This window comes from Bombina bombina, chromosome 10, assembly GCF_027579735.1.
Source record: "Bombina bombina isolate aBomBom1 chromosome 10, aBomBom1.pri, whole genome shotgun sequence".
Taxonomy (NCBI): Eukaryota; Metazoa; Chordata; class Amphibia; order Anura; family Bombinatoridae; genus Bombina; species Bombina bombina.
In genome coordinates this window covers 26,300,564-26,444,742 of record NC_069508.1, presented here as the reverse complement: position 1 = coordinate 26,444,742, position 144,179 = coordinate 26,300,564, and the positions used below count along the sequence as shown (strand labels likewise).

The window sequence follows — 144,179 nt, the reverse complement described above, 5'->3', positions numbered from 1 at the left end:
TGAGCGCATGTACACCGGATCATGACAGAATGTTAATGCCTAAAAAAGGGATCCGCAGTGGTAGTGGATGCACCGACCCTCAAAGGAAAATGAAAAATTACAACATAACTCAGACCCAAGCAATCCCTAAAGGAAAAACAGAAGATTTTCAAACTTTAAAAAATTTAAAGACACAGTACTCCCATTCTAGACAATCCTCTACTCATGTTCGTGGTTACCATTTTGGTGAAACTGATTCTGAATCTGACTATAAAAATGAAGAGAATGTATCCATCGATTCAGCAGAAAAAAATCAGATCTTTAAAGATTTAAAGAGACAGGACTACTGTTCCAGAATACCATCTACTCCTCCTGTTTGTGATTCCTATCCTGATGATACTGATTCTGAGTCTGTATATGTCAACAAGGAGGATGACTTCACAGATCCAGCTGAATTGGCATTAGACTGGTATGAGCGCAACTTTAATTCGCCACAAACTCAGACAAGACCTCAACCTATTTGCTATAATGACATCCTTGGTTGTTATATTTACAACATGGATGATACAGACAGCTCCCATCATGAAACCTCTCATGGAAATACTGATCTTCCTATTTCTGATATTACCATGGATTCGTTAGATTGGACAGATTCAGAGCTGGAAGAAAGGACATCTGGTTTACAGACTGCTGTTAGGAGTAAAGGTCCTCTCAACTACTATGCTGATTTATCACATCAGAATTATGCATCCAGTGATGAAGAGGATTTCTGTTCTCAACCTTACTACAAGCCACAATGGCAGCAACCTAAGAAGCCTCATACTGGGAAGAAATCTAAGTTCTCTAAGAAAAAGAAGAAGAAGAAGAAGAAGAAAATCCTTCTGCCCACAGAAAATCAGAAGTGCAAAGAGGAAACTCAGCCTGATTCCCCTGTTTTAGATTCTGTTGTACCAGACCCTCTCTTGCCTCCTGACACTGTCAACACCGAGCTGGATGATGTCTATAGTCACTATCAGTCTCTTCTTAAAGCATCTAATGGTATCTCTTCTCAGACTCTACAACAACTACAAAAACTGTTTCCAACTATTGAATTCTTGCATCCCTCTCATGCTGCCTCAATACCTGTAAACCCTGTGCTAGAAGCAAAAGATAATTCTGTTCCAGATATACAACCTTTCAGTTTACCAGAGATAATCCCTGGAGAATTTAACTCTGATATTCAAACTCAAATAAGCATGCCTGCTGAACTCCAGATAACTTCTCAGTCAGAATCTTGTGTCACAATTCCTCCGCATCTACCTGAGTGTGGCATATTGCAGTACACTTCACCTTCTCAAAATTCTTCTGTTATTGCATCTAAGAAATTGTTTCCCTTGGGAGATACTTTGCATCAACCTACATTTTCTACTACATCAGTTTCCTGTACAGGAATTCCTGATACTCAATCCTGTGAGGACAACTTTGAACCAAGTTTGCAAGTGGACATTCTTGAACCTGAAACTTGTACAAAAGTTCTTCAAGAAGATTCCCCTGTGCCCATTCCTGTTCCTGTTTTCCATGATTATACTACTAAACCTGACATCAAGGTGGACTCTCCTGTTTTTGACCCTGGTATGGGAATTCCTTTGTTTAACCCAGAAATGGGTGTAATAATACTTGATCCTGAAGATAGCCATGCCCTCTACTCAGAAGCGAGTATGGTTCTTGGCTCTAAAGTGGGTCTTGTTAATTCTTCGTTTATGAACCCTGAAGAAAGCCTTGCCCTCTGCTCAGAAGAGAGTATGGTTCCTGGCTCTAAAGTGGGTTCTTTTTCTTTCTCTATAGTTGAACCTTGCCCTGGCATGGGCATACCTTCACCTGATCCTACTGAGGATATTCCTGAACCTTGCCCAGATGTGGGTACTTCTGAACATTGCCCTGGCATGGGCATTCCTTCACCTGATCCTACTGAGGATAGTCCTGAACCTTGCCCAGATGTGGGTACTTCTGAACATTGCCCTGGCATGGACATTCCTTCACCTGATCCTACTGAGGATATGACTGAACCTTGCCCAGATGTGGGTATTCCTGAACCTTACCCTGGTGTGGACATTCATATACCTATTCTTAGTGAGAACACTTTTGATTCTGAATCCAGTAAGGAGACATTTCATTTTGAATTAGAAGATGGCAAGAACTGGACAAATCTTGCACTCTACACTCCTATCTCCTATTTTGAAGAAAGCCCTGCTATTGCGTTAGAAGTGGCTATAGCTTTTTCTTTTGGAGTATATCTAATCCTCAGCCAAGAGGTTAATTCTGAGGATACTCAAATCTCTGACCCAAAGGTGGTTAATCTGGTTATCAATCCAGAATGCTGCATCTCTATTTCTGAAGCTGAGGAAAGCCTTTTCATATCTCTAGGACTGGCTGCCTTTTCATTGGCTATATACATGGTCATCTATCATGAAGAACATCCACCTGTCTACCCTCAGAATGATTCTGTGGTAGGAAGCTCATTGTATGTTACGTTCATGCATTCTCACGATGACTACAAAAAAGTTGACTTCAAGTTTTGCTCTCATCATTGTCAAGATCTTTTGATACCTGAATTACATGGCCTTTACTTCGTCATTCAACTTTTTCAAGAGATCTCCAATCCTCCTTTCTTGATTTCCGATTGGACTCACTACCTCCATACACCTACTACCGATTCTCCATATCAATTTTGTTCTCTCTCCTTTTGGATTGTATTGGGCGCCCGGAGGTCGCCTTTAAGGAGGGGAATCTGTAACATATCTCAGCCTAATGTCACTATCCCTTTAAGAAATCCTTTTCTGACTGCTGCATTTGGGCAGTATTCACATTCAGCCTGCCTGCCTGATTAATCATTCATGCACCTGATTACCTCAGCCTCTTTTTAAGCCTTCTCAGGTCTAATGTGCCTTGCATTAACATTGAAGTTGTGATCCTGAACAGAGGTCTGTGACTGTTTCCTGCATGAACTTAGCAACTATTCCAAGATACAGCATTTCCTATTACCTATGCAAAATATCATCAAACCGCAAGTATCAAAAATATCTCCATTCTGTTTCCTGGACACAGCTACTTAACAATCTCTGAACTTTATTATAATTCAACTATGCTTTTGCTTACCATCACTCTCTAATTACAACAGCATCTTACTCAGAACTTTATAAATATTTCTCTGCTACAAGTTGTCATTGCTGAAATATCCTGCTGCAAATATGTTAACATATTCTGAACTCTGCATCTATGTGTTCAATTAAAAGCTTTCCTGTGATTCTCCAATATATGTTCAAACAGTAATTAATGCCTTAAACTTAACTTTCACCTGTGCTGCTCTGCTAATTACTGACATACAGCTCATTATAATATGTACTGTGAACCTGCAATAAACCAAGTTTGCATCTAAATGCACAAACAATAATTAATGCCTAAACTTGCAGCTTGTCTAAGTACCTGTGCAGCTGTGCTTTAACTCTGACATACAGCTTTATATAATATTATGTACTGTGAACCTGCAACAATCCTTAGTTTGCATCTAAGTGTCAAAGTTTCACCAGATTACTCTGAAGCCTGAACATTCCACTTTGCTATATTTCTCTCTCATTGAATCCTGCAGTTACTTCTATTAACTAACTATAAGTCACAGTGAACTCAGAATATATTGTATACAAATGTTGCACTCTCCATTTATTCTACAATAACTTCTAGCAACTATGAATCACAGAATATCATCTATCCACGTCCAGGATACTCTTCCCCGGGTCAGGGGTCGGTGTCTTCAAATCCCTACCACTGCCCCGAGGGTCTGTTTCCTGAGCGCATGTACACCGGATCATGACAGTAGAGTAGTAACTGTTTGTTTGGTGGATGTTTCTAAGTGTGACTTTTCTGAGCGTCTCTCTCTGATGCGTCTATCTAATGTGATGCTAGCATCTATTAGGAGTTCTAAAGTCTCTGGGAGGGGTTGTCTAGCTAGCTCATCCTTGAGAGTATCTGAGAGGCCTAGGCGGAATTGATTGCGCAAGGAAAGGTCATTCCACTGTGTATCAGGGGACCATTTCTTAAACTCTGCGATGTAGTCCTCCACAGGCCTTTTATGTTGTCTCAGAGACCTCATTGCTGTCTCAGCAGACAGCTGTTTGTAGGGATCATCATATAGCTGTCCCATTGCTTTAAAAAACTGATCAAATGAGTACAGCAATGGGTCATTGGTTTCAAAAAACAAATTTGCCCATATACGTGGTTCACCACGTAGATAGGAAATTGTGGTGAGAACCTTCAAATGATCATTGAAGTATGTTTTGGGTTTTAATTTGAAATATAAGGAACATGAGTTTTTGAATTCCCTAAATTCTGAACGAATACCACTAAATGTTTGTGGAGGATTAGGTTGAGGTTCACTAGAACTAATATGTGTAGTGAGGGTATCAATTTTTTCATTGATGTATTGCTTTAAGGCAGAGTTTTCTAATTGTAGTGTATTTAACCCTGTTGTAAGGTTATCTACAGTTTGAGTTAATTTCTCTACATGAGATAATAAGGCTGCTGGGTCCATGGTAAGGCTTGATTGTTATTGTCAGCCTGTGGAAGGTAATCTCACCCCTGTAAAGGAGAGAGGGAATTTTTAGGACCACAACTGCAGGTTTAGGAGTGTTGTGAATGTATCAGTGATTCTGTGTAAGTGAGGGAAGGCAGCAAGGATCAGAATCATTAGATACAGTTCACTTTAATATAAGGATAGGAGTGACAATGGCTGAGACCTCAGAGCATATAGCCCCACTCAGTATTGACAAACTGGTTCCCACATATAAACAACAAGCAATTGCAAGTTAAAGTTGTAGACATACCATATCTAATCATAGGTGGCAGCAGACATAGTGTACAACTTAAGGCAACAAATAGGGTTAATGAGATTTATGCAGCAATTAGGTGTTGAATCTGAACTCTTAAGAATATAGGTTGAATAGAGCATTTACATATGAAAGCAACCTAACTAAGATTCTGAGACATGTCAGGAGTAATTGCTGAATGATCGTAAGTTACTTCGGTATGAGTTTGAAGGAAGCGCTTTTGAGACTTACTAGTAAAAGTAAAGGGTGAGGTCTGTCCGGACAGAGCGAAGTTCCCCTGCAGAGTTTGGGGAAATTGCAGCGTGTGCGATGGCGTGTGACGTCACAGCTTGCCGGTTCCGGTCCTGTGTTAGGAAGAGAGGTGAGCCGCGTCTGACTCTAAAGTTGCAAGCAGGTTAGAGGGTGAGAAGCTGGATTCAACAATCAAGCAATTTGGTATGAGTAGGAGGGAAATTTAAACTGCTTGTTGGGGAGGAGTTATGTAAGTGTGAAAAGACACGGCTATACAAAGGATAAGGCAAAGAACTTAGTCAATTATTACAGAAAGAAGAGAGAGTATACAGAGAAGATATGGCCTGAGAAAGAAGAGAGAGTATACAGAGAAGATATGGCCTGAGAAGAGAGAGTATAAAGAGAAGATATGGCCTGAGAGAGAAGAGAGAGTGTAAAGAGAAGATATGGCCTGAGAGAGAAGAGAGAGTATAAAGAGAAGATATGGCCTGAGACAGAAGAGAGAGTATAAAGAGAAGCTATGGCCTGAGAGAGAAGAGAGAGTATAAAGAGAAGATATGGCCTGAGACAGAAGAGAGAGTATAAAGAGAAGATATGGCCTGAGAGAGAAGAGAGAGTATAAAGAGAAGATATGGCCTGAGACAGAAGAGAGAGTATAAAGAGAAGATATGGCCTGAGAGAGAAGAGAGAGTATAAAGAGAAGATATGGCCTGAGAGAGAAGAGAGAGTATAAAGAGAAGATATGGCCTGAGAGAGAAGAGAGAGTATAAAGAGAAGATATGGCCTGAGAGAGAAGAGAGAGTATAAAGAGAAGATATGGCCTGAGAGAGAAGAGAGAGTATAAAGAGAAGATATGGCCTGAGAGAGAAGAGAGAGTGTAAAGAGAAGATATGGCCTGAGAGAGAAGAGAGAGTATAAAGAGAAGATATGGCCTGAGAGAGAAGAGAGAGTATAAAGAGAAGATATGGCCTGAGAGAGAAGAGAGAGTGTAAAGAGAAGATATGGCCTGAGAGAGAAGAGAGAGTATAAAGAGAAGATATGGCCTGAGAGAGAAGAGAGAGTGTAAAGAGAAGATATGGCCTGAGAGAGAAGAGAAAGTATATCATCTAAAGCGTTAAGCTAATGGTGCTCTAAGCGATGGTGCACTAAGCCGATGGTGCACTAAGCCGATGGTGCGCTAAGCTTATGATGCGCTAAGCCGATGGTGCGCTAAGCCGATGGTGCGCTAAGCCGATGGTGCGCTAAGCTGATGGTGCGCACGTAGTGGAGTTCTTCATAAAGTTCTGTGCTTTATTATCAATAATAATGGTTTACTTCTGGTCTTAAAAAGGTATTTTGGATTGTTCTTGGGCGTAACACTTAACTTACCACTTGTAATACCAGTGCAGGAAGCTCGCTACCAGCGTTTCTTGCGTTATGCATTAAATGTATAGGGCACGCTAAAAAAAAGTTTGGGCCATGTTAAAGGGACACTGAACCCAATTTTTATATTTCGTGATTAAGATAGAGCATGCGATTTTATGCAACTTTCTAATTTACTCTAATTATCAAATTTTCTTCATTGTCTTGCTATCTTTATTTAAAAAAGAAGGCATCTCAGCTAAGGAGCCAGAAATTTTTTGGTTCTGAACGCTGGACAGCACTTGTTTATTGGTGGGTGAATTTATCCACCAATCAGAAAGAACAACCCAGGTTGTTCACCAAAAATGGTCTGACATCTAAACTTACATTCTTGCTTTTTAAATAAAGATACCAAGAGAATGAAGAAAATTTGATAATAGAAGTAAATTAGAAACTTGCTTAAAATTACATGCTCTATCTGAATCACGAAAGAAAACATTTTAGTTCAGTGTCCCTTTAAATTGATAGTCTAAACAAAATTTAACTTTCATGATTCCGATAGGGCATGTCATTTTAAACACCTTTCCAATTTACTTTTATCATCAAATTTGCTTTGTTCTCTTGGTATTCTTTATTGAAAGCTAGACCTAGGTAGGCTCATATGCTAATTTCTAAGCCCCTAAAGGCCGCCTCTTATCTTAATTCATTTTGACAGCTTTTTAGAGCTAGTTCATGTGTGCCATATAGATAACATTGTGCTCACCCCTGTGGAAGGTAAACACAGAGGTAAACTGTGTGTTAAGATATTTAACCATCCACTTGTCATACCAGATTGTGTGTTTTTCTTTGTATGAGGCTGCGCAAAATATAAGGCACTCTGCGCTATTGATTGTAATCTAGCACTTTCTAGGCAATTGCATTGTTAGTGTAATGACCCTAAGCTAACTGTTTATCTACAGATATTTAGCTGCCATCACACAATGCAAAACGTTATTCATTATGTGACATTTTTGTAACACACACTGTAAAATTGTCTGCAAAGTTCTGCAATTTTAGGTTCATGTACTGATGTAAATAGATTAATTAATGTAAATGTAAAGATCACATCTCTGTTTTGCAGGGTCCCAGCGGAGACATTGGTCTGGTGGGCATTATTGGTCCCAAAGGTCCATCGGGTCAAATTGTAAGTAACATTATTATTGTCTCGATGCACAGAGTTATTTTACTTGGCTTAATATCCAATACTTTTGCTGTGTCACATCCTAACGCTGAAGAGATTATATCTGATTGTTTATGCTCTTGAAAAAACAGATGTAGCCTTAGTAAATTATGGTAAGTATGATAGAGACCTCTGACATTTGTTTGCTTCTAATGACTTGGAAAATGTTTAGGAGAAAATTAAAAAGTATATAGTGTATTTTAGAATATGTCAATAAAATTATTTTCATATTCGTTAAATGCAAATAATTAGACTTCACTTCACGTCTTGCAACCCACTTTACCATTTGTGGTGCTAAAATGTGAAAGGTGAATTATAACAACAAACATGGAACATTGATTTCTTTTGCTAAACTTTAGAGTCCACAATTAATTTTGTCATCTGTTATAGTAAAGATAACTGTTAAACTGACGGTACTTCTGGACAGACCATCAGGTACTTCGAGAACAATGCATAGATAGATATCTTTCAAATTAAAATTTGTGTTTCTAACATTTCTTTAGGGACCTCTCCGTTCTGACGAGATATCTTAGATCATCTCATCTGAGTGGCGAGATTTTGAATATCAGGCCATAGGAGTCTCCTGGCTTGAATACGTTGCATGCATGTATTGTGTGTTGGGTACAATATTTTAGATCCCATTTAATTTGGATTTGGTCACAATAAATACTTTATATTTTGATTATCAAAGCAAGATTCTAATTTCAGCTGTACAATTTGAATATTGAAATATGATATAAACGCATAAAAAAATATCAATTTTATTTTCAAGTATATCTGTCTACCTAGATATTCTCTAAGTTTTGCGTTAGCATAGTATCCAGGACCAGTCTGTCTAAAAAAATCCTTCATTGTAAATATTGATTGACAGATAAACATGAAGCGATGTATACATGCCATAGGGTTACTGTTGCTACGTAAGAACATTTTTATTTAGAGATCATTAGAGAAAATCAAAGAGGCTGACTATTCTGGAACTCATTTCCAAATACTCAATTTATCAAATTTTCAAAACCTCTTTTTTTTATAAAAGAAAGCTAAACTATGACTGGTATTTAATCGGGGACAAAAAACAGATGATTGATAACAAGTTCCATTAGGAAAAACATCTGGCCATTTTCCAGTAAAGTTCGTTTTTTGTTATGTTTGGTATCTAGGAAACGATGTTCAGTCAAGTATGTTATTTGTCTGCATATCACAGCTACAATAATTAATCTTTTTTTTATTTAACATATATTCTTTTTTTTTTTTTAAAGGGAAACAGTGGCCCAGTTGGTCAAGGTGGGATAATAGGGCCAATAGGTAAACCGGTAAGTATTGTTTTACTTTCTGTATTCGGAATGACCAAAACATGTTTTCTTTTCATTTAATTTTTTTACTATTTATTGTTTTAATGCCTCTTAAAATGTAGGTTTATTGTCCATTCAGAAGGCAGATCCGGAAATCATTTTTTTTTTGGGGGGGGGCAACTGACTCACGGGGCTCATGTCTCACTGTATCTTTTATGATTCAGACAGAGCATGCAATTTTAAACAACTTTCCAATGTACTTCAATTATCTCATTTGCTTCATTCTCTTGGTATCCTTTGTTGAAGAAGCAGCAATGCATTACTGGGCGTTAGCTGAACACATCGGGAGAGATAATAGCATGAGGCATATATGTGCAGCCACCAATCAGCAGCTCCTGAGGCTACCTGTGTATCCTTTTCAACAAAAGATACCAAGACAACAAAACAAATGAGCTAATAGAAGCAAATTGGAAGACTGTTTAAAATCACATGATCTGAATCATAAAAGAAAAAAAATTGGATTTCATGTCCCTTTAATATTAAATGCACAGTGCTATTTCATATGCATGATAGAAATGATTTTACTATACCTTTACGTACTTAAATATACAAAAACAGTTAAAGGGACGTCGGCAAGTAATGTATCAGTATATCCCTTATTGACACTTAGCTCCCTTCCGAGTGCATTTAAAGGGCCAGTAAACCCACCAAAAATGTTATATAATTCTGCACATAGTGCACATAGGTTAGCGCCAGCTTTCTAAATCAAAGTACGTCTCAGATATTTTCCTACAAAAATGTATTTTACAGACAGCCGCTCCTGGCTCTACTGAGCGGGTCTGTTTTTTTCCTATGCGCATCGGGCACGCTGTCTACTCACAGCCGGCCCGGTCGCGCCATTAAAATGAATGTAGCTCGCTCCTGCTCTGGTCTAGTAGCGGACTACATTCATTTTAATAGCGCAATCGGGCCGGCTGAGAGTAGACAGCGTGCCTGATGCGCATAGGAAAAAAACAGACCCGCTCAGTAGAACCAGGAGCGGCAGTCTGTAATTTTGTAGGAAAATATATGAGACGTACTTTGATTTAGAAAGCTGGCGCTAACCTATGTGCACTATGTGCAGAATTATATAACATTATTTGGTGGGTTCACTGGCCCTTTAAAAGGGACATGAAAGTTAAACTTTCCTGGCTCAGAAGATATTTAAAAACTTTCATTTTCATCAATTTTAAAAATGACCTTTTTCTCTGGTCCTTGAGAGCATACTGGGTTAGGCTTAGAAGCGTGCACGTGCCTTGAGCACTATATGGCAGCTGTTTGTAACAATGTGATACATAGAGTGCTCATCACATGCACGCTCCTGAGACTAACTCACTATGCTGTCATAAAAACTAGCTACATTTAAAAAAAGCAGAACAAGATTAAGATTTGAAATAAATAATGGAAGTAAACTGGATTTTTTTGTAAAAGGGACACTAAACCCTAAAACCAATCTACCACGGTTTAGATAAAGCAGCAATTTTAACAAAACTTTCCAATTCACTTTCGTTATCAAAATCTGCACAGTCTTTTTATATGCACACTTTCTGAGGCACCTGCTCATACTGCGTTTGCTCTATATAAGTATATGCCTTTTTGATTGGCTGATGGCTGTCACATGATACAGGGAAAAAGGAAGGAACTTTGAAATTTGTCAAAAGAAAATCTACTACTCATTCAAATTTCAAATTAAAGGGACATGAAACCCAAAATGTATATTTCATGATTCAGATAGATTATACAATTTTAAACAACTTTCTAATTTACTTCTATTATCAAATGTTCTTTGTTCTCTTGGTATCTTTTGTCGAAAAACAGGGACATATGCTCAGGAGCCTGCACGTGTCTGGAGCACTATACGGCAGCAGTTTTGCACAAATGTTATCCATTTGCAAGAGCACTAGATAGCAGCACTATTTCCTGCTATGTAGTTCTTCAGATGCCTACCTAGGTATCTCTTCAACACAGAATATCATGAGAACGAAGCAAATTTGATAATAGAAGTGAATCGGAAACTTTTTTTAAATTGTATGCTCTGTGTGAGCTACAAAAGAAAGTGACTGTGTTTCATATCCCTTTAAGTGTTATAGCACTGTCTTTTTATTGTGCATTTGTAGAATATTTAATTCTGCTGTATCTTTTAATTGCTTTGTATCTGAATCACCAAAGTTTAATTTAAAGGGACACTGAACCCAAACAATTTTCTTTCGAGATTCAGATAGAGCAGCAATTTTAAGCAACTTTCTAATTTACTCCTATTATCAAATTTTCTTCGTTCTCTTACTATCTCTATTTGAAAAACAAGGCACCTAAGCTAAGGAGCCAGACAATTTTTGGTTCAGACTCTGGACAGCACTTGTTTATTGGTGGGTGAATTTATCCACCAATCATCAAGAAAAACCCAGGTTGTTCACCAAAAATGGGCCGGCATCTAAACTTACATTCTTGCTTTTCAAATAAAGATACCAAGAGAATGAAGAAAAGTTGATCATAGGAATAAATTCAAAAGTTGCTTAAAATTGCTGCTCTATCTGAATCACAAAAGAAAAAAATTGGGTTCAGTGTCCCTTTAAACAACTTCCTTTTACCTTTAATCAGAGTTGTGCATCTTCCTTTTACCTTTAATCAGAGTTGTGCATCTTCCTTTTACCTTTAATCAGAGTTGCGCATCTTCCTTTTACCTTTAATCAGAGTTGCGCATCTTCCTTTTACCTTTAATCAGAGTTGCGCATCTTCCTTTTACCTTTAATCAGAGTTGTGCATCTTCCTTTTACCTTTAATCAGAGTTGTGCATCTTCCTTTTACCTTTAATCAGAGTTGCGCATCTTCCTTTTACCTTTAATCAGAGTTGTGCATCTTCCTTTTACCTTTAATCAGAGTTGCGCATCTTCCTTTTACCTTTAATCAGAGTTGTGCATCTTCCTTTTACCTTTAATCAGAGTTGCGCATCTTCCTTTTACCTTTAATCAGAGTTGCGCATCTTCCTTTTACCTTTAATCAGAGTTGCGCATCTTCCTTTTACCTTTAATCAGAGATGCGCATCTTCCTTTTACCTTTAATCAGAGTTGCGCATCTTCCTTTTACCTTTAATCAGAGTTGTGCATCTTCCTTTTACCTTTAATCAGAGTTGCGCATCTTCCTTTTACCTTTAATCAGAGATGCGCATCTTCCTTTTACCTTTAATCAGTGTTGCGCATCTTCCTTTTACCTTTAATCAGAGTTGCGCATCTTCCTTTTACCTTTAATCAGAGTTGTGCATCTTCCTTTTACCTTTAATCAGAGTTGCGCATCTTCCTTTTACCTTTAATCAGAGTTGCGCATCTTCCTTTTACCTTTAATCAGAGTTGCGCATCTTCCTTTTACCTTTAATCAGAGTTGCGCATCTTCCTTTTACCTTTAATCAGAGTTGCGCATCTTAGCTGGTTTTAAGGTGATTACTAAATTTAGAACACACCTGCCAGTGGATTTGTGCCAAACCTTTTTTTTGTATCTTTATCAGGATTCAGGATATATTTATTATAAGATTCTTTCCATAAGCTTTTGATGTGAATTCTTAGCCTCCTTTTATACATATGGAATTACTTCTGTTGTATAAAAACATTTTCAGTTTGCAGATTATTATTTTTGTCTCTCTTATCTACTTTAACGGATTAGTAGACATTATAAATCTCTCTCTCTTTCGCCCCAGTGCACATGTAATGAAGAGTTTCTTTTGGCAAATTCTGCAAATGAAACCCTGAGCGCTGCATGTATTTTCCTAATAATATGTTTATAGGAAAACTGCTATTTAATTATTTTGATGAAATTATTTTTATTTTTCTATTAGGGCGTCCAAGGCGACAGAGGGGCTAAAGGAGAAATGGTAAGAAATTAAACACATACCATTAATAGGGTTTAATTTATCCCTCTGATACATTTATTTAAATAACATAAAAAAGTGACAACTGGAAATTTTTGATTATTTTAAACAATTAAAATTCTAATGTATCCATAAGATATTTAAAGGGATATGAAACCCAAAAAAATTATTTTGTGATTCAGACAGAGCATACCATTTAAAAAAAAGTTTCCAATTTACTACTATTATCAAATTTGCTTCATTCTCACGATACTCTTTGTTGAAGAGAAACCTAGATAGGCATCTACAGCACTACATGACAGGAAATAGTGCTGCCCTCTAGTGCAAATGGATAACATTCTTGCAAAACTGCTGCCAAATAGTGCTCAAAAAATGGGCTCCTAGTTTACATCCCTGCTTTTCAACAAAAGATACCAAAAGAATGTAAAAAAGTATAATTGAAGTAAATTTGAAGGATGTTTAAAATTGCATTCTCTATCTGAATCATAAAAGAAAAATGCTGGGTTTCATATCCCTTTAAATATTAATATAAAAAAAAGATTTGGTTTATTACTTATCGATCGGCTCTAATTCTTTCAAAAAACATTAAAGGGACACTAAACCCAAATGTTTTCTTTTGTGATTCAGATAGAGCATGCAATTTTAAACAACTTTCTAATTTACTCCTATCATCAAATGTTCTTCATTCTCTTGTTATCTTTATTTTAAAAGCAAGAATGTAAGTTTAGATGCCGGCCCATTTTGGTGAACAACCTGGATTGTTCTTGCTGATTGGTGGATAAATTCATCCACCAATAAACAAGTGCTGTCCAAGGTTCTGAATTTTCTTTTTCAAATAACGATATCAAGAGAACGAAGAAAAATTGATAATAGGATTAAATTAGAAAGTTGCTTAAAATTGCATGCTCTATCTGAATCACAAAAGAAAAAATTTGGGTTCAGTGTCCCTTTAAAGGGACAGTCTACACCAGAATTTTTATTGTTTTAAAAGATAGATAATCCCTTTATTACCCATTCCTCAGTTTTGCATAACCAACACAGTTATATTAATATACTTTTAACCTCTGTGATTATCTTGTATCTAAGCCTCTGCAAACGGCCCCTTTATTTCAGTTCTTTTGACAGACTTGCAGTTTAGCCAATCAGTGCCTGCTCACAGATAACTTCACGTGCACGAGCACAGTGTTATTTATATGAAATACGTGAACTAACACCCTCTAGTGGTGAAAAACTGTTAAAATGCATTCTGAAAAGAGGTGGCCTTCAAGGTCTAAGAAATTAGCATATGAACCTCCTAGGTTAAGCTTTCAACTAAGAATACCAAGAGAACAAAGCAAAATTGGTGATAAAAGTAAATTGGAAAATTGTTTAAAATTAAATGCTCTATCTGAATCATGAAAGTTTATTTTGGCCTAGACTGTTCCTTTAAATAACTATTTTCTACAGAAAATTACCATTAAAATTTGTAGAGATTTTGTACAACATTTTTTCTTAAGTATTGGAATCAACCCTTAAGTGTATTAAAGGAATATTTTTTTAAAGCAAATATTGTATTGTTTGAATTTTTAAAGGGACATTGTATTATTTATTTGCAAATGTGTGTTCCTCTATACCAGTAAAACTGAGGTAATTTTCCTTATAAATCAGTAGAATCTAACACTTAAATTGTGGCTTGGTTTTCCAGTTCCAATATCAATTTAAACAACTTTTAAATGTGCTGGTGCGTCTGGTTTACTGCTGTAATTGTACCTCTTAATACTAGATCTCTCATGAATCCATGCTATAAAGATTTAATTACATGACATATGTTATGGATATTAAAAGAAAAACGAACTATTGTTTTTTTAACGTCCCTTTATTTATTTAAATAAAAAAAAAACATATCATGGACATCTAGGAGACGTTTTTTATTATCACCATTTAGGCACAGACTCTTTAAGAGGGGCATCGCCTCTTCATTTATTCCTTATTCAGTAGATATAAATGCTTAAAGGGACGTTAAAACCAGAAGTTTTCATTCACGATTCAGAAAGAACATACAATTTTAAACAACTTTGCTGCTCCTGAGCATATCTATCTATACTCTTCAAAAAAGGATACCATGTGAACAAAGCAAATTTTATAATAGACATTAATTGGAAATATACTTAAAATAGCATGCTCTGTCTGAATCATTAAAGTTCAAGTTTCATTCTACTGTCCCTTTAATAGTATCAGTGGTTAATGTGTGGCTAGGCACGACATAGAATGTGGAACACTGTGGCTTCATTTATAAAAGAAAAGCAGGAAAAAACAGAATTTATGCTTACCTGATAAATTTATTTCTCTTGCGATGTATCGAGTCCACGGATTCATCCATACTTGTGGGATATTCTCCTTCCTTACAGGAAATGGCAAAGAGAGCACCCACAGCAGAGCTGTCTATATAGCTCCTCCCTTATCTCCACCCCCCAGTCATTCGACCGAAGGCTAGGAAGAAAAAGGAGAAACTATAGGGTGCAGAGGTGACTGAAGTTTTTTAAATAAAAATATACTACCTGTCTTAAAGAGACAGGGCGGGCCGTGGACTCGATACATCGCAAGAGAAAGAAATTTATCAGGTAAGCATAAATTCTGTTTTCTCTTGCAAGATGTATCGAGTCCACGGATTCATCCATACTTGTGGGATACCAATACCAAAGCTTTAGGACACGGATGAAGGGAGGGACAAGACATGTACCTTAAACGGAAGGCACCACTGCTTGTAGAACCTATCTCCCAAAAATAGCCTCCGAAGAAGCAAAAGTATCGAATTTGTAAAATTTGGAAAAAGTATGAAGCGAAGACCAAGTCGCCACCTTACAAATCTGTTCAACAGAAGCCTCATTTTTAAAAGCCCATGTGGAAGCCACTGCTCTAGTAGAATGAGCAGTAATTCTTTCATGAGACTGCTGGCCAGCAGTCTCATAAGCCAAACGGATGATGCTTTTCAGCCAAAAAGAAAGAGAGGTAGCCGTAGCCTTTTGACCTCTCCGCTTACCAGAATAAACAACAAACAATGAAGATGTTTGACGGAAATCTTTAGTTGCTTGTAAGTAGAACTTTAAAGCACGAACCACATCAAGATTGTGCAACAGACGTTCCTTCTTTGAAGAAGGATTAGGACACAGCGAAGGAACAACAATTTCCTGATTGATATTCCTATTAGAAACAACCTTAGGAAGGAATCCAGGTTTGGTACGCAAAACCACCTTATCTGCATGGAAAACAAGATAAGGGGAGTCACACTGTAAAGCAGATAACTCAGAAACTCTTCAAGCCAAAGCGATAGCTACTAAAAACAAAACTTTCCAAAATAGAAGCTTAATATCTATGGCATGCATAGGTTCAAATGGAACCCCTTGAAGAACTTTAAGAACTAAGTTTAGGCTTCATGGCAGAGCAACGGGTTTAAATACAGGCTTGATTCTGACTAAAGCCTGACTAAACGCTTGAACGTCTGGGACATCTGCCAGACATTTGTGTAAAAGATTAGACAAAGCAGATATCTGTCCTTTTTAGGAGCTAGCTGATAATCCCTTCTCCAATACTTCTTGGAGAAAAGACAATATTCTAGGAATCCTAATCTTACTCCATGAGTAACCCTTGGATTCACACCAATAAAGATATTTGCGCCAAATCTTATGATAGATTTTCCTGGTGACAGGCTTTCTAGCTTGAATCAGGGTATCAATGATCGACTCAGAGAAACCATGCTTTGATAAAATCAGGCGTTCATTTGGATGCTTGAATGGACCTTGGATTAGAAGGTCCTGTCTCATCGGCAGAGTCCACGGTGGAACAGATGACATGTCCACCAGGTCTGCTATCAAAATCACTGAAGCTCTCTCCTGCTTGATTCTGGCAACCAGACGTGGAAGGAGAGGAAACGGTGGAAATACATAGACCAGGTTGAAGGACCAGGGCACTGCTAGAGCATCTATCAGTACTGCCTGGGTATCCCGGGACCTGGACCCGCAACAAGGAAGCTTGGCATTCTGACGGGACGCCATCAGATCCAATTCTGGTGTGCCCCATAGCTGAGTCAGCTGGGCAAATACTTCCGGATGGAGCTCCCACTCCTCCAGATGAAAAGTCTGGCGACTTAGGAAATCCGCCTCCCAGTTCTTTACCCCTGGGATATGGATTGCTGAAAGATGGCAAGAGTGAGTCTCCGCCCATCGGATTATTTTGGTTACCTCCATCATCGCTAGAGAACTCCGTGTTCCTCCTTGATGATTGATATAAGCTACAGTCCTGATGTTGTCCGACTGAAATATGATGAATTTGGCCGCAGCTAGCTGAGGCCACGCCTGAAGCACATTGAATATCACTTTCAGTTCTAGAATGTTTATCGGAAGGAGAGTTTCCTCCCGAGACCATAAGCCCTGTGCTTTCAGGGAGTTCCAGACTGCACCCCAGCCCAGCAGGCTGGCATCTGTCATTACTATGAGCCTCTCTGGCCTGCGGAAACACATTCCCTGAGACAGGTGGTCCTGAGACAACCACGAGAGAAGAGAATCTCTGGTCTCCTGATCCAGATGTATTTGAGGAGATAAATCTCATAATCCCCATTCCATTGGCATGCATAGTTGCAGTGGTCTGAGGTGTAGGCGGGCAAAAGGAACTATGTCCATTGCCGCTACCATAAGTCCAATTACCTCCATACACTGAGCCACTGATGGCCGAGGAATGGAATGAAGAGCTCGGCAAGTGGTTAAGAGTTTTGATTTTCTGACCTCCGTCAGAAATATTTTCATTTCTACCGAGTCTATCAGAGTCCCTAAGAAGGAAACTCTCGTGAGAGGAAAGAGAGAACTCTTTTTTATGTTCACCTTCCACCCATGAGATCACAGAAAAGCCAACACGATGTCCGTGTGAGACTTGGCTAGCTGGAAAGTCGACGCTTGAATTAAGAGATAAGATAAGTCTAGATAAGGTGCCACTGCTATGCCCCGCGGTCTTAGAACCTGTGAAAATTTGTGAAAATTCTGGGAGCCGTGGCCAACCCGAAGGGAAGGGCCACAAACTGGATATGCCTGTCCAGAAAGGCAAATCTGAGGAATTCATGATGATCTCTGTGAATAGGGATGTGCAGATACGCATCCTTTAAGTCCACGGTAGTCATATATTGACCCTCCTGGATCAGAGGCAGAATAGTCCGAATAGTCTCTATCTTGAATGATGGTACTCTGAGGAATTTGTTTAGAATTGTGAGATCCAAGATTGGTCTGAAAGTTCCTTCTTTTTTGGGAACCACAAACAGGTTTGAGTAAAACCCTAGCCCTTGTTCCGCTTTTGGAACTGGGCAGATCACTCCCATGGTATGTAGGTCTTCTACACAGCATAAGAACGCCTCTCTCTTTGTCTGGTTTGCAGACAATTGAGAAATGTGAAATCTCCCCCTTGGGGGGGAGTCTTTGAAGTCCAGAAGATATCCCTGGGACACAATTTCTAAAGCCCAGGAATCGTGAACATCTCTTGCCCAAGCCTGAGCAAAGAGAGAGAGTCTGCCCCCTACTAGATCCGGTCCCGGATCGGGGGCTACCCCTTCATGCTGTCTTGGAGGCAGCTGCAGGCTTCTTGGCCTGTTTACCCTTGTTCCAAGCCTGGTTAGGTCTCCAGACTGACTTGGATTGGGCAAAATTCCCCTCTTGCTTTGCAGCAGGGGAAGCTGAAGCTGGACACCCTTGAAGTTCCGAAAGGAAGGAAAATTATTTTGTTTGGCCCTCATTTTATTTGTTTTATCCTGAGGGAGGGCATGGCCTTTCCCTCCAGTGATGTCTGAAATAATCTCTTTCATTTCAGGCCCGAATAGGGTCTTTCCTTTGAAAGGGATGTTCAAAAGTTTAGATTTTGATGACACATCAGCAGACCAGGACTCAAGCCATAATGCCCTGTGCGCTAAAATGGCAAAACCTGAATTCTTTGCCGCTAATTTAGCCAGTTGAAAAGCGGCATCTGTAATGAAAGAATTAGCCAATTTAAGGGCCTTAATTCTATCCATAATATCCTCTAATGGAGTCTCCATCTGAAGAGCCTCTTCTAGAGCCTCAAACCAGAAAGCAGCTGCAGTAGTTACAGGAACAATGCACGCAATAGGTTGGAGAAGAAAAACCTTGATGAACAAAAATTTTCTTTAGGAGACCCTCTAATTTTTTATCCATAGGATCTTTGAAAGCACAACTGTCTTTGATGGGTATAGTTGTACGCTTGGCGAGAGTAGAAATAGCTCCCTAGAAATAGCTCCCTCCACCTTAGGAACCGTCTGCCACGAGTCCCGCATGGTGTCAGATATGGGAAACATTTTCTTAAAAATAGGAGGGGGAGCGAACGGTATACCTGGTCTATCCCACTCCTTAGTAACAATATTCGCAATCCTCTTAGGGACTGGAAAAACATCAGTGTAAACAGGAACCTTTAAGTATTTGTCCATTTTACACAATTTCTCTGGGACCACTATAGGGTCACAATCATCCAGAGTCATTAATACCTCCCTGAGCAACAAGTGGAGGTGTTCAAGCATAAATTTAAAGGCTGTCATATCAGAATCTGTCTGAGGGAGTGTCTTTCCTGAATCAGAAATCTCTCCCTCAGATAGCAAATCCCTTACCCCTATTTCAGAACATTGTGAAGGTATATCGGATATGGCTACTAAAGCATCAGAAGGCTCAGCATTTGTTCTTAACCCAGAGCTGTCACGCTTTCCTTGTAACCCAGGCAGTTTAGATAAAACCTCTGTGAGGATTGTATTCATAACTGTGGCCATGTCTTGTAAAGTAAATGAAGTCAACGCACTAGAGGTACTTGGCGTCACTTGTGCGGGCGTTACTGGTTGTGACACTTAGGGAGAGCTAGATGGCATAACCTCATTTCCTTCTGTCTGAGAATCATCTATTGCTATATTTTTAAGTGCTATAATACGCTCTTTTACCTCAATGCAGCTTAGCATGCAAACTGTTCCCCCAACTGAAGTTTTCCTGTACTCCTCAGCCTCTGTGGGAACAGCAGTGGATCTTAGTTACAAAGTGCTAAGATCATCATCCTCCTTGCAGAAATCTTCATCCCTTTTCTGCCAGAGAGTGAATAGTACAAACCGGTACCATTTAAAATTAGAAACTTTTGCTTGAGAAAATAAAAACTAACATTTTTGTCACCACACTCACTTTACCCTTCCTAGTACTTAGAGTAGGCAAAGAGAATGACTGGGGGTGGAGCTAAGGGAGGAGCTATATAGACAGCTCTGCTGTGGGTGCTCTCTTTGCCACTTCCTGTAAGGAAGGAGAATATCCCACAAGTATGGATGAATCCGTGGACTCGATACATCTTGCAAGAGAAAAAGAATCTTGCTGAAACAAGCCGGAGAGCGTTATACAATGCCCTAGCTTACCCCCTGCTTGATTAAATCCATGGTGAGAGTTTGCAAGCTGATATAGCTTTTGTGACTAAGTGACTTCACGTGGCAAAAATACAGTGACTCTACATAAAAAAAATAGGACTTCGTATAAGGAGTTTTATTCTATTAAAATTTTGTTTTTCTTCTTTAGGGACCTCAAGGGCCAAGTGGACAGCCAGGGCCACCGGTAAGTGCGATTAAATGAGACGTGTGCACTGCTAAATAAATCTGAGCTTTCCATCTGGGAACAAAACAAAATGCAACCTTTGGCCTGATAAATATATATTATAAATGGTTGTCATTGCACAACTGTACTTAAATCTGAAAAATGTATTTTGGTATTGCATTTAATTTGATCTATTTGCTGTATTTAGATCATGTTAAATATAAAGATATTAATACATCTATATATATGTGTGTTATATTTCATGTATATAAGGGGAAATAGTGGTAACAAGCCTTGCATGTTGGTAACTCAGCTCATTTGCATGCTCATTTTCTCAATTCTTTAGGCATGCAATACAGCCAATAATACGCTTTACTTCCTGCCCCATAGATTAACAAGGGTGCACACCCCTTAAATTCTGCATAGGTTAAAGCCGTGTTTCTCAACCATGGTTCTCAAATACCCCCAACATGCCAGGTTTTCATTATAGGTGAACCAGTGCACAGGTGAAGTAATCAGCTGATCAGTAACTATGGTTACTAACCTGCTCTCACCCATCAGCTGATTATTTCACCTGTGCACTGGTTCAACTATAATGAAAACCCCAGCCCTCTAATTCCCCTACCAGGCCACATTTTCATAGATAAAATAATCAGCTGATAGGTGAGAGCAAGTTAGTAACCATGGTTATGGTTCAGCTGATTATTTTACCTGTGCTCTAGTTTAGATACCATGAAAACCTGGCCTATTAGGGGTACTAAAGAATGGGGTTGAGGAACACTGATCTAAGAAATATTATTTATGAGAAGTAGCCCAGACACCTTGTCAAGGCCAAAGTACAAATGTGTTTGAGATAAAATCATTAATAAAAGTGATTGCAGAAATATATATGCATTACATGTGGTAAAATATTTTCTTGCATATTGCATACATTTTAATTAAAGGGACATAGAACCCCAAGATTTTCTGTTGTGATTTAGATATGAGTATACAATTATTAAAAAATTTCCAATTGACTTCTATTATCAAATTGTCTTTGTTTTCTTGGTATCCTTTGTTGAAGAGCAGGGATGTAAGCTCAGGAGTGTGCATATTTTTGCAGCACTATATGGTAGCAGTTTTGCAACAATGTTATACATCAGCAAGAGCACTAGAGGGCAGTGCTATTTCCTGTCATGTAGTGCTTCAGGCATGTGCAAGCTATATCTAGATATCTTCAACAAAGCATAAAATGAGAACAAAGCAAATTTAATAATAGAAGTAAATTGAATATGTTTTTAAAATTGTATTCTCTATCTGATTAATGAAAGAAAAATTGGGGTTTCATATCCCTTTTAAAAAGGGGAAAGAAGAAAAGGAGATTATTGTTCACATCAAACACTAAAATCAATTATTAATATAAAATCACAAGTTATTATAACATAAAAATTCAAGCAGTAGGATTGGTGGCTACACACATATGCCTCTGTCATTGGCTCACCAGATGATTTCAGCTGGCTTTCAGTAGTGCATTAGACTACACTTTTTGTGCACTTTTATGTTATTTAAGGATTTAACGAGGTACAAATGTCCTACTTCCCAGCAGTATCCATGAGAATACAAACAGACTACATAATGCACAACTCTTTTATTCTTGGGCAACAAACTTTACCTCAATGCGTTTCGCCAGCATTATGCAGTCTATTTGAATGGCTGCTGCTTGTATTTGGCAGGAAAATTGTTCCTCCGTTAGGTTTTTCTCTACCCGACTCTGTGGCGGAGCAGAGCTTTAGCTTAGGAAGAATTCTGTAAAAATAACTTTATATTTTAATGCAGGTAATTGTTAAATAAATTAAAACCAGGGTTTATGCTTTGGTATAAATTATAGTAAATGAAAAAATACTCTATAATGTCCTTTTCTTCTTTGCCCCTACTTTATGAGTGGTGGTAGCACTTGGAGGAAACCTGATAACAATTTGTATAATTTAGGTGCTTCAAATATTTTTTAAAACAAATTTAAATTATTAAAAACGAGACCAAAAAAAATCTAAGTGGCATGTGTACATTGTTATATGTATTCCTGTAATATACAAACCAGATGTTTAAGGCTTTTAATAAACTATTTTGTTGTTAATTTAAAAAACAAAGTTAGTCATAAAATTTGCAATAGTTTTTTCTTTCTTTATGTTTGTAGGGTCCCCCAGGATTGCCAGGTCCAAGTGTAAGTTTCACAGATTTGATTAATGTCTTTCAACCCATATTTTGATAAGTATTCTTTACATGTGAATAAATGTAATCAAATCTGTATACTGGTAACATACTAGAGCAGAGTTCTTCAAACCGTGGGGTAGATTTACCAATTGTTAGGCGGACATGATTCACTGTAGCGAATAATGTGCGCCCGACATTGCTAAATGTCAACATCATCTTGTGAAATGCTTGTGCAATGCCACCTCCTGCACATTCCCGGCCAATCGGCCGCTAGCAGGGGGTGTCAATCGTATTGCATAGGGATGATTGCACACGCCACTTTTAGGTAGCGGACAAGTTAAGAAGCAACGATCTTACGACCGCTGCTACTTAACTTTCATTTCCGGCGAGCCGGAAACTTCAGGCGTAGAAAGCAGCATCCGCTGCTTGTTAAATCTACCCCATGAATCAGGACCCAATACTGGGCAACAACATCATGTTTACTGGGTTGTGACTTGTGTGTGTGATGTAGGGGAGTGTGTGAGGTATAAGTGTTATATGAGACTGTGTGTTATATGAGAGTGTGTGTGAGGTATAAGTGTTATATGAGACCGTGTGTGTTATATAGGAGAGTGTGTGAGCTGTAAGTGTTATATGAGACTGTGTGTTATATGAGAGTGTGTGTGGTATAAGTGTTATATGAGACTGTGTGTGTTATATGAGAATGTGTGAGGTATAAGTGTTATATGAGACTGTGTGTGTTATATGAGAATGTGTGAGGTATAAGTGTTATATGAGACTGTGTGTTATATGAGAGTGTGTGAGGTATAAGTGTTATATGAGACTGTGTGTGTTATATGAGACTGTGTGAGGTATAAGTGTTATATGAGACTGTGTGTGTTATATGAGAGTGTGTGAGGTATAAGTGTTATATGAGACTGTGTGTGTGAGGTATAAGTGTTATATGAGACTGTGTGTGTTATATGAGAGTGTGTGTGAGGTATAAGTGTTATATGAGACTGTGTGTGTTATATGAGAGTGTGTGAGGTATAAGTGTTATATGAGACTGTGTGTGTGATGTAGGAGAGTGTGTGAGGTATAAGTGTTATATGAGACTGTGTGTGTTATATGAGAGTGTGTGTGAGGTATACATGTTATATGAGACTGTGTGTTATATGAGAGTGTGTGTGAGGTATAAGTGTTATGAGACTGTGTGTGTTATATGAGAGTGTGTGTGAGGTATACGTGTTATATGAGACTGTGTGTTATATGAGAGTGTGTGTGGTATAAGTGTTATATGAGACTGTGTGTGTTATATGAGAGTGTGTGTGAGGTATAAGTGTTATATGAAACTGTGTGTTATATGAGAGTGTGTTAGGTATAAGTGTTATATGAGAGTGTGTGTGAGGTATAAGTGTTATATGAGATATAAGTGTTATATGAGATGTGTGTGTTATATGAGAGTGTGTGTGAGGTATAAGTGTTATATGAGACTGTGTGTGTGAGGTATAAGTGTTATATGAGACTGTGTGTGTTATATGAGAGTGTGTGTGAGGTATAAGTGTTATATGAGACTGTGTGTGTTATATGAGAGTGTGTGTGAGGTATAAGTGTTATATGAGACTGTGTGTGTTATATGAGAGTGTGTGAGGTATAAGTGTTATATGAGACTGTGTGTGTGATGTAGGAGAGTGTGTGTGGTATAAGTGTTATATGAGACTGTGTGTGTTATATGAGAGTGTGTGTGGTATAAGTGTTATATGAGACTGTGTGTGTTATATGAGAGTGTGTGTTATATGAGAGTGTGTGTGGTATAAGTGTTATATGAGACTGTGTGTGTTATATGAGAGTGTGTGTGGTATAAGTGTTATATGAGACTGTGTGTGTTATATGAGAGTGTGTGTTATATGAGAGTGTGTGTGGTATAAGTGTTATATGAGACTGTGTGTGTTATATGAGAGTGTGTGTGGTATAAGTGTTATATGAGACTGTGTGTGTTATATGAGAGTGTGTGTGAGGTATAAGTGTTATATGAGACTGTGTGTGTTATATGAGAGTGTGTGTGAGGTATAAGTATTATATGAGACTGTGTGTGTTATATGAGAGTGTGTGTGGTATAAGTTTTATATGAGACTGTGTGTGTTATATGAGAGTGTTCGTGGTATAAGTGTTATATGAGACTGTGTGTGTTATATGAAAGTGTGTGTGGTATAAGTGTTATATGAGACTGTGTGTGTTATATGAGAGTGTGTATGGTATAAGTGTTATATGAGACTGTGTGTGTTATATGAGAGTGTGTGTGAGGTATAAGTGTTATATGAGACTGTGTGTGTTATATGAGAGTGTGTGTGGTATAAGTGTTATATGAGACTGTGTGTGTTATATGAAAGTGTGTGTGGTATAAGTGTTATATGAGACTGTGTGTGTTATATGAGAGTGTGTGTGAGGTATAAGTGTTAATTATGAGTGTATCTATACTTTGTAATGTATTTTTGATGTGTTTTGTGCAACTTTTTAGTTTCGTGAAATAGTTAACCACAGCTCTGAAGCTGCGGTAATCATTCTAGTGTAAATAGCGATTGCGCTCAATCAATTGCATTTACTTTTAACTTGTAATATGTGTGGTAAGCGAATGCAAACCCCCGCAATAAACCCCTAGTCGCTTGCGTGCAAACGTTTGCGTTCCACTTATAATCTAGCCCTAGGTATTTACTTTCCTTCAAAGAGCATTAAGAATAATATTTTAAGCAGCACCAAATATTGTTTCCTAATTGCATCCAAAACCTTTATAAAGGTCATTCATTAGAAGTATTTTAGTAATTCACCCAGCATATCATGTTTTTGTCTTCTGCAGAGACAACTGGATATAAATGCTGCTATTCAAGCCTTGATTGATTCACATTCTGCGCTGCAGATGGAGGTAAAGTATAGATATTTGTCTTGGAAGCTTCAGTAAGATATGTGTTTACCCTGCACACAGTATATGAGAATATATGGAGCTAACACGCTGGCCGCAGACCAAAATAACTACATAATCCTTATGAAACTCATAAATGTGAGGATATATATTACTTTACGATATTATGTGTTTTATAAATTACAAGTTGGGTGAATTTTCCATTAAAGGGATTTATAACTAAAGACAAAAAAATACTATTTCACAAGGTTATTAAATAATTCTACATTATAAATGTACAGTGCTAAAATGTTAGCACTATATGCAGATATTTTAATCTCACATTGTATTTTTCTCCTCACTCCTGGACATTAAACGTTTTTTGATAAAAACATAACATAGAAACATAACATATAATTTGATGGTAGATAAGAACCAGAAGGCCCATCAAGTCTACACATATTACATGTTACGTATTACTTAGTATAGCCTTATGCATGTCCCATTAAGCCTACACATATTACATGTTACTTATTACTTAGTATAGCCTTATGCATGTCCCATCAAGTCTACACATATTACATGTTACTTATTACTTAGTATAGCCTTATGTATGTCCCATCAAGTCTACACATATTACATGTTACTTATTACTTAGTATAGCCTTATGCATGTCCCATCAAGTCTACACATATTACATGTTACTTATTACTTAGTATAACCTTATGCATGTCCCATCAAGTCTACACATATTACATGTTACTTATTACTTAGTATAGCCTTATGTATGCCCCATCAAGACTACACATATTACATGTTACTTATAACTTAGTATAGCCTTATGCATGTCCCATCAAGTCTACCCATATTACATGTTACTTATTACTTAGTATAGCCTTATGCATGTCCCATCAAGTCTACACATATTACATATTACTTATTACTTAGTATAGCCTTATGCATGTCCCATCAAGTCCACCCATATTACATGTTACTTATTACTTAGTATAGCCTTATGCATGTCCCATCAAGTCTACACATATTACATGTTACATATTACTTAGTATAGCCTTATGCATGTCCCATCAAGTCTACACATATTACTTAGTATAGCCTTATGTATGTCCCATCAAGTCTACACATATTACATGTTACTTATTACTTAGTATAGCCTTATGCATGTCCCATCAAGTCCACCCATATTACATGTTACTTATTACTTAGTATAGCCTTATGCATGTCCCATCAAGTCTACACATATTACATGTTACTTATTACTTAGGATAGCCTTATGCATGTCCCATCAAGTCCACCCATATTACATGTTACTTATTTCTTAGGATAGCCTTATGCATGTCCCATTAAGTCTACACATATTACCTGTTACTTATTACTTAGGATAGCCTTATGCATGTCCCATCAAGTCTACACATATTACATGTTACTTATTACTTAGTATAGCCTTATGCATGTCCCATCAAGTCTACACATATTACATGTTACTTATTATAGCCTTATGCATGTCCCATCAAGTCTACACATATTACATGTTACTTATTACTTAGTATAGCCTTATGTATGCCCCATCAAGTCTACACATATTACATGTTACTTATAACTTAGTATAGCCTTATGCATGTCCCATCAAGTCTACCCATATTACATGTTACTTATTACTTAGTATAGCCTTATGCATGTCCCATCAAGTCCACCCATATTACATGTTACTTATTACTTAGTATAGCCTTATGCATGTCCCATCAAGTCTACACATATTACATGTTACTTATTACTTAGTATAGCCTTATGTATGTCTCATCAAGTCTATATTACATGTTACTTATTACTTAGTATAGCCTTATGCATGTCCCATCAAGTCTACACATATTACTTAGTATAGCCTTATGTATGTCCCATCAAGTCTACACATATTACATGTTACTTATTACTTAGTATAGCCTTATGCATGTCCCATCAAGTCCACCCATATTACATGTTACTTATTACTTAGTATAGCCTTATGCATGTCCCATCAAGTCTACACATATTACATGTTACTTATTACTTAGGATAGCCTTATGCATGTCCCATCAAGTCCACCCATATTACATGTTACTTATTACTTAGTATAGCCTTATGCATGTCCCATCAAGTCTACACATATTACCTGTTACTTGTTACTTAGGATAGCCTTATGCATGTCCCATCAAGTCTACACATATTACATGTTACTTATTACTTAGTATAGCCTTATGCATGTCCCATCAAGTCTACACATATTACATGTTACTTATTACTTAGGATAGCCTTATGCATGTCCCATTAAGTCTACACATATTACCTGTTACTGTTTACTTAGTATAGCCTTATGCATGTCCCATCAAGTCTATACATATTACATGTTACTTATTACTTAGTATAGCTTTATGTATGTCCCATCAAGTCTATACATATTACATGTTGCTTATTACTTAGGATAGCCTTATGCATGTCCCATCAAGTCTATACATATTACATGTTGCTTATTACTTAGGATAGCCTTATACATGTCCCATCAAGTCTACACATATTTCATGTTACTTATTCATTAGTATAGCCTTATGCATGTCCCATCAAGTCTAGCCATATTACATGTTACTTAGTACTTCATATAGCCTTATGCATGTCCCATCAAGTCTACACATAGTACATGTTACTTATTACTTAGTATAGCCTTATGTATGTCCCATCAAGTCTACACATATTACATGTTACTTATTACTTAGTATAGCCTTATGCATGTCCCATCAAGTCTACACATATTACATGTTACTTATTACTTAGTATAGCCTTATGCATGTCCCATTAAGCCTACACATATTACATGCTACTTATTACTTAGTATAGCCTTATGCATGTCTCATCAAGTCTACACATATTACATGTTACTTGTTACTTAGTATAGCCTTATGCATGTCACATTAAGCCTACACATATTACATGCTACTTATTACTTAGTATAGCCTTATGCATGTCTCATCAAGTCTACACATATTACAGGTTACTTATTACTTAGTATAGCCTTATGTATGTCCCATCAAGTCTACACATATTACATGTTACTTATTACTTAGTATAGCCTTATGTATGTCCCATCAAGTCTACACATATTACATGTTACTTATTACTTAGTATAGCCTTATGCATGTCCCATTAAGCCTACACATATTACATGTTACTTATTACTTAGTATAGCCTTATGCATGTCCCATCAAGTCTATACATATTACATGTTGCTTATCACTTAGTATTGCCTTATGCATGTCCCATCAAGTCTATACATATTACATGTTGCTTATCACTTAGTATAGCCTTATGCATGTCCTATTAAGTCTACACATATTACATGTTACTTATTACTTAGTATAGCCTTATGCATGTCCCATCAAGTCTACACATATTACATGTTACTTATTACTTAGTATAGCCTTATGCATGTCCCATCAAGTCTACACATATTACATGTTACTTATTACTTAGTATAGCCTTATGTATGTCCCATCAAGTCTACACATATTACATGTTACTTATTACTTAGTATAGCCTTATGCATGTCCCATTAAGCCTACACATATTACATGTTACTTATTACTTAGTATAGCCTTATGCATGTCCCATCAAGTCTATACATATTACATGTTGCTTATCACTAGTATAGCCTTATGCATGTCCCATCAAGTCTATACATATTACATGTTGCTTATCACTTAGTATAGCCTTATGCATGTCCCATCAAGTCTACATATATTACATGTTACTTATTACTTAGTATAGCCTTATGCATGTCCCATCAAGTCTATACATATTACATGTTACTTATTACTTAGTATAGCCTTGTGCATGTCCCATCAAGTCTACACATATTACATGTTACTTATTACTTAGGATAGCCTTATGCATGTCCCATTAAGTCTACACATATTACATGTTACTTATTACTTAGTATAACCTTATGTATGTCCCATCAAGTCTACACATATTACATGTTACTTATTACTTAGGATAGCCTTATGCATGTCCCATTAAGTCTACACATATTACCTGTTACTGTTTACTTAGTATAGCCTTATGCATGTCCCATCAAGTCTAGCCATATTACATGTTACTTAGTACTTCGTATAGCCTTATGCATGTCCCATCAAGTCTACACATATTACATGTTACTTATTACTTAGTATAGCCTTATGCATGTCCCATCAAGTCTACACATATTACATGTTACTTATTACTTAGTATAGCCTTATGCATGTCCCATCAAGTCTATACATATTACATGTTGCTTATCACTTAGTATAGCCTTATGCATGTCCCATCAAGTCTATACATATTACATGTTACTTATTACTTAGTATAGCCTTATGTATGTCCCATCAAGTCTACACATATTACATGTTACTTATTACTTAGTATAGCCTTATGCATGTCCCATTAAGCCTACACATATTACATGTTACTTATTACTTAGTATAGCCTTATGTATGTCCCATCAAGTCTATACATATTACATGTTGCTTATCACTTTATAGCCTTATGCATGTCCCATCAAGTCTATTTATATTACATGTTGCTTATCACTTAGTATAGCCTTATGCATGTCCCATAAAGTCTATACATATTACATGTTGCTTATTACTTAGTATAGCCTTATGCATGTTCCATCAAGTCTATACATATTACATGTTGCTTATCACTTAGTATAGCCTTATGCATGTCCCATCAAGTCTACCCATATTACATGTTGCTTATCACTTAGTATAGCCTTATGCATGTCCCATCAAGTCTACCCATATTACATGTTACTTATTACTTAGGATAGCCTTATGCATGTCCCATCAAGTCTACACATATTTCATGTTACTTATTCATTAGTATAGCCTTATGCATGTCCCATCAAGTCTAGCCATATTACATGTTACTTAGTACTTCGTATAGCCTTATGCATGTCCCATCAAGTCTACACATATTACATGTTACTTATTACTTAGTATAGCCTTATGCATGTCCCATCAAGTCTACACATATTACATGTTACTTATTACTTAGTATAGCCTTATGCATGTCCCATCAAGTCTATACATATTACATGTTGCTTATCACTTAGTATAACCTTATGCATGTCCCATCAAGTCTACACATATTACATGTTACTTATTACTTAGTATAGCCTTATGCATGTCCCATCAAGTCTACACATATTACATGTTACTTATTACTTAGTATAGCCTTATGTATGTCCCATCAAGTCTACACATATTACATGTTACTTATTACTTAGTATAGCCTTATGCATGTCCCATTAAGCCTACACATATTACATGTTACTTATTACTTAGTATAGCCTTATGTATGTCCCATCAAGTCTATACATATTACATGTTGCTTATCACTTAGTATAGCCTTATGCATGTCCCATCAAGTCTATTTATATTACATGTTGCTTATCACTTAGTATAGCCTTATGCATGTCCCATAAAGTCTATACATATTACATGTTGCTTATTACTTAGTATAGCCTTATGCATGTCCCATCAAGTCTATACATATTACATGTTGCTTATCACTTAGTATAGCCTTATGCATGTCCCATCAAGTCTACCCATATTACATGTTGCTTATCACTTAGTATAGCCTTATGCATGTCCCATCAAGTCTACCCATATTACATGTTACTTATTACTTAGTATAGCCTTATGCATGTCACATCAAGTCTACACATATTACATGTTGCTTATCACTTAGTATAGCCTTATGCATGTCCCATCAAGTCTACACATATTACATGTTACTTATTACTTAGTATAGTCTTATGTATGTCCCATCAAGTCTACACATATTACATGTTACTTATTACTTAGTATAGTCTTATGTATGTCCCATCAAGTCTACACATATTACATGTTACTTATTACTTAGTATAGCCTTATGCATGTCACATCAAGTCTACACATATTACATGTTACTTATTACTTAGTATAGCCTTATGCATGTCACATCAAGCCTACACATATTACATGTTACTTATTACTTAGGATAGCCTTATGCATGTCCCATCAAGTCTACACATATTACATGTTACTTATTACTTAGTATAGCCTTATGCATGTCCCATCAAGTCTACACATATTACATGTTGCTTATTACTTAGGATAGCCTTATGCATGTCCCATCAATTCTATACATATTACATGTTACTTATTACTTAGTATAGCCTTATGCATGTACCATCAAGTCTATACATATTACATGTTACTTATTACTTAGTATAGCCTTATGCATGTCCCATCAAGTCTATACATATTACATGTTACTTATTACTTAGTATAGCCTTATGCATGTCCCATCAATTCTATACATATTACATGTTACTTATTACTTAGGATAGCTTTATGCATATCCCAGGCATTTTTGAATTTCACAGATGGTCATAAGGGTGAGCAAGACGCACTAGTCAGGAACTTAATATCTATGTATAAGTGTTACATTTCTAATAATGATATACATTGCAGATTTAATAATATTATCATACTGGAGCCAACTAGCTTTTTTTTTTTTAGATGTCCCTTTAAATATTTTGCGAACTGTATTTTACAAGAATTTTTTGTTTACATTTTAAAAATGGTAAAAAATTAAACAAAACAAAAAAAAGTAATTTTATTATTTTTTCTCTTTTTTTGTGTTTATTTTTCTTTTCTTTTTTTTGCATCTATAAATGATAACCACGTCTGTGCATGAATTTATCATTGTAATGTGCTTTTGTACAACAATAAACTGAACTAATAAAATACCATCGCTGACCCTTTTTTTGATGCATGGCTGCATGTTCCGTTGCCTCATTACGTTTGTCTCTGTATGATTTAATACATACTTATTTGCATGTCTGGCTGCACTGGGTATTCCATGTAACATATTTTCTAACTATAATGTGCAGAGCTATCAAAATACAGAAGTAACAGTACTAGATTACAGTGCAGAGATTTTTAAAACCTTACACTACCTGACTAATTTGATGCAAAGTATTAAGAATCCACCTGGAACCCGCGATAATCCAGCCCGAATCTGTCGTGATCTGCTCAACTGTGAACGCAAAATGGCTGATGGTTTGTATGATATGATTTCTTTAAACCATACTAGCAAAAGGTTAAAGTTAAAAATAAATATGAGAAAAGTTGCAAGAGGAACTTCCCATGGGAATTTAATTGGATTGAAGCATTTGATGGAATGAGCCCCAAAAAATCATTACTTTTTTTTTTTTTTTTTAAATAAAAAATAAAATAGTTCTACTAAGATATTACAGCAGTATTGGCATTATTAAAAATAAAATATGATTTTGTGGACAAAGTCTCAAAACAACCTGTAATTCTTTTCCATGGATATGTTACTCTATAATTACAATTTACAAACAAAATCGATTCACCAAAATAGGATTTTCTTTTTAAACTATGTATTTTCCTTACAAGCTTATTTTATTTGTGAGAAAACTTTTAGATTATTTAGTTCATCATATAAGATGTACTGTATATTATTTATTAGCCTTTCTCATCATTTTGCAGCAGATATATTACATAAACAGTGTAGAGGTTTCTAATATCCTTTGCATTGTCAATAAAATATATATATAAATTATATTTGCCTAGGGAAGTACTGGATTGATCCAAACCTTGGATGCCCTTCAGATGCGATTGAGGTATTCTGTAATTTCACCGCTGGAGGACAGACATGCTTATCACCCATCACGGTGACAAAGGTACAGTATAAACACCAGTAGAAGGTCACATGCATTTTGAATCACCTGTTTTAAAAAGACACAGGAAGTTAAAACAAATGTTGTTTTACTTGTCATTGAATAAACATTTTTCAAGTTCCATGTCCTGCAACCATATGTTGCCATGTCTACTGACTTCAAGCTGCATCTTTCTTGCCGATATAATTCCTTTTCTAAAAGTCATCATACTATTGCAGGCTAGGCTCCAGTTATCTCTAATCTTACAGGGCCTTGTTTACTCTAAAGAAATTAAACTTCACTCTCAATGAACATTTTACTTTTTTCATAAGACACATGTTAATTTTCCATTTATCAAATGTTACATTTAATTATTCAAATACTAACAGTGGAATGTTTATTATTATCAACTCTAGTGTAAGTCTACAGCGATCAATATTCATATGTAACATTCCATTTATAGAATTGGTAGGAGAATAATGGTTAAAGGGAAAACTTGTTCTACCGTTCAAATGGCAAAATTCTGAAATCTGTCCATCCCTTCTAAATACTAGTTTTGTAAATAATCCATAAGGATAAACCCTTTTAAAACTTTATTGTAATAACCTGACATTCTAAAATAGGTCTGCACTGATACAAGTATCAACCACCTCAGAATCTGTAAACATTCATTTATCATGAAGCAAAAGTAAAAGTATCTCTGAATAATATTACAGTAATTCACAATTTTAGTTGATTAAATTACCTGTTTTTTTTTGTTTTGTTTGTTTTTTTGTTAAACTAGCTGGAGTTTGGCGTAGGCAAAGTTCAGATGAATTTTCTCCATTTGCTAAGCACCGAGGCAGTCCACGCCATTACTATCCATTGTTTGAACACCCCAGTATTGGACCCTGGCACAGAGGGCCAGTCACCCATTGTCTTCAAAGGATGGAATGGTCACATATTTGAAGGAAAAAAATTACTTGAAAGAAATGTGTTTCTGGATGAATGCAAGGTGGGTGCTGTTCCAAATATACCTGTTAGTCGGTTGCCTTTTGCTTAAGCATTTAAAGGCCCATTATAGTCAAATTTGTTAGAGAATATAATTTTAAAACTAGCAACCCTGCACCTCCAGATGGAATAAATACATGGTTAAAGTAAATTAGAGACCCTTTGCGGCAGAAGAGAAAAAAACAAAAAAAATTTCTTGCAGGGTGATCACCTGAGTACAAAAAAAACAAAGATAAAATTAAAAGTTTCTTAAGAAGAAACAATCAAGAGGTGCTATTGAAAGTCCAGTTTATACAGTACAAACTACCAAGTCCAAAAAACAAGAACAAATCATGTAGCCCACAAAGTTTTGATTAGGCTGCTCTTCTCCTTAATCAGAATGTTGACAGATGAAGAAGCGGGTAGATCCTAAAAGGAAACACAAAGGAGATGCCACTTCATGTGAACAATAAAGCTCACACAATGTGGTGCCTACTTTGTGTTTCCTTTTAGGATCACCTGACTATATAAATTAAAAAATAAAAATTTATAAGAGGTTCTTGTATACTAGTCTAAGATTGTTTTATTGACCCTGTAAGGTCCCATTCCCCAGCAATATTTTGTGTTTTACGATTTAATTTTTTTGAAAGAGCAGGCAATGTGCTTTCAAATGAAGGGTCTTGGAGGTCTGTGGCTAGTAAGGGTGCTGAGATTGAGGGGTTTGAACAACCTCCCCCGCCACACACACATCCAGCTAAATGTACTGCCTGTCACTTCTAGATCCACCCACTCTGTGGTGACATCACCAGCACTCCAATGAAGCCATGTGAGAGTCGCCCACTATACCACCACAGATCATGGCCTGCATTGAGGGGGATTGCCGACAACAGTATTGTATCAGCGATCCCCCTGCATGATGAGAAAGGGTTGTCATGCGCTCACAGGTAGAGATCTGCATGACAACTTATTCTCATTGTGCACAGGTTTAACTTTTATTACAATTATTATAATTTTATATTTGTTTCTTTCAGATTCAAGATGGCAGCTGGCACAAGACAAAATTCAAATTTTACACTCAGGATACAAACCAACTTCCAGTGATTGAAATCCCCAAATTTTCTCATTTAAAAACTGGACAGCAACATTACTTAGAAAATGGACCTGTGTGCTTCCTTTGACCTTTCAAGATTTTTTTTGTTGGTTTAAATTACTGAAAATAAGCTGCAGAGAACACTTCTCCTTCCCCATAAAGAAATGAGGAAGCCAGCAAATTTACAGCTTTGTTTTATTTGTAAAGCAGAGTATTGATGGCGTTCAAAAATATCCCAGGAAGAGAGAGAGAGAGACTTCTGCATCAGAGGGACCACTGGCATTAAATGAATAGAAAAACTTCAAAACTGATAGAGTATTTAATATTTTTAACAATCATCTGGGTTTTTTTTTTTTATAAATAATGTCCCAGTGAACTGTACTGAATCTAGAAAACACTTGGACCTCTGGAGATCTTTAACAACCCAAAAGCACTGTACAAGACCCCTTGATGAAAGCTGAAAACTTGCAATGCAGCAGTACTGGTTATTGCTTCTAATAGTGCAATAGTGTGTGTTTAAAAATGAATTATATTGAACGGCAAGTCTTCCTCTTCATTACTCTTTCATTGGCAGAAGGAATTACAGTGGGTGTTTCGTGCCCCTAAGACAGCAAAATAATTAAACATTAAGTTGTATTTTTGTCCAGAGTGGACGTATACCTCTTAATAGATGGTATCCTACCTCTTATGTGTGGCTAATTATCACGCCTGGTGCTCTTAATACTATAAGGTGCTAGTTGCTTAAATAGAGCTAATCCATTTTCTTTAGCCCTTCAACCTGTATGTACTGGCTACATCATGTTCTTTTTGTAAAAGTACTTATTTTAATTTGTTTGGTCACATATTTCAATACAATTCAAATTTATTTATGTGAGAGTTCAAATGTAAAATGTTTGATTTATTTTTGTGATAGTGGTACATTTTAAAGCACAGTGTAAATGGTGCATATAGGCAAAAAAAAAATGTTTAGCCATTGTAAAAGACTGTTATAGAACATGTTTTTTTCAATTGGGATGTAGTTTATTTTATTTTTAAAAAAAAAACATCCAATGGCATCCAAAGATGCTATAGTATGTATATATTTTGTAACATTTAATAAAATTTTAATACAGCTGATATTTTATAAATGCTGATGTTAAGTTATAATAATTGTAATCATTGCAAATGTTTAGAAAATTCATGGCTGAAATATTAATACGTTTTTTATTATTATTTAACACAAAATGGTCGTAAATAAAAAAGGTTTTATGAAAAATGGTCTTGCAGAAAATTATAATTTTTATTATATAAAATGGTTTAAAGTTGCTTCTGCCTGGATTTTTTTCCCTTCAGTCCATTCTATATTTTTTTTAACATTTTACACAAAAAATGGCCATTGTTATTGTCTCCTCCATCCGTACAAAATACATTTTCTATAATAAAATTGTTATAATATTACAGTCTATTTTATTTATTTGAATTATGTTTTATTATATTTGTATAGTGATCATAATGGTTTTCCAACGCAACCACTTCTTAAATATAATGACTCAGAAACAGTTACAGTAATTCTAATTTATTATTTTAGGAAATTAAAACGTACATAACGCGTTAAACTGCATCTTCATATTTGAGAATAATTTAGCAAGGAACAGTTGTATTTTGTCAAATGAATATATTTGTACGCTTTCTCTTTTCTGCGATTTTACCTGCCTCCTAGAACAAAGGGATAAAGCGTAATACTGAACATGAATAAGGTGTATTGTTGTCCACACATGGTTAATATAAAAGAAGGGAAAGCCCTGCTGTCTGACCAACCCCTTACTGTACTTTAGCACTGATTCTGCTCAGTAAATTAATTATAATTTACTAAACAGATTTCTTTAAAGGGACACAAAACCCATTTTTTTCTTTCATGATTCAGACAGAGCATCCAATTTTAAGAAACTTTCTTATTTACTCCTATTATAAATGTTTCTTCATTCTCTTGCTATCTTTATTTGAAAAAGCAGGAATGTAAGCATAGCAGCCGGCCCATTTTTATTTCAGCACCTGGGTAGTGCTTGCTGATTGGTGGAATTTGTTTTGCACCAAATTTATTTGTGTCAAAGTGCTACACACATATTTCTGTGCAAATCCAGATGTTTGTGTGTTGCACCTTGACAATAATAAATCCAGTTCCGAAAAAAAGCTGGCTGTCACTGCCTGTGGCCATCATTCTTTTCTAAAATGAATGCCAAATACGGAAAAATGCACAGGCCTAGTTATAACTTTTTCTAGACGCATTTTTGCTAATGGAAGTATATTGTAAGAATGCTTCAATACTCCCAGGCACAATTCAACCATGTCCTTTATATCCCTTTAAAGCATGGATGGGGAACCTTGGCCCTCCAGATGTTTCAGAACTACATTTCCCATGATGCTCAACTGGACTTCAGAGTGCCTAAGCATCATGGGTAATGTAGTTCTGAAACATTAGGAGTGCCAAGGTTCCCCATCCCTGCTTTAAAGTGATAATAATGAAAGTGATTGTGTTCGCTTTATAGCTTGCTAAAGCTGACATGTATTAAATCACGGGTAGCATAGTGGCATACTACAAAACAAAGCATAAACATCATAAACTTAGATGTTTTCAGTTACCCCCTTCACCACATGTAATAGCATCGTGCTCTTGTGCCGCTACCGGCTGGAAGCTTCTGAGAGCAGTAAACAGTGATTCAGCTTTACGATATAACGGATACGTCCAACAAGCAGCAGCGTGAGAGCACTCCGCTGTAGAAATACATAGGGGGTATGGCGCCTCTTATTGGTTGCACCACATGATTGTTAAAGAATAGAAAAAAAAGCAAATGATGAAGAGGAGGCTGGGAAGCAATTAAAAAACATGAACATTTTGTTGTTAGTATGCCCCTATGCTGCCTGTGATTTCACAAACACCAGCCTTAACATGATATAAAACTAACACCATGAATTTACCATCAGTTATTAACCGGCTCTCATCCAGGGTTATTCTGATAATCTGTCCTGTTAGTGTGCCCTGAGGACTGGAACTGAGAAACTTACTCTAACACATTACCCTGTAATTACACATTTATAGAGTAGTTCAATCTCCCTTTAACTTAGCTTGATGTGTACAGATGGGCTACACAATCTATTTGTGGCATCTGAAAGGGACGGTAAAGACAACATTTCATGATTCAGATAGAGCATGCAATTGTAAATAACTTTCCAATTTACTTCTACCATAATATTTGCTTTGATGTTTTGGTATCCTTTGTTGCAAGACTAAACCTAGGTAGGCTGATAGGAGGTTAGGAGTGTACATCTGTGTTTAGCAGTCTATGGCAGCAGTGTTTGCAGCTATGCATAACATAGCTATAGATATTGTTGCAAACATTGCTGCCATATGGCTTAAGACACGTGCATGCTCCTGAATTCACTTAGAATTACTCTTTAACAAAGAATATCAAGAGAACGAAGCAAATGATCATAAAAGTAAATTGGAAAGTTGTTTAAAATTTAAAAGCTCTATCCAATCTATTTAAGTTTAATTTTGACTTTACTGTCCCTTTAATATATAATTTAGCCATAATTGAAATGCAAATTGTCTATAGTGTACAATTTATTTGTTTCTGCAGTGTTGCAGTAAGCCAACATACTGGCAGAGTTTGAAAATGTTTTGAGTGCATTTACACCTTGTGTGCTGCAATTGTTGACAAAAATCCCCACCACCTGCCTTATTGGAGGAGGCACTGTCATTTTGTTAGCAAAATCTCAATTGTTTACAGTGTCTTATCACCTCTGCTGAAGCCAGTTAGGAACATTTATGTGACAGGGTTAGGCTTGAGAATTGGAAAACTGAATTTTTGGCCTTACATTTCAGAACAAGGTGAGAAAACAAAGTTATATTGCAAAGTTGTTTTACTGCACATAAATAAACATTTTATATAAAAACCTAAAAATGTGTACACATTCCCCTTACTTGTAAACTGGGCTACAGAATTCTCTTAACCCCTTAACGACACGAGTCGTACAGGGTACGTCTCACACAACCTGGTCTTTAAAGACCAGCGACGTACCCTGTACGACTTTGGGGATTAAAGCGGCTGGAAGTGATCCTGATTGCTTCCAGCCACTTTACAGTTATTGTAGTGATGCCTCGATATCGAGGCATCCTGCAATAAAAATTTTCCCCCATCCGATGCAGAGAGAGCCACTCTGTGGCCCTCTCTGCAATGGCATCGATGGCCGCAATCGTTGGTGGGTGGGAGCCGACGTGGCAGGCGGGTGGGCGGCCATCGATGGAAGATTGAAGAGAGAGGGGGTGGGATCGTGGGCGGGGTTGTCGGGAACGCGCATGGGCGTGCGTGTGCACGGGGAGCGGCGGGCGGGCGTGTGCACGGGGAGGGAGCGGGTGGGAACCGCTATACTACAGAAAAAAGTTGATAAGTGGGAGACAGGGGGGGGGGACAGCAGACAATGTTAATTGTAAGGGATCTGGGAGGGGGTTGTGGTCTGTCTATGGGGGGGAAGCTACACTACAGAAAAAAAATAAAAAAATATAACAAAAAGGCATTTTTTTCTAAACTGGGTACTGGCAGACAGCTGCCAGTACCCAAGATGGCTCCCAGTAAGGTAGAGGGGGAGGGTTAGAGAGCTGTTTAGGGGGGATCGGGGAGGTTTGGGGCTAAGGGGGATCCTACACAGCAGCATATGTAAATATGCTATACATTTTTTTTTTTTAAATATACCTTTTATTTTAGTACTGGCAGACTTTCTGCCAGTACTTAAGATGGCGGGGACAATTATGGGATGGGGGAGGGAAGAGAGCTGTTTGGGAGGGATCCTGGGGTGTGATGTGTCAGGTGGGAGGCTGATCTCTATGCTAAAGCTAAAATTAACCTTACAAGCTACCTAATTAACCCCTGCACTGCTGGGCATAATACATGTGTGGTGCGCAGCGGCATTTAGCGGCCTTATAATTACCAAAAAGCAACGCCAAAGCCATATATGTCTGCTATTTCTAAACAAAGGGGATCCCAGAGAAGCATTTACAATCATTTATGCCATACTTGCAAAAGTTGTTTGTTAATAATTTCAGTGAGAAACCTAAAATTGTGAAATATTTTAATTTTTTTTTTATTTGATTGCATTTAGCGGTGAAATGGTAGCATGAAATATACCAAGATGGGCCTAGATCAATACTTGGGGTTGTCTACTACCCTACACTAAAGCTAAAATTAACCCTAGACGCTCCCTACAGCCTCCCTAATTAACCCCTTCACTGCTAGGCATAATACACGTGTGATGCGCAGTGGCATTTAGCAGCCTTCTAATTACCAAAAAGCAACGCCAAAGCCATATAGGTCTGCTATTTCTGAACAAAGGGGATCCAAGAGAAGCATTTACAACCATTTATGCCATAATTGCACAAGTTGTTTGTAAATAATTTCTGTGAGAAACCTAAAGTTTGTGAAAAAAATTGTGAAAAAGTGAACATTTTTTTTTATTTGATCGCATTTGGCGGTGAAATGGTGGCATGAAATATAGCAAAATGGGCCTAGATCAATACTTTGGGATGTCTTTTAAAAAAAAATATATACATGTCAAGGGATATTCAGGTATTCCTGACAGATATCAGGGTTCCAATGTAACTAGCGCTCATTTTGAAAAAAAGTGGTTTTGAAATAGCAAAGTGCTTCTTGTATTTATTTCCCTATAACTTGAAAAAAAAGCAAAGAACATGTAAACATTGGGTATTTCTAAACTCAGGACAACATTTAGAAACTATTTAGCATGGTTGTTATTTAGTGGTTGTAGATGTGTAACAGATTTTGGCGGTCAAAGTTAGAAAAAGTGTGTTTTTTTCCATTTTTTCCTCATATTTTATAATATTTTTAATAGTAAATTATAAGATATGATGAAAATAATGGTATCTTTAGAAAGTCCATTTAGTGGCGAGAAAAACGGTATATAATATGTGTGGGTACAGTAAATGAGTAAGAGGAAAATTACAGCTAAACACAAACAACGCAGAAATGTAAAAATAGCCCTTGTCACTGCACCCAAAATGTTTCTTTCGTGATTCAGATAGAGCATGAAATTTTAAGCAACTTTCTAATATACTCCTATTATCAAATTTTCTTCATTCTCTTGGTATCTTTATTTGAAATGCAAGAATGTAAGTTTAGATGCCGGCCCATTTTTGGTGAACAACCTGGGTTGTCCTTGCTGATTGGTGGATAAATTCATCCAAGAAATAAAAAAGTGCTGTCCAGAGTATTGAAACCAAAAAAAAGCTTAGATGCCTTCTTTTTCAAATAATGATAGCAAGAGAACGAAGAAAAATTGATAATAGGAGTAAATTAGAAAGTTGCTTAAAATTGCATGCTCTTTCTGAATTACAAAAGAAAAAATTTGGGTTCAGTGTCCCTTTAAGGGAAAGAAATTGAAAAATGGCCTTTCATACTCATGCCAATTTTGACCTTTCTGTCCCTTTAAGTTGGGCAAGAATGTCAGTGAACTGGTTAAAGGGACACTGAACCCATTTTTTTTTTCTTTTGTGATTCAGATAGAGCATGCAATTTTAAGCAACTTTCTAATTTTCTCCTAAGATCAATTTTTCTTCGTTCTCTTGCTATCTTTATTTGAAAAAGAAGGCATCTAAGCTATTTTTGATTCAGGACTCTAGACTGCACTTGTTTATTGGTGGATGAATTTATCCACCAATCAGCAAGAACAACCCAGGTTGTTCACCAAAAATGGGCTGGCATCTAACCTTACATTCTTGCTTTTCAAATAAAGATACCAAGAGAATGAATAAAATTTGATCATAGGAGTAAATTAGAAAGTTGCTTAAAATTACATGCTCTATCTGAATCACAGAATATATTTTTTGGGGTTCAGAGTCCCTTTAAATTAAAAATTGTTCTTCCCATCATTGCCTGAAGGACACAAAATTCGAGTTTTTGGATCATTCACCATATAAGAACATTACATTTAATAATATTTATCTTATCTCCTCTGCTGTGGCTAATTATCGTCAGGCATAAATGAGTTCCATGCAATCACTGTGTAGAATGTTAATAGCCAAGGGTCAGAATCCTGTAGGATTCAAAACTTTCATAGTTACATTACTGAAAAAGCAGTCAAAATACAGAATGGGAGCACATTCTAATGATGTTTACCGTGCATAACCAAATGAAGTTAAAGGGACAGTAAACACCTTGAAATTTGTATATATAAAGTTTAGCTATGAATAATTAAATAACTTTGCAATATATTTGCATTATTTATCCCCCCCTGCAATTTCTAATTCCCATCCTGCTGACTTCTCAAGGCTTACTCTGTTGTATATCTTTCCCTAATTGGCTTTATGAGATAACTGCTAAACAGTTATTATTATCAGGTATTTGTAGAGCGGCAACAGATTCCGCAGCGCTAAACAGTGCACTCTATATAACATTATAACTGAGGTTAGCCTTGTTGTCTACAGACTAAAGCCCTGATTGGCTCTTCTAAATAAGGCAAATGGTGAGTGGAGTTTGGCTATTGATAAATAAATGCAGTAAAAAGGATGTTTATGTGTTTTAAAGTATTAACACTTGGCTGATATGTTACTCTATAGCAACACTACAGAAATGCATTGCTATTACACAGTGTTTACTGTCCCTTTAAATATCCCGTTAATGTAAAATGATAAACGTGTAACACACAAATATCTTTAGCACCATATTGATGTATATACACATCAGTAATGTCCGTAAAGATCAGGACTGGTTGTCTTGTAAAGATCTTGCAAGATTCTGTGGAATTGTCATGTGTTGGGAAGTCTTCCCCGCTGTCCTGTCTTTGCACCTCTGCCACGGGACTGTCCCGCTCTCCACAGGATTCCCCTGACCCCGCCCATGACAAAAAAGCAACCCTGCCCCTCTTTTGCATGGACTCGTCCACAAAACATAGGTGGGTCTTGTTAAGGTTGCCTCCAGGTTGGCTGGAAGTTGGACCGTAGAAAAGGATGCTCCTAGCGCTCACCAAAGGATCATCAGCACCGTAGACACCATAGACTACTGCGTAGCCACCATAAGTAATGCAGACTCTACGAACCACCGCTGCTGGGCTGGTATCTCGCCGTCTGCTCTGCGCCCTGGACCTACGACCAGGCTCCAGTAGGTGAACCTCTTCCTTCTGTAGCGTGAAGCAGGATCAGGAACAAGAGCTCTTACAAGAGCTCAGTAGCTAAGGGAGTATGAAGAGCATAGCAATCCCTGTAGTGATTATAGCTGTCCCCTACAAACATGAGTCAAGGCTGCAAGTTAGAGGGTCAGAAAAGGTCTGATGTGCTGGAACACACAGCCTGCTTTTTATTGAGGTTACATGCAAAAAAAGGACACTCTCAGGGGGAGGCATAAAATCCCCAATCACACATTTGATACATTTAGATAGAGAGACAACGCCCTTTGACAGGCCATAGTAGAATTACATTACTTCAGCAGATAACAAGTTACACACAAGAAAACAATGCAGTCCATCTTATCAACAGCCGTCTGACTCTGGAGGTGATTAGACAATGGGAATGTTTATCACTAAACTTAATTAGAGCTGATGCAAGCAAACTTGTATTTAGAAACTAGCTTCTTGAAGCTGAACAAAGTTAACTCTTTAGTTCTGACCGAAGGGTCTGTCACATAGCACTTAATGGCACACAATGAAAACTAATGCTTTTGTAACAGTGCTCCCTTTCTGTGGAACACTCTGCCTGTGTGGTACTTGGTTCAGTAAGCCCTATTTACTGAACCAAGTGGGAGAAAGCCAGGGACAAGTTATTTTACAGGTCTGGGGGCATAGTCTTAAAGGGGCATTGTTCACCAAAGTCACAATATGTCCCCAGACGGTTCTTAAAGGGCCATACACACCCAATAAAAGTTAATACATTTTCAGGGGCACAATCTTCCAGGGGCCATAGTCATGAGGAAGGAGGCTGGCAAATAGGCTTCTACACAATCCAGGGAAGCAGGGCAATTTTCCATTTAAAGGGCCAGTTACAAATAGCAGTTTGTAATATATCTCCCCTTTTGGAGGGAGACTAACCAGGCACCTGACCTTCTGTCGGTCAGTGCCTAAGTTAGTCTCGCAACCCACCCAAAAATAAACATTAGCAGCAAAGTAGCCCTCCCCACAATAAGTAGTACTGGCCTGTAGGTTCCAGGTTGTAGGATGAAAGTGTAGCATCCTCGGCCTTCCTGGCGCAGCTGGGCAAATAGCTGGTGGTACTTGGGGGGGCAGAGGCCAGCGGCACTCTGCCCTGGTGCCAGCGCTTCTGCTGGGGTGAGGGGTTTGCAGGCCAGTCCTGTAACAAGGGGGTCTGTAGGGCAGAGGCCAGCAGCACTCTGTCCTGGTGCCAGCTCTTGTGCTGGGGGAATTGGGGCATAGTCCTGCCCGGTGGCAAAGGGAACGTGGGGGTCAGTGGGGGTTAACATCTCCACTGTTAACCCTGGGCCCAAGTTAGGAGTTAGCTGGGGAGGGGGAGATTGGCTTACCTCCTCCTCCTGATACTCCGGCGGCCGTTGGGAAGGGAGGTCGATGCTCTCCGCTCCCTGTGGAACATGCTGCGGCTGGGGAGAGAGACCGGTTGTCTCCTCTCCCAGGAAGGCACACTCCGGCTGGGGAGGGAGGTCGATGCTCTCCCCTCCCTGTAGCTGGGTCTGTCGCTGGGGATCTGGGCCGCCTGCCCAGCATCCCTGTAGGGTCGGTAGAGAGACTGCGGTCCCATCTCCACCTGCCTGCTGGGGGTCCTCCCAGGACCAGTCTATGAGGCCTGCTGCCTCTGGTATCTCTGGTTGGGGTTGGGGAAGGAGACCGGTTGTCTCTTCCCTCTGCACGGTATACTGCCGCTGGGGAGGGAGGTCGCTGCTCTCCTCTCCCTGTAACTCACTTTCTCACTGGAGACCAGGTGTCCATACCCTCAAACTCCACAGTTGGCGCTCAAAGGCTCGTGCCGCTTCGTTCTCAGTATCCAATTCCCGGATGATTCGACTGACTACCTCCTGCGCAGGGTCTGGACCATATCGGACTAGCCGCCTCTTTACCTCTGGAACGAAATCAGCGCCCTCATAGCGACGGATCCGGTTGAGGTGCTCTTCACAGGGTTCTGACCAGTGTCTTGTCAGCTCCATGCTGCTGTAGGTAGGGACGCTGCACAGTGGCTAGCATTGCCCTCAATAACTCTCCTACGATACCAGTGCTGTTGGGGTGCTGCTCCTTGCGATAGGACGCCATCCCACCGCTGCCGCCAAATGTTACGGTTGCCTCCAGGCTGGCTGGAAGTTGGACCGTAGAAAAGGATGCTCCTAGCGCTCACCAAAGGATCATCAGCACCGTAGACACCATAGACTACTGCGTAGCCACCATAAGTAATGCAGACTCTACGAACCACCGCTGCTGGGCTGGTATCTCGCCGTCTGCTCTGCGCCCTGGACCTACGACCAGGCTCCAGTAGGTGAACCTCTTCCTTCTGTAGCGTGAAGCAGGATCAGGAACAAGAGCTCTTACAAGAGCTCAGTAGCTAAGGGAGTATGAAGAGCATAGCAATCCCTGTAGTGATTATAGCTGTCCCCTACAAACATGAGTCAAGGCTGCAAGTTAGAGGGTCAGAAAAGGTCTGATGTGCTGGAACACACAGCCTGCTTTTTATTAAGGTTACATGCAAAAAAAGGACACTCTCAGGGGGAGGCATAAAATCCCCAATCACACATTTGATACATTTAGATAGAGAGACAACGCCCTTTGACAGGCCATAGTAGAATTACATTACTTCAGCAGATAACAAGTTACACACAAGAAAACAATGCAGTCCATCTTATCAACAGCCGTCTGACTCTGGAGGTGATTAGACAATGGGAATGTTTATCACTAAACTTAATTAGAGCTGATGCCAGCAAACTTGTATTTAGAAACTAGCTTCTTGAAGCTGAACAAAGTTAACTCTTTAGTTCTGACCGAAGGGTCTGTCACATAGCACTTAATGGCACACAATGAAAACTAATGCTTTTGTAACAGTGCTCCCTTTCTGTGGAACACTCTGCCTGTGTGGTACTTGGTTCAGTAAGCCCTATTTACTGAACCAAGTGGGAGAAAGCCAGGGACAAGTTATTTTACAGGTCTGGGGGCATAGTCTTAAAGGGGCATTGTTCACCAAAGTCACAATATGTCCCTAGACGGTTCTTAAAGGGCCATACACACCCAATAAAAGTTAATACATTTTCAGGGGCACAATCTTCCAGGGGCCATAGTCATGAGGAAGGAGGCTGGCAAATAGGCTTCTACACAATCCAGGGAAGCAGGGCAATTTTGCATTTAAAGGGCCAGTTACAAATAGCAGTTTGTAACAGGTCTCACCCCACATATCCCCTGGCCTTCCTGTACCGGAAAACCTCTGGGAATTGTTAAGAGGTATAATTGTTTATATATCCAGATGCCCCTTATTAAAGGGACATAAAACAGGTTGAGATCTGTGCATATCCTAAAAGGGCTAATTAATTAAAAATAGTTTGCATAAAAAGATGTTTAAAAATTGCTGACAAGTATTTTAAAATAATTTTCAAAAATAAGCAAAATGAATTACATAGCTAAGCTGCCTTGAGCAGATAACTTCACCCTCTTATCAGTGTTTAGACACAGGCATTGTATTTCAACTGAGTTCCCAGCTTCTAGGCTCCAGCAGATAATCCCTATGCATTTTTGCATTCTACCAAAACAACAATAGATATAGATACAGCCATAGAAGGAAATGTGTGGGGGAAGTTAGAGCTTTATTATTCAGAAACAAAAAAGAAATGGTTAATGGCGAGGCACTGCAGTATACATTTGCAGGTAAAGTAATTAAAGTACATCCTATAATCTAAAAGGCCAAGTGTGTTTGTTTGAAGCTGTCATGCGCAGTAGAGACAGCGCAAGGACAAACACACCTGGCCTTACACAAACTAACTGTCCTGATCTGCTGTCCGGAGGGAGTAGACGGGGCCGGGCAGAGTAGACGGGTCCGGGTGTTGCAGGCGTGGTGCAGGCATGGTTGGGACGTGACCGGGCAGAGCGTGGTCTGTAGAGATTGTGTGCAAAAGAGTGGGGAACCAGAGCAAAAGAGGGGACAGAAAGAGCACAAAAGAGAGGGGGCAGAAAGAGAACAAAAGAGAGGGGAGGAGAGAGAGCACAAAAGAGAGGGGGAGACAGAGAACAAAAGAGAGGGGCAGAAAGAGCACAAAAGAGAGGGGAGGAGAGAGAGCACAAAATAGAGGGGAGGAGAGAGAGCACAAAAGAGAGGGGGAGAAAGAGCACAAAAGAGATGGGGAGAGAGAGTACAAAAGAGAGGGGGAGAGAGAGTACAAAAGAGAGGGGGGAAGAGAGAGCACAAAAGAGAGGGGGGAGAGAGAGTACAAAAGAGAGGGGAGAAAGAGCACAAAAGAGAGGGGGGAGAGAGAGCACAAAAGAGAGGGGGAGAGAGAGCACAAAAGAGATGGGGGAGAGAGAGCACAAAAGAGGGGGGGAAGAGAGCACAAAAGAGAGGGGGGAGAGAGAAAGAGCCCAAAAGAGTGGAGATAGAGAGAGAGCACAAAAGAGAGGGACACAGAGAGAGAGAATAAAAAAGAGGGGGACAGAGAGAGAGCACAAAAGAGAGGGACAGAAAGAGCACAAAAGAGAGGGGGGAGAAAGAGCACAAAAGAGAGGGGGAAGAGCACAAAAGATAGGGGCGAGAAAGATCACAAAAGAGAGGGGGGAGAGAGAGCACAAAAGAGAGGGGGGAGAAAGAGCACAAGAGAGGGGAGAGAGAGAGCACAAAAGAGAGGGGGACAGAGAGAGCACAAAAGAGAGGGGCAGAAAGAGCACAAAAGAGAGGGGAGAGAAAGAGCACAAAAGAGAGGGGGGAGAAAGAGCACAAAAGAGAGGGGGAGAGAGAGCACAAAAGAGAGGGGGGAGAGAGAGCACAAAAGAGAAGGGGGAGAGAGAGCACAAAAGAGAGGGGGGAGAGAGAGCACAAAAGAGAGGGGGGAGAAAGAGCACAAAAGAGAGGGGGACAGAGAGAGCATAAAAGAGAGGGGGTCAGAGAGAGTGAGAGCATAAAAGAGAGGGGGACAGAGAGAGAGAGAGAGAGCACAAAAGAGAGGGGGGAGAAAGAGCACAAAAGAGAGGGGGGAAAGAGCACAAAAGAGAGTGGGGAGAAAGAGCACAAAAGAGAGGGGGAGAGAGAGCACAAAAGAGAGGGGGGAGAGAGAGCACAAAAGAGAGGGGGGAGAAAGAGCACAAAAGAGAGGGGGGAGAAAGAGCACAAAAGAGAGGGGGAGAAAGAGCACAAAAGAGTGGGGAGAAAGAGCACAAAAGAGAGGGGGGAGAGAGAGCACAAAAGAGAGGGGGAAGAGAGAAGACAAAAGAGAGGGGGAAGAGATAGCACAAAAGAGAGGGGGAGAGAGCACAAAATAGAGGGGGGAGAGAGAGCACAAAAGAGAGGGGGAGAGAGAGCACAAAAGAGAGGGGGAAGAGAGAGCACAAAAGAGAGGGGGAGAGAGAAAGAGCACAAAAGAGAGGAGAGAGAGAGCACAAAAGAGAGAGGGGGAGAGACAGAGCACAAAAGAGAGGGGGCAGAGAGAGAGAGCATAAAAGAGGGAGACAGAGAGAGAGCACAAAAGAGAGGGGCAGAAAGAGCACAAAAGAGAGGGGGGAGAAAGAGCACAAAAGAGAGGGGGAGAGAGATCACAAAAGAGAGGGGGAGAGAGAGCACAAAAGAGAGGGGGAGAGAGAGCACAAAAGAGAGGTGGAAGAGAGAGCACAAAAGAGAGGGAGAGAGAGAAAGCACAAAAGAGAGGGGGGAGAGAGAGCACAAAAGAGAGGGGGAGAGAGAGCACAAAAGTGAGGGGGGAGAACACAAAAGAGAGGGGGGAGAGATAGCACAAAAGAGAGGTGGAAGAAAGAGCACAAAAGAGAGGGAGAGAGAGAAAGCACAAAAGAGAAGGGGGGAGAGAGCACAAAAGAGAGGGGGAGAGAGAAAGAGCACAAAAGAGAGGGGAGAGAGAGCACAAAAGAGAGGTGGAAGAGAGAGCACAAAAGAGAGGTGGAAGAGAGAGCACAAAAGAGAGGGGGAGAGAGAAAGAGTACAAAAGAGAGAGGAGAGAGAGCACAAAAGAGAGGGACAGAGAGAGAGAGAGCAAGGGGTGGGACCGCTGTACTGCAAAAAATGGCCCATGTACACGGTCTTTAGGACTAGTATTATTATATTTTCTCTCTATCCCAACTTGTTTTATGTCCCTTTAAGCAGCTAATTATGTAAACAAGAGACTGTGAGAGCAGAGTTTAATTTTTAATTTAAAAGAAGCAAAAATTAAGCTCAAGATTTTGACCGATTGTAACTAAACTCTGGAATTAATTAAAATCAAGTCAAAATTTAACTTTCATGATTCAGATAGGACATGTAATTTTAAACATCTTTTCAATCTACTTTTATCATCACATTTGTTTTGTTCTCTTGATATTCTGATGTATAAGCCATTAAAGTCGGCCTCTTATTTCAGTGCATTTTTACAGTTAGCGCTAGTTCATGTGTGTCATATAGATTACATTGTGCTCACTCCTGTAGAGTTATTTATGAGTCAGCACTGAGAACTGAAATAAGGGGGCAGTCTGCAGAGGCTTAGATACAAGGTAATCACAGAGGTAAAATGTATATTATTATAACTGTATTGGTTATGCAGAACTGGGGAATGGGTAATAAAGGGATTATCTGTCTTTTAAACAATAACAATTTTCCTGTCCTTTTAGGTTTTCTTGCCATGAATTTTAAGGTTATTACAGGGATTAACTTTCTTTTTTTCTATACAAAAAAAGGCTATTGTTTTGGCACTTAAAGGGACATAATACTCATTTGCTAAATCACTTGAAACTGATGCAATATAACTGTAAAAAGCTGACAGGAAAATATCACCTGAGCATCTCTATGTAAAAAATGAAGAAATGAACAGCAGCCAATCAGCATCAACAGTGCTGAGGTCATGAACTCTTTTACTGTGATCTCATGAGATTTGACTTAACTGTCATGAGATTTAATAGTAAACTTCCTTAAACTGAATAGGGAAATTACATGATTGTGCACAAGGCTTACTCCCTTGGCAGTCAGGGACAGACATAACGATTTGCTGCTTCAAGTCCTTTGCAATGGGGTTTGAATTCTTAGGATATTTTGAGGTCAAATATCTTTCTTTTTTACATAGAGATGTTCAGGTGATATTTTCTAGTCAGCTTTTTACAACTATAATGCATCACTTTCAAGTGTTTCAATATTTGGGTATCATGGCCATTTAAATGTATCTCCAGGCAAAATGTATCACAACTGAGTCCTCACTAATCATCCCCTATAGACTAACATGATTTACAAGTGTGCCCTTTCCATTTATAATATACTATATGGCAAAAGTATGAAGTAGGCATGGGCACAATTTCAGGATTCGCCCTTCATTTGCTAAATAAATGCCGAATATGGCTGCAGGCAGCGTCTATTGTTTGGTTCTGTGACAGATATATCAGTGTGAAAGTGTAACACACAGAGATCTGGATTTGCTTTTCAGAGTTCGACCTAGGTTAGATCCAGAGAAGCGGCCTCCCTTTGCTTGCAGTAGTCTCTAGCTGATGCGGCCCTGCGACGGACCATCAGGAAATCTTCCGGTGTTACGGTAGGCCAGTCTGGCCCTGGTGAAGGGTCATCTTAATACTACAGGACACAAAGATATTTTAGATAACTGGGTGCTTCACACTTTCTAGCAAGTTTTGGGAAGGCCCCGTCCTGTTCTAGTATGATTGTGCCCCTGTTTTATATCCATGAGGATATAGTTTGACAAGTGTGGTTTGGAGGAACTATTAGAAGCCTTTGGAATGAATTGGAACAACAATTAAGACCCAAACCTTCTCATACAACATCAGTGCCTGACCTCACAAATGCTTTTTTGGCTGAATGGGCACAAATTCCCATAGACAAACTCTAGCTGCAAAGGTACGCCAAATCCATAAAAATGTGTATGGTTTTGAAATGGGAGGTCCAACAAGCTCATATAGTTGTGATAGTCACTTGTCGACATACTTTTAGCCATATAGTGTATCTAAAAAGGTACTGAGCCTATCCACATGAAATATCTTCTTTTGTAGTGGTTGTCAGTTGTTCCTCAAAAGCTATGGTAATTATTGTACTCCAGAACTAGAAGCATTTAAATGGTCAGACATTTAATTAAATTTCTTTAAAAATTCACCATAAATCATCTGTTTAGGAACTAAAGGGGTCACACATATGCAAACATACACACACAGAGTGCATCCATAATTTCTATTATAAACTCTGGAGGTCCTCTTCTGCCCGGATTGGATGAAGACTTCTGCCCATCTGGAGGACCACTTGTGCCCAGCTGGGTGAAGATGGCTCAAGGTAAGGAGATCTTCAGGGGGGTAGTGTTAGGTTTTTATAAGGGGGGATTGGGTGGGTTTTAGAGTAGGGTTGGGTGTGTGGGTGGTGGGTTTTAATGTTGGGGGGGGGTATTGTATTTTTTTTTACAGGTGAAAGAGCTGATTATTTTGGGGCAATGCCCCGCAAAAGGCCCTTTTAAGGGCTATTTGTAATTTAGTGTAGGGTAGGGAATTTTATTATTTTGGGGGCTTTTTTATTTTATTGGGGGGATTAGAGTAGGTGTAATTAGTTTAAAATTCTTGTAAAAATTTTTTTCTATAATTTAGTTTTTTTTCCCCGTAATTTAGTTTATTTAATTTAATTGTAATTAATTGTATGTAGTTTAGGTAATTAGTTTAATTATAGTGTAGTGTTAGGTGTAATTGTAACTTAGGTTAGGATTTATTTTACAGGTATATTTGTCTTTATTTTAACTAGGAAGTTATTAAATAGTTAATAACGATTTAATGACTATTGCACCTAGTTAAAATAAATAGAAAGTTGCCTGTAAAATAAATATTAACCCTAAGCTAGATACAATGTAACTATTAGTTGTATTGTAGCTATCTTAGGGTTTATTTTATAGCTAAGTATTTAGTTTTAAATAGGATTAATTTATTTAATTGTAGTAATTTTATTTAGATTATTTTAAATTATATTTAAATTAGGGGGGGTTAGGGTTAGGTTTAGACTTAGGTTTAGGGGTTAATACCTTTAATATAGTAGCGGCGACGTTGGGGGTGGCAGATTAGGGGTTAATAAATGTAAGTAGGTGTCGGCGATGTTAGGGACGGCAGATTAGGGGTTAATAAAATTTAACTAGTGTTTGCGAGGCGGGAGTGCGTCGGTTTAGGGGTTAATATATTTATTAAAGTGGCGGCGATGTCCGATCGGTAGATTAGGGGTTAATATATTTATTAAAGTGTTTCCGATGTGGGGGGGGGGCTCGGTTTAGGGGTTAATAGGTAGTTTATGGGTGTTAGTCTGCTTTTTATCACTTTAGTTAACAGTTTTATGTTCCGGCGTTAGCCCATAAAACTCTTAACTACTGACTTTTAAATGCGGTAGAAGTCTTGACAGGAGAGGGTCTACCGCTCACTTCTTTCAAGACTTGTAATACCGGCGTTAGGCAAATCCCATTAAAAAGATAGGATACGCAATTGACGTAAGGGGATTTGCGGTAAGCTCGAGTCGCGGAAGAAAAGTGAGCGGTACACCTGTACCTGTCAGACTCATAATACCAGCAGGCGTTAAAAAGCAGCGTTGGGACCTCTCAACGCTGCTTTTTAAGGCTAACGCTAGACTCGTAATCTAGGCGTACGTTTCTTCATTATCTTGATATCCTTTGTTGAAAAGCATATTTAAATAGGCTTAGTAGCTGCTGATTGTTGACTGCACATTGATACATTGTGTGATTGGCTCTTCCATGTGCATTGCTGTTTCTTTAACAAAGGATATCAAAATAATTAAGTAAATTAAATGATAGAAGTAAATTGGAATCATGAAATAAAAAATGTGGGTTTCATATCCGTTTAAAGAGGCATAGAAGTCAAAATTAAACTTTTTTGATCTCTGTTGAAACTTTGTGCCTTTTCATAAGAGCGTACTAAGGTAGGCTCAGGAGCGTGTAAGTAAAACGAGCATTATATGTATAACATTGTCACAAAATTTGTTCAAAGTCTGAAAGACAAAAGAGAGGCGCTTTCTTGTGTACATCAATAGGGATAACAAATCTCTCCCCCAAAACAATATGCCCCCCACAATCCAATGTACTCACAAAAAAATGCAGCACCCAAATGTGCTGTTAGAGGCAGACTGAGGTCTTATAGCGCCCCGCCCCAGCTCGCTAAACTCCAGCTAGCTGGAACTGTGATGCTTGCGCTCCTTCCAAGTGCTTTTCACAAGCCACAACGGACTGGTCAGGATCCACTTGTGTAGAATTAAAGCCAATAATGCTTAGAGTGTCCATTTTACCTTCCCTGACCCATACACCAGTACCATACGGGTACCCCAATCCCAACCCTCGCTCTCCCCCAATACCTGAAATAAATACACAACACCAATATTTTGCCAATAACAAAATGGTAAGGTCACATTTTATTTGTCTAGATTTTGCTATTGTAGCCAAAATCAGATAAAAGAGCCATAAATCAATTCCAGCAATTTCAACACCACAAATCAACATAATGCTCAAGCATTTCAATTGAACATGGGCCCACGTTTTCCGGGGGGGAGGACCACAAAACCCCCGTGGCGAGGCCTGAGGAATTGCAAGAGAACCCGCTGCACAATCCGCCCAGCAGCTAGACCACCAGATCACGGCCCCAAGCCGAGTATGCAGCGGGATCCTCCCGCGTCCTCAATGCCCCGCCCACGTGCCAGGCCCATTTTCTCCGCTCTCCGAAACATCAACTTTTTAATATCTTTCCGCTGCTATAGCTGCCGTATTTTAAATGCCTTTGGTTAGCTTAGACAGATTTGCGTCACCTGCTTAACCTCCGACTGCAGCCAATTCTTCTCTTTAAGGGAAACACAGGCGGTCTTATGAAGATCCAACCAATTTGTCAGCATCCTGCCCATATACGTGTTTGCTTGCTCTCTTCTTTCTTTGTGTGACCTCTCCGATTGTGATTCGTTCTGTCTTTACCGATCCTAATGCAGGGTGGGAGGGCGAGAAACAAGAAATTTTTTTAGTGTGCTTCACTTCCTGTTGCTCTGCCTTATAATACCTGATCCTAAGTGCTGCATCCTTTTTTCCTGACCCTACCTTTGTTTCCTATTCCTCCCTCCCCCTTCTACTCCTACCTCCTAAGCTAGTCCCCCCCTTTCCTAATATCTACCTAACCCTTTCAAGTCTGGTATAGGAGCCCCAGCCTTAGCTGCGCTCCTGTCGTATGCACTCCTTCCGCTTTTTATTTGTTTGACTCGATTCAAATCCCGTATCTCAACAACCAGGCTTTATCCAGGGACCGGTAGCAGCAGTAAACATCTGAGGCATCACACACAGGCAGCAGCATGCATCCCTCTCTTCTCCAGAGCACAAGCATCACCGTTCTAGCTAGCGGGAGTTTAGCGAGCTGGGGCGGGCGCTATAAGACCTCCGTCTGCCTCTAACAGCACATTTGGGTGCTGCATCTTTTGTGAGTACATTGGATTGTGGGGGCATATCGTTTTGGGGAGAGATTTGTTATCCCTATCGATGTACACAAGGAAGCGCCTCTCTTTTGTCTTTTAGACTTTGTCCAATTTCGACTCCACTGAAGTGTGTTTTTGGAGAGAGCTGTACCATCTTGAAGTGGGCAATTATTAAGACTTTAACTTGTTTAGAAAGTGTTGATTGACACAAACACAGCTGCAACATAAAGACATGTAACTTCCCTCAGTATGCTCTCATGGAAAATGGAAAGGAGCTAAGTTTCAATAAAGTATTTAAAGTGAGAGAGATAAAATTAACAACAGAAATACACTGGAAAGTATAATAGATAGATAGATAGATAGATAGATAGATAGATAGATAGATAGATAGATAGATAGATAGATAGATAGATAGATAGAGACAGACAGATAGAGACAGACAGATAGAGATAGATATAGACAGACAGATAGAGACAGACAGATAGAGATAGATATAGACAGACAGATAAAGACAGACAGATAGAGATAGATATAGTCAGACAGATAGAGACAGACAGATAGAGATAGATATAGACAGACAGATAGATAGGATTGTTCCTTATGTCTATCTATAGAGATTGCATTACTAACACAGCTCTGGCATTAACATGTTCCTTTTGATAAATACATATAACAAAGCTGTCAAATTATATTATGAGACAGCTGAGTATGACGGACTTTATTGTTCTGCAGACAACACAAGCAAAAGAGCAATACAATCACACTATGAAATGAAAAATCAAATTGTACAAATATATTTTATTATCACTCAGGCTATTGGAACGTCTCATTCTCAAGAATATTGAGCAATAGGTTACAACAGTACTGATATTAGGCTATCCACAGGCATTTCAAGGACTCCCCCCCCCCCCCCCCAAAAAAAAAAAAAAACAAAAAAAAACTGTGATCGTTCTTCTCACACCCTGACCCACTGTATGAGACAGAATTGGAAAAAAGGGAATGATGCGAGCGAAAGTTATAGAGCACATATTTCGTGTATATAGATACATCTGCTTGACATACTTGATAGTTAAATAGCAACTATTATTAATTGTCACATAGAACAATAACGTAGATAATAAAACAACTTGCCATCCAGAAAATGTCTTCGCCAGCCACAAGATGTCAGCTTCCATATTAGTTTGTACGTGTAACTCGTTGCCACGGCTACAGCTCCGCCCTTTCCTGCTGAGGGTGTGTGACAAGCAGGAAGTGGAGCGCACGTGTGTTGTGTACAGGGTGAGCTATGGAGCTGTTACTGGGGTGTACTGGGGGCTTGGATCATCAGGTCCCCTTTTGTCGGAAGAGAAAGATCTCCCTGCAAAGGTGAGAATAGTAACGGTATATGTGGTGTGTATCAGTGTCTGATCATAATATTGTGTAAATATGCTGCAGATAGTGGCATGGAAGCAAGGTATATCCTCAGCATACTATTACTTCCACCAACAGGTTAATGTGTCCATGTAGTCTTTTAGGTCAGTTTAAAGTGCAATGGTTAATCTCTTGGCTGCCGGGGTTGCACCACCAATAAACAATAAATAATTGCTCTCTGTCCCAGTTATAGACTTGATCCTCACCAGATTCATTGAGTATTATTTGCTAATCTGTTAATTCACTCTCTCCAGCTTCAGTAGTCATAGCATTCTCCCTTTATTTAGTAGTTCTTTTATTCTAATATTTATTAAAATAGTGGTCTAGTGAGTCATCTGCATAAAATAATACAGAATCTGCTAAACCTATAGATAAAATATACCCATTAATATATTGGAGTGGTGAACATAATTTGAAAGTAGCAAAAAAAAAACCACTTTCAGTGTTGTTCTAGCAGTCTAAAGTGTTATATATACAATTAAAATGTATGTGAATAAAAATGTTTCAGAAAATTATTTTACATAAATTATTGCTACACTTTAACATTATTACATTGTTAATTTTCTTAATAAGACACCTTTTGGTTTTAAGAGCAACGCCAAGAGTGAACTATAATATGGCAGGTGTGTCATATGCATAACTTTGGGCTCACTCCCGTGGAGTTGTTTATGAGTTAGGACTGATTGGCTAAAATGCAAGTCTCTCAAAAGAACCGAAATAAGGGGGCAGTCTGCAAAGGCTTAGATAGAAGGTAATCAAAGTGGTAAAAAGTATATTATGGTTATGCAAAACTAGGGAATGGGTAATAAAGGGATTATCTACCTTTTTAAACTATAACAATTTTTAAGAAGACTGTCCCTTTTAAAATATTTATACCATCAGTATAAAATGACGTGTGTGTGTTTAATGAGCACTACTTTTGTTGGCATCTCAGTAATTTCTATTTTTGTATAATATAGCTGTGAGACCTGCGGTAGCGAGGAAGCGAAGTACAGGTGTCCTCGATGTATGAAATATTCCTGCAGGTAAGGTTAAGTTTTAACTTTTTCACAGGACTTAGCAAATCCCGATATCCAGTTATGAGATGAAATCAAACTTTAATGATTGAGAGAGAGCATACAGTTTTAAGACTTTCTTCTGTACTTCCATTCTCAAATTGTGCCCAGTCTTTATTTGCACTTTTCCCGAGGCACCAGCTACTAGTGAGCATGTGCAAAAATTCAGTGTATACGTATTGTACATTGGCTGTGATTGGCTGATGGCTGTCACATGGTACAGGGGCCAGCAAATGAAAGGAAATTTTGTTAGAAAATTATCTATTGCTTATTTAAAATTCGGACTAAGTGCTATTGCATTGTTTTTTTATTATGCACTTTTGGATCATGCAATTCTAATATTTTGTAATCCTCTTAGTTATCAAATGCTAATTTTATTTCTGCCCACAGTTTATCTTGTGTGAAGAGGCACAAAACTGATATCAACTGTAATGGGGTCCGAGACAAGACAGAGTTTGTTCCCATCCACAAGTTTGATGAAATGAATTTACTAAGTGGTAAGTGAACTGTCCGTAAACATCTTGTATGTACTTGATTTTTCTGCAGCACTGCATGTTTACATACTAGCTGAGCTTGCAAATGTTTTGAATGCATTATTACCATTTTGCTGCTGCTGCTGTTTTTCAATAGACATTCACTTCCACAACCGGTGTAGGTGGTCCGTACTTTTTACTTTAGTAGACACAGCTAGCCACCGTTAATTTGTTAGCAAAATGGCATTATTTTGCAGTTTCCTCTGTTATCTGTAGCAACATAAAAACAAAGTGCATCCCCAAATCACGATAAAAAACATTTATTCTGATAAAAGCCATACTTCCATATGCACTTACCTAAAAGTACAGGAAATGTATACTTATCGCACACACTTAGGTGTCCACTACTGTAGTCCCCCTGGTGCCTTTAGAAGAAATCCTTACAAAGAAGAGATGTCTTTAATTAGGTGTGCACTCCTACGGGTACTCGTATCTTCTGCTCCTAGTGTGATCAGATGCTATCAAATAGAGGTAGGTAACTGCATCACACTTCCAGCACGGAGAAGGCTTACCAAGCCTGCTGCAACAAAAATTGTTTAAACCTCCAGCGGATAAAATTAAATGAACCTTTATCCCATTAGCGTATACAGTGTCCAACAAATACACAATCTACGTTTCGAGCTTAGTGCTAGCCCTTAGATCACATGCTACCCTAATCCAAACCCAGGCAGACTTTCTTATCAGGGATTTGACCAATTAATGGTATATGAAATGCGTAGGGTTGCATCTGATCACACCAGGTGCAGAAGATACGAGCCCCTGTGGGAGTGCACACCTAATAAAGGACTTCTCTTCTTTGGAGGGATTTCTTCTGAGGGCACCAGAAGGACTATCGTAGAGGACTCCTAAGTGTGTGTAATAAGTATACATTTCCTGTACTTTTAAGTAAGTGCATATGGAAGTTTAGCTTTTATCAAAATAAATGTTTTTACAGTGATTCAGGGATTCGCTTTGTTTTTATTTTATTGTAGATTGATGACATATTGAAGAAAGTAAACGCTTCGATTGCACAAAGAGCTGCATCTCCAAACGTGGTTCCAACATACTAACCAACTAATGAATTCATGCTTCAAAGGGTCTCGGGGACTAACCACATGTAAGGAGGATACTTTCGAACAAATAACTTATTACATTTGTATGTGACTGTCTAATAAAAGTCCTTCATTGACATTTTTAAGACTTTCTCCAATTGAGACTTGCACAGATTGGATCACATTTATAATCAGTAGGATATATCATACTGTGAATTAGGACTTTGATCTTTTTCATCAAACGTATTAATAGCAGGTTTTTTCCTTTTCTATTTCATTCTTCTGTCACTTCCACCTTGCGCTAGTATATTTGGTTTTATGTTATCTGTGCTTAAAGGGACAGTGTACATTCCAAGTTCTAATAATTAGAAAGTACTTAATTTTCAGAGCCAGATTACATGAAAAGGGAGCAAAATAAATATTGAAAATATATTGCAAAGTTGTTTAATTACAGATAACTAAACATTTTATATACAAATCTCTGTTTACTGCCTCTTTAAGGCAATTAGGGACAGTTATATGTGGCAGGGTTAGGCTTATGGCATCTGCAGTGTACACATAGTGTTTAGAATTGGAAAACTTCATTTTCTTAGTTAAATGGACAGTAAAATCATTCATGATTCAGATAAAGCATGTCATTTTTAACCGCTTTCATACACATGAAGAGAATGGAGTCGTCATGCAAACTTCTGCTTTTGACAGCATGACAACCTGTTCTCACAGAATCAGATCAGCCATTCCCCTGCACTGCAGGTTTGATCAGTGGTGGGAATAGTGGGTAGTGAGTGTCAGTGATGTCACCTCCAAAGTGTGTGATGACTTTGCTGAGGGGATTTGACAGGCAGATAAAGGAGCTGGATGGAGGGGGGGGGGGGGGTTGCTCAAACACCTTGATCTCAGCAACCTTACTGGCCTAGACCTCCATAGCATGCTGTAACATATTAAAGTATTCATTTTCCTACTGTTATGTCCCTTTAAGGTAATATTGTGTGTGTTCTGAATAGAAAGCACCTTTAACCCATTCCTGACCTTCGGAAGTTCTATGCCGTCCTAACCGCACTGGACTTTAACGCCCTTAGGACGGCATAGAACGTCCTAGCCTTTTTGGCTGTACTTAAAGGGACAGTCTACCCAAAAATTGTTATTTTTTAAAAAGATAGACAACACCTTTACTACTCATTCCCCAGCTTTGCACAACTAACATTGTTTTAATAATATAATTTATAACATTTAAAACTCTAAATGTCTGCCTGTTTCTAAGCCACTAAAGACAGCCTCTTATCACATGCTTTTGTATTTGCTTTTTACAATAGGGGACTGCTAGTTCATGTGTGCCATGTAGATAACATTGTCCTCACGCCCGTGGAGTTATTTAAGATTTAGCTCAACATAGTACAAAATGCAAGTCAATAGATAATAAATAAAAAGTCATGTGATCAGGGGACAGTCAGAAGGTGCATTTTTGCAGTTTTACAGTTAGCGCTAGTTCATGTGTGTCATATAGATTACATTGTGCTCACTCCTGTAGAGTTATTTATGAGTCTGCACTGAGAACTGAAATAAGGGGGCAGTCTGCAGAGGCTTAGATACAAGGTAATCACAGAGGTAAAAAGTGTATTAATATAACAGTGTTGGTTCAGCAAAACTGGGGAATGGGTAATAAAGGGATTATCTATCTTTTTAAACAATAAAAATTCTATTGTAGACTGTCCCTTTAAGCCAAAGGCGCTTTCTGAATGGGATCGTGGACTGGAGGGCGTGCCTAGCGTCATAAGCACCCCCCCGGGGGTTAAACATATGCTGTAAAATGTCTGTTGCTCTATGTATTTATCTGCTCTCTGTTTAACTACCAGATTACAGATTTTTGGAAGATGCTGGAAGATCCGTAGGCTGTGCCGGCAGAGATCGTTTGTGTAAAATAAAGACCACAAATTCATCTGTAAGATATGAAATGTATATTCTATTAACTTAAAAATGCATCTTTGCATGACAGCATAATATTTATATATTCTTAAAGAAATGGCAAACACAATTTTCTCTCATTATTCAGATAGCGCATACAATTTTAAACCACTTTTGTTCTCTTGGTATTGTTTGTTTAAAAAGCATAGCTCAGGAGCTGGGAGTTGTACTGATTGGTGACTGCACATATATACCTCTTACCAATATGTTCAGCTAGCCCCCAGTGCAAAAAATGCTTCTATTTCACATTTTAAATCTTCCCACACACATTTCAGTTCTGACATTCTATCCCTTTAAGTGTTTATGATAGGTTATATAAAAGAGGATAAAGCTTTATTCACTCGTATTTAATTTAAAGAGAGGCTAATGCCTTTTAAAGATGAATATTATTTCTTTTGATTCACATATCAAAACACCACCAAGAAATAACAAAGTAAATAGACTTCCATTAAAAATATTTAACCCTTTTTTCCTCCATCTGACCACAACCTCTTTACTGTGTGCACAAGCTGTTCATTTGCGGGTTCATTATTCATGCACATGCATTTAGGAGCTATAAATGTACAGTGGTTCATGTAATGTCTGTATCCTCACAGTATTGGCAATAAAATGTTCGCTGCTTATAAGTTTCTGTGAATCTTAAAAATAAATAAAAATCCAAAAATTTAACATTTCCAGTACAGTTTTGTTATTTTTTTTAAATTGTGACCAAAACAATGCTAAAAAAAAGTTTGTGTATCGTCTTTTTTCGTAAGTATAAATATTTGCGTATGTTCTTAATTTGACTTGTTTTCATTATCATTTTTAGATAAATTCTTTAAAAAACAGAGCCAAAAAGTTTGGTATTGACCTGAAAACATTGCCAATTGTATTCTCAAAAAGAAGAGAGAATTCAACATTTTTTCACACGAAGTAAGTTTTTGTCCCCCCCCCCCTCTCTTTGATTGTGTTTGAAAGGAAAATATAGTGTAACATGTTTGTGTAAAAGTTATTTTGGACGGTTTGTTTAACTATTGATGGCACAACAGCACATAATTGTGATGCAGGAGCGCTATACGTATTGCAAGTTATGACATTGCTGCTGGAGGTCTGTCACTTTCAACCAGTAGATCTGTAGTTCCTATTAGCTATTGAGCGTTGTGTCCCTAGGGACGAGCTGTGCACAAACATTTATTTACAGTTTCAAAATCATTTTACAAATCTTTCTTATTTTTTTTCATGTTTAAATGGACTTTGTATCGCACTACGTAAGTCTAACGAATTAAGAACATGGAAATGTTTCACTACGGTGTCCCTTTAAATAGTGCTTTTTTTATGTACATGGTTGTGTGTATTGTCCCTTTTTAAAGTTTTATGTAAACCAATTTTTATAATGCACAACAGACTGCTATGAATACAGATAGAAATATTTTTTTTTTACGGTTTGAAAAAGCTCCTTTTAATTTTAAATGAAACATTCATCATTCAGGTGGACCATGCAATTTTTAAACCAACTTTCCAATTTAGCTCTATTATCAATATCTGCACATTCTTTTTGTATGCACACTTTCTGAGGCACCAGCTGCTACTGAGCATGTGCAAGAGCTCACATTGTGGACATATGTGTTTGTGATTGGCTGATGGCTGTCACATGATACAAGGGGCAGGGAAAACAGAAGTACCTAAATTGTCATTTGAAATTCAGACAGTGCTATTGAATTGTCTTTTTATTATTCATTGTTTTTTTTATGCAATTCTACTGTATTTAACGGTTGAGTGGGCTGATAAAGGTCTCAGTCTCTCTTCATTTGGGGAATTAGAAAACCGCATATGCTGCCTGCAATTATTTCGCAAGAATTTGCTTGTTTAGCCCCGCCTCTATGTTGTCTCACAACCAATTGCTAAAGAGAGAGGTTTTTGGTTGCCCAGAATAATCAGTCCGGGATGATTTAACTCTGCTTACCTCTGATCATAGGAAGCCACCGTCTTAGACAGCTGCTTCTTAAAGGCACAATCTAGACACAATACGTATTCTTTATTACTTATTGCTACCTACCAGACAAGCATTTTGCAACGGGTTCCACATCTATAAACTTGTAAGAAGTGCATGAGACTTTTAAATAATCATCATTGGTTAAAAGCCAAAAATGGCCGCCAAGCTCCACCCACGTCTTTCTTCTTGTCCCGTTAGCTGTTTTCTTGTATGACAGTTTAGCAGTGCACGTTTAATATTTTTCAGTTGGCTATTTCAAATTGCACATGCACAAATCAGCGTGTGTGAGTAGGAAAAGAGTTGATCCTGATTGGAGAAGCTTAACATACTTAACTCCCAGCTACTGATGCACTCTCTCAAACGTCACAAATTCCCTCTTTCTGACAATCCTCTCACTTGCAACATCACTCCCTTACATCACTCCCTCCTTCTTCCCCCTCACACCAAACTCCAGAGAAGCATTGTCACTAGATCAGCTCTCACTCTCTCTTAAACCTCAGCTCTCTTCCATCTCCTCCTTTTCCTGCCCTGACCAATCTGCCACTACAATTCCACCCTTACATCGGCCCTTGACAATTTGGCCCCTCCTACCATAACTCAGAAGTTACGCACTCATCCTCAGCCCTGGCATACTCCTCTGATATGCTTCCTACACAGATGTTCCCGTACTGCTGAGCGACACTGGAGACAATTTCTCCTACTATTCTGCCCTTTAATCTTTTATAAGCAACATTACTTTCTTCAAACCCAAAACATCTGTTCTCCACTTTTAATACTCTTGTCCGCCCACCCCCACCTCCTAAAACAATATCTCTCTCGGCTCAAGATTTTGCCAGACACTTCTCTCTGCTAATCCTCCTTGATCTGTCTGCAGCCTTTGACACTGTTGACGTACCCCAAGTCTCTATCCTTGGTCCTTTTCTCAATCTATACGTCCTCATAAGGTTCCTCAATAAAGTGCCACAGGTTTTAATATCACTTGTATGCTGATGACACCCAAATCTACCTCTCTTCCTCGCTCGTCTATTGACTTGATCCCTATAAATATTACCTTGCAAATCATGCCTATTTTTATAGTGCACATAATCTGTTAGCGCTCTACAAAATAAATAATGATAATACACAAAATAGGTAGGCTTAGCTTGGCAGCCATTTTCGGCACCTAACAAACAAACAAATGTTAAATGTTTCATGTACTTCTTATAAGCTTATAGATGTGGGACCAGTTGCAGGATGATTCTTTAGTATGTAACAAAAGTCATTAAAGTGAAATTCAACCATAGCGTTTTTGAAATGCTAGGGTTGACTGTTGAAACAAATCAAGGGCACTTTCATTCATGAAGTATAAGATACATCATGCAGAAAGTGCCTTTATTTGTTTCAACCGTTTGCCGTTCTTAGCTGCTACGGCAGCCCACGGCAAAAAAAATATTTTTGCTTAGAGGAGACATTTTTACCTCTCAGCCAATAGCCGTTTGGTAAATCTGCTTTGGCGCCCATGGGAGACGGATTTACTGAACGGCTATTGGCTAAGAGGTGAAAACGTCACCTCTTGGCAAAATATTTTTTTGACGTGGGCTGCTGTAGCAGCTAAGAACGGCGAACGGTTGAAACGAATAAAGGCACTTTCTGCATGAAGTATCTTATACTTCATGAATGAAAGTGCCCTTTTATTTGTTTCAACCGTCAACCCTAGCATTTCAAAAATGTTATGGTTGACTTTCACTTTAAACTAATTTGGGTCTAGACTGTCCCTTTTAAGTGGAAGTCTTGCAGCTGTATAAATACAGCCCTAAAAGTGCAGCAGACATATGGCACGTGTGCATGCCCCTTTATTTGCTGTCTCCTGGGCTTTCGTGCAACGCCAGTGACACAAGACATGTTGCCAACTGTCAGAACGAGTAATCCATAATTACATAGCAACTTTTTGCCCTGTCACTTTCAATAATGAATGTGTATGATCTCTGTAGTGTACTAAGATTGTGTGGACTTTACTTTTATGTTTGGAAAGTTAATTCTGTATTACTGAAATTAAACTACATACATTTAATTTCAGTGACATTTAATCTCAGTCCTACATAGTGAGTCATTTTTATGGGTGTTTTTCACAGAACAGGCAATTTCCTATAACACAATATTAAACATATGAATCTTATTTTATTAGAAACCATTTACGTGTTCAGCTATACTGAACACGTAAATGGTAAATGAAACCCAATTTTCAGCTATAGCATACAATTTTTAAAGAACTTTACAATTGACTTATCTTATTTTATTTGTTCTCTTGCTGTCCTTTGTTGAAAAGCATATATAGGTAGGCTCAGGAGCTGGGTGCTAACTGCTCGTTGATGACTGTACATATGCGCCTCTTGTGGTTGGCTTACCAATATGTTCAGCTAGCTCACAGTAGTGCATTGTTTCTTCAAGAAAGGATACCAAGAGAATGAAGCAAAATTAATATCGGTAAATTAGAAAGTTGTTTACAAATGTATGCTCTATCTGAATCCTGAAAGGAAAAAAAGATAACTACCAAGGTATATTGTGAAACAGAAGGTACAAAATTAAAAAAACATTGGTAATATGTATTTGTCATCTGCTGTCAATTGGAACTTTATCATTGTTAACCATCACTTTAATTGGACCTTCTGGTTTTCTGACATCAATATCTAGATTTTGTAATAGTCCAGGACTAGTGGTAATTTCCATCCCTGTATGGGATTTTCACAGCACACTTCCCCAGTGCAGGGTGTGGGTGATTTTATAATGCGAAAATAACATAGGCAGGGTATGTTTTTTTAATTTTATTTTCTGTTTTAGAGACCAACCACTGGGTGTCTCTCTTAGCTCTAGAATTTATTTCTCAACTAAAGGCTCATGAGGTTTTTGTTTTTTTTCCCAATATGTTAAAGTCGGCAATATCTTTCAAATGTCTTTTAGCAGCAAGAAAAATGTCAAAATATTAATCGTAGGATTAGTGGACAAACTTCCCCCTCACGCCTTATTTGGAAGGGACCAATCTGGTGAACACCTTGTAATTGGAGAATTTTCTTCAGTCTTCAAATATATTAAGATATCAGCCAAGTCTAAACATTATTAGAACAGATTAACACCTTGTTTGCTGCAGTCATTTTTCAATAGTCAAACTCCACCTACCACACTTCCTATTTGGAGGATCAAATCCAGACTTGAGTCTGATGAAGACAGGGTGTGCCACTCCTATTGTGTTAACAAAATCTCCATATTTGGCTTCGGAAGAAAAGATAATATAACCAATTGCAAATTGGGAACACATATGTGACAAGGTTCGTCTTGTGAAGCTGCTGTGGGCTCTTTCCGTTTTAGAGGACTGGAAAATCCATAGTTTTAAGACTTCAACTACAGGGACCAGAATAAATATAAAGGTAAATTGCAAATTATAGGGACATAAGAGTCACAATTAACCTTTTCATTGCTAATGTTGAGCACTCAATTTTAAGAGCCTTTTTAATTGACTTTTTTTTTTAAATCACATTTTACTTTATTTTCTTGGTATCCTTTGTTGAAAATCATGCCTAAGTAGGGATAGTAAACCCAAATGTTTTCTGTCATGATTCAGATAAAGCAGCAACTTTCTAATTTACTCCTATTCATTTTTATTCCTTCTCTTGGTATCTTTATTTGAAAAAGTAGAAATGCAAGTTAAGGAGCTTAGCCCAGTTTTGGTTTAGCATCTGGGTAGCGCTTGCTGATTGGTGGCTACATTTAGCCACCAATAAGCAAGCGCAACCCAGGTCTGAACCAAAAATGGGCCGGCTCCTTGGCTTACATTCTTGATTTTCAAATAAAGATGGCAAAAGAACAAAGAAAAATTGCTAATGGTAGAAAATTAGAAAGTTGTTTAAAACTGTATGCTCTGAATCATAAAAGTTTAATTTTGACTTAAGTTTCCCTTTAACTTTGCAAGTAATATTAGTTGTATAAATAAATAATAATAAAGTGCTCGAACACATTTTTACCGCAATATGTCCCTTTAATCAAGTGTCAGACACTGTAGGGATTTTCACTGTCTGACAATACTAGCTGCACAGTAGTGTTGCTTGGTGTAAACATTTAATATTACAAACTGCTAGTGTTTTATGTTACTGTAAGTGTGACACAGCTACTACAAGACGGCTTCGGTACTTATGTTGCTATCTGTATATCTATGTACAATACAGAAATCTGCTCATTGCACAACTATTCGTTAGAATCTGCCGGCTTTTGTGCATATTTGTAGAGCTGTAATTTTCAGAATATGATCGGAATGTAAAGAACGGTTTACCTTAAATATGAACATGTATGTGAGACGTATTCAGTTGCTGGCTGTTTATTTAAGAGTTATTTAAGAATGTGGAGTCCTGAGTTATTGAGCTATTATATGCAGTTTTAATTTTGAAAAAATGGACACGTCAGGTGTGTTTTTCTTAACCTCTGTATAAACAAAAATGTGTTTAGTAAGTGGTCTATTAACAACAGGATTGTGATCTCTGCATTATGTGCTTCTTTAGCTGGATCATATCCTGTGGTGCACACCAGATTATTTCTTAAGGATTTTCTTTAGTGTTTAGTTTCACGATCAGACCTGGTCAGAACAAACCTTGTATATTTTTTTTTATGCTGATCCTGGCAAGATCCAATTCCAAAGTACTGATTGTTAGAGCCAAGTTATCCAATGAAGTCCAGATAAGCCCGTTGTCAAAATGACTTCAGCCCTTAGTCTAATCTTTATTTAAGTAGGATTCACTCAAACTTCACATTCCAGCAAGAATTGGCCTTCTGGCTGTATCGTCACAAAAGTATCCTGTCAGGTATAGTGTAATAAATCACTGTCTAATGGAAAATACTGTGCATGGCACCACTCTAGAGCAATTTGCCTTTAAACCAGTATACTGCAACTCCCTGTCTACCCAACACTGTGCAACTCCCTGTCTTACCCTGGTACCCAACGCTGTGCAACTCCCTGTCTTACCCTAGAACCCAACGCTGTGCAACTCCCTGTCTTACCCTGGTACCCAACGCTGTGCAATTCCCTGCCTTTCCCAGGTACCCAACACTGTGCAACTCCCTGCCTTACCCTGGTACCCAAGACTGTGTGCAACTCCCTGCCTTACCCTGGTACCCAAGACTGTGTGCAACTCCCTGCCTTACCCTGGTACCCAAGACTGTGTGCAACTCCCTGCCTTACCCTGGTACCCAAGACTGTGTGCAACTCCCTGCCTTACCTTGGTACCCAAGACTGTGTGCAACTCCCTGCCTTACCCTGGTACCCAACGCTGTGCAACTCCCTGTCTTACCCTAGAACCCAACGCTGTGCAACTCCCTGTCTTACCCTGGTACCCAACGCTGTGCAATTCCCTGCCTTTCCCTGGTACCCAACGCTGTGCAACTCCCTGCCTTACCCTGGTACCCAAGACTGTGTGCAACTCCCTGCCTTACCCTGGTACCCAAGACTGTGTGCAACTCCCTGCCTTACCCTGGTACCCAAGACTTTGTGCAACTCCCTGCCTTACCCTGGTACCCAAGACTGTGTGCAACTCCCTGCCTTACCCTGGTACCCAAGACACTGTGCAACTCCCTGGCTGACCCTGGTACCCAAGACACTGTGCAACTCCCTGGCTGACCCTGGTACCCAAGACACTGTGCAACTCCCTGGCTGACCCTGGTACCCAAGACACTGTGCAACTCCCTGGCTGACCCTGGTACCCAAGACACTGTGCAACTCCCTGGCTGACCCTGGTACCTATGACTGTGATACTTCCCTGGCTGACCCTGGTACTCGGTACTGTGTTACTCCCTGGCTGACCCTGGTACCCGGTACTGTGTTACTCCGTGGCTGACCCTGGTACCCAGGACTATGCTATCCTCTTTGGATGTTAAAGTGCAGAAATATGTCCATTTGTTCTGGCATCTCCACCTGGGTGCATATTGGTTATGACATACATGAAGTATGAACAAGACATTATTCTAAACCATATTCTTGGAGATTTAGTCAGACCAGAACATTATTCGGTGCAGTATTCCCTCTAGGTTTAATAAAGAATAACATCTGCTGCTGTTAGTTTCAGAAACAGAAAGATAACTGATATGGCATAAGTTCTGCTCCAAATGTCCCAAACCTACATTTACAGCTGACCTCTCTGTCACAGTGAGCTGTTGAATATTGTCTATAACATATATACAGGTAGAAAACCCTTTATCCAAACTGCTTGGGACTGGAAAAGGTTTGGATTTTGTAATATTTGCATCTTTAAAATTGGACTATTTGGAAAGGGGATGGAACCAAGTGTTAATATCATGTCATTTAGACTATTATTTTCATTTAACAACAAAAAGACACAGGCAGGGAAGATTGTGGCTTACAGGTGAGGAAAAATAGCAATTCTTGATCTTAATATTTTTTTTTTTTAAATAAAATGAAGTTTGGATTTTAGAATAACGAATTTAGGGATTTATACCTGTATTTTTTTGTTTTGAAGATTACATAATAATTGAAAATGAACAGCTATTCTAAATGACAGAAACCTCATTCAAACATGAAATGGGAACAGCATTGATAGCGAGATAGGAGTTTGGTGGCAGCATCAATTTGACTGCGTTCCAAAAAGTTAAGCACATAGTAAAATAAGGATTTAGATAAAAAGTAAAATTATCTAACAATATAGAGTATTTTCATTTCAGACCATCATTTCATTTTACATTATAAATATTGTGTTTACCTTGAGAAATAGCCCATTGGATGATAATAGCACAATAAAGAAAATTATTTGGTAATCCGTTTCAGACAGCTTTTTGTCTGCTTATGTTTGTACTAAAAGAAGTCAATTCCAGGTTTTGCCATTGGCTCTTTAAAAATCTTAACACTAAAGTTGCTATATAAAACCATAGCAAGTGCTGTGGGATTTCAGATGTGCTGATGGAAACCCTTTTACTTGGCACCATTAACTGCGTCTGTGACGAACACCGAGGCAATCACATTTATTTAGAGCCAGTTGCCGGTTTAGCAGTCCAGCTGTCATTTCATTTTATACTTTAATAAAATATTCTCTTCAATAAAATCCATAAACATTTTTCTTATGACGTGTGGTTTGTGGGTCAGAGTGATCTATAAACTGCATTTTTAGTTTGAATTTTCACACTTTTTTTTATTTTATTAGAACAGACGGTCAGGAAAAAAATAGTAACTAGCGCCTCGGCTATGGTAACTGCATCAACAGAAAAAAAGTGTAGCCTTAAAGGATGGTACGTAAACATCAGACCGTGAACTTGCACTTGCGTGACGTATATTTGGTGTGCGCTAGAACGTGTGAAGAGAAATTTTATAGAAGACTTAGTAGACATCTATAAACCTGAGGAGCCAGCTACACTTCTTTTTAGGAAGCACAAAAATATTTTATTTAAAGCTATAATTAGAAAAATCCAATTAGTAGCCAGGGCTAACATTTTAAAGGGTCAGTAGTTTTTGTTTTTCCTGTTCTTTCTCCATACATAAGTACATATTAAGTACTGCTTTTGAAATAATTATTTTGAATGCAGATATTTACTTCCAATTCATTTACATTTGTTGCTGGCTGATGTTTACGGACGGCCACTCCTTGGCTTGTCTGCAGTTTGAAATGTCTTCACCAACACTTAACGTTACTATTGTCTACTACAGCGTCCCCATAACACGTCTTCAGCTGATTATGGATTTCCTTAGGTGTGCAACCCTCTTTCATTAGAAATTCAATGACAGCTCTTTGTTTTGGCCTCAGATCCACGGTTGTATTCACTCAATCTGAAAACCAAAAGCATACATTAGTAGGGCACGGACACCTCTAACTTCGTACATCAACATTCACAGTCACTCTAATGGATCACAAATTACAGACGTGGAGGCATTACTTTTTGATTCATGTGCATGTATGTACTGTATGTATAATAATCTAAAAAGTTGTAGGCCTCAAGTAAAATTTTAAGAGCCATATTATTATGAACGTGACCTGATATTACTGTATCAGCAATAAAGTTAACTGTGTAGCATTTTTTTTGTCATTCCAGAAGGGCACCCAGGTACTTAAGTTGCATAGTATAGATAGACTGACCAACAGCCCCTGGATATACTTTAGGCTATCACCTACCAGCAGCATATAGGGCAAGGTTACATAGGCGGCGCAAGCTTCAGCACAACTGCTAAAACCCGCGCCGTCCGTAATTTCACCTCGCACATCGGGGTATCACATAAACCCTGCCGGCAGTTCATAAAGTGCAGTAAGTCTGATAAACTAGCGATGTCCAGAAATGAGCGTAAATACAAATTTCTGGTGTCGCCAGTGACTTACCGCACTTTAGAAACTACCAGTGCCTACGGAAAAAAAAAAGTAAAATCTCCCGTAAAAGTCTAACCCGCCTCCCAAAATAAACCCGACACGTAAAACCCCTACATCCGCCATCGAACCCACATTGGAACTAATAATAAAAGTATTAACCCCTAAGCCGACAACACCCTATAACATAATATGCCTAATTAAACTATTAACCCCTTATCCGCCATTCACCCACATCGCAGTCTACCTAGTAAAAGTATTAACTCCTAAATCCATCAACCCCAACATTGCAAACTATTTAATAAATCTATTAACCCCTAATCCGCCATTCACCCACATCGCAAAGTCCCTATTAAAACTATTAACCCCTAATCTGCCATTAACCCCACATCGCAACAAACCTTATAAATCTATTAACCCCTAAACCGCCACAACGCAAATAACTAATTAAATTACTAATCCCCCTAATCTAACAACCCCTAAATTAACCCTAATTACCTAAATTAAAAAATGCTAAGTTACAAACAAATCAAATAAAAAAGCTAACATTACTTAAAAATAAAAAAACCTAAAATTAAATTAATCTAAGATTACAAAAATTAAAAAAGTCTAACATTACATAAAATAAACCAAATGATAAAAAATAAACAAATTAAACCTAATCCCTATGAAAATAAAAAAGCACCCCCCCCCCCCCCCTAAAATAAACACCATCTAATCTAATGCTAAACCAAGTGGCGACATCTTCTATCTTCTTCCAGGAACAAGCCGGAGCAGAGCACGGAACTGAAGACCGCAGAGGCATGGAGCTTGGAGATCCAATTCGTACGATCACTGCCGCACACTGAGGACTGAATTCAAGGTACGCGTTTAAATTCGAATTCAATCCTCGGTGTGCGGCAGTGATCGTACGAAGAGGATCTCCACGCTCCATGGCTCCGCCGTGGCCGGTCTTCAATTCCGCGCTCTGCGCCGGCTTGTGTCTGGAAGAAGATAGATGTTGCCGCCTGGAAGAAGATTTCACCGCCAGACTTCAGCAACCGTGAGTACCTATCTGGGGTTAGACTTGGGCTTTTTTTTTTTTTTTATTATTATTATTTTTTTTATTTTTTTTAGATTAGGGATTTAATGGGCCTTTGAAAAAGAGCTGAATTCCCTTTTAAGGGCAGTAAAATGCCCTTTTAAGGACAATGCCTATACATTTGGGTGATTTGGTGGGTGGGGGGTTTTACTTTTAGAGGGGGGACTTAGTATTTTCTAAGATAAAAGGACTGTTTAATTTAGGGCAATGCCCTACAAAAGGCCCTTTTAAGGGCTATTGATAGTTTAGCATTAGATTAGGGGGTGTTTATTTTGGAAGGGGCTTTTTTATTTTCATAGGGATTAGGTTTAATTTTTTTATTAATAATAATTTGGTTTATTATTTTATGTAATATTAGACTTTTTATTTTTTGTAATCTTAGATTAATTTAATCTTAGTTTTTTGTTTTTTTTTAAGTAATGCTAGCTTTTTTTATTTTGTTTGTAACTTAGTATTTTTTGATTTAAGTAATTGGGGTTAATTTAGGGGGTGTTAAATTAGGGATCTTAGTAATTTAGTTATTTGCGTTGTGGGCTGTTGGTGGATTAGGGGTTAATAAATTAGGTTTGTTGCGATGTGGGTTAATGGCGAATTAGGGGTTAATAGGTTAATTAAGTTTATTGCGTTGTGGGGGTTTAGGGGTTAATCACTATTAGGTATGTAGCATTGTGGGGGTTGGTGGATTAAGGGTTAATAGGTTAATTTTAGATGTTTTGCAATGTGGGGGTTGGCGGATTAGGGGTTAATATAGTTTATTAGTTATTTGCGGTGGGGGTTAGATATATATTGCGCATGCTTTAGGTGTTAGTTACTATTCAGAGGGTTACGGTGCTCACATCCTAAGTTGCACTGAATATGTGATGCCGATTTGCGACGCGGTTCTATGTTAGCTTATGTGTGAAATATATGCGCCGCATTTATATGGGGCGCTGTATATGTGATACCAAAACAGAGTAAAAACCTGCATCGCCGGCTTTTGTGGGCGACGCCGCATATGTAATCTTGCCCATAGTTGGTAAGGAGAAGTAATGGGTATGTATTTGGTTCAGTGTACCAAGTAGGAGAGCCCAACAGACTTTCAGCCAGGCCACAATTATACACGTCAATCTGTCTGAATTGGACAGTGAGCAGAATGGCAAGACGGAGGCATGAGCAAATCATGCAAGGGGTCAGGTACGCGGTTATCCTTCCAGATAACTAGGCAAAGACTGGTCAGGCAGGCAAGGGTTTGCAATAGGAGGGCAAGTTGCAGCAGAATCCGCGGACCAGGCCAAGTCAAGGAAAGAGGAGACTCGGTTTATCAGCAATAGGAAATCCAAATAAAGGATACCCAGGATACTCTAGTTGAGGACACACAATGTAAGGACAATAGATTTGCAATATATAGCTATGAAACCACATGTCACTAGAGAATCTGCACAAAATGTCATTCATATCGAACGATGATGCAGATTGCTGCATCATCATTCGTTGGCAATCATACCGTCACCCAAACCGAACACTCAAGTGACTGACCCACAACTAGGTCCAAGCGGTATTATAGATAGATTTTCGGTAAATGGATTTGTGGGAGACCAGTTTGCAATCTCAATATCTAATTTAAATTATTCCTTTTGATCCTACGTCCTTGGAGACTTACACCATTTTCGGGTGGTCCAAATTGAAAACTATGTTCCACGGATTACTGCATGACAGTCAATAAAAACATTTAGGAATTATATATATAAATTCCTTATGTAAAAACTCCTCATATATTATTTTTAATGGTGTGAAAGAAACCAAACTGATGAGGCTTCCAACGACCATCAGGATTTTAGATTTATTTGCACATTCCTGAAGGAGGAAACGAAATGCAAATCAGTGAGAGGTTTTTGGTTTGGGAGTCACCCAGTTCATGCTTAAGAAACATTACAGCTTTTAATAGGAATCTAGGAATTGCTGTTCTGTGACCACATTCTACACGTTGGCTGTGCCCAGTAGCTAACAGCTCCGAGCTCACACAAGCAAACCCTCTGTGCATTTGCTACAATAAATGTTTGTTCATGGAAACTAGACTCAACTTAGAAATACCAGATCAAATGTTTAAAAAAAAAAAAAAAAAAAGTGTGTGTTGAATACAAAATAAATCTTTGTTTTTTCTTCCCCTATTAACCCTTTCGTGACAGGGTTAAAGTGTCTACATCGGAACACCTGTTCCGATGTAGACAAATTGAAACTACGCGATCGTGCATACGATCGCGAGATTTCAATTATTGGATCGCATCTGGGGGGCGTCCCTACAACCCTAGGAACGCCCTCCAGACCGCGATCAAGTCCTTGAAGCGCAGAAGGCTTCAGGACAGCCGTTTGATATGACGTTCTATTCCGTCATAACGGCTTTAAAGCCCAGTGTAAATATGACGGAATAGAACGGCATAACGGCGTTAAAAGGTTAATTTATTATTTGCAGACTATCCTTGTGTTATTGACAAACATTCTCTGTTTTTAGGTAATATGTAACGGCTTTGAAATTGACTCTTAGCTTGCTGTGCTTTTGTTAAAACCACTAATGCTGTAAATTTGGTTTCCTCTTAATGTGTTTTCAATGACTTGTTTTCCCAGCTGCAGCATGTTAAATGTATGGAAATATATCATTTAGGTTTATTTTGCATATGAAGTAGATGGTTTTGCTCATTAAAACCACAAGTCATTTAAAGGGACAGTAAACACCTTGGAATGATACAAGGCATTCATGTCATGTTGCTATAGAATAACATATTGGCCAATTATAAACATTTTTAGAATAAATTAACATCTTTTTTGCCACACTTCTTTTTCAATAGCCAAACTCCACTCACCTCTCCCCTTATGAGGATCAGCCAATCTGAACTTAATTCAGGTTGGTTTTAGTATAAAGTGCATTGTTTTGTTATCTGTTTAAGCCAATTACAGAATGATTTGTAGCTGTGTTTGTGTTAAGCTGTAATTGTCCTCTTACTCATTTACTGTACCCACACATATATTATATACACCCATACATATTATATAGCGTTTTTCTCGCCATTAAATGGACTTTCTATAGATACCATTATTTTCATCATATCTTATAATTTACTATAAACAAAATTATAAAATATTATGAAAAAATTAAAAAAACACTTTTTCTATCTACGCAGCACTTAATCATAGGATGACTCCCCACCTGAGTAGTGCGCCCTTTAAACATAGCTGTGACCAATCACAGCACTGTGAACACAACACACCCCTTAAAGACTAGTCATGTATAGTAACAATATACAAACGTGCACTACAAAGGTGTCAGAAAATGAGTAACAATAAAAATAAATGTAAAATTACAGTTAAAATCACAAAAGTCGTACCACAATTTGCATAATGATCAAACCATTATGACCATTATTGACCATTATGCAAATTGTGGTACGACTTTTGTGATTTATCTTATAGAGTGCACTCTGTGTTTCGAGCAGTATGTAGGTCAAACCTCCCGTGCGTTGAGATCAAGAATAGGGGAACATAAAAGGGATATTAAAAATTATAATAAGGATTCCAGTGTAGCCAGACATTTTAACTGTTTCCATTTTACAGATCAACCCAAATTTACTGTCAAAGTAATTGATATAGCCAAAAAGCCCATTAGAGGTGGCAACATTTATAATATCCTTTCCAAGAAAGAGCTCTTTTGGATTTGGAAACTAAACACTAGGGCACCCCATGGACTCAATAAGGAATGGGATATCGGTTATTTTGTGGAGTAGAATATTATATATATCTTTATTATACTTTAGGATTTGATCTATGTGTGCATATATATAATCCTTCTCTAATTTTGTCCAAACCTACTTCCATCTAATGTTACTGTATATGTTTTCACATTAATATAGTATCTATTTGCTCATAATGATTACATTGAATTATATTTCATATCCATTCAATTTAAAACCCTTCCAAATGTAATATCACATTTGCTAATTATTATGTTGATTATTTTGGTCACCAGTTGTTTGTGTATCATACTTGAATATTCAGAGAGAAACAATTGGCCACCCAATGTTTTTCAATTAAATATAATGTCTTTAACCTAGAAGTATTGTTAATGATATAATAATATCAGTGATATAATAAGGGATTAGAAAAATATGGAAAAGAAAGAAAAATACTAAATAAGACAAAATGTAAAAAAAGACTCTGGTACTCATCAATTTGTGAAATTAAATATAATAATAATCTATGTCTTGAGGCTGACTTTCAAAATGTGTAGCAAATCATTTATACACAAATTAATTTTGCTTTAAACAATTTTCTGATTTTAACTGTAATTTTACATTTATTTTTATTGTTATTGTTACTCATTTTCTGACACCTTTTGTAGTGCACGTTTGTATATTGTTACTATACATGACTAGTCTTTAAGGGGTGTGTTGTGTTCACAGTGCTGTGATTGGTCACAGCTATGTTTAAAGGGCGCACTACTCAGGTGGGGAGTCATCCTATGATTAAGTGCTGCATAGCACGAAACATGTTAGGACTCCGCTTCCCCCTCCGTTTGTAAATTTGTGCTGTTTATCGTTTTAATCAATGGAACAAAGTTCTGCTTTTACTTTGTGATCCTGGAGTGCTGCTTTTTCTATTCTCCTGTACTTACCGACTCTCCTTTGGCTGGCACCCCGCCATCAGTACACAGCTTTGGCTTGCCGGAATTCATCGGCTTGGATTGGATCACACTACACACACCTCCTGGGCTGTAGCTACGTCACTACCCTTCTACTGTTAACCCAAAGTATTGATCTAGGCCCATTTTGGTATATTTCATGCCACCATTTCACCGCAAAATACGAATAAATAAAAAAATAATTGTTCACTTTTTCACAAACTTTAGGTTTCACACTGAAATTATTTACAAACTGCTTGTGCAATTATGGCAGAAATTGTTGTAAATTCTTCTCTGGGATCCCCTTTGTTCAGAAATAGCCGACATATATGGTTTTTGCGTTGCTTTTTGGTAATTAGAAGGCCACTAAATGCCGCTGTGCTCCACACTTGTATTATGCTCAGCAGTGAAGGGGTTAATTAGGTAGCTTGTAGGGTTAATTTTAGCTTTAGTGTAGAGATCAGCCTCCCACCTGACACATCCCAACCCCTGATCCCTCCCAAACAGCTCTCTTCCCTCCCCCACCCCACAATTGTCCCCGCCATCTTAAGTACTGGCAGAAAGTCTGCCAGGACTAAAATAAAAGGCTTTTTTTTTTTTTTTAAATATATATTCTGCCAAGTAGGATTCCCCCCCCCCCCCAAACAGCTCCCTAACCCTTCTCTCCTCTATTTGCCGCCATCTTGGGTACTGGCAGCTGTCTGCCAGTACCCAGTTTGCCATACAATTAGCTTTTTGTATTAAAAAAAAAAAATAATAAAAAAACTATTTTTCTGTAGTGTAGCTGCCCCCCCCAATAACCTACCCCCCCTCCTTCCCTTTTACACTTTGCAAGTCTCATAGTGTAGCCATCCCACCCGCTCCCACCCCTGTGCGTGCCCCCGCAGGCAATCACGCCCCCCTCTGCCGGATATCCTACAGCGATGGGCCGCCCACCCACATTCCTGCAATGGCTCCCTTCCACCAACGATTGGCATCATCGCTTCCTGATGCAGAGAGGGCCACAGAGTGGCTCTCTGTGCATCGGTTGTTAAAAAAAGGGGTATTGCATGATGCCTCAATATCGAGGCATCGCTGAAATACCCTGAAAGTGATCACGATCGCTTCCACAGCTTGAAACCCCTGAGGACGTACAGGGTATGTCCTTGGTTGTTAACAACCGTTTTTTTGTAGGACGTACCCAGTACGTCCTTGGTAGTTAAGGGGTTAAATGGGCAGCACTTGCAGGTAGTGCTGATCTCCTTACCTTATCTTTCTCTTTATCTGCAAAAGCTTCCTTATCTGAGAAAATTAGAGATACCAGAACACTGTTAGTTCTCTGAGGTTACCAGCTTCCTTTGAAAATAAAATGATTCCTAATGTTATTCCTAGCCATATGTTGCAAATATTGCTAACAAGGTTTTTCTTTTGAAGCAAAGCACTAATTAAAATTACATAACGTTAGACAGAAGTATCTGCACAGCATAAACTCTTAACTGTTTATGATTTATATGGGGGATGAATTTAAAGTAAATGTCAAGTTAAAGGGACTGTATACTATAAAATTGTTTTACCCTTAGTGTTTCCAATAACCTTTTTTTTTAATTTTTTTTTTAAAGTTTTATTTGTGTATATGAATTAGCTGGTTTTGTGTTTTGAAGCCACAACCTAATAAAATGGGTTGTGCTTGTAGGTATAATCAGATCTCATTACTTTATCACATTGTGTACATATACATGTGTCTTTATCTTATATCTGTAGTTATAATCAGATCTCATTACTTTATCACATTGTGTACATATACCTGCTTCTTTATCTTATATCTGTAGTTATAATCAGATCTCATTACTTTATCACATTGTGTACATATACCTGCTTATTTATCTTATATCTGTAGGTATAATCAGATCTCATTACTGTATCACACTGTGCACATATACATGTGTCTTTATCTTATATCTGTAGGTATAATCAGATCTCATTACTTTATCACATTGTGTACATATACATGTGTCTGTATCTTATATCTGTAGGTATAATCAGATCTCATTACTGTATTACATTGTGTACATATACATGTGTCTTTATCTTATATCTGTAGGTATAATCAGATCTCATTACTTTATCACATTGTGTACATATACATGTGTCTTTATCTTATATCTGTAGGTATAATCAGATCTAATTACTTTATCACATTGTGTACATATACATGTGTCTGTATCTTATATCTGTAGGTATAATCAGATCTCATTACTTTATCACATTGTGTACATATACATGTGTCTTTATCTTATATCTGTAGGTATAATCAGATCTCATTACTTTATCACATTGTGTACATATACCTGCTTCTTTATCTTATATCTGTAGGTATAATCAGATCTCATTACTTTATCACATTGTGTACATATACATGTGTCTTTATCTTATATCTGTAGGTATAATCAGATCTCATTACTTTATCACATTGTGTACATATACATGTGTCTTTATCTTATATCTGTAGGTATAATCAGATCTCATTACTTTATCACATTGTGTACATATACATGTGTCTGTACCTTATATCTGTAGGTATAATCAGATCTCATTACTGTATCACATTGTGTACATATACATGTGTCTGTATCTTATATCTGTAGGTATAATCAGATCTCATTACTGTATCACATTGTGTACATATACATGTGTCTATCTTATATCTGTAGGTATAATCAGATCTCATTACTTTATCACACTGTGTACATATACATGTGTCTGTATCGTATATCTGTAGGTATAATCAGATCTCATTACTGTATCCCATTGTGTACATATACATGTGTCTATATCTTTTATATCTGTAGGTATAATCAGATCTCATTACTTTATCATATTAAGTACATATACATGTGTCTGTATCTTATATCTGTAGGTATAATCAGATCTCATTACTTTATCACATTGTGTACCTATACCTGCTTCTTTATCTTATATCTGTAGGTATAATCAGATCTCATTACTTTATCACATTGTGTACATATACCTGCTTCTTTATCTTATATCTGTAGGTATAATCAGATCTCATTACTTTATCACATTGTGTACATATACATGTGTCTTTATCTTATATCTGTAGGTATAGTCAGATCTCATTACTGTATCACATTGTTTACATATACATGTGTCTTTATCTTATATCTGTAGGTATAATCGGATCTTATTACTTTATCACATTGTGTACATATACATGTGTCTGTATCTTATATCTGTAGGTATAATCAGATCTCATTACTGTATCACATTGTGTACATATACATGTGTCTATCTTATATCTGTAGGTATAATCAGATCTCATTACTTTATCACACTGTGTACATATACATGTGTCTGTATCTTATATCTGTAGGTATAATCAGATCTCATTACTTTATCACATTGTGTACCTATACCTGCTTCTTTATCTTATATCTGTAGGTATAATCAGATCTCATTACTTTATCACATTGTGTACATATACCTGCTTCTTTATCTTATATCTGTAGGTATAATCAGATCTCATTACTTTATCACATTGTGTACATATACATGTGTCTTTATCTTATATCTGTAGGTATAATCAGATCTCATTACTGTATCACATTGTGTACATATACATGTGTCTGTATCTTATATCTGTAGGTATAATCAGATCTCATTACTGTATCACATTGTGTACATATACATGTGTCTGTATCTTATATCTGTAGGTATAATCAGATCTCATTACTTTATCACACTGTGTACATATACATGTGTCTGTATCGTATATCTGTAGGTATAATCAGATCTCATTGCTGTATCCCATTGTGTACATATACATGTGTCTTTATCTTATATCTGTAGGTATAATCAGATCTCATTACTATATCACATTGTGTACATATACATGTGTCTATATCTTATATCTGTAAGTATAGTCAGATCTCATTACTGTATCACATTGTTTACATATACATGTGTCTATCTTATATCTGTAGGTATAATCGGATCTTATTACTTTATCACATTGTGTACATATACATGTGTCTGTATCTTATATCTGTAGGTATAATCAGATCTCATTACTGTATCACATTGTGTACATATACCTGCTTCTTTATCTTATATCTGTAGGTATAATCAGATCTCATTACTTTATCACACTGTGTACATATACATGTGTCTGTATCGTATATCTGTAGGTATAGTCAGATCTCATTACTGTATCACATTGTGTACATATACATGTCTGTATCTTATATCTGTAGGTATAATCAGATCTCATTACTGTATCCCATTGTGTACATATACATGTGTCTGTATCTTATATCTGTAAGTATAATCAGATCTAATTACTTTATCACATTGTGTACATATACATGTGTCTATCTTATATCTGTCCATAAACCAATTACCAATGCTTGGAGAGAACAATGGAAAATTAACATTTTATTACCTTATCTGTTCTATAATCCACTGGGGTAGTAATTTCTTCTACTGGCTGTGTTAACACAGCTTGGCTTTGAGGCCAAAAAAATTTTCAAATGCCAATATAAGGGTAATGGAAATACTTGTAAACAATTTAATACACTCCAGCAGGTAAAGTGGATCATTGGGAACAAATTAAAGGGTAGAACATTTTTGAGTAAACTGTCCCTTTTTAAGCTGACTTGGTCACGCAGTTGGATACTTTATTAAAAATTAGCAGTACTTTAGTTCCTTTTTTTTTTTTTTTTAATGATGAACATTGAATACGTTTTTTTACCTTTAACCTTTTAGCGCCGTTAGGACTAAATACAACGTCATAGCCGTTTGGCTGTCATGAGGCCAACGGCACTTCCTGGATGTGATCACGGTCTGGAGGGTGTGCCTAGCGTCATAGGGGCGCCCCCCTGACCCGATCCCATAATTGAAATCTCACGATTGCGTGATTTCAATTTGTCTACATCGGAAGGTTGTTCCGCTGTAGACATTATGACCCTGTCATGAAAGGGTTAAAACGACTTCCGATCCACTTCTTTCCTCCTTTTGTAAAATTGATTGACAGGCGAGTCCTATTTAATACACCAATGGATGTTTACCCCCCCCCCCATACCCCTCTCACCCACCCGGGACGTTTTAAAGGTAAAAAAAAGGCATTCTATGTTCATCATTTAAAAAAATGAATTAAAGTACCGCTAATTTTTAAGAATGTTTCCAACGGCGTGACAGAGTCAGCTTAACTTGACATTCACTCTAAAGGGACATTAAACCCCAAATTTTTCTGTCATTATTCAGACAGAGCATAGCATTTTAAACAACTTTCCAATTTACTTCTGTTTTTAAATTTGCTTAATTCTCTTAGTATCCTTTTGTTGAAGAGGCAGCAGTGAATTACTGGAAGCTAGCCGAGTGCATTGAGTGAGGCATATATGTGCAGCCACCAATCAGCAGCTCCTGCGCCTTCCCTAGGTGTTCTTTTCAACAAAGGATACCAAGAGAACAAAAAATCAAGTAACAGAAATAAATTGGAAAGCTGTCTAGAATCCCATGAGTTTCATATCCCTTTTAACATTTTAAATATTTTTACATGAAAAAAAGTTATTTATTTGTGCAGTTTTATTTCTAGGACAGATTGCTTATTTTCCAAATAAGAACCTCCTTAAAGGACCAGTAAATACAGCAGATTTGCATAAACAAATGCATAATAAAAAGACAATGCAATAGCACTTACTCTAAACTTCAAATGAGTAGTAGATTTTTTCTGACAATTTTCAAAGTTATGATTTCCTCTCCCCCTGTATCATGTGACAGCCATCAGCCAATCACAAATGCATACACGTATCATGTGACAGCCATCAGCCAATCACAAATGCATACACGTACCATGTGACAGCCATCGGCCAATCACAAATGCATACACGTACCATGTGACAGCCATCGGCCAATCACAAATGCATACACGTACCATGTGACAGCCATCGGCCAATCACAAATGCATACACGTACCATGTGACAGCCATCGGCCAATCACAAATGCATACACGTACCATGTGACAGCCATCAGCCAATCACAAATGCATATAAGTATATTCTGAGATTCTTGCACATGCTCAGTAGGAGCTGGTGACTCAAAAAGTGTAAATATAAAAGACTGTGCACATTTTGTTAATGGAAGTAAATTGGAAAGTTGTTTAAAATTGCTGCTCTGTCTGACTCATGAAAGTTTAATTTTGACTTGAGTGTCCCTTTAAGCACTAACACAAAAAGTAGTTCCTTAAAGAGTAGGAGGGATACTTACAAAATGTTTTTTTTTTTTTTTTTTTAATCTATTAAAAATATGTTTTAAACGGACATAAACCCCATTTGTTTATATCCTGATTCAGCTAGAACGTACAGTTTTAAACAACTTCCCAATTTATTTATATTATCAAATTTTCTTTGTTCTTTTGCCAGCCTTTGTTGAAGGAGCTGCAATGCATTACTGGGAGTTACCTTAACACATCTGGTGAGCCAATGACGAGGCATCTGTTCAGATCCAACCACCATTCAGAAGCTAGATCCCAGTACATTGCTGCTCCTGAAATTATCTAGGGATGTTTTTCTTTAAAGAATACCAAGAGACTGAAGCAAAATAGCTAATAGATTTCTTGTTTTGTTTTTTGTTGTTGTTTCTTTTTATCTGCATGCTCTGTCTGAATCCGGAAAGTTTAATTTTGACTTTACAGTCCCTTTAATGTCTCTTTAGAAACCAAACTGATGGCTTTTAGTTATGTATCCATCCTAAATGCCTCTGCCAGGCTGATCCACCTTTCCCGTCGAACTGTATCTGCTGCACCTCTCTGTGAGTCCCTTCATTGGCTCCCCATTCACAGCAGAATTAAATTCAAAATTCTCACCCTTACATACAAAACTCTCACCAACGCCGCTCCCCTCTACCTATCCTCTCTAATACACAAGTATACTCCAGCCCGTCCACTAAGATCCAACAATGACCTGCTCCTTGCATCCGCAACTATCACCTCCTCTCATGCTAGACTGCAGGACTTCTGTCGTGCAGCACCTACCCTCTGGAACACTCTCCCTCGTGCTGTCAGGCTTTGCCCTAATCTTTCTTCCTTTAAATGCTCCCTGAAGACTTTTCTGTTCAGAGAAACCTACCACCCAACTCAATAATAAATTCATTCCACTTACCTAATATTTCCCTCATCTAACTCTGTATTAACATCCTTCTCAATCTTGCAGTCCTCACCTCCTGTTTCCCAACCTCCTACCCTTCTAGATTGTAAGTTCCCACGGGAATAGGGCCCTCAATCCCTCCTGTATGTGTTTGTAAATTTTGTCCTGTCTCTTACAAGTCTTGTATTGTTTTATTTAAATGAATTGTATCCATGGACAGCGCTGCGGAATATGTTGGCGCTTAATAAATAAAGTATTATAATAATAATAATAATAATAATAATGTATGGAGAGTTTAAAGGGACATTGTACTCAAAAATGTTTGGTCATCCATATGTAGCAGCATTTAAACATGTAGGTATTTTTTGCCCAAAAATATGAAGCTGTATGCGGTTTAAGCTAATCTATCAATATCCGTTGTGCTTTTTCATATAGCTGAACATTTTTGAGGACAGTGTTCTGTAAAATGTTTACCCCTTTAATGTGTTCCCAATAAACCATTTGACCTGCTGGAGTGTAATACATAATTTAGAAACTTCTCATTTGCTTTTATTTTGTCATTTTAATGGCTTTTTTTCCTGTAATGGAATTTCAGTTTGTACTGAAAATGTAAGTACTGCAGTATTTTGTGTAGAAAACATATGCAAACAAGTGACAGCAGTTGAAATCAACATCCCAGTGTCAGTATATGGCAGGTTTATAATACAATTTATTTAATAATTATTCCTTAAAATAAACCCCCAATAAAAATGCATATACCAAGACAATAAAATTAAGGTAAATTCCTGAATTCTTTATTAGTTAAAATTTATAGACACATTGAAATATATTTGTAGAAAACCAGATATGAATCAATACTATATACGTTTAAATTTAAAAGTTTACCTTATTTATTCACAATTGAATTGTATTAAAATAGCACAACGAGACCAAGATATAAGGCACTAACATTCAGAATTACAATTAAGTTATTTAACCCACAATTGATTCTAATACAATTCTAATAGGATACAGTTATTAAAAGTACATATATTCTTAATGTAAGCAATCAGTTTAAATATATTTGCATAGATAAATTACTTAGCACTAAGGATTAGTTTTAAACTACACAGGCTATGAAATACAAGGTTAAAATACAATGTATTCCTTTAAATCTGCTAACTGCAGCGACTATGAATATATTTTGTTTTAAATATTACCTATGTTTAGCAACCTTATACTTTACCCAAAATGACCAAATCGATAATTCAGTTTCCAAAAACTTCTTTGTTCCACCTCATATGAAAATAAGTGTCTTTGCAATGGATAAGAAAATGTAGCCCAATTTTCTTATAGTTTGACTGTGTCCCACGCAACAGTTGTCAGTCCACTAGCAAAAGTCCGCCTCCTCTCTCATCTTGCATACACCTTATATTGTCTTAAACATTGGTGTGAATATGGGAGGCCCTTCGGAAACTGATCTGTGATTCGCCCTCGGAGCTATCCCTGGTTTTCCCTTAGATATTTGATTGGCTATGTGGATTTACATGTGTTCTAATAGATAATTCATTTGGTTGTAACCCAGTTTCAATCCCCTAGGGGGCAGCAGAAAACCAGGAGTGTAGCTTATATCCCCAACACTGCTAACAATTTAATATATTCTTCTAAAGTGATTATTTATTATACTATAATTTTTTTTATTAATAAAATTCTCTTTTCAGCATCTACATTTCATTTAGCATAACAGAAAATGTACAATTTGATACCAAATATCATTACTTTATTAATTTCTATGTTAAAATAGAAAATATCCATAAATGTCTGTTTATGGCTACTATTCATGGGACATCTTGTCTGAAAAACAAAGGACAGATATTATTTTTTGAAATTATTCTAGCATTTATACATCTATTATATAGATATTTATTTAGAGATCCCATCTCCACATCAGTTTCTCCTATAATCTTCACTAGATTTCTGGAAAACAGAGAAAAATGTTTTTACCTTTAATTCAATGGGTCAGTATTTGTATATATCAATGTAGTTATTATTCAATATAGCAATTATTTATTTAATATAATATGTCCCAGATGAATACATATATACCTATAGGTGTTACCTGAGTATTTTTGAAAATTATAGACAAATCAGTTATGACTTTTTAAGTATACATTCTGCTATTAAAAATCTAATGTCCATGTCTGGAAAGTTGGATGTTCTATGTGTATTTAGTCTTAGCAGGGGACAATTAGCACATAGGTGACACATAGTCATTTCTTCAGCTAAAAACTGGTTTGCTTTACGAATTTCATTAAGCTTTAAATGAAAATCTTAGACATTCTGTCTCTTTCACTCCAGGGATTCCTATGATCTAGGTAATGAAATCGATGTTCCCTCCTTGAAGTAACTTAAATGTTATCTTAATTAGGAGAAGTGTATCTTATGTCTGATCAAAGATTTACAATATACAAACTGTAGATGACCTTCTCTTTTTTTTAAGTTTTTTTGCCTTTCTTTGAAATGAGTGCTTGACCAAATGTTTTAGAGCCAGAAGAAAGGTTCAGTCACAATCTGTTAGGGATATCAGCTTCACACCTTAGAAAGAAGCGACCTTTATGATTCATCCTGTGTAATCAAAATAAGTGGGGCTAAATTACACACCGTGACATTTTGGAGTTTTAGCAATGAAATGAATTATTTGATGTACACAGCCACATCACCATTAAATAATAATAAGTGTTCCTGTGTACATCATTTAATAATATTTCAGATACCTTGACACCAGTGAATGTCCTAATTGGCCGTAGCAGAGAAGGAAACTTTGCTTACAACATAGTGGTACCTGTTGCTTTATGGTCACTAGAACTTTACACTTTTTATATTTTAAGTATTTAAATAATGAATATATTTTAAAAAATAAATCTGCATATTTATTCTCAAGCTAATATATAATCTTAGCTAGCATTTATTATTTAGAGATAAGGTAATAAGACATAGTTTCATCTAAAGATCGTGTTTAGTGTCACTTATCTTATATAATAAAAGGCCAAGTATGTTTGTCCGACGCAGTCATGCACAGTAGAGACTGCACAAGACAAACATACCTGGCTTTAATGACCAGCACAGATGCGCAGTAGAGACTGCACGAGACAAATGCGAGCACGGCGCTGGTTGTTAAGCCCTGGGCCCCTGTCTGCCGCGGTCTCGCTTAAAGTAGCAAGAACTAGCTATTTCTGCATATAGAAAGTCTGGCAGAGGTAACGAAGCAGAGGGAAACTGTGTTCCTCTCTGCATCAAGCAGCGGTGGTGCCGATTGTTGGTGGCATGGGAGGGTAGGAGAGAGGCAGGTGGACGTCCCATCTCTGGAGGGGGGGCGGGAACAGGTGGGACCACTACACTTCAGAAAAAATGTATGCGGGGAGGTGGAGAGACGGGGGAGGAGGGAGAGGGAGGTACAGGGGGACCCTAGAGTGGAAGGGGGGAATAAAGGCTAGGGAAAGGATCTTGGAGGGGGACATTTTGGGTCTTGTGAACAGGCTTTAACTCTAGTATAGTTGTATATTTGGATATAGAAATAAATAGCAATACATTTAGTTTAAAAAAAATAGTAATACAATGGGTTTTTTTTTTGTTTTGTTTTTATCTTGAACACAGTACGGATATTTATAAATACTTATCAGGCTGGGTGTGTCCTCTGACTGCAGTATACTTTAATAACTACACGTCCAGTTCCTAAATGACGCAAGCAATAGGATAACATCACAAGCCTAAAGCCAGGAGTTAAGGCGTATTTAACGAAACATTACATCAATACAAGCTGTTAGTTGGCTGAAGATGTAGATTTATGCCATTAAACAAATGTTTTATAACTCTCAAGTGTGAGGAAGTGGCGAATCTGCTGTAACTAGCTGACCCTAGCAACTGAAATGTTATGTTTTTATTTAGCTGCCGAGCACACGTCCATGTTAGGGGGACACCAGCTGCAATCTCGCAGCAAGTTTTTATTTACTGTTATTAAACACAGATGACGAGAATTATTTCTGATACTTCAAATCTGTCAACAAAAGCAGGTCATGTGACGCTAAAGGGCTGTGTGGCACTGCATGCAGAATTACTGCAGGGAACTGTTCTGGGGGAAAACCCAAGCTACTATAATAAAACTGAAACCTTGTGATTAAAGGGTCAGTCAACGCCAAAATTGTTATTGTTTAAACAGATAATGCCTTTAATACCCATTCCCAGCTTTGCACAACCAACATTGTTATATTAATATACTTTATAACATTTAAACCTCTAAGTTTCTGCCCGTTTCTAAGCCACTACAGACAGCCTCTTAATCACATGCTTTTTACAACAGGAAACTGCTAGTTCATGCGGGCCATATAGATTACATTGTGCTCATGCCTGTGCAGTTATTTAGAAGTCAACACAACACAGCAATAATTGGCTACAATGCAAGTCAATAGATAATAGTCATGTGATCAGGGGGCTGTCAGAAGAGGCTTAGATACAAGGTAATCACAGAGGTTGAAAGTGTATTAATATAACAGTGTTGGTTATGCAAAACTGGAGAATGGGTAATAAAGGGATTGTCTATCTTTTTAAACCCTAACAATTTTGGAGTAGACTGTCCCTTTAACCAGTATCTGAATAAGTTATGGTGAGTAAAAAAGGGAAAATGGTCATTTCTTATTTTGATGCTGTAGATTAGCTTCTTTATGCAGCAAGCAGGAATCTATCGTGCTGAGGACATTTAATAGGAACAAAACAGCTGCTCAAAGTCTATTCTTCTGCTCTTCTTATTGCAAAGCTTATTTGCATGCATTTCCCAGAATCCATTGCTTCAGTGGAAACACTGCTAGCTGAGGTTTTGTATAGAGAAATGTGATGGAGAATGAGGCTGTATCTGAATAATAAAAAACGCTTCATTTTGACATCATACAATTTTAAACAGTGTTCCAATTTACTTCTATTATCTAATGTTCTTTGTTCTCTTGGTACCATTTTGTTGAAAAGAATACCTAGGTAACCTCAGGAGCAGCAATGCCCTACTGGGAGCTAGCTGCTGATTGTCATTGGCTCACCTGATATGTTCAACTAGCTCCCACTCATGCATTACTGCTCCTTCAACAAAGGATAGCAGGGGAATAAAGCAAATTTAGTAATATAAATTAATTGGAAAGTTGTACTTTGTACGTCGTGTGTCCATGTGACATGCTAATAAAACCATGCCTCACTCGTGAATGAAAAATATGGGGTGTCATGTCCCTTTACAGTTAGTGACCAGACCATTTTTAAATTTTCTTACCATTAGGGACCAAGGCTATTTTTACATTTCTGCAGTGTTTGTGTTTAGCTGTAATTTTCCTCTTACCCATTTACTGTACCCACACATATTATATTTAGTTTTTCTCGCCATTAAATAGACTTTCTAAAGATACCATTATTTTCATCATATCTTATAATTTACTATAATTGTTTTTTTTTTATAAAATATGATGAAAAAAATTGAAAAAAACACACTTTTTCTAACTTTGACCCCCAAAATCTGTTACTCATCTACACTCACCAAAAAACACCCATGCTAAATAGTTTCTAATTTTTTTTTTGCTTTTTGGTAATTAGAAGGCCGCTAAATGCCGCTACGAACACTTGTATTATGCCCAGCAGTGAAGGGGTTAATTAGGTAGCTTGTAGGGTTAATTTTATATTTTATTGTAGATATCAGCATCCCACCCCTTGATTCCTCCCTGACCCCCATCAAACAGCTCTCTTCCCTCCCCACCTCACAATTGTCACTGCCATCATAAGTACTGGCAAAAAGTCTGCCAGTAGTAAAATTAAAAGGCGTTTTTATTTATTTATTTTTATAGATATATATATATATATATTGCAGCTCTCTAACCCTCTCCCCTCTAACTGTTAGGCGACATCTTAGGTACTGGCAGCTGTCTGCCAATACCCAGGTTACAGTAAAATTGGTCTATTTAAAAAAAACACGTTTTTCCCCCCGCAGTTTAGCTGCCCCCCCCTCCCAGATCCCTTTCCCAAATCTTATTGCCCTCTATTTTATGTTTGCCACTATGATCCATCATCACACACACGCACCCGCGTTTAATGCTTTTAAAACCTCTATTTTGTAAGCAGATTTTTTAATTTGTTTTTTGCAGAGCAGTGATTTAAAGGGACACGAGAGTGCAGAATGAAGATAGTCTTAGTTAAAGGGATACTAAACCCACATTTTTACTTTTATGATTCAGATAGAGCAGCAATTTTAAGTAACTTTCTATCATTTTTTCTTCGTTCTTTTGCTATCTTTATTTGTAAAGCAGGAATGCAAAGCTTGGGGGCTGGCCCATTTTTGGTTCAGAACCTGGGATGCGCTTGCTGATTGGTGGCTAAATGTAGCCACCATTAAGCAAGGGCTATCCAGGGTGCTGAACCTATAATGGGCCGTCTCCTAAGCTTTACATACTGCTTTTCAAATAAAGATAGCAAGAGAAAGAAGAAAATTGATAATAGGAGTAAATTAGAGCATTTTATTATTGCCTAATTTTTTTTCTTTCATGATTCAGATAGAGCAGCAATTTTAAGTAACTTTCTATGTGTGATCTCTGGAGCAGTAATGCACTACTGAGAGCTATCTGAATACATCTGGTGAGCCAATGAAAAAAGGCATATGTGTGTGTATCCCCCAATCAGCAGCGTTGTGTGTGTCTTTACTGTCATTTTAGCTATAGGGAGTCAGTAGTGTGTGTCTTTACTGTCATTTTAGCTATAGGGAGTCAGTTGTGTGTGTCTTTACTGTCATTTTAGCTATAGGGAGTCAGTTGTGTGTGTCTTTACTGTCATTTTAGCTATAGGGAGTCAGTTGTGTGTGTCTTTACTGTCATTTTAGCTATAGGGAGTCAGTTGTGTGTGTCTTTACTGTCATTTTAGCTATAGGGAGTCAGTTGTGTGGGTCTTTACTGTCATTTTAGCTATAGGGAGTCAGTTGTGTGGGTCTTTACTGTCATTTTAGCTATAGGGAGTCAGTTGTGTGTGTGTCTTTACTGTCATTTTAGCTATAGGGAGTCAGTTGTGTGTGTGTCTTTACTGTCATTTTAGCTATAGGGAGTCAGTTGTGTGTGTGTCTTTACTGTCATTTTAGCTATAGGGAGTCAGTTGTGTGTGTCTTTACTGTCATTTTAGCTGTAGGGAGTCAGTTGTGTGTGTGTCTTTACTGTCATTTTATCTATAGGGAGTCAGTTGTGTGTGTCTTTACTGTCATTTTAGCTTTAGGGAGTCAGTTGTGTGTGTCTTTACTGTCATTTTATCTATAGGGAGTCAGTTGTGTGTGTCTTTACTGTCATTTTATCTATAGGGAGTCAGTTGTGTGTGTCTTTACTGTCATTTTAGCTTTAGGTAATCGGTTGTGTGCGTTTTTACTGTCATTTTAGCTATAGGGAGTCAGTTGTGTGTGTCTTTACTGTCATTTTAGCTTTAGGGAGTCAGTTGTGTGTGTGTGTGTCTTTACTGTCATTTTAGCTATAGGGAGTCAGTTGTGTGTGTGTCTTTACTGTCATTTTAGCTATAGGGAGTCAGTTGTGTGTGTGTCTTTACTGTCATTTTAGCTATAGGGAGTCAGTTGTGTGTGTCTTTACTGTCATTTTAGCTATAGGGAGTCAGTTGTGTGTGTCTTTACTGTCATTTTAGCTATAGGGAGTCAGTTGTGTGTGTCTTTACTGTCATTTTAGCTATAGGGAGTCAGTTGTGTGTGTCTTTACTGTCATTTTAGCTTTAGGGAGTCGGTTGTGTGTGTCTTTACTGTCATTTTAGCTGTAGGGAGTCAGTTGTGTGTGTCTTTACTGTCATTTTAGCTATAGGGAGTCGGTTGTGTGTGTCTTTACTGTCATTTTAGCTATAGGGAGTCAGTTGTGTGTGTCTTTACTGTCATTTTAGCTATAGGGAGTCAGTTGTGTGTGTCTTTACTGTCATTTTAGCTATAGGGAGTCAGTTGTGTGTGTCTTTACTGTCATTTTAGCTATAGGGAGTCAGTTGTGTGTGTGTCTTTACTGTCATTTTATCTATAGGGAGTCAGTTGTGTGTGTCTTTACTGTCATTTTAGCTATAGGGAGTCAGTTGTGTGCGTCTTTACTGTCATTTTAGCTATAGGGAGTCAGTTGTGTGTGTCTTTACTGTCATTTTAGCTATAGGGAGTCAGTTGTGTGTGTGTCTTTACTGTCATTTTAGCTTTAGGGAGTCGGTTGTGTGCGTTTTTACTGTCATTTTAGCTGTAGGGAGTCAGTTGTGTGTGTCTTTACTGTCATTTTAGCTTTAGGTAATCGGTTGTGTGCGTTTTTACTGTCATTTTAGCTTTAGGGAGTCAGTTGTGTGTGTGTGTCTTTACTGTCATTTTAGCTATAGGGAGTCAGTTGTGTGTGTCTTTACTGTCATTTTAGCTATAGGGAGTCAGTTGTGTGTGTCTTTACTGTCATTTTAGCTATAGGGAGTCAGTTGTGTGTGTGTCTTTACTGTCATTTTAGCTATAGGGAGTCAGTTGTGTGTGTGTCTTTACTGTCATTTTAGCTATAGGGAGTCAGTTGTGTGTGTGTCTTTACTGTCATTTTAGCTATAGGGAGTCAGTTGTGTGTGTGTCTTTACTGTCATTTTAGCTATAGGGAGTCAGTTGTGTGTGTGTCTTTACTGTCATTTTAGCTATAGGGAGTCAGTTGTGTGTGTGTCTTTACTGTCATTTTAGCTATAGGGAGTCAGTTGTGTGTGTCTTTACTGTCATTTTAGCTTTAGGGAGTCGGTTGTGTGTGTCTTTACTGTCATTTTAGCTGTAGGGAGTCGGTTGTGTGTGTCTTTACTGTCATTTTAGCTATAGGGAGTCGGTTGTGTGTGTCTTTACTGTCATTTTAGCTATAGGGAGTCAGTTGTGTGTGTCTTTACTGTCATTTTAGCTATAGGGAGTCAGTTGTGTGTGTCTTTACTGTCATTTTAGCTATAGGGAGTCAGTTGTGTGTGTCTTTACTGTCATTTTAGCTATAGGGAGTCAGTTGTGTGTGTCTTTACTGTCATTTTAGCTTTAGGGAGTCGGTTGTGTGTGTCTTTACTGTCATTTTAGCTATAGGGAGTCAGTTGTGTGTGTGTCTTTACTGTCATTTTAGCTATAGGGAGTCAGTTGTGTGTGTCTTTACTGTCATTTTAGCTATAGGGAGTCAGTTGTGTGTGTGTCTTTACTGTCATTTTAGCTATAGGGAGTCAGTTGTGTGTGTCTTTACTGTCATTTTAGCTTTAGGTAGTCAGTTGTGTGTGTCTTTACTGTCATTTTAGCTATAGGGAGTCGGTTGTGTGTCTTTACTGTCATTTTAGCTGTACGGAGTCAGTTGTGTGTGTCTTTACTGTCATTTTAGCTATAGGGAGTCGGTTGTGTGTCTTTACTGTCATTTTAGCTTTAGGTAGTCAGTTGTGTGTGTCTTTACTGTCATTTTAGCTATAGGGAGTCGGTTGTGTGTCTTTACTGTCATTTTAGCTGTACGGAGTCAGTTGTGTGTGTCTTTACTGTCATTTTAGCTTTAGGGAGTCGGTTGTGTGTCTTTACTGTCATTTTAGCTTTAGGGAGTCAGTTGTGTGTGTCTTTACTGTCATTTTAGCTATAGGGAGTCAGTTGTGTGTGTCTTTACTGTCATTTTAGCTATAGGGAGTCAGTTGTGTGTGTGTGTGTCTTTACTGTCATTTTAGCTGTACGGAGTCAGTTGTGTGTGTCTTTACTGTCATTTTAGCTATAGGGAGTCAGTTGTGTGTGTGTGTCTTTACTGTCATTTTAGCTGTACGGAGTCAGTTGTGTGTGTCTTTACTGTCATTTTAGCTATAGGGAGTCAGTTGTGTGTGTCTTTACTGTCATTTTAGCTGTACGGAGTCAGTTGTGTGCGTCTTTACTGTCATTTTAGCTATAGGGAGTCAGTTGTGTGTGTCTTTACTTTCATTTTAGCTATAGGGAGTCAGTTGTGTGTGTCTTAACTGTCATTTTAGCTATAGGGAGTCAGTTGTGTGCGTCTTTACTGTCATTTTAGCTATAGGGAGTCAGTTGTGTGTGTCTTTACTGTCATTTTAGCTATAGGGAGTCAGTTGTGTGCGTCTTTACTGTCATTTTAGCTGTAGGGAGTCAGTTGTGTGTGTCTTTACTGTCATTTTAGCTGTAGGGAGTCAGTTGTGTGTGTCTTTACTGTCATTTTAGCTATAGGTAGTCAGTTGTGTGTGTCTTTACTGTCATTTTAGCTATAGGTAGTCAGTTGTGTGTGTCTTTACTGTCATTTTAGCTATAGGGAGTCAGTTGTGTGTGTCTTAACTGTCATTTTAGCTATAGGGAGTCAGTTGTGTGTGTCTTTACTGTCATTTTAGCTATAGGGAGTCAGTTGTGTGTGTCTTTACTGTCATTTTAGCTATAGGGAGTCAGTTGTGTGTGTCTTTACTGTCATTTTAGCTATAGGGAGTCAGTTGTGTGTGTCTTTACTGTCATTTTAGCTATAGGGAGTCAGTTGTGTGTGTCTTTACTGTCATTTTAGCTATAGGGAGTCAGTTGTGTGTGTCTTTACTGTCATTTTAGCTATAGGGAGTCAGTTGTGAGTGTCTTTACTGTCATTTTAGCTATAGGGAGTCAGTTGTGTGTGTCTTTACTGTCATTTTAGCTGTAGGGAGTCAGTTGTGTGTGTCTTTACTGTCATTTTAGCTGTAGGGAGTCAGTTGTGTGTGCCTTTACTGTCATTTTATCTATAGGGAGTCAGCTGTGTGTATATAACTATGCAAATCAATAAATAAGTTCATAACACTGTTGAATGTCAGGCGATAAACTAAGCTATCCATATATCACATGGTTTTTAGTGTTGGAGAAACCTGGTGAAAGGAAACCATTGGAATTTCATGTATGAATAAAACACTTTAAATGAAGTGCTTCATTTAGTATGTTGGTTTTTTAACCGAATAAGGATCTGGTGTTGAAGCAGCAACTTAACGTCCTGTGAGTTCTCAGATATATTTCTTTTTTTCCCCTTTGGTTCCAGGGAGCAAATATTTTACTGGCACCTGAAGCTGCTGTTTCCTCAAAGTCATGCTGAGTACACAGAAAAAAGGTAACCAGTTAAACGTGTGAATTCTATGATTGTTAGCGGTGACTTATACCAAGAAGTCCTGGTTGGGAATACTTGTCACTTGAACAAATGTATTTTCCATTAAACGTTATTACCCTGACCCTAAATCTGTCACGAAATTAAAAGTACCAAAATGCTGAAACTGAGAATTTACAGGGAGTTTCAGTAGTTCATTGATACACTTTGGCATGAAGTCAATACGTGCCTTGTCTAATGTATTGTGTTTTGTTTTGGGTGGAAGAGTACCAGATAATAAAACACTCCATAAAATCCTGGAGACCTACATCGATCCGGCAGACTCCGATCCAGTCTTTCGCCAAAGGTATTTCTTAAACGCTTGTGGGTTTTTCATGAATTCAATATAGTGCTTGTCAAGAATCTGGATGAACTGTGTTAACTCTGGTATAGACGTTTATGTTCATTTTGTCAACTTCCTGTAGAGGTACATGGTGTGTAGCGATGGCTGAAAGTTCTAATAAGTTTCGGATAGGAAAATAGACACTGCAGTTTTTTGTCTTCCGTGATTCAGAGAGCGCACAGCTTTAAAATATCTGTAATTGACTCCTATTATCAAATTGACTCTATTCTCATGGCTTTCTTTGTTGAAGAGGATACTTGTGTATAGAGCATGCGCGCGTGTCTGGTGAAAAATATGACTGCTTTTAACAATGGACACTGCACAAATTAAGTTAAAAGAAGGCAAAATATATTTAAAATGATTAATAATAATAATAATAATAATATATATTGCTAGGATTTCTATCAAGTATAAGCCACTGCTTAGTGCTTTTTGTATTAAAACAATGAAACTGGCCAGAAATGCCCAGAAAAGTAATCATGCCCCATATACCTTTATAAATATCACTCTTAATATGTTGTCAATACACATTTTGTGCTACTAGAGTTCTGCATAACACAGTGTCCAAAAATGCTCTATCCTCTTTTATTCTGTTTTAGACTTAAAGCGTACATCAACTCTCCATCAGATGTCAAAGTCTTTGTGAAAGTGGAACAGAGAGCGCATAAATCAGTCAGGTATATTGTTTTTTTGTTTGTTTTTTTTTCTTCTATATTATATATTCGTAACTTTTTTTTCTTTTCTAAGATATGGAGTGTCCACAACGTCATCAATTACTAGTTGGAATATAACTCCTGGCCAGCAGGAGGAGGCAAAGAGCACCACAGCAAAGCTGTTAAATGGCACTCTCCTCCCCATAATCCCCAGTCATTCTCTTTGCCTTTGTCAATGGAAGAGGTGAAGTTTTGGTGTTTGAAGAAAATTGGATTTCTTTTGCTACAAGCAAGATTTCTTTCTAATGACATGGTAAGTCCACGGATCATCTAATTACTATTGGACGTGGAGACAGGCTCTTATTGGTGGTGTGTGTTTTTACTTTGCTCCCAGCGGTTTTACTTCAGTTACAAATACCGACCGGGAGGTTTGTTTAATGGCGTTCACGAGGCACAGAGTTTTGTTACACACTTGAAATTTCTCTTTCGCGCTCTCCTCTCCACTTCCTGCATATCAGACAGGAGAGTTTCTGTTGCGCTTACTGTTTGTGTCCTACACTTGCCAAAGGACCTTTTTTGCTTCGCTCCGGTTTGAACCCAAAATCATCTCCATCTTGGGCCCTCAGTGTATCGAGTATTGTACTGTTAGGCAGGTTGGCTCCTCAGCAAGAGCTAATGCTAAGGTGTAGAGGCTGTCTGAGTGTTTTTATTGTTTAAAATAATCTATTTCGTTGTTAAAAAAAAAAAAAAAAAAAAAAAAAAAAAGCAGTTTTTTCTTTTCTTTTTAAAGGGGCAGTAACATTTTTTTCTGTGTAAAGTTTTATTAAAAATTGAGTATTTTTAATTCTGTAAAGATGGATCAAGACTCTTTGTTAGATTACAGATGTCTTTTTTTTTGTTTGAATGCTAACATTGAATCCCCAATCCCTTTCTGTTCCTCATGTATTGAGAGAACTTTACATTACAGGGATAGACTGTCCAGGAGTCTTCTGACAATGTTCAAGATATGCCGCAGTTTTCTCCTCAGGTGTCCCAAATATTATTGTCCACTAATACAGTGCCCTGCACTTCCTCTCAAGCTCCGTCTGGAGTGGCCTTGCAAGACATTGCTTCCCTCATGTCTTCTGCAGTTTTGGATGCGTTGTCTGCTCTTCCCATGCTGCAGGGAAAGCGCAAGAGGAAATGTAAAGAATCAATGAGGAAGGTTTCTGACATGGTCGTGGCTATTCAGAGTGTTCCCTCCCAAAAGTCTGAGGAGGAGGATACTTCGGTAGCATCTGAGGGTGAAATCTCAGACTCACAGTGTAGTTCCTTCTTCTGATGCTGAAGTTGTATCCTTCAAGTTTAAGCCGTTTACTACTCAAGGAGTTTTTGGCTACCTTGGACGACTCTGACACTACTGTCGTTGTCAACCCTAAGAAGCCTAGTAAACTTAACAAGTATTTTGATGTTCCTTCCATGGTGGAGTGTTTTCTTGTACCAGATCGGGCTACAGAGATTATTGCTAAGGAATGGGAGAGACCGGGTATCCCTTTTTCTCCATCCCCTATTTTTAAGAAGATGTTTCCTATTGCTGACTCTATCAAGGAGTCTTGGCAGACGGTCCCCAAGGTGGAAGGGGCAATCTCCACTTTAGCTAAGAGAACTACTATTCCCATAGAGGATAGCTGTTCTTTCAATGATCCTATGGATAAGAAGTGGAGGGGTTACTTAAAAAGATGTATGTTCACCAGGGTTTACAATGGCAACCTGCGGTGTGTATTGCTACCGTCACTAGTGCAGCAGCATACTGGTTTGATGCATTGTCTGATTCTATTCAAACATACACTCCCCTTGAAGAGATCCAGGATAGGATCAAGGCTCTTAAATTGACCAATTCTTTTATTACGGATGCTTCCCTTCAGGTTATCAAATTGGGAGCAAAGATTTCTGGTTTTGCCATACTGACCCGCAGAGCCTTATGGTTGAAATCCTGGTCTGTGCATGTGTCGTCTAAGCTTTTGGGTAAGACCTTGTTTGGGCCGGGTTTGGCTGAGATCATTTCCGACATTACGGGTGGAAAGGGGCATTTGCTCCCTCAGGATAAGAGAAATAAGCAGAATGGACGTCAGAGAGTTCCTTTCAAAATTTAAAGGGTAAGCCTTCCTCTCCCTCTACCAAGCAGGAACAGTCCAAGCCTTCCTGGAGGCCTAACCAGCCTTGGAACAAGGGAAAGCAATCTAAAAAGCCCACTAGTGAATCTAAGTCAGCATGAAGGGTCTGCCCCCAATCCGGGACCGGATCTTGTGGGGGGCAGACTTTCATTTTTCGCTCAGGCTTGGGTTCGGGACGTTCAGGATCCCTGGGCAGTAGACATTCTGTCCCAGGGATTCAAACTAGAATTCAAGTCCTTTCCTCCCAGGGGAAGGTTTCTGCTCTCAAGATTATCTGTAGACCAGATAAATAGAGAGGCGTTCTTACACTGTGTTCAGGACCTCTCTGACATGGGAGTGATAGTTCCTGTTCCAATTCAGGAACAGGGTCTGGGTTTTTACTACATTCTGTTTGTGGTTCCCAAAAAGGAGGGAACCTTCAGACCAATTTTAGATCTAAACAAATTCCTCAGAGTATTGTCCTTCAAGGTGGAAACTATTCACTCCATTCTTCCCTTAGTTTATGGCAACAGTAGATTTAAAGGACGCATACCTACATGTTCCCATCCACAGGGATCATCACAAGTTTCCGAGGTTTGCCTTTCTACACAAAGACTTCCAGTTTGTGGCTCTTCCATTCAGCCTTGCTACAGCTCCCAGAATTTTTTTCAAAGGTTCTGGGATCCCTGTTGGCAGTGCTTCGATTGCGGGGCATTGCAGTGGCACCTTATCTGGACGATATTCTGGTTCAGGCCCCATCCTTTCAACAAGTAAGTTCCCACACAGAGATGCTGTTATCCTTCCTGCGCTCTCACGGATGGAAAGTGAATTTGGAAAAGAGTTCCTTAATTCCAACTACAAGGGTAGTATTCTTGGGAACCATAATAGATTCCATATTGATGAAGATATTTCTGATAGAGGTCAGAAAATCGAAAATTTTCAATGCTTGTCTGGCGCTTCAATCCTGCTCAGGCAGTGGAACGGGGATTATTCGGATCTATCTCCGTGAATTCATCTGGATCAGATGACAAGAGATTCTCTTCCTTGGTGGTTGTCTCAGGATCATCTCTCCCAGGGAACCTGTTTTCGCAGACCCTCCTGGGTGATTGTGTCAATGGACGCCAGCCTACTAGGTTGGAGAGCTGTCTGGGGCTTCCTAAGGGCTCAGGGGACATGGACTCAGAAGGATTCTGTTCTTCCCATAAACATTCTAGAGCTGAGAGCAATCTAAAATGCTCTTCTGGCCTGGCCTCAGTTAGCTTCAGGCCGGTTTATCAGATTTCAATCGGACAACATAACCTCAGTAGCTTACATCAATTATCAGGGAGGAACTCGGACCTCTTTGTCGATGTCAGAGGTGTCCAAGATTATTCAGTGGGCGGAGACCCACAACTGCTGTCCATCTGATCCACATTCCAGGAGTGGACAATTGGGAAGCGGATTTTTTGAGCAGACAGACCTTTCACCCGGGGGAATGGGAACTTCACCTGGAAGTGTTTTCCAGCTTGATTCTCAAATGTGGACAGCTGGATCTCGATCTCATGGCATCTCGTCAGAATTCCAAGCTCCCGAGGTACGTGTCGAGGTCCAGGGACCCTCTGGCGGGTCCTTGGAATTTCAGTCTAGCATACCTATTTCCTCCGTTCGCTCTCCTTCCTCGGGTCATTGCTCGAATCAAGCAAGAGAGGGCCTCAGTGATTCTCATTGCTCCGGTGTGGCCTCGCAGAATTTGGTATGCAGACTTAGTGGAGATGTCATCTCTCCCCCTTGGAAACTTCCTCTGAGGAAAGACCTTCTACTTCAAGGGCCCTTCCTTCACCCAAATCTAGTTTCTCTGAAGCTGACTGCTTGGAGATTAAACGCTTAATTTCTCCAACATAGGTGTGTCCGGTCCACGGCGTCATCCTTACTTGTGGGATATTCTCCTCCCCAACAGGAAATGGCAAAGAGCCCAGCAAAGCTGGTCACATGATCCCTCCTAGGCTCCGCCTACCCCAAGTCATTCTCTTTGCCGTTGTACAGGCAACATCTCCACGGAGATGGCTTAGAGTTTTTTAGTGTTTAACTGTAGTTTTTCATTATTCAATCAAGAGTTTGTTATTTTCAAATAGTGCTGGTATGTACTATTTACTCAGAAACAGAAAAGAGATGAAGAATTCTGTTTGTATGAGGAAAATGATTTTAGCAACCGTAACTAAAATCCATGGCTGTTCCACACAGGACTGTTGAGAGCAATTAACTTCAGTTGGGGGAACAGTGTGCAGTCTCTTGCTGCTTGAGGTATGACACATTCTAACAAGACGATGTAATGCTGGAAGCTGTCATTTTCCCTATGGGATCCGGTAAGCCATTTTTATTAAGATAGTAAATAAGGGCTTCACAAGGGCTTATTAAGACTGTAGACTTTTTCTGGGCTAAATCGATTCATTATTAACACTTATTTAGCCTTGAGGAATCATTTATTCTGGGTATTTTGATATGATTATATCGGCAGGCACTGTTTTTGACACCTTATTCTTTAGGGGCTTTCCCTAATCATAGTCAGAGCCTCATTTTCGCGCCGGTAATGGCGCACTTGTTTTTTGAGGACAGCATGGCATGCAGCTGCATGTGTGTGGAGCTCTGATACATAGAAAAGTCTTTCTGAAGGCATCATTTGGTATCGTATTCCCCTTTGGGCTTGGTTGGGTCTCAGCAAAGCAGATTCCAGGGACTGTAAAGGGGTTAAATATAAAAACGGCTCCGGTTCCGTTATTTTAAGGGTTAAAGCTTCCAAATTTGGTGTGCAATACTTTTAAGGCTTTAAGACACTGTGGTGAAATTTTGGTGAATTTTGAACAATTCCTTCATACTTTTTCGCAATTGCAGTAATAAAGTGTGTTTAGTTTAAAATTTAAAGTGACAGTAACGGTTTTATTTTAAAACGTTTTTTGTGCTTTGTTATCAAGTTTATGCCTGTTTAACATGTCTGAACTACCAGATAGATTGTGTTCTGAATGTGGGGAAATCAAGGTTCCTTCTCATTTAACTATATGTATTTTATGTCATAAAAAATTTAGTAAAAATGATGCCCAAGATGATTCCTCAAGTGAGGGGAGTAAGCATGGTACTGCATCATCCCCTACTTCGTCTACACCAGTCTTGCCCATACAGGAGGCCCCTAGTACATCTAGTGCGCCAATACTCCTTACTATGCAACATTTAACGGCTGTAATGGATAATTCTATCAAAAACATTTTAGCCAATATGCCCACTTATCAGCGAAAGCGCGACTGCTCTGTTTTAGAAAATTCTGTAGAGCATGAGAACGCTGATGATATGGTTTCTGAAGGGCCCCTACACCAGTCTGAGGGGGCCAGGGAGGTTTTGTCTGAGGGAGAAATTTCAGATTCAGGAAACATTTCTCAACAAGCTGAACCTGATGTGATTAATTTTAAATTTAAGTTGGAACATCTCCGCGCTCTGCTTAAGGAGGTGTTATCCAATTTGGATGATTGTGATTATCTGGTCATGCCAGAACCACTATGTAAAATAGAAAAGTTCTTAGAGGCCCCGGGGCCCCCCGAAGCTTTTCCTATATCCAAGCGGGTGGCGTACATTGTTAGTAAAGAATGGGACAGGCCCGGTATACCTTTAGTACCTTCCCCCATATTTATAAAATTGTTTTCCTATAGTCGACCCCAGAAAGGACTGATGGCAGACAGTCCCCAAGGTCGAGGGGGCGGTTTCTACTCTACACAAGCGCGCCACTATACCCATAGAAGATAGTTGTGCTTTCCAAGATCCTATGGATACAAAATTAGAAGGTCTGCTAAAGATGTTTGTTCAGCAAGGTTCCCTTCTACATCCAATTGCATGCATTGTCCCTGTCACTGCAGCCGCGTGTTTCTAGTTTGATGAGCTAGGAAAGGCGATTATTAGTAATTCTTCTGTTTATGAGGAGATTATGGACAGAATTCGTGCTCTTAAATTGGCTAATTCTTTCACCCTAGACGCCACCTTGCAATTGGCTAGGTTAGCGGCGAAAAAATTCTGGGTTTTGCTATTGTGGCGCAGAGCGCTTCGGTTAAAATCTTGGACAGCGGATGCGTCTTCCAAGAACAAATTGCTTGACATTCCTTTCAAGGGGAAAACACTCTTTGGCCCTGACTTGAAAGAGATTATCTCTGATATCACTGGGGGCAAGGGCCACGCCCTTCCTCGGGATAGGTCTTTTCAAGACCAAAAAATAAACCTAAGTTTAAGCAGGAAGGTAATACTTCTCAAGCCAATCCAGCCTGGAGACCTATGCAAGGCTGGAACATAGGAAAGCAGGCCAGGAAACCTGCCACTGCTACCAAGACAGCATGAAATGCGGGCCCCCGATCCGGGACCGGATCTGGTGGGGGGCAGACTCTCTCTCTTCGCTCAGGCTGGGGCAAGAGATGTTCTGGATCCTTGGGCGTTAGAAATAGTCTCCCAAGGTTATTCTCTGGAGTTCAAGGGGCTTCCTCCTAGGGGGAGGTTCCACAGGTCTCAGTTGTCTTCAGACCACATAAGAAGACAGGCATTCTTACATTGGGTAAAAGACCTGCTAAAAATGGGAGTGATTCATCCTGTTCCATTAGGAGAACAAGGGATGGGGTTCTACTCCAATCTGTTCATAGTTCCCAAAAAAGAGGGAACGTTCAGACCAATCTTCGATCTCAAGATCTTGAACAAGTTTCTCAAGGTTCCATCGTTCAAGATGGAAACCATTCGAACACTTCTTCCTTCCATCCAGGAAGGTCAATTCATGACCAAGGTGGATTTCAAGGATGCGTATCTACATATTCCTATCCACAAGGAACATTATCGGTTCCTAAGGTTTGCATTCCTGGACAAGCATTTCCAGTTCGTGGCGTTTTCTTTCGGATTAGCCACTGCTCCTAGGTTTTTCTCATAGGTACTAGGGTCCCTTCTGGCGGTGCTAAGACCAAGGGGCATTGCTGTAGTACCTTACTTGGACGACATTCTGATTCGAGCGTCGTCCCTTCCTCAAGTATAGGCTCACACGGACATTGTCCTGGCCTTTCTCAGATCTCACGGATGGAAAGTGAACGTGGAAAAGAGTTCTCTATCTCCGTCAACGAGGGTTCCCTTCTTGGGAACTATAATAGACTCCTTAGAAATGAGGATTTTTCTGACAGAAGCCAGAAAAACAAAACTGCTAGACTCTTGTCGGATACTTCATTCCGTTCCTCTTCCTTCCATAGCGCAGGGCATGGAAGTGATAGGTTTGATGGTAGCGGCACTGGACATAGTTCCTTTTGTGCGCATTCATCTAAGACCATTACAACTGTTCATGCTCAGTCAGTGGAATGGGGACTATTCAGACTTGTCTCCGAAGATACAAGTAAATCAGAGGACCAGAGACTCATTCCGTTGGTGGCTGTCCCTGGACAACCTGTCACAAGGGATGACCTTCTGCAGACCAGAGTGGGTCATTGTCACGACCGACGCCAGTCTGATGGGCTGGGGCGCGGTCTGGGGATCCCTGAAAGCTCAGGGTCTTTGGTCTCGGGTAGACTCTCTTCTACCGATAAATATTCTGGAACTGAGAGCGATATTCAATGCTCTCAAAGCTTGGCCTCAGCTAGCGAGGGCCAAGTTCATACATCAACCATCAGGGGGGAACAAGGAGTTCCCTAGCGATGGAAGAAGTGACCAAAATCATTCTATGGGCGGAGTCTCACTCCTGCCACCTGTCTGCTATCCACATCCCAGGAGTGGAAAATTGGGAAGCGGATTTTCTGAGTCGTCAGACATTGCATCCGGGGGAGTGGGAACTCCATCCGGAAATCTTTGCCCAAGTCACTCAACCGTGGGGCATTCCAGACATGGATCTGATGACCTCTCGTCAGAACTTTAGAGTTCCTTACTACGGGTACAGATCCAGGGATCCCAAGGCGGCTCTAGTGGATGCACTAGTAGCACCTTGGACCTTCAAACTAGCTTATGTGTTCCCGCCGTTTCCTCTCATCCCCAGGCTGGTAGCCAGGATCAATCAGGAGAGGGCGTCGGTGATTTTGATAGCTCCTGCGTGGCCACGCAGGACTTGGTATGCAGATCTGGTGAATACGTCATCGGCTCCACCATGGAAGCTACCTTTGAGACGAGACCTTCTTGTTCTAGGTCCGTTCGACCCACTCCAGCTGACTGCTTGGAGATTGAACGCTTGATCTTATCAAAGCGAGGGTTCTCAGATTCTGTTATTAATACTCTTGTTCAGGCCTGAAAGCCTGTAACCAGAAAAATTGCCACATAATTTGGTATATCTGTTGGTGTGAATCTGCAGGATTCCTTTGGGACAAGGTTAAGATTCCTAAGAGTCTATCCTTCCTTCGAGAAGGATTGGAAAAAGGATTATCTGCAAGTTCCTTGATGGGACAGATTTCTGCCTTGTCCGTGTTACTTCACAAAAAGCTGGCAGCTGTGCCAGATGTTCTAGCCTTTGTTCAGGCTCTGGTTAGAATCAAGCCTGTTTACAAAATTTTTGACTCCTACTTGGAGTCTCAACCTAGTTCTTTCAGTTCTTCAGGGGGTTCCGTTTGAACCCTTACATTCCGTTGATATTAAGTTATTATCTTGGAAAGTTTGTTTTTGGTTGCTATTTCTTCTGCTAGAAGAGTTTCAGAATTATCTGCTCTGCAGTGTTCTTCTCCTTATCTGGAGTTCCATGCAGATAAGGTGGTTTTCCGTACTAAACCTGGTTTTCTTCCAAAAGTTGTTTCTAACAAAGACATTAACCAGGAGATAGTTGTACCTTTCTTTGTGTCCTAATCCAGTTTCAAAGAAGGAACGTTTGTTGCACAACTTGAATGTAGTTCGTGCTCTCAAATTTTACTTTGCAGCTACTAAGGATTTCAGACAAACTTTGTCTTTGTTTGTTGTTTATTCTGGTAAACGGAGAGGTCAAAAAGCAACTTCTACCTCTCTCTCCTTCTGGATTAAAAGCATTATCCGATTGGCTTATGAGACTGCCGGACGGCAGCCTCCTGAAAGAATCACAGCTCACTCCACTAGGGCTGTGGCTTCCACATGGGCCTTCAAGAACGAGGCTTCTGTTGATCAGATATGTAGGGCAGCGACTTGGTCTTCACTGCACACTTTTTCCAAATTTTACAAGTTTGATACTTTTGCTTCTTCTGAGGCTATTTTTGGGAGAAGGGTTTTGCAAGCCGTGGTGCCTTCCATTTAGGTGACCTGATTTGCTCCCTCCCTTCATCCGTGTCCTAAAGCTTTGGTATTGGTTCCCACAAGTAAGGATGACGCCGTGGACCGGACACACCTATGTTGGAGAAAACAGAATTTATGTTTACCTGATAAATTTCTTTCTCCAACGGTGTGTCCGGTCCACGGCCCGCCCTGGTTTTTTTAATCAGGTCTGATAATTTATTTTCTTTAACTACAGTCACCACGGTACCATATGGTTTCTCCTATGCAAATATTCCTCCTTAACGTCGGTCGAATGACTGGGGTAGGCGGAGCCTAGGAGGGATCATGTGACCAGCTTTGCTGGGCTCTTTGCCATTTCCTGTTGGGGAGGAGAATATCCCACAAGTAAGGATGACGCCGTGGACCGGACACACCGTTGGAGAAAGAAATTTATCAGGTAAACATAAATTCTGTTTTTATCTAAGCGCTGTTTTTCAGAGTCGGTCATTGAGACCACAATTCAGGCTCGTAAGCCTGTTACCATGAAGATTTACTATAAGATATGGCGTAAATATCTGTATTGGTGTGAATCCAGAGGCTACTCTTAGAGTAGAGTTTGGATTCCTAGAATTTTATCTTTTCTCCAAGAAGGTTTGGAAAAGGGTTTATCGGCAAGTTCTTTGAAAGGTCAAATATCTGCCTTGTCTATTTTGTTAGATTTTCTTAGATAACGGCATTTAGCCGAAACTAGTAGGATCAGCTGTCTCTGTTGTGCTGGTGTTACGGATTTTTATATATTTTTTTGTAATAAAGTCTATGGAAATTCTTTACTGCACAGAGACTCCTTGCATCCTTTTTTTCATATCTACTTATGGGCTACAAGGAGCCCGTTTTCATTAGAAGCCTCAGCAGCCTCTTTTATGGGTGAGAAGCCGTCTACATTATTTTACCCCTAGGAGAGCTGAAGACTCGGCACACACTTACGGAGCTGATTGGTAGAGATCTACACACCTTCTTTCCAAACACACCCCCGGATGACGTCAGACGCCTTGCTTGACGATACGCAGGAAACATTACACACAACAGAGGGAGGCTCGTCTAGTGTCTAATTCCACACCGGAGCTGCGGTTCACCGGGACGACAGAGCCTCATCATTGAAAGCTGTTGTTGCCTTTGAATCTGCCGCAAGCCTAAGTGGGACCAGCCGTCCGGTGGGGTGAGTCAGAGGGTTTCATCTGTTTACCGGTTACCGTGTATTTGGTCTGGTTGACACGCTCCTCTTTGTGCCATTTTATGTGTGCTCTCCTGGGGTTCTTTATACACTATTCAGTGTTAATACTTATGGATTACCATAGGTTTTGTTTCTTGTTGCCATTTCTTCTGCTTGTAGAGTTTCAGAGCTCTCTGCATTACAGTATGAGTCTCCTTACCTTATTTTTCATTCGGATAAGGTAGTTTTACGTACTAAGTTAGGTTTTCTTCCTAAAGTAGTTTCAGATCGGAACATTCATCAGGAGATTGTTGTTCCTTCTTTATGTCCTAACCCTTCTTCTCATAAGGAACATCTTCTGCACAACCTAGACGTGGTGCGTGCTTTGAAATTCTATTTACAGGCGACTACGGATTTTCGTCAGTCTTCTGCTCTGTTTGTAGTTTTCTCGGGGAAACGCAAAGGGCAGAAAGCTACGGCTACTTCTCTTTCTTTGTTGACTGAGGAGTATAATTCGCTTGGCCTATGAAACTGCTGGACAGCAGCCTCCTGAGAAGATCACGGCTCATTCTACGAGTGCGCTTTCCTCTTCCTGGGCATTCAAAAATGAAGCTTCTGTGGAACAGATTTGTAAGGCTGCAACTTGGTCCTCACTACACACTTTTTCCAAATTCTATAAATTTGATACTTTTGCCTCGGCTGAGGCTTCTTTTGGGACAAAGGTTCTTCAAGCAGTGGTGCCTTCTGTTTAGGTTCCCTGTCTTGTCCCTCCCTTATCTTTGTCCTCTAGCTTGGGTATTGATTCCCAATAGTAATTAGATGATCCGTGGACTCACCGTGTCATTAGAAAGAAAACTAAATTCATGCTTACCTGATAAATTTCTTTCTTTCTTGACACAGTGAGTCCACGGCGCGCTCTGTTTTTTGTTATGATATAAACCTCAGGCACCTCTGCACCTTATTGCTTCCTTTCTCTCCTTTGCTTTGGTCGAATGACTGGGGTTGGAGGGAAGGGAGGTGATATTTAAAAGCTTTGCTGTGGTTCTCTTTGCCGCATCCTGCTGGGCAGGAGTGATATTCCCAATAGTAATGAGATGATCTGGGGACTCACCGTGTCAAGAAAGAAAGACATCAGATAAGCATAAATTTTGTTTTTTGGGGTTTAGCCGTAGTCCACGTTAATCTCTTCAGTAGGGTAGTGGTGGCTTTAAAGCAGTTAGGAAATTTGTAAGGTGGGCCTTGCTGCATTTTCCTAACATATTTGCTGCCCTAGTATAGAAAGTCAGAGTAGAGTAAGGAGTATGTGTCCTTTCACGCCTTGTGAGCTGTCTCCCTGCCGGACAGCTAGATTGCAGGTAAGTGCATTTTTGTCTTCTAGGTGGAGGCTTGCACTTAGTATGGCTGCAATACATTTTGTGGACACATTTATCCTTATGAAGGATTTCATTTTGGCAGGACCCAGGCACTGACAGTGAGAGACTGAAGGGTTCATTTTTTTTCTAGGGAAGGATTTAACCTGCTTATGTTTTTTGGCTCAATTATTTTTTTATTGGGGTATGTGTGGAAAATGTTTTAGTTTATTACATTTTTTTTCACCTTGTGAGAGGGATCGGTTTTAGCTCTGCATTACGATGTGCAGATATAGAGCCCATCCGGATTATAACTTTCAATTGCTGACAGGTAGCAAGCGTTAGTATTGGGCTTATTGTGACGTAGTCGTCCTGGGATCGTGCGCTTTTTTTAGTGGGCGCAGCTCCCTTTGGTTTGACATGTGATTTGCTTGCTCTTCCGCTCTGTCTTTGAGATCGGAGCGGCGGTTCATGTCGGAGCCGCTTTTATATCTTACTGCGGCTATCCGGACTGCTCCCATATTCGGATGGGGGGAGGGGGGGGGTTAAGGGGAGAAAAGAGAAAAAATAAATAAATTATAAAACAAGTTATATTTGTATATTTCTATATATCCTAATAAAGTCTAGCCATTTACACTCAAATCTGTATTGCTGATTTATTCCATTATTAACACTGTCAAGCTGTTCTATTATAACTGCGCAGGTATCTTCTGCAGTATTTGCAGCATTATCTGCTTTTCCTATGTTAAAGGTAAAACGCAAGAGGAACATTAGAGATTCAGATAGTAAGGTTTCTGTTCCGTCTGTTGCTACACATGTTGCACCCCCTCTTAAGTCTGATGAGGAGGATACGTCGTTAGCTTCTAAGGGTGAAATCTCAGATTCAGACAGTATCATTCCTCCTTCTGATGCTGAAGTAATATCCTTCAGATTTGAGCTTGAACACCTTTGTTTTGGCTACTTTGGACGACTCTGATACGCCTGTCATTGTTAACCCTAAGAAATCTAGTAAACTTAATAGATATTACGATGTTTCTTTCTCTGCAGAAGCGTTTCCTTTTCCAGACTGTGCAACGGAGATTATTGCACAGGAATGGGAGAAGCCAGGGATTTCTTTTTCTCTGTCTTCTGTCTTTAAAAGGATGTTTCCTGTCGCTGACCCTATTAAAGATTCGTGGCGCACAGTGCCTAAAGTAGAAGGGGCTATTTTTACTCTGGCTAAGAGAACTACTATTCCTATAGAGGCTAGCTGCTCTTTTTAGGATCCAGTGGACAAAAAGCTGGAGGCTTATTTGAAGAAGATGTATGTTCCTCAAGCTCTTCAATGGCAACCTGCAGTTTGTATTGCCACTCTGTCTAGTGCGGCATCCTTTTGGTTCAACGCCTTGTCTGATTCTCTTCAGGTAGAGACTCCTTTGGAGGAGATTCAAGACAGGATTAAGGCTCTGAAGCTAGCCAATTCCTTTATTTCTGATGCTACCATGCAAGTTATTAAACTGGGAGCCAAAATACCTGACTTCGCTGTGCTAGCCCGCAGAGCGTTGTGGCTAAAATCTTGGTCAGCTGATGTTTATTCCAAGTCCAAGCTTTTGGCACTTCCTTATAAGGGTAAAACCTTGGTCAGCTGATGTTTATTCCAAGTCCAAGCTTTTGGCACTTCCTTATAAGGGTAAAACCTTGTTTGGACCTGGTCTGACAGAAATAATTTCTGATATTACAGGTGGAAAAGAGTCTTTTCTTCCACAAGACAAGAAGAATAGACCTAAAGGACGTCAGTAATTTTTGTTCATTTCGTAACTTTAAAGGAAAGTCTTCCTTTTCCTATTCCAGGCAGGAACAGTCCAAGTCTTCTTGGAAACCTAATCAGTCTTGGAACAAGGGGAAGCAATCAAAAAAACCTGCAGCTGATCAGCATTAAAGGGTTTGCCCCCGATCCAGGAATGGATCAAGTGGGGGCAGACTTTCTCTGTTTTATCAAGCATGGATACGAGATGTCCCTGATCTCTGGGATGTGGACATAGAATCTCAGGGTTACAAAATAGAATTCAAAACCTTTCCTCCCAGGGGCAGGTTCCACCTCTCAAGATTATCTTCAGACCAGATAAAAAGAGAGGCATTCTGGAATTGCGTTTGGGACCCTTCTTCCCTGGGAGTGATGGTTCCTGTAAAGGAACAGGGTCTAGGATTTTATTCAAATCTGTTTGTGGTTCCCAAAAAAGAGAGAACTTTTCGTCCTATTCTAGACCTAAAGTTTCTCAGGGTACCATCCTTCAAAATGGACACCATTTGTTCCATTCTTCCCTTGGTCCAAGAGGGTCAGTTCATGATGACCATAGACCTGAAGGATGCGAATCTTCATGTTCCCATCCACAGGGATCATCACAAGTTCTGAGATTTGCCTTTCTAGACAAACACTTTTAGTTTGTGGCTCTTCCGTTTGGTCTTGCCACAGCTCCCAGAATTTTCTTAAAGGTTCTGGGGGCTCTCTTGGCAGTGATTAGGTCTTGGGGAATTGCAGTGGAACCCTTTCTGAACGACATCTTAATTCAGGCGTAATGTTTTCAACAAGTAAACTCTCTCATACAGAGATCTTGTTGTCTTTTCTACGTTCCCACGGATGGAAAGTAAATATGGGAAAGAGTTCCCTTGTTCCAGCTACAAGGGTGGTTTTCTTGGGGACCATAATATATTCCCTATTTATGAAAAATTTTCTGACGGAGGTCAGAAAATAAAAAATTCTCTCCCCTTGCCTCTCTCTACAGTCTACTGTTCAGCCATCAGTGGCTCAGTGTATGGAGGTTATTGGTCTGATGGTCGCTTCCATGGACATCATTCCCTTTCCTCGATTCCATTTGAGAGCTCTGCAGTAATGCATGTTCAGACAATGGAACGCAGACCATTTGGATCGGTCTCAGAGGATAGATCTAGATCAGTTGGCAAGAGACTCTCTCCCGTGTGGGCTTTCTCAGGAACATCTGTCTCAGGGCACATGCTTCCAGAGACCTTTCTGGGTGATTGTGACCACAGACGCCAGCCTACTGGGCTGGCGAGCAGTCTGGGACTTGTTAAAGGTGCAGGGACTATGGACCCGGGAGGAGTCTGCTCTCCCCATAAACATCTTGGAGTTGAATGCAATTTACAATGCTCTGATGGCTTGGCCTCAGCTGTCATTTGCCTGGTTTATCAGATTGCAGTCGGACAACATCACCTCAGTGGCTTACCTCAACCACCATGGAGGAACTCGGAGTTCCTTAGCCATGAAGGAGGTGGCTTCGGATTGTTCAGTGGGCGGAATCTCACAATTGTTGTCTATCTGCCATCCACATTCCAGGAGTGGACAACTGGAAAGCGGATTTCCTGAGCAGACAGACTTTTCATCCCGGAGAGTGGACTCTCCATCAGGAGGTGTTTTCCAGGATAATCCTCAAATGGGGGGGGGGGTCCCGGGAATTCGATCTGATGGCGTCTCAGCAGAACGCCAAACTTCCAAGGTACGGTTCAAGGTCAAGAGATCTGCAGGCTGCCCTGATAGATGCTTTGGCGGTTCCTTGGGATTTCAGGTTAGCAAACCCGTTTACTCCATTGTCGCTCCTATCACAAGTCATTGCTCGTATCAAACAGGAGAGAGCATCGGTAATGGCCTCGCAGGATCTGGTATGCAGACCTTGTGAAGATATTATCTCTTCCACCTTGGAGGTTGCCTCTGAGAAAGGACCTTCTAACTCAGAGTCCATTCCTTCATCCAAATCTCGTTTCTCTGAAGCCGACTGCTTGGAGATTGAACGCTTAGTTCTGTCTAAGCATGGTTTTTCTGAGTCGGTCATTGAGAATATGATTCAGGCTCGCAAGCTTATTACTAGAAAGATTTACCATAAGGTATGGTGGAAATACCTGTACTGGTGTGAATCCAAGGGCTACTCTTGGAGTAGGGTCAGGATTCCTAGGATTTTGTCTTTTCTCCAGGATGGTCTGGAGAAGGGTTTGCCAGCCAGTACTTTGAAGGGTCAGATTTCTGCTTTATCTATTTTGTTGCACAAGCGTCTGGCGAATGAGCCAGACGTCCAATCTTTTTGTCAGGCCCTGGTCAGGATCAGGCCTGTGTTTAAGTCTGTTGCTCATCCTTGGAGTCTTAACCTTGTTCTTAAAGTTTTACCGCAGGCTCCGTTTGAGCTTATGCGTTCTATAGATATTAAGTTGTTATCTTGGAAGGTTTTGTTTCTTATTGCTATCTCTTCTGCTAGGAGAGTTTCGGAACTCTCAGCTTTGCAGTGTGTTTCGCCTTATCTTATCTTCCATGCGGATAAGGCGGTTCTTTGTACTAAGTTTAGTTTTCTCCTGAAAGTGGTTTCGAATAGAAATCTTAAAGGGACAGTCAAGTCTAAAAAAAAAAAACTTTCAGTTTTCAAATAGGGCATGTAATTTTAAACAACTTTCCAATTTACTTTTATCACCAATTTTGCTTTGTTCTCTTGGTATTCTTAGTTGATAGCTAAACCTAGGAGGTTCATATGCTAATTTCTTAGACCTTGAAGGCCGCCTCTAATCTAAATGCATTTTGATAGTTTTTCACCACTAGAGGGCATTAGTTCACGTGTTTCATATAGATAACATTGAGCTCATGCACGAAAATTTACCATGAAGACAGCTCTGATTGGCTAAAATGCAAGTCTGTCAAAAGAACTGAAATAAGGGGTCAGTCTGCTGAGGCTTAGATACAAGGTAATTACAGAGGTAAAATGTGTAATTATAACTGTGTTGGTTATGCAAAACTGGGGAATTTGTAATTAAGGGATTATCTTTTAAAACAACAAAAATTCTGGCGTTGACTGTCCCTTTAATCAGGAAATTGTTGTTCCTTCTCTATGTCCTAATCCTTCTCATAAGGAATGTTTGTTGCACAACTTGGTTGTTGTGCGTGCTTTAAAATTGTATCTTCAGGCGACTAAGGATTTTCGCCAGGCTTCTGCCCTGTTTGTTTCTCAGGGTTGTTTCTCTTTCCCTCTGGTTGAGAAGTATAATTCGTTTTGCTTATGAGACTGCTGGACAGCAGCCTCCTGAGAGAATTACAGCTCATTCCACTAGGGCTGTCTTCTCTTCTTGGGCTTTCAAAAATTAAGCTTCTGTAGAACAGATTTGCAAGGCTGCAGCTTGGTCCTTTCTGCATACTTTTTCCAAATTTGATACTTTTGCCTCAGCTGAGGTTCTTCAAGAGGTGGTGCCTTCTGTTTAGGTCTGCCTGCCTTGTTCTCCCTCCTTATTCATTCCGTGTCCTCTAGCTTGGGTATTGGTTCCCACTAGTAATTGATGACGTTGTAGACTCTCCATATCTTTGGAAAGAAAACAAAATTTATGCTTACCTAATAAATTTATTTATTTCCATATATGGAGAGTCCATGACCCCTCTCTTTAATTTAAGACAGTTATTTTTGACTAAACCTCAGGCACCTCTACACTTTTTAGTTATTCCTTTTTCCATTTTCCTTTCGGTCGAATGACTGGGGATTATGGGTAGGGAAGTGACATTTAACAGCTTTGCTGTGGTGCTCTTGGCCTCCTCCTGCTGGCCAGAAGTGATAGTCCCACTAGTAATTGACGTTGTGGACTCTCCATATCTGGAAGGAAATAAATTTATCAGGTAAGCATAAACTATTTTTATTTAAAATGTCACTAAGCTTATACACTTTCCATATTGTAGTTAAAAGAAAAAAATCTTAAAGTATTTTTCACAAAATTGTGTTTTTACAGAAAAGGTATTTTTTTGGCCAATTATTATTTTGTAAAGTGCCCACAACATTGCACAGCACTGAATACATAATTGTAGGGCTATCAAATGCAATACTGATGGTTGAGTTGATATAATGTAACGAGCACCCTGTTCTATGGAGCTTACAATCTAAAAGGTTTTCTGTAGATTTTTGTTAATGATTTAAAGCTTGCACAGTGTTTGTATAGCTAAAGCAACTTCTTTACATGCATGATAACATTGTTATTTAAATGGAGCATCAGTTTGTTCTGTCAGACAGCAGGTATATTAATCTTCACTTCTGCTTTTTGCAGTTGGAAATTAAACGTATGCTGGTAGAGGCACGTCTGTGCGCACCAATAAGAGTTTTAGTAGCTGTTCTTAGCCAGGGCAGGTTAATGCAGCAAGTTAGTTATGTATACTTATGTAATACGGGCTAGTTTCAGTTTAATCATCTTTAACTGTTAAGATGTACAGGTTTAAATCCCCAAATCCGGAATTCCAAAATCCAAATTTATTTTGAATTTAACGTTTTTTTGACCTGGAGCCTTTAAGGGTTGTTGTAATTCAAAAATTACAAACTCTTATTCGTTCCTGCACGTCATTATTTTTACTACTTGCTGTGAAACTCTGTGCGTAATACTCTCATGAACTGTAAGCATTGTAGCTCCCCAGCTTAAAACAAGCCGTTATCGGTGGGGTCGTGTGACTGCCACTGCTGATTGGCTCGCTGGCCATTTCCTGCTCAGAAACAGCCAGTTTCTTTTGCTCCTGAACATACTTTATCTATGTAGTTAACCCGTTTGCCGGTTTTAAACATATAGAGTTAAATGGTGAGCAGTGCAAAAGTTAGAATATGTTAACTTTGCTCTATGCCACTGACCAGCAGCAGGACCAATATCTGTCTGATCAGGTAATAAGTAGTCTGATCATATGAACATGGCACCAAGATGCGTCCTCTGTAAAGAAGCATCTGATAGCAGCACAGAGCTACAAGTTGGAAAGGTTAGACTCCAGGCAGGTGTCTGACTCAGCCCTTCATCCCTTCAAAGTTTATAAGCTGAGCACTTTTTAGTTCTTTTAAAGAAACATGTACATTTTTTGTGTAGACTCCTGGAAGGGTCCTGGACCTGCAGAGGGTTCTTCCTTATATTCAGTGGCGAGCAGTACAACCAACCGGAAGGGGACCCCCTTCTCCCCTCACTTTCCATAGTGCTGTCATGGTCCCAGAGGCAGAACATGCTGTGATCTGATATGTTTTCGCAGAAAATGCCTGCAGAAAGAAAAGGCCACGTGCAGGAACTGTTAGCGCTTTTGCTTTGCAGCGCTGCCCCACATCAGGCAGTTTTCTTCAAACAGCGCTGTACTCTGGCTGCATTGTGTAAGTTTTCCTTACTACATGGAGCAGTCAGAGCGAAGCGCTGTTTAAAGAGAACAGTCAAATAACCGAGCAGTACTGCAAAGCGGCAGCACATGTATTGATGACTGGCTCTCAGGGATTTTATCAACCACCTAGCCTTGCCCGGTCTGCAAAGCTGTGACTCCTCATTATTATGTGATATAAGACCAAGAGCAAAGGAAACAAATGTATTCAAGAGACATTTTAAATTAAAAAAAAATTCTCTGCAGCTAATTTGCAATGCAATCTCCAACTGCCAAAATATATTATAAAAACTAAAAGTTGCTTTATTCTCCAGTTATTCGACACATTGCAATTTAGCTGGTGCTTTAGTGTAACTGACTAATATAAAATGTCATTTCATTTCAAAATGACCTGCAGATAAAATTTCATTAAAAAAAACTCATTGCAGAAAATGAAAAAAGTTCTGCCTCTGGGGTCATGTTTATTTATGTCTGTCTTCTGAGAACAGACATGCGGTATATGCCCAGTTTCTCCCTTCCGGAAGGACAGACAGCTGTAGCAGAGATCGTGAGTTGGATGGAGGGTTGTACCTACTGCTGCAGAACGTGCGGGCTTGGGGGTGACTGGAGTCTGCTTAAAAAGTATATTTCTTTTATACAGGTTGTGAAAGTGCACAATCCATTACTCCTGAGAATTACTCTTCTCTATACCACTAGGTGGAGGTAAAGATTCCCAAACCCCAAGAGCCTCTAAAATACCTCACATCTCACACATGCCTCAGTCTTTACTTTGCCTCAGCTGGAGGTGGTTGAAGGATAAAGATGTTTTTTAAATCCCTACCTTTATGTTATTACTTGTGGACTCCACAGCTTAGGTATTAGTTCCCAGTAGTAATTGAGCATGGACTCTCACCACCTATATGGAAGAAAACATAATTTATGCTTAACTGATCAATTATTTCTTCATGGTGGTGAGAGTCCACAAGACCCCATGCCTATGTTTTTTTTGGGGTTAGGTTTTTCTTCAGTACATTTTTTCCCTTCTCCTTTTATGGCTCTTATTCCTTTTTTACCTCACTTGCTTGGCTATACGTTAGACTCAAGTATGTGTGAGGTGGGAGGGGTTTTATAGGGTTCTTGGGGTTTGGGAATCGTTGCCTTCTCCTAGTGGTAGAGAAGAGTAATTCCCAGGAGTAATGGATCCTGCACTCTCACCACCATGAAAGAGAAATTAATTTATCAGGTAAGCATAAATTGCAATAATTTTTTATATATATATTTTTTACTTTTTTTATGTGATTATTTATCAACCAGGTTAAATAAATATGACGCATGCAAATCTAAACCTGTTAGTATCCATATTCTCTTTATAAATATGCTTTTTTATCTATTTTCTAAATTAAAGATACAATGTACATTTAAGTACATATCCACAAAAAGGGAAAATTCAAATAACAATGGAGATACACTTATTGCTCTCATGTAAACATTGACAAAAGTAAACGTTCATTAGTGTAATGGAAAGAATATCCAATAACAGTAGGTAGGTAAATGGGGATTGGGGTAAACGGAATAATGGGGGATTACTGCTGTGTAAGAGTGCTAAGGCACTGGTTTAAAAGGGTGGTATTATTGAGATAGCTGCTAAGTAATAAGGGGGAAAGGTTAGGAGGGGGGGAATGTATCCTTTTTAAAGTGAAGGTAAAGTTAACTATCTCACAGTCTAATATCACTTGTTGACCAAAATAAATATGAGTATAAAGTCTGTCTTTCCCGTTTATACTTACATTTTTTCGTTTGCCGAATTCAACCCGTAAATTAAGGGGTTTTTTTTTTTTATGTTTGGTCACGTTTTCTTTGCAGCCAACTGAAATTCTGGCCATTAGGTGGCCGTCAATCTACGTTATCCACAACCCGGACGATCTGCACATGCGTTTAGATTTTTTTGGTTGGACTTGCAATGCAAGCGCGCTCCCGTTTCGTGCATGACTATTCCTATTGTTATTGGATTTGCCAAGATACGTAAGAGGCAAGATTAGAGCATGGCTGAGAGTGGACTACGATATGCGCATGCGCAGTTCGTTGCACTCGTCGTGAACACACGTTGGAGACACATATAGAGCGGGTGGGACCGCTCTATATGTCATTGTCTCTAAGATAATGAAATGGCTTTTGGGAGGCGTCAGGAAGGTAATGGTAGGGAAAAATAAAAGCTCTTTATTACATAAATATATAATCCATTCTTGAAAAAAAGTTAGCAACTTGGTAACGAAACATATGACTAATTGATTGGTGTATAGTGATTTGTAAAACGTTTCCTAAGGATCAAGGTTAGGAAGCCATTGAGTGTTGAACATAGATTTCCAATCGGCCCGTATCATTACCAAAAGGTCAGAATTTTCAAGGGAATATAACACACTTTTTTTCCATAGCGTATATATATAAGCCATGACTTTAATTATTTCTGGCCAGGAAGGAGGAGTTACTTTTTTCCATGATCTTGCAATGGATAATTTTATAGCTGAGAAGAGATATATATATATATATATATATATATATACAGATAGCTTTGATGCGTAGGTAACGTGCATGTGCCTAAATGGAGTAAGGCCACTTCTGGTGACTTGGTAAGGAGTATCCCTAATCTGGATAATGTGGTGAAACAGGTGTTCCACAGTGGTTTAGGTTTCGGGTAACCCCACCATATATGTGTCATATCACCTATGTGGTCACAGTTTCTCCAGCATTTGGGAGAAGTAGTAGGAAACAGTTGGGCCAGTCTTGCTGGGACATAGTACCAGTGCGTGAGAAGCTTAAAATATGTCTCTCAAAGGGTAATGCAATGAATGGCTTTGAGTGTTCATTGCCAAACCTGAGCAGAGAGAGAGATATTTAATTTTTGTTCCCATTTCATTATATGGGGAGCTTTATCTGGAGGCAACACTCCTTTCATTAAGTTGTAATGAATAGACATAGTTTTACATAATTTCATCCCTTACTGCCATCTAGACTCCCATAAGGTTAACTGGCAGGAAGGTATAGGTTTAAACCCCCAGCTGGAGAGTAGACTGATTACTCGAGTATATTCAAATATCATAATCGTTGGTATGTGTGTAGATTCCCTTATTTGCTCTAATGTAACGAAATGGCCTTGTGAGGAGGTGGACCACAAGTCTGAAACCTTAACAAATCCTAGTTATGCCCATGTTGCGGGGCGAGAGTCAGGGAGGCCCGTAAGGAGACCTGAAATGGAAGTGATGGGAGAGGGGTAGGGGGCTATAAGTTTATAGTGTCTGATTTTATCCCATGAATAAAGGCATTCTCTAATTATTATAGTCACGTAAATGAATATGAAACGATAATGAGGCCTGCTCAAATTCCCTCCATTTACTCTGGGATTTTTTAACTCCCCATTGAGAAATATGGGTGAGTATCACCGCCTCATAATATCTAATGATAGATGGGGAGGCTACCGCCCATGCTGTCTAGGATACTGCAGAATCTTGTGAGCTATATATGGGGATTTGCCCTGCCCATATGTATTTTGTGCATTCACTTTGGAACTGTAGTAAAATTTGTTTGGGTACTCTAATTGGGAGGCAACGAAAAAACATAATTTATGCTTACCTGATAAATTCCTTTCTTCTGTAGTGTGATCAGTCCACGGGTCATCATTACTTCTGGGATATTACTCCTCCCCAACAGGAAGTGCAAGAGGATTCACCCAGCAGAGCTGCATATAGCTCCTCCCCTCTACGTCACTCCCAGTCATTCGACCAAGGACCAACGAGAAAGGAGAAGCCAAGGGTGAAGTGGTGACTGGAGTATAATTTAAAAAATATTTACCTGCCTAAAAAACAGGGCGGGCCGTGGACTGATCACACTACAGAAGAAAGGAATTTATCAGGTAAGCATAAATTATGTTTTCTTCTGTTAAGTGTGATCAGTCCACGGGTCATCATTACTTCTGGGATACCAATACCAAAGCAAAAGTACACGGATGACGGGAGGGATAGGCAGGCTCTTTATACAGAAGGAACCACTGCCTGAAGAACCTTTCTCCCAAAAATAGCCTCCGAGGAAGCAAAAGTGTCAAATTTGTAAAATTTGGAAAAAGTATGAAGCGAAGACCAAGTTGCAGCCTTGCAAATCTGTTCAACAGAGGCCTCATTCTTAAAGGCCCAAGTGGAAGCCACAGCTCTAGTAGAATGAGCTGTAATTCTTTCAGGAGGCTGCTGTCCAGCAGTCTCATAGGCTAAACGAATTATGCTACGAAGCCAGAAAGAAAGAGAGGTAGCAGAAGCCTTTTGACCTCTCCTCTGACCAGAGTAAACGACAAACAGGGAAGACGTTTGTCGAAATTCCTTAGTTGCCTGTAAATAAAACTTTAGGGCACGAACTACATCCAGATTGTGCAGAAGACGTTCCTTCTTCGAAGAAGGATTTGGACACAAAGAAGGAACAACAATCTCTTGATTGATATTCCTGTTAGTGACTACCTTAGGTAAGAACCCAGGTTTAGTACGCAGAACTACCTTATCCGAATGAAAAATCAAATAAGGAGAATCACAATGTAGGGCTGATAACTCAGAGACTCTTCGAGCCGAGGAAATAGCCATTAAAAATAAAACTTTCCAGGATAACAACTTTATATCAATGGAATGAAGGGGTTCAAACGGAACGCCTTGTAAAACGTTAAGAACAAGGTTTAAACTCCATGGCGGAGCAACAGTTTTAAACACAGGCTTAATCCTGGCCAAAGCCTGACAAAAAGCCTGAACGTCTGGAACTTCTGACAGACGTTTGTGCAACAGAATGGACAGAGCTGAGATCTGTCCCTTTAATGAACTAGCAGATAAACCCTTTTCTAAACCTTCTTGTAGAAAAGACAATATCCTAGGAATCCTAACCTTACTCCAAGAGTAACCTTTGGATTCGCACCAATATAGGTATTTACGCCATATCTTATGGTAAATCCTTCTGGTAACAGGCTTCCTAGCCTGTATTAGGGTATCAATAACTGACTCAGAAAAACCACGTTTTGATAAAATCAAGCGTTCAATTTCCAAGCAGTCAGCTTCAGAGAAGTTAGATTTTGATGTTTGAAAGGACCCTGTATCAGAAGGTCCTGTTTCAGAGGTAGAGACCAAGGTGGACAGGATGACATGTCCACCAGGTCTGCATACCAAGTCCTGCGTGGCCATGCAGGTGCTATTAGAATAACTGATGCTCTCTCCTGTTTGATTCTGGCAATCAATCGAGGAAGCATCGGGAAGGATGGAAACACGTAAGCCATCCTGAAGTCCCAAGGTGCTGTCAGGGCATCTATCAGGACTGCTCCTGGATCCCTGGATCTGGACCCGTAACGAGGAAGCTTGGCGTTCTGTCGAGACGCCATGAGATCTATCTCTGGTTTGCCCCACTGATGAAGTATTTGGGCAAAGACCTCCGGATGAAGTTCCCACTCCCCCGGATGAAAAGTCTGACGACTTAAGAAATCCGCCTCCCAGTTCTCCACTCCCGGGATGTGGATTGCTGACAGGTGGCAAGAGTGAAACTCTGCCCAGCGAATTATCTTTGTTACTTCCATCATTGCTAGGGAGCTTCTTGTCCCTCCCTGATGGTTGATGTAAGCTACAGTCGTGATGTTGTCCGACTGAAACCTGATGAACCCCCGAGTTATCAACTGGGGCCAAGCCAGGAGGGCATTGAGAACTGCTCTCAATTCCAGAATGTTTATTGGTAGGAGACTCTCCTCCTGACTCCATTGTCCCTGAGCCTTCAGAGAATTCCAGACGGCACCCCAACCTAGAAGGCTGGCGTCTGTTGTTAAAATTGTCCAGTCTGGCCTGCTGAATGGCATCCCCCTGGACAGATGTGGCCGAGAAAGCCACCATAGAAGAGAATTTCTGGTCTCTTGATCCAGATTCAGAGAAGGGGACAAGTCTGAGTATTCCCCATTCCACTGACTTAGCATGCACAGTTGCAGTGGTCTGAGGTGTAAGCGTGCAAAGGGTACTATGTCCATTGCCGCTACCATCAAGCCGATTACCTCCATGCATTGAGCCACTGACGGTTGTTGAATGGAATGAAGTCTTGTTAACCTGTCTTCTGTCAGGTAAATCTTCATTTCTACAGAATCTATAAGAGTCACCAGAAAGGGAACTCTTGTGAGTGGAACGAGTGAACTTTTCTTTTCGTTCACCTTCCATCCATGTGACCTTAGAAATGCCAGTACTAACTCTGTATGAGACTTGGCAGTTTGAAAGCTTGAAGCTTGTATCAGAATGTCGTCTAGGTACGGAGCTACCGAGATTCCCCGCGGTCTTAGTACCGCCAGAAGAGCACCCAGAACCTTTGTGAAGATTCTTGGAGCTGTAGCCAATCCGAATGGAAGAGCTACAAACTGGTAATGCCTGTCTAGGAAGGCAAACCTTAGGTACCGGTAATGATCTTTGTGAATCGGTATGTGAAGGTAAGCATCCTTTAAATCCACTGTGGTCATGTACTGACCCTTTTGGATCATGGGTAAAATTGTCCGAATAGTCTCCATCTTGAACGATGGAACTCTTAGGAATTTGTTTAGGATCTTTAAGTCCAGGATTGGTCTGAAAGTTCCCTCTTTTTTGGGGACCACAAACAGATTTGAGTAAAACCCTTGTCCCTGTTCCGACCGTGGAACTGGATGGATTACTCCCATTAACAAAAGCTCTTGTACGCAGCGTAGAAACGCCTCTTTCTTTGTTTGGTTTGATGACAACCTTGACAGATGAAATCTCTCTCTTGGAGGAGAGTATTTGAAGTCCAGAAGGTATCCCTGAGATATTATCTCTAGCGCCCAGGGATCCTGGACATCTCTTGCCCAAGCCTGGGCGAAGAGAGAAAGTCTGCCCCCCACTAGATCCGATCCCGGATCGGGGGCCCTCAATTCATGCTGTTTTAGGGGCAGCAGCAGGTTTCCTGGCCTGCTTGCCCTTGTTCCAAGACTGGTTAGGTCTCCAGCCTTGTCTGTAGCGAGCAACAGATCCTTCTTGTTTTGGAGCAGAGGAAGTTGATGCTGCTCCTGCTTTGAAATTCCGAAAGGAACGAAAATTAGACTGTCTGGCCTTAGGTTTGGCCCTGTCTTGAGGCAGGGCGTGGCCTTTACCTCCTGTAATGTCAGCGATAATTTCTTTCAAACCAGGCCCAAATAAGGTCTGCCCTTTAAAAGGTATATTAAGTAATTTAGACTTAGAAGTAACATCAGCTGACCAGGATTTTAGCCACAGTGCTCTGCGTGCCTGAATGGCGAATCCTGAATTCTTAGCCGTAAGTTTAGTTAAATGTACTACGGCCTCCGAAATGAATGAATTAGCTAGTTTAAGGACTCTAAGCTTGTCCGTAATGTCATCCAGAGTAGCTGAATTAATGGTCTCTTCCAGCGACTCAAACCAGAATGCCGCCGCAGCCGTGACCGGCGCAATGCATGCAAGGGGTTGCAATATAAAACCTTGTTGAACAAACATTTTCTTAAGGTAACCCTCTAACTTTTTATCCATTGGATCTGAAAAGGCACAGCTATCCTCCACCGGGATAGTGGTACGCTTAGCTAAAGTAGAAACTGCTCCCTCCACCTTAGGGACCGTCTGCCATAAGTCCAGTGTGGTGGCGTCTATTGGAAACATTTTTCTAAATATCGGAGGGGGTGAGAACGGTACACCGGGTCTATCCCACTCTTTAGTAATAATTTCAGTTAGTCTTTTAGGTATAGGAAAAACGTCGGTACTCGTTGGTACCGCAAAATATTTATCCAACCTACACATTTTCTCTGGTATTGCAACTGTGTTACAATCATTCAGAGCCGCTAACACCTCCCCTCTCCAGCTTAAATTTAAAATTTGAAATATCTGAATCCAATCTGTTTGGATCAGAACCGTCAGCCGCAGAATGAAGCTCTCCGTCCTCATGTTCTGCAAGTTGTGACGCAGTATCTGACATGGCCCTAGTATTATCAGCGCACTCTGTTCTCACCCCAGAGTGATCACGCTTGCCTCTTAGTTCTGGTAATCTAGCCAAAACTTCAGTCATAACAGTAGCCATATCTTGTAATGTTATCTGTAATGGCCGCCCAGATGTACTGGGCGCCACAATATCGCGCACCTCCCGAGCGGGAGATGCAGGTACTGACACGTGAGGAGAGTTAGTCGGCATAACTCTCCCCTCGCTGTTTGGTGAAATTTGTTCAATTTGTACAGATTGACTTTTATTTAAAGTAGCATCAATACAGTTAGTACATAAATTTCTATTGGGCTCCACTTTGGCATTGGAACAAATAACACAGGTATCTTCCTCTGAATCAGACATGTTTAACACACTAGCAAATAAACTTGCAACTTGGAATACAATTCTAGTAAAATATTATGAAAACGTACTGTGCCTATAAGAAGCACAGAAGATTTATGACAGTTGAAAATTAATAAACTGAAACAGTTATAGCATCAATCCTTGTAAACAACACAACTTTAGCAAAGGTTTGTTCCCATTAGCAAAAGACAACTAACTCTGATAGCAGAAAAAAAATTACAGAATAAACGTTTTTTTATCACAGTCAACTACAATCTCACAGCTCTGCTGTGAGAATTACCTCCCTCAAAACAAGTTTTGAAGACCCCTGAGTTCTGTAGAGATGAACCGGATCATGCAGGAAATACAATGAGCTGCTGACTGAAATTTTTTGATGCGTAGCAAAAGCGCCAAAAAACGGCCCCTCCCCCTCACACACAACAGTGAGAGAGATCAGAAACTGTCAGAAATTAGATCAAGCAACTGCCAAGTGGAAAAATAGTGCCCAAACATTTATTCACTCAGTACCTCAGAAAATGAAAACGATTTTACATTCCAGCAAAAACGTTTAACATAAATTAAGAGTTATTAAAAAGCCTGTTGCTAGTCCCTGCAAAATAGGCTAAAAGGTTTTATGTACACAGTGTAAATCCAGTGAAGTACCATTCCCCAGAATACTGAAGTGTAAAATATACATACATGACATTATATCGGTATGGCAGGATTTTCTCATCAATTCCATTGTCAGAAAATAAAAGCTGCTACATACCTCTTTGCAGATTAATCTGCCCGCTGTCCCCTGATCTGAAGTTTTACCTCTCCTCAGATGGCCGAGAAACAGCAATATGATCTTAACTACTCCGGCTAAAATCATAGTAAAAAACTCTGGTAGATTCTTCTTCAAACTCTGCCAGAGAGGTAATAACACACTCCGGTGCTATTATAAAATAATAAACTTTTGATTGAAGATATAAAACTAAGTATAATCACCATAGTCCTCTCACACATCCTATCTAGTAGTTGGGTGCAAGAGAATGACTGGGAGTGACGTAGAGGGGAGGAGCTATATGCAGCTCTGCTGGGTGAATCCTCTTGCACTTCCTGTTGGGGAGGAGTAATATCCCAGAAGTAATGATGACCCGTGGACTGATCACACTTAACAGAAGAAAGATAAGTCAATTTAGACAGAAAGCTCATTTTAAGAGCTGTGATGCGTCCTAGCCAAGAAATAGAATCGGAGTTACATTTTTGTCTGAGTTCTCAGATAACAAGGGACAGTAGTTTTCATTAATAATTGGGTGTATATTACTTGATAATTTAATCCCTAAATGTGTTATGTGGTTTTCCTTGACTATAAAGCTGTATTTATCATGTAGATGTTTTGGAAGGTCATCAGGATGTCCTCTAGTGTAGATTTCGGTTTTGTTGTGATTCAATTTATAATAGGAGAGGTTGCTAAAAGTCTCCAGAATTTCTAATAGTCTAGGTATTGTTTGTTTTGGCGTGGTGGAAAAGATCATAATATCATCTGCGAACAACGCAATACCATGCCATGTAATGTGATCCCCTCTACTTTTCTATCCCTTCTGAATTGTGCTGCTAGGGATTCTATTGCTAGAGAGAACAGCAAAGGGGACAGAGGGCAGCCCTGACGAGTACCATTGGAGATGGGGAATAGCGGGGAATTAAAACCCAGGCCACAAGCAGAGGCTGTGGGTGGGAAATATAATTATTTTATGGCTAACACTATTTGATCTGGGAATTGAAAGTTTCCAACACCTTCCATAGATATTCGCATCTGACACGGTCAAATGCCTTCTCAGCATCGAGGGAGATGACTGACAAGGGCTTGCTTAGTCTTTTAGATTCTAGAAGGATATTAAGCAGCATTCTAGTGTTATCTAGGCCTTCTCTGCCAGGCATAAAACCCACTTGGGGGCCAATTTATCAAGCTCCGTATGGAGCTTGATGCCCCTGTTTCTGCGGAACCAGTAGTTATAAAGCTGTGGTCTAAAGGCCGCTGCTTCATAACTTGTCCGCCTGCTCTGAGGCTGCAGACAGAAATCAACCCAATCGAATACGATCAGGTTGATTGACACCCTCTGCTAGCAGCCGATTAGCCTTGTATCTGCAGGGGCGGCATTGCACCAGCAGTTCACAAGAACTGCTGGTGCAATGATAAATGCTGACAGCGTATTCTGTCAGCATTTATCGATGTGAGGCGGACATAATGCGCTACATCGTATCATGTCCAGTCACACTATGATAAATCTACCCCTTGGTCTGAAACGATAATATCGGGTAGTAACCTTGCGATTCTGTTTGCTAAGATTTTTGAGTATATTTTAATGTCTACATTGATCAGTGAAATGGGTCTATAGTTAGTACAGAAAGAAGGGTCTTTATCTGGTTTAGGTATGGTTACGATGGAAGCTTCAAGAAACTCCCTCTGAAACACACCTTCGCTTGCCAAGTTAAAGAATCTGAGTAGCAGGGGTGAAATTTCGTGTATATGCGTCTTATAAAAGACTGCCGAATAGCCATCCAGACCTGGGGCTTTAATAGGTTTTAGCTTTTTAATTACTTGTTTGACCTCTTGAATAGAGAAGGGGTTGGTCAAGGCCTCCTTCTGGTCAGTATTAAGGGTCGATAGTTTCAGGGAGTGTAAGAAGGAACTCCATAACCTCTGGGAGGCTGGGTTTATTGGTTCATGTTTTTGTATATTATATAGGGCAGAGGGAGTCTAAGAATTTGGTCACCTTGTTTTAAAGTGTGTATGCATGAGGCCCCAGTACGTTGCCTTAATCTATTTTCTAATAGGGTGTCGGCCTTGTTACTTTTAGAGTAGAAAAGTTGTTTAATTTAGAAAGATGGAATTGTGTTTTCTTGAACTCTATTTGACAGATATGTTGTCTAAGTTTTACGATTTGATCTCTAAGATCTAAAGAGTTAGAGATGCAGTGTTGGTGTTCGAGATCTCTTAATTTAAAGTGGGCCTGGGAAAGTGAAAGGCCTGCTTGTTTTCTTAAGTGAGCTTGTCTTCTAATAAAGTAGCCTCTGGTGGTAGCCTTGATTGACCCCCAAATTATATAATCAAGAATTTGTGGACTGTCATTTGTTTGTATTATAAATTTTAACTTTTTTCTTAATTCTTCTCTGAAAGGTATATTTGATAATATATGGTGGGGTAGTTGCCAGGTGGGTTTGGTTCTAACTGTGTTTACAGATTGAAGGTCGGTCATGGTCCGATCACGGGAAGATTGATATGTTTGTTGATTTTACTGTGTCAAGGGTATCAGAGTGGCAGAATAGGTAGTCTAACCTAGAATATGTCTTGTGGGGGTGAGAGAAGTGAGTGTAGTCTTTATCTAAAGAATGGTAGGACCTTCAGATATCGTAATAACCATATTGTGCCATTTGGGTTCTAAATTTAAGGCTCAAAAGGTCAGAAGTAGTAGCCTTCTTGTTGGTAGGGTTGGATTTCCTATCCATTCTACTATCCCTGACCATATTAAAATCACTTGACAAGATTACCCTGCCCTGCTTAACCGGATCTACCCTTTGTAAAATCTTTTTTTTTTTAGATATTTGGGTTGGTGGAGATTGGAGATATAGCTGGAGACTAAGGTATCGGTGATATGGTCTAAGTTACAGATTAGGATGATGTATCTAGCCTGAGAGTCTCTGATAATGTGTATTGGTTCGTAGGCCAATCTTTTATGTATTATACATTATACACATGAGAGAGACTCTCCGAATCATGTCCCTGCAACAGTTTTACCAGTGTGAATCTTTTCTGGCCTTATCCTGATTTGTGTGTGTGGGGGGGGGGGGGATCTTTATATATAACATTTATGTTAAATGAATCTCCAATTTAATTTGTGAAATCTTTATAAAGAAATACTGTGTGAAAGTCCAGAAAGAAAGAATAAATGTACCCAACATGTTGGCCTTCATAACACATTTAACTTTTTTTTAACTGCCTCACATTACAGAGATCACACAATATTTTTCTAAGCATTTATTTTTACAGAGAACACTTTGAAGCGTTTCTGAATGCCCTGCGGTACAGTGGGCTTATTTATTGAGAATACACCACTACAGAGAGTTGTGCTTGGTTTACAACCTTCATTTTTAAATGATCATATTTTCTGCAGTTTATCAAAAATGTATGCAGCAAAATATTCAATGAATTTGTATTTTATTTCTGTTTAATATTTGTGTCTATGATGTAAATTGCTCCAAATAACAACTGACACCTGCAGATTTTAAATGGACATTTTAATGCAAAAATAAAATGCGCTGATTCATTAGAGTGCGTAATTTATGCACTACTAACTGTGGCACTCTGTTTCATCCCCCGCAAAGAGTAAAGTCATAGGTAAAGTCCCACTAGACCGTCACAAGTGGTGCAGCTTCCAATCTGAAAACAGCCGGCGATTGTCGGAGTTCATGCAACTGCCACTGCCGATTGGTTCAGTAGCAGGTCTCTGCAGCTCCCAAGCAAATCTTTTATTTGTGTGTTTAAACACATACAGTTCCGCAATGAGTAGTGCAAAGTACAGTAATGACTTATAACACAGCATGTCATGTCTGCACACAATCTCCCTTTAAAGCTGTATAAATGCTACTGGGAATTGGTAAGCATATGCAAAAATATTAAACAATATGCAGCATTTTCAAATAGAAGGCTATAAAATGTATAAACTTTACCTCTGGACGTTAAAGGGGCATTCAACACTAAACAAATGCTAGATAGAATAATGCATTCAAAGCAAAGATTAGCCTGAGAATAACCTGTAGATGTATTTTTTTTTTTTTTTTTAGTTCTGTTTTAATATCGAAAAAATAAGTTTGTGTCTATAAAGCAATGCACGCCTCCATCTTGTAACCTAGGTTTCATTCTCTGCTGAGCCAATTAGGGACAGTTACAAATTGGTCACTAGAATGTGCAACGAATGACTGTGGTGGAATATAGCAGTGTTAATTCCGGAGTCTGTTTTCCAATTCCAGTTAGACTTAAAAGAGCAAACCATTTTAAGAGTTAAAGTACAGCAAAAATGGTTCAATAATTAAAGCATATTGCATTTTTTTAAATACAAATAATGAAACATTTTATAGGACAATCTCAATGTTTTTAATGTCCCTTTTAATAGCGTGATTGGTATATAGCATCGCCCAATCACAGAGACGGGTAAGGAGGCATTAGGTGTACGTGCATATGCACATGGGTTCATGGGCAAAGTTGTGTGGGAGAAAACGGAGATGGAACCCAACATTTTTTTTTCATGATTCAGATAGAGCATTCGGTTTTAAACAGCTTTCCAATATACTTCTATTTTTATTGCTGCTTCATTCTCTTGCTATCCTTTGTTAAAGGAGCAGCAATTCACTACTGGGAGCTAGCTGAACACAGTAAGCCAATAAGAGGTATGTATCTGCAGCTAGCTCCCAGCTCCTGAGCCTACCTCTGTAAGATCTTCAACAAAGGATATCAAGAGAATAAAGCACATTAGATAATAGAAGTAAATTGGAAGTTGGTTAAAATTTTATTCTCTATCTGTATCATTAAAGACATTTTGGGTTGCTATCTTTCAATAGCCAAATTCCACCCGCCTCCTGTCCAATTTGGAAAAGCCATGCCGCGATAAATATACTGCAAAGTTGTTTTGTTATGCATAATTAAACCTTTTATATTCAAATCTCAAGATGTTTACTTTCCAATCACCAGCAAAAAAACACAGCTAGCTTTTGTTCATAAAAGGAACATGAGATGGATTTTTTTTAATTTAACTGTCCTGCATCTAAAATCGGCTATTTTAAAATGCAAAGAAAAAACATTTTGATATCTCTCTAACCAAATTTGAAGTTCTCACAGGTTAATCAGCACCATTTTCAGTGCACACGTGTCACTGGCAAAATTCTGTTACCTGATGCTTTTTTTAGGTTTACATTTTGATTTTAGATTCCAAGCACGTGTCTCTTTATGTCCCTTATCTTATTTCATCTGCTTATATAAACAGTTACTTTGTAGCGTGTTGTAGGGTCAAGATTCTGGTTTGTAGTAGGAAATTAAAATGATCACAGAATTGACAAAAAAACGCATTGTTCAGTGTTAAAGTGCAGGAAAAGGGAACAAGGGAAAGTATATTGAAACAATTTTATTTATTTTTACTACAGAAAATAAATGGGGATTTCAGTATAATAATATTTTGTCCCCTTAATGAAATTAGCAAATAGCTGGGTATGTGTGAACTGAGGAGAATTGTATTCATTTCTTTTTAGGTACTATGAATTGGATTCCAGTAAAACTCTTCTGGAGAATTTAAAGAATAAAACGATCATTGAATATCCCACGTTACATGTGGTCTTACAGGAATCGGCAAAAGACTATGTGGTTCTTGACCAAGGTGAGCGTGATGGTTGGGGTTGCTAGATTTATTTTAATAAATGACAATTATACAATTAATACAACTAAATGTGTGTATATATAATACGCACATACATATATGCTCTACAAATACCTGATAATATATATATTGTGTGAGTCATATATAATACACACATACATATATGCTCTACAAATACCTGATAATATATATATATTGTGTGAGTCATATATAATACACACATACATATATGCTCTACAAATACCTGATAATATATATATTGTGTGAGTCATATATAATACACACATACATATATGCTCTACAAATACCTGATAATATATATATTGTGTGAGTCATATATAATACACACATACATATATGCTCTACAAATACCTGATAATATATATATATTGTGTGAGTCATATATAATACACACATACATATATGCTCTACAAATACCTGATAATATATATATTGTGTGAGTCATATATATTACACAAGAAATGGCCATGCATTCGCTGCTCTCACAAGTTAATTCTTGGGTGCTCAAAGAATTAAAGGAAAATAAAACCCAATTTTTTTTCTTTCATGAATCAGAGCAGCAATTTTAGGAAGCTTTCTTATTTACTCCTAGTATTCATTTTTCTTTGTTCTCTTGGTATCTTTATTTGAAAAGCAGAAATGTAAGCTTAGGAGCCAGACAATTTTTGGTTCAGCACCTGGGTAGCGCTTGCTGATTGGTGGCTAAATGTTGTCCAGTGTTCTGAACAAAAAATGGGCCAGTTCCTACGCTTACATTCATGCTTTTCAAATAAAGAGAGCAAGAGAACGAAGATAAATTGATAATAGGAGGACATTTGAAAATTGCTGCTCTATCTGAATCATGAAATAAATAATTTGGGTTTCATATCCCTTTAAGCATCATGCTTAGTTAAAAGATCTATATACAAAATTGGTGTAAAAACATTAAAACTGTCATTTTGTAAGTACAATTTGTATTGTTTTGCAGTCCATGATCATACTCCTTGATAAGCCACTTAATTAAAGGGACAGTAAAGGCAACATTAAACTTTAATGATCTAGATAAAGCATGCAGTTTGGAACAACTTTTCAATTTACTGCTATTATTAAATTTGCTTTCTTCTCTTGGTGTCCTTTGTTGAAGAGTAAAGCTAGATGGCTGATAGAGCTTAGGAGTGTGCATGTGTGTCTAGCAGCCTATGGCAGTAGTGTTTGTGACTATGTATAACATTGTGCTAAACATTGTCGCAAACACTGCTCCTAGATAGCTAAAGACACGTGCATGCTTCTAGGCATCCCTAGGATTACTCTTCAACAAAGGATAACAATAGAACTAAGCCAAACTTTTATAATAGTGAATTGGAAAGTTGTTAAACATTTCGTGTTCTATCCAATCTATTTGTTTTTAATTTTGATCTTACTGTCCCTTTAGGTTTATCTTCTCATTTGTCATGGGTAGCTAGGGACATATATAAATTAGCTGTTGCACTGGTTAAGCAATCCCTGTGTAGCATGTTGAAGTGTCAAGGTTCTGAATCCTCGCACGATGCATTTTAGACTCTGTGGGGCATTGGAAAATCAATTCTTTTAGGAGATGGATTACAGAAAAGCAAGCAAGCAAAAATGATGAAGCGTTTTTTCTTTTCCAATTAAAATCATTTTACTAAAATTTTGAGCCTGTCGTTTTCATGATCTTTTCTTTCACAATCCAGAGAGTAAACCATCTGCATCCACTTCCCATGAAAATGAAGATCTAGAAGAAGGGGAGATCCGAGATAGTTCTTGACAGTTTTGTTTAAGGAAAATCTCAAGACTATTTTACTTGGGGGAGAAAAAAACACCTTTTTGTAACCTTCAAAATGTACATTGTGAGCGTTTGAAAAGAACGCAGCCGCCGTGGCTGTAAATAAGAGTTTTGTATCTAATAAACACTGTTTTGTATATAATAAACCCTGACCACTATTGCCTATTTATACTGTGTATTAAGACTGCTGTTTACCATGTTTTGTAATCCGTGAGATGGAAGTCACCTATTTATTGCTGCCTTGTGAATAATCTGTACTTTGGATAGTTTAATACAGTAGAATTGCGTAAACAAATAATGCATAATAAAAAGACAATGCAATAACACATTCAAATGAGTAGTAGATAAAAAAAATCTGACAAATTTAAAAGTTTACTTTTATTTCTCTGTCACCTGCATCACGTGACATTCATCAGCCAATCACATACTCATATACATATATACTGTGAACTCTTGCACATATATAGGAGCAGGGGCCTCAAAGTGTGCATAATATAAAAGGATTGTGCACACTTTGATAATGGAAATAAATTGGAAAGATTTTTAAAATCGTATGGTCTGTTTGAATCATGAAAGCTTAAAGGGACACTGAACCCAAAAATTTTCTTTTGTGATTCAGATAGAGCATGAATTTTTAAGCAACTTTCTAATTTACTCCTATTATCAATTTTTCTTTATTCTCTTGGTATCTTTATTTGAAATGCAAGAATGTAAGTTTAGATGCCGGCCCATTTTGGTGAACAACCTGGGTTGTCCTTGCTGATTGGTGGAAAAAATCCATCCACCAATCAAAAAGTGCTGTCCAGAGTTCTTAACCCAAAAAAGCTTAGATGGCTTTTATTTCAAATAAAGATAGCAAGAGAACGAAGAAAAATTGATAACAGGAGTAAATTAGAAAGTTGCTTAAAATTGCTGCTCTGTCTGAATCACAAAAGAAAAAAATTGGGTTCAGTGTCCCTTTTAATGTCCCTTTTAATTAGTTTTACTTTAATATGATAGTTACTGATGTGTTAAAATGTTTACATATATAGCTTATTTATACAGAAGGGAAAACAGGATTCATAGCTGGTAACATGAAAAGACAGTGAATAGAGAGATCTTCAAAGTCTTCTGCATTAGTTCAGAGTGAGGAGGTTGCAAAACCAAACTAATTGCATGATGGAACAGGACGTTTTGAAGAGAGAACCAATTCTTCTCATAGCTTGGATGGAAATTAAAAAAAAAAAAAAGTCTGGGTGGAGAGCTTTGGTGCTATGAAATATAAGACCAGAGGTTTTCAGAGAACCTATCACATATTTATCTCAGGATATGCTCATGGGTAGGGAATCCTCTCGCTCAGCAAAACTGGTCAGAATTTAATAACATGCCTGAGATGTAACAAAGTGGGAATCCGCGATTGGAAAGGCTCTGTCATTATCAAAGCCAGCACTTTCAGATCTTGGTAAAATAAAATATTAAACAGGAAACTGAAGAATGAACCAGTTGTTATGTCCTGCCTGAAAGATCAGTTCTGAAAATCATATCCTTCTTTACCAGGCTAGAGACAGAAAAAGATGTTCTGCTTGTCTTGTATTACCTCAGAACCGCTAGATGAAGCCAGAGGACCCTAAACGTTTGACTTTGAATTTCATGGGCAGCTGCATGAAGTCTGTTGGACCTCAGGATTTATAAGCTTTTATCACGTGACAGAAATGAACATACCAATGTATTAGTACATTTCCAGAAAATGTTGCACCTATAAGAATGAGTACATAAATATTTCACAGCTGATCTCTGAACACTCCTTCAAACACTTCAGGTTTTCTGGAGTAAATCACCACATCTCTTGACACAATAATTTTCACGACCAACCTGGCAATGTGGAAACCCAAACCCAATATACTTTGCATTGCAAGTGACACTTGGTTTGATGGTTGATGCTGTGGTGTTTGTTTTCTTTTGACACCGTCTAAGCTAAATTTCTAACTCTGAGCTAACACAATTGTATCCTAAAGAATGTATCTGTCTCACTAAATCAATTGTCTCAAGGGCGAAGGCAGCTCCAGTTAAATTACTCAGATTCAACAGGTGCTATTCTGTTAAAATGAGGGTCTTCAAACCAACTCTGGAGTTCAATAATCTCAGGATCAAGCATTGCTAATCAAACCTCTGACATTTAGGTTAAATTATTTTTTACTTTTAAGTCTAGAACCTCCAGTTGTTTCAGCATGTTAGGTACAATACGGTTACATAACATTACACATGAGACTTCAGGGAAGTACTAAAAGGTCATTAAACATCTCTTGCTTTGTGTAACAATTCTGCTCGTACCACACTCCCTAGAGAGACCACAAACAATGCACCCGGCAAATCAAATCTCTGGTCTAGGCTGTTTTCAGTATTTTGAAAACCTAGATTACAGAATTAGATTTTTGATCTCTCTAGGAAGTGTGGCAGCAGAACTATTTGTGCACCAAAGCAAGAAGGTAATTAGTGTCCATTAACAGTAGGCCACAATACGTTACTTGCCACAATAAGGAAAGTAATCTATGGGCTCAATTTATCAGTTGCTGGGCGGACAAGGTTCGCTCTCTGGAACCTCATTCACCGGCATCACGGCAAGCTGGTAGCATTTAATGTTGCACAAGCAATTGCTTGTGCAGCCACACCAACATCTCTAGTGCAACCAATCATGAAAGTGCACGGCTTGTCAATCATCTCTATCGGATCAGGATTATTTAAATCCGCAAGCCTTCATGTGTTGGAGAGGCTCTTCAGCGACCTAACTAGAGTTCCAGGTCTCTCACACAAGCCTGACATGCTAGGGACCTTAGAAACACCATCATTTGTATGAATGTTTGGTTATCTCATGACGCCTCCAGCTTTTATTGAATCATAACTGAAAACATAATAATGTAAAAAATATTTGTGATGTAAATCCTACTTTAGTCAGACCATTTAAAAAAAAAATTACCTTAATATGTGATTCTGCACAGATAGCTCTTTGTGGCAACAAACAAACCATTTTTTAATGGCCAAACTTACCCGACCACTTGTCTTTGTCAGCGTAACAAATCTGGTTTTGATACTAGAGCAGACACAACAAGCCACAATCGTGTATCTCATCACCTCTGCTGAGGCCCCTTAGGGACAAATATGTCTCCGGCTTGTGAAGTCACATCCAGTTCTCAGACTTGGGAAAACCCACAATATTCAGAGTTAAACTAACAGAAAATGTCCCATGACAGGGCTGGTCTTGTAGGGGTTAAGAGTCAGCTTTTTGTCCAACTCTGATTTTCTTGTAGTATGCTGACAGTAGAAAACCACAGTAGTGTAGCTAGTAATGGACGGAATAGGCTCTAACAGGAAAATACTGGGAGCCAAGTGCCAATTTATTACAGGGATAGTAGGCAAAAAACACACATTACAAAGTTTTTATGGCACATAATTTATATTTTTATATTACCATCTCAAGGTGTTTCATGTCCCTTTAAAGGGACAGTCTAGTCAAAATTAAACTATCATGATTCAGATAGGGCATGCAATTTTAAACAACTTTCCTATTTACTTTTATTATCAAATTTGCTTTGTTCTTTTGGTATTCTTTGTTAAAAGCTAAACCTAAGTAGGCTCATATACTAATTTCTAAGCCCTTGAAGGACGCATCTTACCTTGGTTCATTTTGACAGTTTTTCACAGTTAGTGTTAGTTCATGTCTGCCTTATAGATAACAGTGTGCTCACTCAGGTGGATTTATTTATAAGTCAGTACTGATTGGCTAAAATGCAAGTCTGTCAAAAGAACTGAGTAAAGGGGCCAGTCTGCAGAGGCTTAGATACAAGGTAATTATAGAGGTAAAAAGTTTATTAATATAACAGTGTTGGTTATGCAAAACTGGGGAATGGGTAATAAAGGGATTATCTATCTCTAACAAATAAAACAAATTCAAGTAGACTATCCCTTTATATTGTATTTTATTATGTAGAAAAATGCACAGTACAATTCTAGCATGTAGTTCTGCTTTGACCCATAGCTCCAGTCACCAGAGTATTTACAGAAAATAAATGTGAATGCAGCATTACAAGTAGCTAGAAGCTAATGTATAGTTGTGTTTTATGCTGAAATTCTTTTCAGGGATCATTTTTCTTTGCTTTAATCTTCCTCGCAGTCATTCCATTTTCGCCACAAATTCTTTTTAGTCTCTCTGCTGTTTGATGAAGCTACTAATTTCATGTTTGGCCTCAGATCCTTCAGATATTATGTACACATCAGAACACAGGCAATCTATTTAGGAGCAAAAAAACCCAAACTATTAGCATTTGCTGGAAAAGTCTTTCTTCCTGTTATTGAAAGGCCACTGATGTGCAGTAACTCTCCTGCAGATACCCGCAGTGTAACCTAGGTTCCAAAATGGCAGCCCCCTTGATGAAGAGGTGCATGAAATCTGTTTAGTGTCCCCTTAAGAATATATTTTTAAAATTTTTTAGATGGTTAAAAAAACATGAAAAATTAAAAATGGAATCTCATCACAGCAGAATGTCTTTTGAAAAGTTAAAAACAAAAATGAAAATGAAGCTGCAACCACATTTCTGAGTTTATTTGCCTTAGATTTTGAAATTTGTTGATAAAAAAAATAGTGGAAAATAGTTTTTTCACTTGTTATAGAAATACCTGCATAATATCCTTGTTTTTGCCGCGGCTGGTAGTCTCAGATGAACTAACTAGTGCAAATTGCAATCCTGATCATTTATGATATATAGTAATAAAGTGATAGATAAAAAAAAGTCCAAATGAAGGATACACTGGTTTTTGTATCTAGTACAAACTTGTTGTTATCAATATTAGATTCAGGATATCCCTCAAAAGAAAAAATATGGTGCACAATAGTTAAATTCCATATACAGTCATTGCCAAAAATATTGGCATCCCTGTATTTCTGTCAGATAATGCACCACTTTGCCTATAAAATGTTCGCAACTAGAAATGTTTAGGCATTCTCATGTTTATTTCTTTTGTTTGTATTGGTATAACACAAAAAAGTAGAGAACTAAAAACCCAAATCTGACACATTCTACGCAAAACTCCAAAATTGGACTGGACAAAATTATTGGCACCCTCAATTTAATATTTGGTAGCACACCCCTTGGAAAAAGTTGAAATCAATCGCTTCCTGTAACCTTCAATGAGTTTCTTACACCTCTCTACTGGAATTTTGGACCACTCTTCATTCGCCAAACTGCTCCAGGTCTCTCAGATTGGAAGGGTTCATTTCCCCAACTGCTGTTTTGAGATCTCTCCACAGGTGCTCTATGGGATTGAGATCTGGACTCATTGCTGGCCAGCTCAGTGCTCTCTAGTGCTTTGTCTTAAACCATTTCTGGGTGCTTTTTGACTTGTAACTTTCTGACACTGGTCCCTACATTGCACCACAGAATTCTTTGGTAGTCTTCAGATTTTATAATGCCAGGCACACAGTCAAGACATCAAGTGCATGAAGCAGCAAAGCAACCACAAAACATCAGTGACCCTTCACCATGTTTGACTGTACGGACTGTATTCTTTTCTTTTAAAGCATAATTTTTTTTTTAAACAGTAGAATGATGGGTTTTACCAAAAAGCTTTAATTTTGTTTTGTCTGTCCCCAGCGCATTCTCCCAAAAGGATTTTGGCTTTCTCAGGTAAGTTTTGGCAAACTCCAATCTGGCTTTTTTATGTTTTTGTGTCAGAAGTGGGGTACTCCTGGGTCTCCTACAACAGCGTCCCTTTTCATTCAGATGACGACGTATAGTGCAAGCTGACACATTTGTACCCTGTGCCTGAAGGTGAGCTTGAATTTGTCTGGAAGTTGATCAAGGTTCAACGATTCGAACAATCCTTTGTTGCAATATTTTATCAATTTTGCTCTTTTGTCCATGTCCAGGGAGGTTAGTTACAGTGCCATGGGCTGTAAACTTCTTGACAATGTTGCACACAGTGGACACAGGAACATTAAGATCTCTGGAGATGGACTTGTTCTTAAATCCTCAGACAATTCTTTGCTGCTCTCTTTTCCGTGCTCAGTGTGGCACACAGAGACACACAACAGAAACGTTGAGTACATTTTTCCCCATTTTAACTGGTTGCCGGTTCGATTTCTATATTGTCAGCACCTGTTAATTGATACAGGTGAGTTTAATTACAAATTACAGGAGCATCACAAACTTAGAATGCAATTATTTCTTACAATTTTTAGAAGGTGCCAATAATTGCGTCCAGTCCAATATTGGAGTTTTGTGTGTAATGTGTAAGATTTGGCGCTTTTTCCTCTACTTTTTTGTGTCATACTAATACAAAAAAATATAAGAATGCCTAAAAATCTGGGCAAAGTGGTGCATTATCTGGCAGAAATGCAAGGGTGCCAATATTTTTGGCCATGACTGTATATATGAAAAAACACAAGATATAGCCAAATGTGTACTCATATGGATCTGAGCATTAAAAGAATGCTCATACTAAAGCACTTGCCTAATTTATACCTTTAGGCTTACAGTATACCATCCGGAGCACTCTTAAAATAAAAGCAATAATTATTAAAGTGTTAAAAACAGGCAATACACAATGTTATACATCGTCACTAAGGGCCATTGTCCAGAGCACTAGTCCAAAGACTTTTTTTGTAAAGTCTGTCTACACATATGGATGCAGATTCGGTATGTCACTAAATGGTATGTCATACTAAATGATATGTCGCTCCACTACATCTCTCTTTATGATATTCTGCCGTGAATTTTCCTTGTGATATCACACATTGTGTAGATCTGTTCTCCTACATACGTTTCGCCGTCAGCTGACAGCTTTTTTAAGGTATGATATATGCCATGTGATAAGTAATTTATATCATTAGTGGTATCATATTTGATATCTCACATGATGTCAGGAAAGTTTTGGTTGAGAATTTCACAGCTTTTATGTGTTTAAGAAAGTATATAAACCAAAACCACTTATTGGGGTATATTTATTATAGTGCGGACGTACATGATGCGATGTAGCATATCATGTCCGCCGCACATGGATAAGCTGTCGGCATTTATCATTGCAATACCACCCCCTGCAGATTCGCTGCCAATCGGCCGCTAGCAGGGGGTGTCAATCAACCCGATCGTATTCGATCAGGTTGATTTCTATCCGCCGGCTTAGAGCAAGCGGACAAGTTATGGAGCAGTGGTATTTAGACCGCTGCTTCATAACTTCTGTTTCCGGTGAGCCTGAAGGCCAGAAACAAGGGGCATCAAGCTGATAAATTTACCCCATGGACTTTACCTGTTTACTGTTTAAGAAAAACTATTTAATATAAATGTATTTAACCTGAAAGTATTTGGCTTCAGTGAAGAGAATACAAGTTGTATTAGATGCACCTGGGGTATCATAAAAGATGTAAAGGACCTCGAAAACAGTATGGCAGCCGGACTACTGTTTGATAATGAAATAATCCTCTCATCATAATTTATCTTTAGAGATCTAAAATATTTTGCAATACCATAAAAAATATATAATGGTTCAACAGACTGAAAGAAAATGTTTATATAGTACTTTTTATAACATTGCTTTAAAAAGAATCTCTGACGCTTTTTATGCTAATAACAGCACTTAATTATAGATAATTTTACCATCAAAAATATGTCATATTTGAAAGCACACATAGCCATCAGAATACGTTACTAATATGTATATACGTATGTTAGCTCTAAAATACGGGTGCTTTTATAATTGGAATACATATTTTTATTTATCAAATATATTAGATGTTGTATACTATTTGTATTTATGTTACCTTGGCAACTGATTGTATGAGATGTTTTGAATTGTGATGTAAATATACAGCATCTAAGATACTTGGCCATTATGTCTGAGGAAACAGCCAGTGTTGGCTGAGAAACGCATTCCAAGTTTTTTTCAAATAAAAGTTACTCTAACATTTATTGAGTTGTGAGTCACTTTTGATGAGTGACTTGTAATCCTGGCATACAGTCTCCTTCCAGAGGGATTTGGTGCAGACCGCAGCTCAGCTGGAGATCTCCAGCCTGCTACAATCTAACCCTCTTGTAGTCGATAGTGAGTAATTTCACCAAACCTGATATTTTTCAGTAAAGGGACATGAAACCCCCCCAAACATATTTCATGATTCAGATAGAACATATAATTTTAAACAACTTTCCAATTTACTTCTATTGTCTAATTTGCTTTGTTCTCTTAGAGAATAAAACAGATTAGCTAAAAGAAGTAAATTAGAAAGTTGTTAAAAAATTGCATAATATATCTGAATCATGAAAGAAACATTTTGAGTTTCATGCCCCTTTATATCAAGCAGATTACACTATGTGATTTCCCCTTCTCTATGTTTACTATCACAACAATGAAGGTAGAAAACATTATTAAAGATAAAATAAGTGTACAGTATATTAGTAGGAACTACAAGATCTTGCACAAAAAACTACCTATCTAAAATATTAGTATTCTTACTCACAAAGTATTTAACTGTCTTGTTTTTCTAAAGCATGAGGAATTGACAAATACAACAAAACAACATCTATTGCTGCCCTAATATATATATTAAAATATACAGATGTCCAGAGAACCTCACATAGCTTTTATAAAGAGCAGTAAAATATTGTCCAACCATTCAAACAATGGTTCCAATAGGAGCCAAGGCCTAAAACAATTCTTATGGATTTTTGGAAGCTAGTGGGAAATTGGAACAGAAAATCAGGTATTAAATGTTTAGCATGTTCCTTAGTTTATAATTCCTAAAGTTACAGCTACTTCTTCTAATTTACCATCTCAGCTTTGCATGTAAGAATAGGATGAAAGGGCAATCGTATGTGTTTTCCAATCCTTCAATTGTCTTTTATCTTCTACCAGGTAATTCATTTTGTTCAGAACCAGAATGGTGATGCCCTTATCTGAATTTCTAACAATCACTAAGTGTATGGTCTGTCTTATTAACTACATTGTGACCCTCTATTACTACATAGAGCAATTGCTTTTTCTACTTACATTATTACTGGGTTTTCCTCCTAAAGGGGTAATTAAATCCACTTCTATTGGTATCTCCATGAGTTCAGGTTTATCTTCCATATCATCTAATGAGTAAAAAATATACTCATGATTGTGCTAAAGGAACTATTCATAGACAAAACTTATTTTTAGAAGAATCCATATAGTTGGAAGTAAACACTACCTTATTATCCTTCTTTTTGTTTCCTCTTTTAAGGATTATTTATAGTGTGCTTAACCTGGGAGCATGTTGTTTTGTGTTTTTCTTAGTATGAGAGAACTTTTTTTCTATAAACGTATGACCAGTTATGAACGTTGTTCAGTTCATAATCCTAATGGTCCTAGTGAAAGTTGGATCCCTTCCTTTCACATATTCTTGGTCCACCTTAGAAATATGACTCCATCTAATTCTTAAAGGGAAATGAAACCCAAACATTTTCTTTCATGATGAAGATAGAGAATACAATTTTAAACAACTTTCTAATTTACTTCTATTATCTAATCTGTTTTATTCTCTTGGTATCATTTGTTAAAGGAGCAGCAATGCACTACTGGTTACTACTGAACACATCGGTGAGCCAATGACAAGCAGTATGTATATATATATATATATATATATATATGCCCCTGAGCTTGCCTAGATAAACATTTGAGCAAATGATAACAAGAGAAGGAAGCAAATTAAATAATAGAAGTAAATTGGGGAGTTGTTTGAAATTGTATTCTCTATCTGAATCATGAAATAATTTTTTTGGGTTTCATGTCTCTTTAAGTAGTCAAATAAAGAGAAGGTGGTCTCCAATAGTACACAAAAATGTATTTATTCAGTTACATGGATGGGACTGCAAACAGGTCACAATGTTTCGGGGTAACTCCACTTAGTCATGTTAGTTACCCCGAATCGTTGTGACCTGTTTGGAGTCAATTCCATGTAACTGAATAAAGAAGATTTTTTGTACCATTGGAGACCATCTTCTCTTTATTTTCCTATTGATTGGAGAGTTTTGGCAGTTCTCACTGTAGAATTGTAATTGGAGTTGTGCCGGTTCACTTTTTTGCCTTTGTAAACCTTTTAAGTAGTTACCCAGCACACATTTGTATCGTTTAATCAGTTTTGTATATATGTCACATCTGTATTTGTAATATCGGAGTCATATTAGGTCCTTTTTTGTTTTAGTCTTTTTAATTTTTTTAATGTGAGATACAATGTAGTAGTATATTTTAACAGCTTTCAGCTATTTTAGATTTTATAGCTCTAGATGGTTCTCCTATATTGCTATGTCCACATGGACATTCTGGGTGAAAAATTATATAATTCTTTCAATAGACAAAGTATTGAAAGATTTTTTTTTTTTTTTTTAAATGTTTTTATTGAGGTTGATTTCACAACAAACAATATTGTAATAACAGAGACAATTTGCGTATCGCAAGAAGTAGTGTCAGAAATACAATGGATTCAGTCAACAGTATAAAATCATGAATAATACACATAGAGTAATACAATTCTCATGTAAGTAGTATGTAAGGAGTGTGCCGTCTGAAGACCTCCCCGGAGAAGCATGAGGTCACTCTTGGACCTCCAGAATATTATGATACTGTGGGTGGTCATTTGAGACTGAGGAGACCACTTTTGGGGTCTCAGTTAACCTCTTTTTCTTAATATTAATAATAATATTGACATATGAATTAAGATATCTAATGAAATAGCTTAGCTCACACAAGAACCATCTTATATTAATTAACTAAGTTACCATAAGGAAATGGCTATTTACTTTCTATTTAGAGGCTGTGCCCCCATTAAGAAAAAAAAAAAGAACTATAAACCACATTATAGAGTAGTGACCAACTCAGATCTAATAAGTCTCTGATACCGGTATGTTCCCTTAAGTGGTGAGGGCAGTATACAAATGTACAATTAAAGCCATACTGGGACTGAGCTACCTCTTTATAGGTGTCCACAAAGACAACTGAGGTAAAGCCAGACCATACATTAATGTGTTGTAGAATTCTGCACATGGATCTAGTAAGCCAGCTGGTAGGGGATGACTGCATTACAGGTCATAGACAGCAACATTAAGCTGAGTTTTCCATGTCCTTCCGGCCGCAAGGAACATGACAAAAGCTATTCTTGTTTGCATAGGGACTAAGGTGGTTGCATATTGGTAGAATATCCTACCTGCTCTATAGAACCCCCCCATGTAAAAGAGTTGTCTTTTGCTGGCACACTACATTAGGTCTGATGACCTGGTTACAATGGGGTATTAACACTGAATAACAATACCTAATTATTACCTTAAAGGGACAGTTTAAAATTTCTCCCCTTTAATTTGTTCCCAATGATCCACTTTACCTGCTGGAGTGTATTAAATTGTTTACAAGTAGCTCCTTTACCCTTATATTGGCATTTGAAATAGTTGATTTAGCAAGTGGTATCCCCACCTATTCTGAAAGTTTGTGGCTGCAGGTCCAAGCTATTGATAAGCTTTGTAAACACAGCCAGCTAAAGAAATTACACACCCAGTGGAGTATAGAAGAGATAAGGTAATAAAATGATGATTTTCCATTGTTCTCTCCAAGTTTTGGTGATTGGTTTATGGACAGATATAAGATAAAGAAGCAGGTATATGTACACAATGTGATACAGTAATGAGATCTGATTATACCTACAGATATAAGATAAAGACACATGTATATGTACACAATGTGATACAGTAATGAGATCTGATTATACTTACAGATATAAGATATAGACACATGTATATGTACACAGTGTGATACAGTAATGAGATCTGATTATACCTACAGATATAAGATACAGACACATGTATATGTACACAATGTGATACAGTAATGAGATCTGATTATACCTACAGATATAAGATAAAGAAGCAGGTATATGTACACAAAGTGATACAGTAATAAGATCTGATTATACCTACAGATATAAGATAAAGAAGCATGTATATGTACACAATGTGATAAAAGTAATGAGATCTGATTATACCTACAGATATAAGATAAAGAAGCAGGTATATGTACACAATGTGATAAAGTAATGAGATCTGATTATACCTACAGATATAAGATACAGACACATGTATATGTACACAGTGTGATAAAGTAATGAGATCTGATTATACCTACAGATATAAGATAAAGAAGCAGGTATATGTACACAATGTGATAAAGTAATGAGATCTGATTATACCTACAGATATAAGATACAGACACATGTATATGTACACAATGTGATAAAGTAATGAGATCTGATTATACCTACAGATATATGATACAGACACATGTATATGTACACAGTGTGATAAAGTAATGAGATCTGATTATACCTACAGATATAAGATAAAGAAGCAGGTATATGTACACAATGTGATAAAGTAATGAGATCTGATTATACCTACAGATATAAGATACAGACACATGTATATGTACACAATGTGATAAAGTAATGAGATCTGATTATACCTACAGATATAAGATACAGACACATGTATATGTACAC

The 144,179-nt window shown here is 38.6% G+C and overlaps 2 protein-coding genes across 3 annotated transcripts in view; both read left to right on the top strand.

Moving 5' to 3' along the window:
* Positions 1–36,716, top strand: part of COL24A1 (collagen type XXIV alpha 1 chain) — a 416,052-nt gene extending 379,336 nt beyond the window's left edge. Inside the window, exons 51-60 of one of the 2 annotated variants that reach the window (XM_053693893.1) lie at positions 7,531–7,593; positions 8,886–8,939; positions 12,784–12,819; positions 20,382–20,417; positions 22,570–22,596; positions 25,420–25,485; positions 32,429–32,597; positions 33,135–33,244; positions 34,005–34,214; positions 35,221–36,716. In XM_053693893.1, the coding sequence (XP_053549868.1) occupies positions 7,531–7,593; positions 8,886–8,939; positions 12,784–12,819; positions 20,382–20,417; positions 22,570–22,596; positions 25,420–25,485; positions 32,429–32,597; positions 33,135–33,244; positions 34,005–34,214; positions 35,221–35,367 (918 nt within the window). In that variant the 3' untranslated portion in view covers positions 35,368–36,716. Of the gene's footprint in view, positions 1–7,530; positions 7,594–8,885; positions 8,940–12,783; positions 12,820–20,381; positions 20,418–22,569; positions 22,597–25,419; positions 25,486–32,428; positions 32,598–33,134; positions 33,245–34,004; positions 34,215–35,220 lie in introns of those variants that run through there. The other variant, XM_053693894.1, reaches the window with a different exon arrangement.
* A 19,388-nt stretch (positions 36,717–56,104) lies between these two features.
* On the top strand, positions 56,105–131,796 carry ZNHIT6 (zinc finger HIT-type containing 6). Its single transcript, XM_053693892.1, has 10 exons — positions 56,105–56,232; positions 57,237–57,302; positions 57,723–57,829; positions 60,750–60,835; positions 61,667–61,770; positions 95,045–95,113; positions 95,373–95,453; positions 96,089–96,166; positions 129,722–129,846; positions 131,559–131,796. The coding sequence occupies exons 1-10, from the start codon at positions 56,153–56,155 to the stop codon at positions 131,630–131,632; spliced, it is 870 nt and encodes a 289-aa protein (XP_053549867.1). The 5' UTR covers positions 56,105–56,152; the 3' UTR covers positions 131,633–131,796.
* The last annotated feature ends 12,383 nt before the right edge of the window (positions 131,797–144,179 follow it).

Excerpts from the sequence above, each read along its gene's own strand:
- ZNHIT6 (XM_053693892.1), top strand. The coding sequence starts at position 56,153 with ATGGAGCTGTTACTGGGGTGTACTGGGGGCTTGGATCATCAGGTCCCC. Across the intron at positions 57,303-57,722 it reads TGTATGAAATATTCCTGCAG|TTTATCTTGTGTGAAGAGGC; the intron begins GTAAGGTTAAGT and ends TTCTGCCCACAG. Across the intron at positions 57,830-60,749 it reads TGAAATGAATTTACTAAGTG|ATTACAGATTTTTGGAAGAT; the intron begins GTAAGTGAACTG and ends TTTAACTACCAG.